The 122,483-nt window shown below is 41.3% G+C and overlaps 1 protein-coding gene across 9 annotated transcripts; it reads left to right on the forward strand.

The window, feature by feature from the left end:
- The first annotated feature begins 6,431 nt into the window (after nt 1–6,431).
- wnk1b (WNK lysine deficient protein kinase 1b) lies at nt 6,432–115,569 on the forward strand. 9 transcript variants are annotated; one of them, XM_008299785.1, is made up of 35 exons: nt 6,432–7,593; nt 53,613–53,785; nt 61,530–61,750; nt 64,003–64,160; nt 70,877–70,965; nt 72,386–72,525; nt 72,779–72,858; nt 72,976–73,197; nt 73,450–73,519; nt 74,641–74,831; nt 83,561–83,650; nt 84,911–84,985; nt 89,949–90,019; nt 90,190–90,340; nt 90,535–90,651; nt 92,359–92,469; nt 92,723–92,774; nt 93,050–93,190; nt 94,047–94,965; nt 96,064–96,392; nt 96,496–96,557; nt 96,894–96,950; nt 99,536–99,619; nt 99,723–99,759; nt 99,847–99,926; nt 100,083–100,367; nt 100,510–100,775; nt 101,172–101,247; nt 101,343–101,472; nt 102,325–102,522; nt 102,867–102,938; nt 106,482–106,523; nt 108,031–108,203; nt 109,151–109,207; nt 109,824–115,569. In XM_008299785.1, exons 1-35 carry the CDS (start codon nt 6,643–6,645, stop codon nt 110,241–110,243), a joined length of 6,390 nt encoding a protein of 2,129 aa, XP_008298007.1. In that variant the 5' UTR covers nt 6,432–6,642; the 3' UTR covers nt 110,244–115,569. The 9 variants fall into 9 exon arrangements, with proteins under 9 accessions (XP_008298007.1, XP_008298008.1, XP_008298010.1 ...); XM_008299786.1 differs by having other exon boundaries at nt 99,536–99,601; XM_008299788.1 differs by lacking the exon at nt 102,867–102,938.
- The last annotated feature ends 6,914 nt before the right edge of the window (nt 115,570–122,483 follow it).

The following is a 122,483-nucleotide window of genomic DNA, read 5'->3' on the forward strand; positions in this document are numbered from 1 at the left end:
AATAAAAGGGCCACATTTTAATGAAGAAATCTCAGGTTCTGTGCCAAAAAAATATTTGTTTATTAATTCTTCCAAATAAAAAACCAATTAACTTTTAATGTTTAGGAATGTTTCATTCTCAGACTCAGGCTGGTAGCTTCCTGTTTGAGTAAGATTAGATAAGTAAGATAAGAGAGCTTTATTAATCGCCAAGGAAATTCTTGTGCCAGGTGTTGCCCAGAAGAAATCGCAACGACATTAATAATAGATACAGTGTCTAATAGAATTACAACATAAGTATAAACATTTATATTAATGTTATGTTCTATTAATGTTCTAATCAGGGGATTGCTCTCTGGTGTGCACATTGAGCGTCCATGGCATTAAAATGTTACTATCTGTTATGTGAAATACACACAACAAGAGCCAGTAGGAAAATGCATGTAGCGTAAAGGAACTTTTGGTCCTTTTTCATTACTGATGAGCAAGTTAAGCTCATCCTGTTCTGATTATTATTTCCAGATGTGCTGCAGTCCAATATCAGCGTGTGTAGATGTGACAAAATGTGGGATTCTTAAATGTGGTTCCATCCTGATGTTCTGTCACTGATGGATCATACTGAGAAACAAAACAATGTGAGAACAAATAGATGGATGAAACTAAAACTGTTATAGATCCTGTGTAAGTACATATAGAGCACACACACACACACACACACACACACACACACAGAGAGAGAGAGAGAGAGAGAGAGAGAGAGAGAGAGAGAGAGAGAGAGTCAGTAAGTATCAGTCAAACAAAAAAAACCCAAAACCTGGCAGTGGTTGTGTTTAACATGAAGGACACATAAAATAACAGCATGATGAAGGCTGTGCTGGTTCCAGCTGCAGCTGTTTAGTAGCTCAACACACTGGAGTTTGCCTCTGGCTGCTGCTGCCAATTCACTCAACAAGACACTATCATACCGGTTTGGCCTGTCAAAATAAAACTCTCTTTTTTTCTTTGCTGGAGTCTTATCCCACTTACTTTGGGATTTCACTTAATTGAGTTTCATTTATTGTAATATTGGTGTTTGCTTTATTGTGCAGCACCTTGGAATTTTGTCACAACTGCACTCTGATTTTATAGCCAAATCAACTGATCGAGTAAATTATTATTTTGTAATGTGCGTTTTGCAATGAAAGAGTCTGAACTGCAGTTTGCATTTGTAGAAAATATGTTTTTAAAAAAATCATTTCTTTGCTTATTTTATTTAAGAAGAACTCATTGGGTGAAAACAATTTTCTCCCTTTAAACAAATTACAAACAAACTGAGTATTAAAAGTTAGAAAATGAACACACTGACCTGTTTACCCATTTATGCATGTAAATATGCCACCAAACAATATTCCCCCCACCACCACTTTTAGGGGACACCGTTGCTGCATTCTGGGCTTAACATCGCCCAAGAATATTGTGATTGGTTTAAATACAAATACAACAAACTAGAGGTTTTTTTTTTTTCTCCTCCTACAGCAGAATGATTATGAGGTGCAGCCAGACTATTCTACATGACTGTGTCTCGGGGCTAGAGGATAGTCTGATGAGCAACTTGTGTTCTTGAGCCATGTCCCGCCCATGACACTTTCTGATTGGTTATGTCACAATTATTGAAAAAGTCGCTATTATTAAATGTTAATGAAACCTGAATTAAGAGTGTGTGTTGACACTTGGTGCTTAATTTTTTATATATCAAAAAAAAAAAATCAGTTTTAATTACTAGTCTACTTGATTGCTAATAAGTGGTATGAACCCTGAAAAAAACAATAGAGTCAACTCTTAAAACAGACTGGAAGAGGAATCATATGGACTAAAATGGTTTGTTGACTCCGTTTGGCCCTTTTCGATGTTTGACTCGGTGGGATGAAAGCTCATCTTAAGGTGTTTTTTAAATTTTATTTAATTTTATTTTTTTACATTATTATTATTTTTTTTTTTACAAACCTGAATGTGTTCTATTTTTATTGTTACAGCAGCATGGATATTCAACAAAGGAGGTAAACAAAAGCAAAAAGACAACACAGAATATTATTATAAAATGAATGATGAAAATGATAAAAAAAAATACAGAAAATATAGAAAGAAAAGTCAACAAAATTACAAAAAAATTATTTCATCATGCTAACATTGCACCTGCATTGTAAAGATTCAAAGAAGGAAAGGATTTGCATATAAACGGTGTTTAATTTTCATGCAGTTTTCCAAAAAATAAAACAAAAACCAAGATCTTTATATAAACTTTTTGTTATCATTACTAGCAGGAACATTTGACTTAGTACTCTAAAGTAGGCCTGTTCACGAGAATAAACATCTTATTTGTCCTTTGGGCGAGTATATTTTGAAATAGCTCCAGTTTCCGGTGCGACCCGGGTCATCGGCGGCAGCTTGACGCGGCTCCGCTGTGTGAACGCTCCGCCGTCGCCTTGACGAGTCATCGCCAGTGAAGAGCCCGGAGCAGACGGAGCCGCTGTCTGATGGCTTGAAAACGAGAGGAATAACTGCGGACCACGGCGGATTTATTGCATTGAACGAGCCCGGAGCAGCGGTGTCAGAGGCGGTGTTTTTTTTTTTTTTTTTTTTTTTCTGCCGGAGCATCTTTGAGTGAGAGACCGTCTCTGGATCCAGACAGACGGAAAGTAGCACCGGAGCCGCCGCGACACCAGCGAACGAACTTGGCATCTTCTGTCCGGTGGGAGGTGTCTGTCTGTCGGCTTCGGCTCGCTGCACGCACCGCTCGGCTCGCTGCTTCTCCTGTATTTTTGTCTTATGTTGTGAAGAGGGCCGCCGCTAAGTTATGCTTTTAGCAATTTGCTCATTTTTGCGTGTTTTTCGGCAACCAACTGTGGCTTTAACGTGACGCACCATCCTGACATTAGTGCCGTGCGTCGGAGAGGACCCCCACTGCAGAGCACTCGCAGGCTTCTTCAGCAAGTTTTCTGCCTTCTCATTTCCACGGTACCGACACAAAACACACCGATGTGAGAGGTAAAAGCTGCATTTTGACCAAATTTTTATCGTTTTATCCGAGTCGTGACTGCTCGTCGCTCCTGTCTTCTTCTTGCCTGTAAGCAAAGTTAGCAGCAGCATAGCCCGGGGGTTCGCGGAGTTCCTCAACAGGCAGCGGTGAACCCCTCACTGCAACACAACTGCACATTTAAACACATTTCAGCCAATGCACGATTAAGTATTTGTCACACAACTTGCAGATATGACAAGTTAGCATGCGTTACCAACACCAACCTAAACTTAGTAAAGACTCCTATGCTGTATACTTTATGTGCGCCTGTGCGCATTTTAACAGGATGAACATCTTGCTTTCATTTGGTTTTAATGAGCCGGCGTTAGCAAATGGAGTTAATTTAATCCTTGGCTTTAGCTGGTGATGCACCGATAGCAATTTCTTTATATTTTTAAAATAATAATAATAATAATAATAATAATAATTTTAGTGCTCACCGTTACTTTTTTTTTTTTGGCTGCACTAGCCCATTAGCCGCTAGCAAGAATCAAGTTTAGCTTAAATTTTCTACTTATATTTTAAATATTTAATAGGAATTGACACTAAAATATACACTAAAACTGAAAAATGTAACTTTGCTAATGTTTTATATGAATGTTAATAAATGCTTTAACATTTATATTTATGTTTGTTGCAATATTAGCTAGTTTAAGCTAGCTGAGCTAATTTCAGGCATTTACATGGACACCTCTAATGGGCCCTCATGTGACATCTGTGACAAAATAGCGTAAAAAATAAAGCTGTTAAAATTAATTTATGTCCTGTTTCTTATCAGTTTAATTTCTGCTATTACACTTTTTTTTTTATTGTAGCTTCAGCACCCCCTAGCTGCTGGGGAATTACTGCTACCTAATTGCTAACCTGTTTAGCTTCCTGGCAAAATAACCAGTTTTTCACTAGAAATAATAACAATAGCGTCTTCAGTATCTTTATAAATGTTTAGTGTTACTCCTAATTAATCAATAAGATATACATACATACTGTACACCTGTTTGGTCATTTTCAGGCCTTGTACACAGAGTGATCAGGCGCTGAAGCACAGCAGTCCACTCATGGGATTAAACTGGACGTTGTTTTGTGATTTATGCAAAACGCTTGGCGAGACACGTCAGTGAGAATAGCTGCCTCATACTTAAGTCATCACTTTATGTCTCCTCAGTTGATGTCATCTTGTTCACAGCCTAATGAATTACCTCACTGATCATCATCGTCAACACTGCCAATCACTGCAGCGCACAGCTGGAACATCTGGTTAAATAAATCACTTGTCTTAACCTCTAGGGCAGCCAGGTGTCATCAAATGCAAACCTGGGTACAAGATGCTGTCTGTCTGTTTAAAACCTGTTCATAACGTATTAATATACATATAATAGCGCACATAGCTAAACAGAAAAAACTAACAGTCAGAAAAGTAGTTTGATCAATTTCAGATTGAACTTGAAATTTAAAGGTTTCTCTTGAACAAAGATTGCTTTGTGTTTTGACTGACGCAAAGAAAATTTGACTTGTCAACATGAGATGCTTTAGGCTTTCTAGCACTCTTCACAGCTTTCATGTGAAGTGGTTCTACGCCATCTGGGTTGATTGACGTGAGAGTGGTTTGTGCAGGTGTACATTCACTGACACACTTTGCACACAGTTGTCCAGTGTTCACTTAAAACTCCATTTATAGAAAATTGATTTCACCGAAGAAAACCCTCGTCGATGACTAAATGAAAGTGTGACTATTACTCTGCATGTTTCTTTGTGCCTCAGAGTCGATTAAAACTTGCGAGAACTTATTGGTTGCTTTAATCATGAATCAGTTTCATGTGAGTGATTTCTAACATCGCACACAAAAGCAGCTGCTGTTCTTCAGTGCCGCTGTGATAGCCGAGCAGAAGTTATATGTGGGATGTTATGTAAGACAACTTGCAAATTCAGTGAGTCTATTTTTTACTACTTGCATTTTCAGTAAATTAATATGCAGAGTGCACCGTCGGCTGTCCGCTATTGTGCACTCACTGTCCTCAGATATGCGTTTGGTTTCTGTGCAGTGGTTCTATCTGTGTCACTGTGAGCGCCGCCTCCTCTCTCATGTTAAGCTGCTGAATTGCCACAGAGTAGCCTAACCTTGGGGTCAGTCGGGCTGTGGTGACTTTGGGCTAAATTTGGAACGTGGAGCAATTAGGCACACACTCTGCTACATCACTCCACTGCATTAACTACACAGGGGCAACTGGGAGGGGAAGGCAGGGGTGGGGATGCGGATCTCTGTCTGTATAACGAGCTTGAGTTGAAGATTAAAGATTGTGCTGAGATCAATTTAAAGGGAAATGTTCACTGATAAATCCCGAACCGAGTGTAAAGGATTGAATGAATCTTTTAAAAGATTATTCTGAAGTAATGAATTACTCATGACAGCGCTGTAATGAATGTGAATATTCACTTTTTTGATTCAAGAAACCCAACTTTTTCAGTCACTGATCTGTTTTGAGTGTTTTACCAGCCAGACTGTATATGTAAAGAAGATCCAGATGAGCGCCTGATCGATGCTTAGTGGTCAAAGATGACAGATTTGTCAACTGTGGCAGCAGCAGCGTATGCCTGGTGTTCATTTCCTCCGCTGCTTGTGTCAATCACACCACTGATCACTGGCCAAATGTCGGTAAAATGTTCGGGTATCTGACAGCTTTTATGCTCTACTAGCCACTTTGGCAGGAAGCCAAGCATCTTTGAGTATCCTTGAAGTTCACTGGGTCAGTTATAGTACAGTCAAGAGAATACAGATGGTAAATTGTGTAATGTATGAAGGAGTTTAACAGTTTTCCATCTCTTTGTCTTATTTCCAGTGACAAAGACAGAAGCAGACCAAGCTGGGCCAGGCCAGGCCGGGCTCGGCCTACCTAGCCCTCTGTCTGGCCTCAGCGGACGGGCCAGCAGCCTTTCCAGGGAGTCCCATGTTCAGCAGGCAGAGGAGGCTTCAGCCTGGTCGGACAGAAACTTCCCAGGATCTCCAAGTCAAGCTGTAACACATTGGACTCCAACCATATTCAGTTGTTTCAGCTTTTGGGAGGCCGTACTGCGCGGTTAGATCTCCACTTCTTCCATGTTTTGGTCGTCCCTCTCTGGATGTTGGCAGCAGGATGGATTCGGGTGTTGATTTGACGGTTGTCACCTCATTGCAGTGCTTGCACCCCTCCTCCTTTGACTGCCTTTCGTCCCCTCCCTCCCCGGTCTTTAAGCGAAAGCCCCTTCCTCTCACCTGGGGCTTCCCTGAGCCCTGTACGGAAGGGCCTTGTAGGAACTGTAGGTTGTCTTGTTAAAACAGTTGCTGTAGCAAAGAGGAAGCAGAGGAAAGAAGATCTTGCAAAAAAACAAACAAACTGCAAAACACAACGAGGATTGCTGCATTCAGTTGATTTTATTTTTGTAACCCATCACTTTTGCTTTTGTTTGAGTTTGAGAGAGTTTTCTTGTTTTTTTCAAAGGAGCTTGCTGGATTAGATGTGTGCCTACATCCAGAGTTTACACAGATAGATTGGTCTGATTACACACATAAAAAAAAAAATCTTTATTTATACGTACAGAATTGTTTTTTTTTGTGGTCTGAGCCTCCTGGAAGAATGTCTGAGAGCAAAAGCAGCAGCAAAGCAGTGAAATTCATTGCCCCGCCACCCCCTGTTTCTTCTGCCTCCCCTTGTCCATCACCCCAGACCCCCCACAAGAATGTGAACGGCTCTGCCAGTTCAGACTCGCACGTCGTGGAGAAGCTCAGCGGACAGCCTGAGGTCCAACGTCGGCGCCACACCATGGATAGAGACTCTAAAACAGCCGAGCACCGTTTCTTCCGCCGGAGTGTGATTTGTGACTCCAATGCGACAGCTTTGGACCTGCCCAGCAAAGCAGCTGTGATACTCACCTCACCACCGGACTGTGAAGGGCCTCCCACCTTCTTCTCTCCGCAGCTTTCTGGGTCTGGACCTGGGGATTACGATTCTGACGGCGAGGAGCCCTCAAGAGGTTCCTATTTGCAAGGCGTCACTCTTCAGCCTTGTCTTGGCCTTGGAGGGGCAGTTGCAGAGGGGCACGTACAAAATGCTAAGCAAGATTTAAGTGTGAGCATCACCGCAGCCGCTGCTCCCAGCAGCAGCAGCAGCAGTGCTGAACGTAGTGCAGACGGGGCAGTAAAAGAGCCCAGCCCGACAGTATTGGATGTTACCGACAAAACAGTAAGCAAACAGCCTGACGTTGTGTTGCGTCCCAGAGGGCCCCAGGACACGCAACAAGTGGCGAAAGACGGAAAGGTGGACGAGGGAATCGTTAGCAGTCCGACAGAGGAGAAAGACAGAGAGACGGAGGAGGAGAAGGGGTTAGCGAAAGCCCGGGCAGAGCAGAGGGAAGCCGAGAAACGAGTGCAGGATGATATAGAGGAGGCCGAGACGAAAGCTGTGGGGACTTCACCAGACGGACGCTTCCTGAAATTTGACATAGAGATTGGAAGAGGCTCTTTTAAGACCGTGTACAAAGGACTGGATACAGAGACGACAGTGGAAGTGGCGTGGTGTGAGCTGCAGGTAAGCCCCGACTCAGAAAACTGCTCTCTGTCTCTATTCTGTGTGTCTGGTCCACAACAGCTGGATGTTGCCTCTTCTGTTTTGTATGTCCTATTTTTGTCTCGATATCTTGAGGTTGCTGATACACTGATAGTGTTACTTGGAACTTCCTGCTCGCCCAGATGCACTTCTGTGTAAATGTTACTGAAATGAGATTACAATCTTGTTGAGACTGAGACACAGGTGCAGATTACATCTTTAGCTAATGGTTTTGATGTTTTGATTTTGGCAGAATTTTACAGTAAGCATGGCAGGTCCAGATGTGCCATAGACTTCCTGACAGTAATTCAGTGTCAGGATGGTGTTTGTGTGTTAAGACATCAGCAGTAAGCGAGTTTAGAACTTCCTCTTTTGAGATTAATTTTGGTTTTCGTTATACCAATTGCACATTTTCTAGATGGTTGTTTTTAGTTAAGCACTTTTTCCATGTATGTGGCTCTATGGATGTATTATATTTGTTGTATGGGCAGCAGAGGATGACTGAAAGATCCTTGAATTGTTGTTTCCTCCATGAACAATAGATTCCATGTGCATGTCAGCCATTAAAAAAATATTGCTCCTCTGACTGGTTCATACAGGGAACTGCACTGCTTGAAAATATTTGACTCATTGGTTGTTCAACTTTTATAACATTGACCTGCACGTGTAGCAGCTCCTTGGGGGCACATTTCTGTTTACAAAATGTTTCTGCACTTTTGTATGGTGCAGAAATCGCAAAACTTTTGTCGAGATCCTCCCCGATTATTGGGGTGCTGCATCTCTAACAGAAACATCTGCCAAACTGAGGTGACACAGTGCAACTTTTGCTCATTGTTGCAGCTTCGGCGCTTCGTTTTCTCTTAGTCATGGTTTTGGGTTGTCGTCTCTGGCGGTCTCTGGCATATTGACGGTTGAGTTTCAAATGTGTGTGAACGGATGCTGCGGCGCATCGTATTACCTCCACCACACATTGCACAAGTGAGTACTGAAAGCGGAAGAGGATGCAAAAGAATCCAGGCCTAAATGTAAGTGGGTTTGATTTCCTGATGACTGTGGCAGTTTGGTAATCAAGCCTCATAAATGTGTTGGCTTGATATCTGTAGAATGTACGGTGAAGATTTACAACAGAAGTGTTCTGAAGGTTCGTGAAGCTGAGATTTCCCCAGTTGCTTTTCTGTGGCTAGAACACGACTGGTTGCTCTCAATCAGCTTTCATTCTCTGTCTGCAGATACGTAAAGGTCACCAAAAAGACTGCATCTTGCACACAGCGTGAAACACGAGACAGGATGGCACACCGGTCACCACAGGATGCTGTTGCTTCATTGTGCTGCACTGATGCAACTTCTGCACCGAGTGTGTGAGCGAGACGTGAAGTGTATATGTGTAGAGGTGAGGCGGACAGAAATGGAAGGAAACAGAGAGAGTCTTTCAGCTTTCAGGTCTTGTTGACGGGTAGACACAGAGACAGAGGTGCGTTCAGCAGCCGGAGATGTAGAATAACAGTCTCAGCCGGTCATATGACGTTCAGGGCACTGACTGAGCTGAGGTTTTAGCGGAGGAAGAAAACAGTGACATGGACTCACGTGGAACTGCTTGCCCCGACGAAACACTGCTTACTGTGCCAGAGAAACAGCAGTTTTTTAAAAATAAAAACTGTATCTTTTATTTGTTATTTAGCAGCGAGTCCCGCAGAATGAATCCTTAGCGATATAATATAAAAGTCAAAGCATCAGAAACGAGGCCAGGAAGGTTTTTGTTATGAAAAGCATGTTTAGAATTTGCGCTCTGCTCCGTCTATTCACCGTGCTATTCCCATCTGTGCTGTGACTAATTGTGAAAATTAATCAGAAGCAGAAAAAGTCAGACGAGGTCAAACTGTATAATTAAATGTTTTCTCTTCGAATCCGCACGTGTTTATACAGTATTTCTCAGTGTATGATTATTTCCCATGGGAGCGTGCGGTTGTTTTTCCTGTCATCTCCCATCACAAGATGCTCCTCGAGTCTTCCTGAATCCCAGGAGCTAAAATCAGCTTTGCCTGATGCCCTGCGTCAAGGAAACGCCGGTTTGTTTATCAGAAAACAAACGTCCAGCCTCTGCTGAGCTTTCTCTGTCCGCCATACATCCCTCGTTTTTTCCTCTCCGCTGCTCATCGAAACGGGGAAACCTGGTGATTACCGACTGCGTTGTGAGTCAAGGAGGTCTCTTGTCTCTTATTTTGATAGTGCTGTAAAATATAAGCTGTCTAAAACTAGTATTATTAGACGTGATATACTGCTCACGTGTTATATAAGAGTATTGAAGTCCTGTGGTGACTCGGCTATACGCATGCAGAGACAAGTACTTTTCTACAGACCCTGGCTGTAATCCGCTGAGTGTGTGTGTCAAAGATGACTGAGCAACTGCTGACATGTGGCAGAACGGTGGGAGTAAAGTTACATGCACACACACACACACACACACACACACACACACACACGCTATACAACCAATCACATTCACTCACTGGGTGGGCATGGCAACTGGAGATCTGTGGGAGTCGGGATCATCTGGAACTTGTTGGTTGTCCTGTATGTGCAAATGCGTGTTTTTATAAGTGCATGTATGTGACGGGAGCGTGTTCCCATCACTTAGTCAGAGCAATATGCATATGTAAGTGAGCTGCAAGTGTTTAAGACTCTAATATGTGTGTGTTTTAGAGATAGATCTGGCGAGAGAGGGGGGGTTGGTTGTGTCTTCACATTCCACGACATCTGATCCAAAACAGGTTAACTTCTGCTTCCAGAGAAATCCCGTGATAGATGGAAACGGAGCCAGAGAGGATAAGGGAGATAGAGCAGATGTTGGTGGAGAGATTGATGAATTGACTGTGGGAGCGGAGAGCGAGAGGAGGAAGGTCACCCAGTAGCTTATCTTCAGGTGTCTTGTCTGACTGGAGGTTTGATGATGGATAGGAAAGAAGACGCCGGAATGAAAGGAATGCTCGGTATAATCACGAGTTACGAACCTAAAAATAGATAGAATGGCAAGAGCGGTAATTGTAGCGTTGGAGATTTCCATTTACCTCAGTCAGGTGGGAAGCTGCAGAGCTTCAGCCCTGAGCGTTTGACTATAGTGTGGTATGTTGTGGCTCATGATCTAAACGGTAAAAGAGAAGAGAAGTGGGAGAAGAAAAAAAAAAGATCAGAAAGAGGACAGAGATGGAGAGGAGAGGGAGGGTTAAAGGTCAGAGGTCAACCTGTTGTTTCACATGTGATCAGCGGGAGTCTTTCCAGCATTCAAGCGCGGGAGCACACGAGTGGTTTAAACTGATAAAAACCAAACAGAAAGATTTATACGAGAAGTTGTCGGAGGCAAAGATTGGAAGTTTGAGGACGAGAATGTGGAGGGAGAATAGAGAAATGGGACAACATGGGGAGGAGGAGGGGGGGAGGAGGAGAAAAAGTGGGAGAGAAAAGACAAAGGAAATGAAAAGGGAGGATGACTGAGAAGGGGGAGAGCAGCGTAGAAACCAAAAGACCCCATGTCTGTGTGTGTGTGTGACCTTAGGCTCCCAGCTCCACTGGCTCTCAAAGACCTTGAAATTTCTTCAACAGCAACACAAGGCGGATTAGCCCCCTCCCCACACACACACACACACACACACACTAGCTCACACACACAAGCTTTGGGGGCTTCCAGCCTGTCCTTCAATGATGGTTATTCAATCAGTGCCATAATAGGGGAAACTGGCCTCTGAGCTCAGACAGCTTTGTTTACACGTGCGGGCGTTGCAGCAATGCCGAATATTTGCCAGCATTCGTCACATCACGTGCATTTTGTGTCGCAGACTTTAAAATTTCATTAGCAGCAGTGTCATGACACTGACAGAGTGAATCGCATATAACAGGGCTAACCAACACGGCTTTCCAGTTTTAGCCTTGTTGATGGCGATGACCCATTTCAACCTGGCCCGAAATCTTTCCATTGTGTTAGTAGAAAGACAGAAGGAGGAAGAAGAGATCATATTGGAAGCAAGGAGGCACAAAATGAGGCAGAGCAGGAAGCAGCAGGAGGAGGATATTTGTCAAGATTGTTTATCAGGCTATTAAAAGTATAATATCCCAAAGGCAGTTTCGTTGAACAATGAATTCTTTGTTGCGCTTTATCTTTGTGCAGATTGCAGGACTTCGCCTTAACAAGTAAGCATCTGTGTATAGTTTTTATTAGGTTTAAAGAAAAAAAACTTCCAAAAATGATACTCGATATATTTCAGGCTTCAACCAGCCAGCTGCCGGAGGTCAAAGGTCAAATTACACCGTTGAAATATTACATGTAAATATTTGGAGCTGCAGATGATAAAAGCGAGTAGACGTGCATGGAAGCGAGTAAAAGTATTTTATTGAAAGATAAATATCCTCAGATTACTCCGGGCCAGCAGAGCTGAGATGTAACAGTTCCAGAGGTTCAGATTTCCCTGACAAAACAGCAAACTGCAGCGGTGTCAGGCAAAGGTTGGTTCTCCTGCTGATTGATTCTGAAGGTGCTGTAAAGCCGTATTGGCCACCCCCTAAACACACATGCACATTATAAAGGAATGGAAACTGTGTTTACACGTCTTGTAAATGCTTTAAATGGCAGCTACAAATATTTTACTCAGTTCCTTTTCCTTATTACCAATTAAGATAATGCCTATGTGCATGTAAAGGTAGGCTCGTGCGGTTCGTATGTCTGTATGCAGCGGGGGTGTGGTTGTGTGCGCTCATACTCCAGCGAGCTTTTGGGGATCGTTAACTTATTCATTTGGCTCGGCTTCATTGCAGATGAGCTCAACTGTTTGATTATAAAAAATTAAAGTGGAAACTCGGTGGATATTTCCTGTGTTTTTAACGCGATGGATGGATTTTGTGGACACAGTAATTTAAGAACCACACGAAAAGAGAATTTATGGCCTCAGTGAGGAGTTTCTCAGGGTGGAAAATGACCAGCAGCCACTCCACAGTTGTTGGTAGACGGGTTGTACGTATGTATAGATCGGCTACTAATGATAGTGGTAAGGCCACTCATAAAGCTGTTGTTCTTCTGCAATAAATCTGGCTGTAAAACAGGTGAATGTTGTGGTTCGACTTAGGAATCTAACAGCCACAATGGCCAGACAAGTTTGTTTCCTGCCTCGTAAATAACGGGAATGAAGGGCAGAATTTTTAGGACTTGGTGTCAAAGTGAGGGTGCAGTAACTTTTAATAGCTAAATGCTTTATGCAGACTAGACCTGCAACTCATGTTTATTTTCACTGTCGACTATTCTGGCGATTATTTTCTCAATTAAAAGATTAGTTGTTTGGTATGTAAAATATCAGAAAATGGTGAAAAATGTCCATCAGTGTCTCCTAAGGCCAACATGACGTCCTCTGATATCTTGTTTTGTCCATTTAAATCGGTCTAAATATTCACTTTGCTGTCATAGAAGAGGACAGAAACCAGAAAATAGTGTAACTTTAACCCTCTGAACCCCAAGCAGTATCTCTATCTCTCTCAGTGGAAACAGCACAGTCATGTCTAGCATTAGAGACCATTCGAAAATGTCATCTGTGCAGTACGACAAAGTTATGATCACATAAATCACAACAGAACTAAAACAAATGTTCAATTTCTTTGATTGTTTAAGTCACAAAAACTGAATAAACCTGGTATCAACATGTACAACATTGTCCCCAGGTGTTAGCAATCCTGCAAAAAAGGCTAACTCTGCATGCTTTTTATTTACTACTGACTGTGATTACAGAATTTTTGTTGTTTACAGAAGCTGGTCAGAGCATTCATTATTATTATTTTTTGTAAATTTTTAAATCAGGCATGTAGATAAAGTGACTTTACTTTCATATCAAAATATCAAAAGTTGTATTTGGTTTATTTTCATGATAAAACTGGAACTCCTACTTGAAAAGTTAATGGAAATTCTGACTAAATGACACGATTTTGATGACATGTCATGAATTCAACCTTAGATTTGCTCAAGCTTCCAAATATAACGCCACAGATAATTAATTAAAGGAGTTTCAAAAAGCTGAAAATATGATTCATTTTAAAATTTATACAGATTTCTTTTTAAAAAGTCCCTCAGAACGTGCTGGTGGGATTTGGGGCTCAGAAGGGTTAAGAAAAGGGAATCACATAATTTTGTCTTTTTATTCCCAATCCAATTAGTCAATTAGTTAAACAGCTGATAGTTAATGCAATAGTGGACAAGTAATCAGTTAATCAGTTTACTGTTGCAGCTCTGATATGGACAACATTCCAGCAGATCAAACCTCTGACACTCACTCATGCATTAAAACACACATGGCAAGATGTTCAGCTCAGATATGCAAAGGCCACAAAGCTCAGCCAGCTGGATTTACTGTACGAGGACGAAGCAGGAAAACGTTGGCTGAGGCCATTGTTCAGCTCTGATGTGGGACAATGTGAAGATGACAGGATAAGACGAAGACACAGAGGAAATCTCCGTTAATTTCGTTGATTCATTCTCGATGCGTCGCTGTGTCTTTCTTTGGCTTCGTCTTTGTCCCACCGGAGTCACTATTTGCCTCTAACTCTCTGTCATATGTCAGCAACCAGCTGTGAGCAACAAAGGAAGGGACACAGAGAAGCTTCCTCATATGTAAACCATCCCTGTCTCCATCCACACACACACACACACACACACATTACTTTCCGTTTAATATGCGTGTGTGTGTACACCAGAGTTTCCCCCCAGTGTTGGGCAGTAAGGTCAGGCCATCCTGCTTTTACGAATTTCATTAGTGTCGATTTCAGCGCAGGACTTGGAAGTGTCACATGGCCCGAGCTCCAGGTCATGTTGTGTTATTAGCGAGGAGTGATAGTGTTTGCACAGAGTCACTCAAACACAGTTAAACGTACTGCACGTAGTGTAGGCCTTCCACCCATGGGAGGGAAGCTTTTTTATCACACACATAAATCTCTCTTGATAGCTTTGAAGCCCTGAATATGTGTGCTAACAGTTCAGTGGGGTGGAGAAAAAAAAAGCAAAAAAAACAAAACGACGACCTTTCTCCCTCCCACTCTGTGTTTATTTAGAAAAAAAAAACCCACAAGAAGCAAGTGTATTCCTGCACCCAGATTTCTCGAGTGTGTGTTTGCGCGAGTCGGAGAGACGGAGAAGCGTTTTGGCACCCTCCTTCTAAATAAAGTCACGAAGAAGAGCTGAGAGGGAGATGCTTTAGAAACTGCTGAGGGTGTGTGTGTCGACGGTTACGTCACGCTGAATTTCACAGTGCTTGTGTTGACTGTGCTTTATAATGATCGTAGCTCGGTTTAATTAGAAACAGGGTGTGTGTGTGTGTGTGTGTGTGTGTGTATGTGTGTGTTGTTGACTCATGGATAGGCTATGCGCGCCTACACCTGATGTAAGCGACTGTGTACGTATTATGGGGTTAGTTGGGGCCAGCGAATGCAGCAGGCAGATGTTAGAAGACTTGCACAGCGAGGGATGGTTTTTCTATTCCCCCTCACACTCTTCCTGCCCCGTCTTTGCTCTCTACGATCAGATTCACTCCTCCCTCCTTTTTTTTTTTTTTTATATCTCTGTCTATTCCTGCTCTTCTCATTATTTTCCATCTCTTGCCATCTTAATCCCTCCCTCGCTGCCTGATATCAATCTTCCCCTCCTTGAATTTCACACATTAAAAGGGAGGAGTAACTTTATTTGTCTGACTCTGCCCTTCTTGTCTTCCTTCGTCACTGCTGCTTACTCATTCATTCCATCGTAGATCTTTGTGTCGTCTCCGCTTTGAAGATTCCTTTCTGATGTGCTGGATGCATTTCTGAGAGGAAGAGAGCGACAGAGACGTTGCGTATTGTGAGTGTGGAGAAATACAAGACCTGCATCTGAACCCAGAACATCACTATCACTTCATTAGATTCTGTATTGCCTCCTGAAGCCTGGATCTCTATTGTGATTTGGTCACTTCAGCTGCAGCCCTGACTCAGCTCCACACACACAGTAGCCTGACTGAATGCAAGTGTGTGACTGATTAGCAAAAACAGGGTAATTTTTTTTTTTTTTTGCCAGGAAGCTGCTAAACAATACTGACATTGTGAGAATAATCACTTCCTGGAAATCCAGAGCCGGGATTGGCTGACAGCTGCAGATCAGAGGCACGGGATTTGGTCACGTTGTTTTGAGCCTAAAATGACAAATCTGGGATCAGATGGACAGCTTCTGAGGGTGCAGAAAGTAAAGCTTGTGACATCTGACCAAAAATAGCTTGAACCTGTTACTGAGCATGATTTATGTGAGCATTTTCTTTCTCTGATTTTATAAAATTTTAGCATGAGGCCAAAAGTGCTAAAAATAAAGTAACATCAATCCACCTGATTACTTGTCAGGACATTCTTTGTAAGCACTGGGGAGAAGGACAGTGACACATTTTTACACTGAGGTGCAACAATTGATCAGTTATTGGTTAGATGTCAACCATTAAATTAATCATTTTGATTGCGAAATAATCAGTTTCATTAAGTTTTAAAGGAAAGAAAATTCTCTGATTCCAGCTTCTTACATGTGAATATTTCTGATTTCTTTCCTCCTTTTTGACATAAAACTGAATAACTTTGGGGTTTGGGACAAAATAAGACATCTGAGGACATCATCCTGGACTTCGGAAAACACTGATCAACATTTTTCACCATTTTCTGACATGTCATAGGTGAAACAACTTATCGATTCATGTAGAAGTTACCAACAGCCCCACAGGAGATACAAGCACAATCATATCATATCAGTATACAAACCAAATGTCGTTGTTTCTGTCATAAAAAAACTACATAATAGCAACATTGTGCCAACAAGCTTAAAGTCGGGTTTTGTGCTGTACAAATATATGAATGAACCGCGTGTATGAACTGTGGCTGTAACTTCTGTGTTTTATAGACCATCAGTAAACTGATCAATCGAGGAAAAAAAAAAATCCACAATAGTTGTTGGTTGCTGCCCCGTTTGACTCATAAATTTAATAAAACAAACTTGTGTTGTCAGAGGAAGTGAGGATACGCTGACGTGTGTGTGTGTGTGTTTGATGATTAAGTAAAGAAGTGCAGCGGCATCACCAGACTGGTGCGAACATCTGGCCTGGGATGATTCAAAAAGACAAAGAGTACAGCGTGTGGACTTTATTTCCAGTTATACGCAGACCATTTTGGGAAATGTTATCATCGGTCAGTATTACTGAATAATGGAGAATCCTCTCAGAGCATGCCTCCATTTCACTTTCAGCTCACTGCTGTTACATCACTTACTCTCTTTTTCACTCAGATGTGCTCTGCCTGCTCACTACATTCATCATTTATTACATTTCTGCTCATAGTTGCTTTTTTTTTTTTTTAACCAGTAGGTATTTTGAGGGCGAACTTTCCCTACAGGAGTAACAGCTCCAGGCTAGAGGATGCTGTTGATTGCACATATATAAGTGGGATATAGGATACTGAGGGTGGACCTTTTTGAAATTTCAGCTTTCATATGCAACACTGTGTTGACGGGAAATGGCTACAATTTGACTTGGCTTCATAAAAATGGTTTAACTTGTCAGATCTTGCTAAGGTAGCTGTTAGATGTTGTGGGAATCTGAATAAATGTTAATGCACAATATATTCCAAAATCTGCAGCTGCACATCTGATACCAGCAGATAACCAGCGACAGCGAGGTTGAGTGCTTGTTAAATCGACCTGTAGGTCTCTGAGGAAAGCGGTATAGGTGACTACTTAAGTGTGTATGAGTGCATTTGTGTATGTGTGAGTGTGTGTGTGTGTGTGTGGGTCTAAAATAGATCAAGTCTCTAAACTGCCTGTCTTCTGAATCAGCGTAAAGTGACCTGAGCTGCACATCTATGCTGCCTGTGCTACAACACTGTGTGTGTGTGTGTGTGTGTGTGTGAGTGTGAGTGTGAGTGTGAGAGAGCCCGTTGATGTGAGTCTTTTCTTTATATTTGTGTTTAGTCTGCTGCTGCTGCTTTTGTCTGTGCCTGTGACTCTGCACGCACTGTTCTGCTGCTGCGAGTGTGTGTCCAGTCTGCCTATAGATTGTGTGTCTGTGTGTGTGTACTTGTGTAAGTGAGCTCCTGTTTCTGTCTTTGTGCTCACTGCTTATTTTGTGTGTGTTTGAGGAGGGGGCAGCTCCCTGCTTTCATTGTATCCCTCCCAGATTCCCCACATTCCAATGATAAGATGTCATTCTCTGGTGAACTGTGGTGGTGGGGGGGTGTTCATTAAAACGTGACGGTCCCCCACCCCGTCATAAATGTATGCGATGGAGAGGGCATCAGCATGTGTGTGTTGGAAGGTCTTACAGTCCAGTAATATTATTACTGTTACATTTTGTGCCTCGTGCTTTCCAACCAGAGGTCATGTACCAAACAAGCAATAAAATATTGTAAAATAGATTTTTATGGTTTATCTTTTGGGCATCTTGCCAACCACATGTGCTGTAAAAGATGAACTTTAACAGATTTTAGCAGTTTAGTTCAAATATGCAAAACATCTAAAAAAAAAAAAACAGAAAAAAAATGATGAATTTACACGTTGACTGTAACAAAAACAAAGTCATAACTGTAAATAACGTCACATCGAAAATCTATATTTTTACACAAGTTAATTTGTTCTTTTACACAGTTTGACAGTCAAATTACATCACTTAGTACTTTATTGAAACAGCAAAAAATCTAATTAGTTTACAAATTTTTGCCATGACTCGAGAAAAAACATTATATATAAATTTAAGAAAAAATGGTAAAAAATAAAAAGACTATTACTTTACAGATGTTCCCTCTTTTTTCAATTACAGATAATAGCAGACCAAAACAATGTCCACATCAATTTAAAAAAATAAAATTAAAAAAAGCCAGGTATTTCTTTTACATTTGTCCATAAGTTTAAACTATTTTTACTGTATTTAAACATCTGCAAACAATTCGTATTTTGCAAGTTTTTTAACTGTTATTTTACAGGTTTTCTCTGTTTTGTTAAATTACACATAATATATTTTAAAATCACATAAAAAAACATATTAACTTACATGTTGTCTGTAAAAAACAAACAAAAAAAAAGGCCAAAACTGTAAATATTGTCCACTTTAATATCTGTATTTTGGTAATCGTAATATGTCCTTTTGTACGACCATAAAAGTAAACTGTTACTGTATTAAAATCAGCTAAAAATATCATTGTTTTACAGATATTTGTCATTATTTTCAGTTTTTAAATGTGACAGTATTCCACTGTTATTATGTTTTTTATGACACTAGCTGCCAGCATTTGTATGTTTTTTTTTTTTTTTTACAGACTTATTTTTTCTTTGATTTCTGATAAGTCTATAATAAGCGAGTTCAAGTAAAACCCCTTGATGCTCAAGATAAAGCAGCGTACAGAACAGAAATTGGTTCGGGTTTAACAAGTTCATTTGCTTCTGGAAATAGAACTGAAGAACAGCGAGACACAGAGAACAAAGTGTCGTATTAAGGCGCAGTTTGTTTGTGTTTTTTCTTCTTTCTCTGTCACTGTCCCTCTCTTTTGTTTGTCTCTGGCGTCCTCCCTCTTTCTCTGCTTCTTTCTTTTCTCTCCATCCTCCATGACCTTATCTGAAGCCTGTGGGGACAAGAGGAGAGAGAGAGATGGAGACAGAGAGAGAGGAGATGGGATTTTTCCCTCTCATTTTTTTTTCTCTTTCTCTTCTATAAATAGCAGCAGGGCAGCAGAGTGTCATCTGCTAAGCCATAACTGGAGCAGAATGAGTGTGGGGACTGTGTGTAACTACTTGTGTCCAAGTGGATATATGTATGTCAGAGTCCACCTTCTACACTTTCTTTATTTAAAAAAATGATTTTCAGCTTAAAGGGAAGTTTGGTGAAATGCTGTTTACAAAAAGAGTCACTGTCAAAAAGAATATAAGTGCTTTTATCTGCCCGATGAAGCCTTACATGGGTAGTTTTCATCAGCTCTGATAGTGTAACATCATGTATCTACCTGTGTGTACCATCTTTATAACTCCAGATTTCTTTCAACATATGGTACAACTTGTCACACCTTCTTGGTCACATATTTAAGTTAAACTGTGATGAAGATAACTTTTTTTTCATTTTTGTGACCAAGTACTTCATTATAAAAACACATTTCATGTCTTGTTTTGTATTTTTGTGACTTACATGTAGATTATTTTGCATTATCTTTTTTTTTTTTTGTCAATGTGTGCCAGAAGATGGGACTTTTAATGGCGGCTTCAAGTTCTTTTTAGATTTTAACTCGCCCACAATCAGAGATTAATTGATCTACTTGTCCAATATTGAAGATTCTGAATATTCCAGGCTTTTGTTTTTTTTGCAAAGTTCCTGAGATAGTGTCATTCAAACAAAGCTTTTAATTTCAATGTGCCAAGACATCCTGAAATTAGGAAATTAAATAGACAATCATCATAGAAAGCATTTTTTTTTTCCTTTGGCAAAATATTTCTAAATAATAAATATCCATATTTCATGTTGCAGAAATGTCTGTATAATTCTGGGTGTGTGTAGGAGTGCAACAAATTGAAAGTTTGATGCTTAACTAAAGGGACATTCCACTAACTGCCACTAAAAAACTTAGCATGTGCGTCATACTCATCGCTGAGCTGTATACAAATAAGTGTAGTGAAGGAGAGGGCTGCAAAAAATTTTTGTGCTCATTAAAACTTAATCCATTGATTGTCTTATTGATTGAATGTTTTATACATGAATATACAGGTAAAAATGCACGTCATAATTTACAGTTTGTTTCTACCTTTGTCAGTAATACTTGGAAAGTTTCTCTCTGACTTGCTTGCTTTGCCTTTTCATTGCAAAAACCTGCTTAAGTTTCTTTTGAATATTTCATTTATTGTCTTCTGATTATGGGTAATTCCTGGGACCTGCAGTTTTTTTTTGTTTTTTTTTTAGCGCACTGTCCCGCCTGCAGCAAAGTTAAAACCAGAATCCAATGAGATTTGCGTTGGATCCTGTGGAGTCCCAGTCCCCGTGCAGTTCTCTACATCACACCAGAGCCCAGTCAGACTAACCAAGCATCAAGTCCTTACATTTGAGACAATAGAGCTAGTGTATGTCTCCCATTTTTTCTTGAAAGATGACTAAAGCAGTGATATTATTGAATATTCTTCTCATTTTCTTTTGATAAACCAATCAGCTAACTGTTACAGCTCAAGCAGAATGTTCAGTTATATCAGTTTGAGAGGCTTTTTATCTGCACTTGTATGTTTTGGGTGGATTATTACAACTTTTTTATGATAGCAAGAAGGCCGATTTGTTATGGCACATACCACATGTGCACACGTGCTCTGAGCAGCAGATTCCTGGTTTGAATCCTGGCCACAGACCATTCTTTTTTGCGTGTTATTCCCCTACTGCCTCTGCTGCATTTCCACTGTTTTGCCTCTAGCAAAAATGCTGGAAAATAAATCTTTAAAAAAAAAACAAAAGGACAGTAGTTATAGTGGAACGTTAATGTCTATTTTAAAGTCCCCATGGGGGCAGTTTGCTTTATAGACAGTAGTCCAACACAAATACATACACAATGCATCACACTGTACATGAGCGCAGTGCAAAATCCATATCTCCCACTGTGTGATTCATGAGGAAAAAGAAAGAGAGATGTGATGATAAAAACCAATAGCAGATGGGACAAAGGACAATCTGTATCTATTAGGGCTACCCGTTGGGAGATGAAACCTGATGTTAGCATCTGGAGCTCGACGTCTAAAGGATGTTTAGGGCTCAAAACAAAAGTGTGTGCGTCTGAGATGATCCTCCCTTCACGCTGAGGGTCACTGAGGGTAGCAGCAGTAAATTCTTTCCAGCTTGTTCTTATTTTAATACTCTATATTTTTGAGATTAAGATTGCCAAGCCAGCAAATCATCGAAGAAAGAAAAGACAGACTACACATTTAAACTTTAGAACAGTCGTTGGTTTGCTGTTTTGCATCAGAATTCAGCTTCTCGTCGAGGACAGTGTCCGACTGCTTCCATTGTCTCGCCCTTAGTCGTGTACAGTGCAAGGAGAAGGAGCCTCCTCCAAAAATCAATAAACGTCTGCCGGTTGCTACTAGACCAGCACCCTATAATGTGATTTCAACATCGATTCCCGTGCTTTATTAAGATTATTTGGATTTAAAATGTTTCCTTCGAAGGAGATCTTGTTGTTTTTTTGCACCACAGCGAGATTGGATTGACGTGTACGTTTCTGCATGCGTCCTATTAATGCACGTGTTAGCGTCGGTCAATATAAATGGCGAGTTTCTAATCTTAATTGTCGCTGCCACGGTCGATTTATAGAGAGAGAGCCTGCCAAACACAATGCTGCTGAGTCAGTGGGAGCTGTATAAAAACACACACACACACACACATACACCAAATCGCAGACAGTGTGGTCAGTGAGGCAGGAAGTTCTCCCCACCAGATTAGGAGTCAATCCCTCATAAGCCACAGTTGCATGATGTAATCACCGCAGAGCAAGATCACATGGATGGTATGCAGCGCTCAATGCCGTTTGAATTGAACGGGAAAACCCCTTCTGTCTTTTTAATGTCATGGTCGGGTGCAAGGGTGAACAGCTGCATGATTTGCAACCGTCATCTGCCACAAATCATTTAAACTGCGATACTGGAAGACTGTGGTCGTCGGCCCAAAATACTTCTCGGTGCTACTTTTTACTTGTCAAGTGCCACATGCTCAGAAAAAGTCAAAAACTTTAAATCCTTGTGATAACATTTTAGTCTATGTGTCACTGTGAATCCTTCTTGCATGTGGAGATAATTTATCCTGCTTTTGCTGTATGCAGTTGTCTTTAATCCTGATCTCCCTATCCAGAGTTGTGATCATTAAACCAGATAGTTTAAGACTGAAGTCACCGCGTCCAGTCAGATGATGAGATTCTGGACGCAGGAAGCGGTGGCCTGATTCAGCTGATAGGAGGTTTTATATCCCCCACTGTGCACTGGTGTTGCTGTGAAATTAGTTTCTGCAGTGAGATAAAGCAGATTGTGGGAATATTGTCTTGCGGTCTTATCTGAGAATCAACAGGTCAAATGTTGGATCCTGGCAGCAGACTGTGTGCTGTCAGTGTCCTTTTAAGGTAAATGTCTTTCTGTGCAAAGTTGGTCTTCTACTCTAAAACGAGCAAAATCAGGGCAGAACATCCAAACCGGTCCCTTTAATCAGAATGTAGATCTGCCAAATATGCAATTAGCAGTTGATTGAACCACTTTAATGTTAGTTTTGGTTCCCGGTTCCAAATTCGGAGTTTAGATAATGTGGTAAAATAGGGCGCAAGTTACACCCACACATGTGTTTTCACTCAGTGTGGCAACGTGACAACAAACCAAATCTCTTCTTTTACTGTGTTTGTGCTTTTTGAATACAAAATCTCATAAAAAGGGAAAAAGCCAAACCCTCTTCTGCTCAAATCCCAAACTAAACACATTATGAGCCTTTTTTAATAGAAGAATTCTCAACATGTTACTGTAGGAAAATCACTGGTGTAAATAATAAAATTATTATCTTAATTTTTATTATCAAATGACTCCATTGGCATTTGCTCGCTGCGTGTAGAATGGAGCTATTGTTGATGTTATTAGTAACATATGTGTTTCTCCTACCATGACAAGTCAAAATGTGTGCCGTGAAAAAGGCCCGTCACCATTCTTTTCTGCAACAGTTGTGGACTGATTAGCACCATGTGTGGAGCACCACGTAATCTACACCCAGAAACCCAACTCTGAGGGGCACAACTCAATGTATACAACTCCACAAAACAAAACAAAAGACACCCCCACGAGTAATACGTGCATATTCCAGAGGTTACGAGTGACATTTTGTTTTAAAACAAACTAAGTCATTCGTCGTCACATACAGACAGATATAATAGGAAAAGTAGTTTTGCTTCATATTTCAGCTGATTGTGTTTGGACTGTACGGGCACGTACAGACCTGCTGAGTGTGCAAAGTGGTTTTTGAAAAGCGCTAAGTAAATAAGGTATGGTTACTGATTGATGTGATATGAGAATTGTGCTATTAAATGATTAAGTTGGGTAAGAAAGAAAAAATTTGATAACCTTTTTTTTCGGCTAATACATGAATGAAATGGGCCAGTTTACAAATCTGAGGCAGTTACGATTAACTCAAGTATTTTATGCAACTTCATACTTCTACTCAACTATATCACACAGCCAAATATTTAACTTTTCACACCACTACATTTGTCAAAAAACTTTAGTGATGACTTAATTTTCAGATTGCAGTTTTTCATACCCTTTAGTTTCTCGTATAAACCATGTATCTTTAAATGTGGTGGTTTGTGATAAACTGAAATTCCTCCTTAGTCTGAGAAAATTTTCCATAAATTAAATAAACTGTGTAATGAGAGTGACGGTACAAACATGATTCTATAGAGTATAACTGTGACCCCATCATGTTTTTTTTTTTTGTGCATTTTGAAATATTGCAGACTTTTGCAAAAAAAAGTTTATAGAAATGGCAGTATTTGCAAAAAACATCCTCAAATCTGCCTGTTTGAGATGTTTTTTTTTAAAAATTTTAGTTTTTTAATTTTTCAAGAAATCCTTAATGTGGGCGAAGAGCGACACAAACACCATTTCATCTTCTTTTTAAACTGTGCAGCCAAGTTTTTTTTCACTCCTAAGCACTTACTGGAGCAAGCCTGCTTTGCATTTTTTCTTTTTGTTTCATTTTTTGAGACCTTTTAAAAGTTCTCTTCAATTTGTTTGACAGTAAAACATGGAAACATGGCTTGTGATGCATTACTGTGGATTAAACTACCCAAAAGTGTACAAAGTAGTTCAAATTACCTCAGCCTTGAACACCCACAATAATCAAATGCAACATACATATTAATGAAGCAGTAATAATAATCCAAAACCACTTCCAGGAAACATTATTCTGTTCAACAAGTATTTTCCCTTTTGGTACTTTTAAGTACATTTTAATATATGTCATTAAAAGTTCTGCTTAAGTTTTTTTACATGCAGAACTTTTACTTGTAGTGGAGTATTTTAATTCGTTAGTGTTGATACTGGGCTGCAAGGTGGATCAGTGGGTTAGCACCATTGCCTCGCAGCAAGAAGGTCGCCAGTTTGCATCCTGGTGAGGACACTTGGGATCTTTTGGGAGTTTGCATGTTCTCCCCGTGCAGCGTGGGTTCTCTCTGGGTTCTCCTGCTTCTTCCCACAAGGTCCAAAAACATGTTGAGGTTAATTGGTGATTCTAAATTGTCCGTAGATGTGAATGTGAGTGTGCTTGGTCGTCTGTCTCTAAGTGTAGCCCTGTGATAGACTGGTGACCTGTCCAGGGTGTCCCCTGCCTTCACCCTGAGTCCAGCCTCCCATGCCCCCCGTGAGGATTAAGCGGTGTATAGATAATGGATGGATGGATGAAATTGGTACTTTTACTGAAGTAAAGGTCAGAATCCTTCTTCCACTACTGGGCAGCATGCACCAACGCAACACACTGTTGCGTAAAATATTATTTGATTGCCTCTGCGTTGGTGGAATACTGTAAAGACCGACACACAGAGTGAGATTTTATTGAGAGAACTTGTACTCCAGCTCTACAGCTGAGCGCTACACAAACATTTAAACCGTCAGAACTCTGATGGTCATAAAAACACACGCCGTCCCACCCGCCTTTCCTGCACACGTGTGGAAACACACACACACGTGCACCAGTTCTAACAAAGCAGGGTTGACGGCGAGGTCAGGTCTGTTTGTTTACTGTTGTCCTTCCTTTGTGTTTGTGAATGCGTGTGGGTTGTGTTGCGTTGTCTATTCATTGTGTTTTGGGTGACAAACAGCTCACCTCTGTCACCCTGTTGTTGACTCGGGGCTCGGTTACGCTGCGAAGAGGGCGGCGCTGAGCAAGGAACGGAGATGAAGCAAATAGAGGGATGGAGGAAATGCAAAAGATGTAGACGTGAAATAAAAAAAGAGGCGACGAGTTGTGTTGCTCTTTTGTGTGATGGGCGGGACTGGGGCTTTTTAATAGGGTTACATCTGTTTTAGGGGTTTCTCGTGCCTGTGTGTGTGTGTGTCTCCCTGGGCTCATCTGAAAGCCTCTATCCATTCTCACTGCATCAATATTTGATTTAAAATATCTCTTCCTCTAGTGCTGAGTGCGCATGTCTCTCTGCTTTTGTGCTCGCATGTGTGCAACCTAATGTAGTTAGCTAATGTGGTTACATGTACTGAAAGACAGTCATGCAGTAAAACACGTACGTATGCGCTATTAAGGCTGCTGTAATGCAACTAAGGGTGGTTGTTTTTTGTACCGGTTTGATCTCTAGATTGGGAAATAACAAAGGCAGAGAGACAAATATAGATACAAAGGCAGAAAATGCTGCAACATATCAATGGACGCAGTGAAAAACAAATATTAAAATAGTCGGAGAGAAATGTCACGAGTAAAAAAAGCACACATGAGAGAGAGAGCTGAAGGCAAAAAGAGAGCCAGACAATTTGGAGAGACAGTAAGGGCTGATGACAAACAAAACCGGAATGAGAGTGTGATATTTGCAAAGATAGATGGAGACAGACAGACAGAGGGAGATAAAAAAACAAAACAAGAGAGATGCAGGCAAAGTCGGACAGAGAGAGAGACAGAGGCGGCTGCAGATAGAGAAAGAGAGGTGAGCGAGGGTGACACAGACGGGGGGAGAGTGAGACAGAAAGTTAATGGGCAGATTTGGAAGGTAATGGACTGTAGATCCCCTGTGGTCTGACGGCAGTCCCATTCAACCTGTGTACTTTAGGCATTGTCTGCTCCATTGTATATTCAATATCCAGATGCTCCCTTGCCCTGGGGCTTCTGCACAAGAGCACAGAGCGGCTTTCACAACCGTCAGTGGCAGAGCTGCAGTTTAGTTTCTACTCGGGAGGGGGAATTATTCGACATGTTGGGCTGGATGTGAATTAGTTTAGTTCAAGGAAAAACCGGGTTTGTCAAGCAATGTGCAAGAATGATTCTATTACCCACTTACACCCTGGAGATTCCCCTGTGTATGATACCTGTGCTCCATGTTGACAAAGCCTCACTGAGCGGCTGTTTGAAGTGTGGGAGGCCAGGCGAGCATGCACAGCCATGTGGCTTTGTTTGCAGAAGAACAGGTTACGGTGTTTGTGCGAGTTCAGATGCTGACCAATAACGGCTTCCTAATGTCATATCCTGAATATCAAAGCTGGATTATCTGCAGCAATCTCCAAAAAGGAGATGAAGGTTCTCTAGAAGGGTTTTTAGAGCGTTTCTTATCGACTACTTTCCTCACATGACAGAGTGAGAGGAGGTGAGGAAAAGAGACTCAAATTACACTGCACAGAGGAAGAGAAGGAAAAAAACATAGAGGCGCTCAGATATTGTAAGTTGCAGGTGGCAGTAAAACCACACCACAGTCTGCAACACATCCGCACTCTGTGGTTATTGCTTGTGCACACCGACACCTTGCACCGTGCTATTTCTGTGTATGTAAAGTAGCACACTTTAGAAGTTGTGGTCAGCCACCAGCTATCTGCTACCTGTGTGTCCCTATATAGTTCTGGTGTACTCTTTTTGCTTCTGGTAGATTGATTGATGCGGAAGTGTGATCGTTGGCCTTTCATTTACCTTCTCTGTCAAGTATTTCCTTTGTCAGCACTATGTTAATTGAATTTTACACAAGCTTTTTCTCCTGATACGTTGCTGAGGACAAGCTACACAAATAAGCATTATAAAGTATGATGTTTGTTAGTACTGTAAACTACTGTATGCTAACAACACATAGCCAAACAGAATATTTGTCACATGTCATCAGCCTTCATCCTGGAAGTCTTTCTCAGCGGAAACAAAGAACTGTTTCCGACTACTTTGCTTCCTGAAGCTCAATATGTACTTAAACAAAGGCTGCCGGCATTTGTAGGGTCTTCCAGCACATTTTAGGGAAGATTTACCTCTAAACTCTTCAGAAGGCTTCCTTTTTGTTGAAACTGCAAATCTGCTCTGACTGCAGTGGTGGGGAATGTCCTTAATTAGCCCAAACATTAGCTCGGTTTCAGCTCACTAGCCTGAAGTGGGCCAAGTTGAGAAAGGGGCAGCGGAGGGAAGTGGAGGTGGGAGAAAGAAGAGAGATGGAAGAGGAAAAGCTAAAAGGCTTCTGATGCACCATAATTAGGAGGTGTGTCAGAAAAGTTCCAGGAATGAATGAATGAATGAATGAATGAATGAATGAATGAATGAATGAATGAATGCCCATTATTGTCATTATACAGTGTACAAGGAGATTGGAGAGCTTCTTCTATGTTCAGTGCAAGTAAAAAATAAAGTGCGAAATTTCTCAGTAAAAATATAAAAGATAAAAAAAGGATAAATATATAACAAAGAAATAAAAGATTTAAGAAGTGTTGCAAGAGATATCGGATATTTACATACATTCACAGAATGATTGTATTGAACGTAATGGAGGAATCTTATTGAGGTAGGACTGGTGTTCAAACCCAAACTACAAACTATGAGTTGAAATCATCCTTATAACAAATTGAGATTGTAAGCGTGGCTGGGGCAGATTTAAAATCTGTATTTTAATTTGGACTGTGACTTGTGTGTGTGTGTGTGTGTATACAGTCTGCTAGTATGTCTTCACCATCCGAAGCACTGTTGTTAGTGTGCAACAAGTGTTTCGTGTCAGTCAGGTGATGCTAATGCCATCTGTTCTTACAGTCACCTGCTTTCTTGAAACATGGGTTGTATTCAATCTATCTGATTTGGACATTTGTGTTCTTGCACAAAGTTCGTGCAGATAATGTCTCAGTAAGTTCATGGCTGCAGTACATGTGTGAAATCACCGCTTTCCAACTATTTGACAAGATGGTGGCTGCTTCCAACACACGTGAATCTAGATTAAAAATGAAACAAAGAATACAAAGGCAAAGAAGCGTTATTTACAAAAAGCTGGCAACAAATGGACAGCGGAATGGCGTTCGATGTGGGATCTACAGAACTTACAGAAGGTCACGTGTTGATGTTAAAAAAACTTCCATTTATTCTAAATCATAGAATTAAAAAAAATAGTTTGGGAATATAATCTACAAAAAGTGCATAAAGTAAACATTACAACAAACAAACGTTTCCATTAATCATCTGCGCATGTTGTCCTTCATCACTGTGGTTTCTACTCTGTGAGGAAGGCTGTAGACCGTAATGGAGATGACACTTGCACGTCATCCACAAGCTTTATCTTTCTTTCCTCATAATTTACTGGGAATAGTTCCTCATATTTTACTGGGAAATTCATCTGCTTATTTCGCTTTAACATTAAGCAATACCCACATGTGTCCGTTTGTTAGTGAGTGGGAATGAGCACGTATCAGTTCACCATGGGAATGGCCGTCACCCAAAACAAACAACCCAACAGTAAACTCTGCTGTCACCCACCTTGTCCCAACATGTGCGTGATGATCTCAAATTATCAGTCAGTGAAAGTCAATTCTGGCTTGAGGTCTGCTTGATTTTCATCTCTGGTTTTATGAAACTATTTGTGGCCCGTGTTCCTTTTTGTTCTGATCGTAAATATGCCTCTTGTTATTTAGGGATGTATTTTCATTAACCAAAACAGGTCGTGCCAGTTTGTTTGCCATCAGGGAGCCAACTGTGAAGTGTGTGCTACTTTAAAAGACAGGTGCAGCATTTATGTGATGAATGAATGGGTGTGTGTGAAGTTGTTATTCAGGGTGCGGGTTCATGAATGTAAAGTCAACATATGAACATAGCTTATTCTATTGTGCTTATTTGTGTCAACTATTTAAGGATTTATTGCGCTGCCCAACCAGCACTGGGTTATCTAATGTCGGTATTTGATAGTAAAATCATTGTTCAAGTAAAAAGCCAAAATCACTGAATCCAACTCCCCAGATGTGAGGATCTCCAGCCTTTTTCTGCCATATGTGATAGTAAATTTAACATCTTTAAAGTTTGGATTGTTGCCTGAACAAATCAATTCAGAGATATTTAGATATGACAGTTTAAATTTGGAAATTGTGTTGGGTGTTTTTGAGTAGTATCTGACTTATCAGGCTGAAAGATGTAAAATGACCTGCACATTACCTGGGAACCTGGGATGCTGCTGTAAAGTGGGGATGTCCCGATCCAATGTCGAATATCAGGGTTAGGACCAACTAAGGTATTTTTTAACTGATTGGTGTTACCTAAACCTAAAAATGATTCTTCGTTTTTACATCTGCTGTCACAAAGGTGTTGTAAAAGAGAGCACTTTTCGATGCTTCGTTTTCTGAATCAATAATCAGGAGCGTTACCAATTAATACAGGATAAATACAAATTTAGCTCAGTGGAAATTGTCCTGTGCTGTGCTGCTATTTCAGTCAACAGACACATGATATGGGCGACTGAAGCGACTCATATGCCACTGGGCTATAGGAGAAATGTTCAGCTCGTCTTAGTGGAGGCTATGAAGTGTCACAGAAGTCTTTCTCATGGTGGCCTTAAACCTACACAATGCTCCCTGATTGCCAACATAAGATTGCTCGTATTTTGAGGGACCACGTCCTGCGGTTCACTACAGTATGAACCCGTGAGAGACTCCACCTGCTGGACCAAACAGCTACTTCAGCTAAACTGCAAGACATTTTTTCTTTTGACCCTACACTTCAGACAGTGCCCTAACGGAGCTTTGCAGCAAAGTTTGTGACCTCCTACATAACGTTAAGGAACTACTTGGATGCAGACATTTTTCCCTAAAACTTTGGAGAGCTATTCAGTTGTCAAGCGTGTATTGATGTTAGTAACTTTAACGTACTTCAAGTGTGTATTATCTGGGAAAATGGCTGTGGTTTGGAACTAAATAGGAAATCACTTAGATTGGAAGGAAAAAAAACTTGAATACGAACTCTGTAGCATAGATATTCAAAGTACAAGAGGGGTAAATAACAGTTGTGTTAAACTAAGAATGTCCATGTTTCATTGATTCAGAGAGATTGAATCGACACAAACAAACCGTTCTATGTTGGCAGACTTTCTTTGCCCACCCTGAGTCTCAGGTACATTCACCTGTCAGAGGGGGGAAATTACTTGCTGTTCTCCGAAACAGCAAAGCGTTAAGATGTTTTCCATCATCCCATGCACCTCTTTTGCTCTCTCCATAATTCTTCTCTCTTTGATTTTGGGTTTGTCATTCCATCCATCCTCCACGCGACCACAGTTTGACCCTGGTATTTTCTCAGTCTGGTGCACAATCATTCGTCCATCTCGCCTCTCTTTCTGTTCGGCTCTTCTCGCTCTGTCTGCCTTTCTCCACTCAAACTCATTCTCTCTCTCTCTCTCTCGCTCTCTCGCTGCACACCTCTCCCTTTCTGTCTGTACTTTTTATAACAGCTCACAGCTCTCCTTTTTTGTCTCTGTTTCCCCCCCTCACTCTTTCACTCGTCTTCCAGCTGTCTACCTTCAGTGTTATGCTGTTTGTCTCTGAACTTGTCTTCCTTGTTGCTATCTTTTTGCTCTCCCCCCTTCTCTCTTTCTCTCTTTCTTTCCATCTCTCTCTGTCTATAAATAGCAGTCTCGTGGGCTGGAGGTGTTAGCAGCAGCAACAGCAGCGCATGATTCATATTTTCAGCTCTGCCTTTTTATTTACCTTCACTAGTGTCCTCGCTAGACTCCTCACTTGCTTCCTCTCCTTTCTTCTCTTCTCTACACATGAAGGCGTTTGGATCATTTTCTAATTACTTTCACCCCAGTAAACTCTTTGCGTCAAAGTGTTCTCTCTGAATAGAGGCCATGAACAATCATGGCCTCCATTCATCAAGCAGTCTCCCCTTTAAACTCCCACATAACCTCCAACTGTTCTTGAGCACCTGCTGAAGGCCCAGACCTGCAGCTCAGATTGTCTTGGTTAAATAGTGCTGAGTGATTTGAGGAAATTTCTAATTGTGACATTACTAGCTGGTATTGCAATTGCTAATCTAAGAGTTTAGAGCGATTATAAAAACATGGGATGAAGCATTTCCACATAATATACCACCAAAAGCAGAGAACATAATCTGTATCTTAGATTGCAGTCATGGTGATTTGCTTATTGCATTGTTACAAGTCACGATTTCGACTTTAAATCCATGAATCGAGGGCCTGTGTGCACTGCAAGTGAGCCAGGAAAACAAAATTTGTTTTGAGGAGAGGCGGTGCGAGGAAATTCACCATCATCAACACCTTCATGATTCATCACTGAGAGAGTTGTAATTGAAGCACTGGCTGCTGGACTTTAGAGGTGCTTTGATTTGTACATGCTTTCCATCCAAACGCAGTTGGACGTTCTGAATTCTCCAGAAGTACTGTGCTTGGGACGGGAAGGCTGCAAACTCCTCCTGCAGGCTATTCCAAAGTACTTGGCAGCCTTCAGGAATAATCACTGGCACAATGCTGCAGCCCAGGTTGTTGTATTCCGTAGAAAGTCCCAGCCAGCCTTCCAGAGGAGGAATCCTGTGTGTTTCACTGAGTTTGAAGTGAAGGCGTCTTGTTGTGGTATGAATGAAGCTGCATGCATGTTGGCTGTCTGTGTTTACAGTGTGCATCGCTCGGCCCATGTGGTTGTGGGAACCATGAACTGGCTTTAGTGGTCAAATACCGTGTGTCAACAACTGGCTCTATATGCAAATTTTTTTAAGAGTGACAGAGAAACTTCTGTCAGCTCTGTGTACAACTAAGTTTATTTTTCTCAAGCCATTGCTAGGAACACAAACAGAGGGATATAGCAGAACAGTATGTCACACACAAGTGCTTCAAAAGAGGAAGATCTCAGTTGCAGAGTTAAGGTCAGGTTCACTGCTATCAGCTGTAGCAACAGGAAGGTTCAGTGGTAAACCGCAGGAGTATGTCTGCAGTACTGCTGAGAAGACGGCTGCTCCAGAAATATCAGTTCTGTAGAAGTCTCAGATATCAATATTGGTATGAGCCCAAAAATGTCATTTCAGTTCAGGTTATAATATGTACAAAATATATTTATTGTTTCATGTTAAATGGCCTGAACAAGAAGCTACTCTTTTTGAAAAATGAGCCGTCAGATATGTAAACCAAAGAGCATCTGTGACACACGGCAGAGGTTTGCTTCTCTAGTTGGTAATTTATGGCTACAACCAACAATTATCTCACAAGTGATACAGGTTTTATACCACTGATTTCAAACTTTGAGTGTGTGATTAGTCATTTAGTCAATAAATAAATATCCAGGACAAACAATCATATGTGGAGCTTCATAGGTGTGGTTAAAAAAAATTAGTTTGTTTTTTATTAATCTTTTTGGCGATGGATTGTAGTGATGTTTTAAATTTCAAATGTTTCTGTTATTCCATCTCTAACTAGACTGCTGGACTTTATCAGTATCCATAAAGAAATATTCATAACAGCACATACACACAAATGCAGCTTTCAAACTAGCTGCAATCGCTAAAGAATATACACTCACATGTTCCCAGCGAACTTGGCGCGTACGTTTTATGCAAACACTCATATATGCAGTTAAATACATGTGCAAACAGGGAGCATAATAACTCACATTCATGCTGCCATCAACATGAGCATTCACATGCTGACATGTTTAGAAACACACACATGCACTTACTCAGGCAGGGGGATTGAGGGTCCTATTGAGTGTGGGGGTCTGAGGTCGGAGCCGGGGTCAGCATTTGGGTCATTTAAGGGTCCGTTGGGGGGACGATGATAGATTAGTTGAGACAGATAGATGAAGAGGAAGAAAACGAGCAGAAGAGAGGAGAAACTCGCACAGCACATGAATCATATCTGATGTTCTGTGCTGACTTCAGAGGATGTGCAATGTCATAGTGATTTCTGGACTGTGTGTGTGTGTGTGTGTGTGTGTGCATGCCAATCCCTCATCACTCTTCTTTATCAGCGTCTGACCCCGAGGTTAACTGATGAGGCAAATGCTTCAGTTTTTAGCAACAGAGCATAAAAGCACTGGTTAGTTTAGGTTTTTGCTCTGAAATAACCCTCATTAGCTTCAATCACAACTGTTTATCCACTATTGTTTAGGTGTAGTGTTTTAACAGTTTGTTCTCTGTGTCTTTAATATGCAGCTCTTGTTCTTTTCCTACAACTTTTATCGTTGCGTTCTCATCTTTTCTTTTTATATGCTCATGTGTTTCGCAACATCTCCTCTCCTTTTGGAGAGATTACAAACAAAGAACAAACTAAAGCCTGTTTTTATAGGAGATACTGTACTTTGTAAACGTGGCTTAATTTTTAAAGGTGTTTATTTCCATTACTTAACCCTTGTTGTCATGGTGAAGTGAGATCACCACTACGGCACCTACTGGGGAGGTGTTCGCTATATAATATTAAATGACTTCCAGTTTAAAATTAGACACGTGTGCAATCAAACCTGAAGTTCTGGCGTCCTGCAACGTTTAAAGAAGTGTTTTCTCTTTTCTTTTTTTTTTTTTTTTAACGATAGTGTTGTCAATCCATATAAATCTAGATAATAACAGTGTACCGCACAGTTGCAATGGCACCTGTCAGTGAGCTATGTAAACACTCAGTAGCAGCAATTTCACCTGTACATTGTAAAAGATTTATGAAGTTTAGTACCACGCCTCTGCATTGTCCATCTATCAAGCGGGAAATACACAAGTCACATTATTGCCGCATGATCTCATCCAACCGATGTTTTATAGATCAGGAAGCCGCACTTGGCACCGACACTTCAGTTTTAGGAGCTTGATTTCCTCCTACAGTTACGAAAATAAGCTTCAGGGGGTAAAAAAATAGCATAAAAACAGACTTTAATCTTCTACATTTTTAAAGGTGTGACATTTGTCGCTCTTGATCTGTGGGACGGTGTCGCTGGAAATGGAAAGGACGTGCTACTGGGTCAGGTTTTGCATTCCCTGCTCAGCGGGGGAACCATGTTAGTAATGTTTTCAGAGGGCGGGGGGTTCAGACAGTAAAGTAGGGTTAGCTTGAAGTTGAGCTGCCCGCGATACAGTAAGCGCTTTTTGAAGAGAGCCTCACTTGTATGTAAGCTGCAGTGAATGTTAAACAGCTCCTCTCTGACACAGTATTTTCATATCTGTCAGTAAAGTGCTTCATACAGTAATGTGACGTAATGTGTGTGTTTTCAGGGTTTTATCAGAGAAATTAATGATTTACCCCAGACTTCCAACCATAACATTCAAAAACACCGATGCTACTGTATGCGTTGGCACAGCTCTTGTTATGGGCAGGTGTGAGAAGTCTTTTAAAATTCTGGTTCTGACGGATCACATCATAGCACACACACACACTTCTCTCCTGGGATTAGCACCTGAATGAATTTGAACAGTCGCCAGTCATCACATAAAGTCCTGTGTGTCCCCCACCCCGTGAGGCTATTTGGACAGACATCTAGGCACGGTCAAGCTGCCTTATCCAACAAAACAAACGTGCTCATCAATACAAACATTGAACAGCACATCCTCTTCATCCATGTGACGCTGTAGCTTGAACTGGACGGGGGCTTGTTGACCGCTCGCTGTTTGTGCCCGACTCTGGAACTTTCTTACCCAGTTTTTTTTTCGTTTTTTTTTTTCTCCTTCCCTCTGGCTTCAACCCTGTTTTTCTGACCTCGATTAAACCTCCAGCAGCTGATGGAACGTGTGTTTGTGTATGTGTACTCGTGCTTTTGTGTGTTTTTTATCTCAGCCAGAAAGTCTAGTAGAGCCATTTCTGTTGACATTGCCCCCTCTCTCTCTCTCTCTCTCTTTTTTTTTTTCTGTTCCTGCCCCCCTCGCACCACACTGAACAAGTTTTCCAGACTTTTCTTTATTTATTTTTTTGCCCCTCATGTTTGAGTATATGCTTTGTGTATTTATCTGTGTATTTGAACCATTTTGACCTTTTCGTATGTGATGTAATTGACGTGTGTTAATGTTTTACTTATATATCTTTTACAAGGAAACAGTAAGAGTTTGTAACCACATTTTAGTGATATACTTCTGAAATTCTGGAGTCTATTCTGTGGTTTAGTAGCACTTTTATTTGTTTAAAGTTCATATTGCAGTTATGTAACTTAATAACAGCCTGTTTTTACATATAAAACCTGTTAGAGTTTGTTGAAAGGGCACAGGAAATGTTACACCCATGCATGCTGCTCGCTGCTGAGTTTATGGATGGCCTTTGTGAAGCTCAACCGATCACTTACATCATCTCAGCCACTAGAAATTCACACCAGCCGATTCATATTCAAATTCCTACCAGCATAGTTTTCTCATTTTACCTTCGGGCGATTGTTGAATCAGAAGCATGAAAAGAATAGAGAAGAGCAGCATCAGTTGCCATGTTTCCATAAAAGAGTCAAAAGAATTTAAAGTGAACTTTTGCAGTGTGTGAGGGGGGAAAAAAAAAAAAAAAAAGGCTATGTAGTGTCAACAGAAGGTGGCAGTATAGGCAACATCACACATGGCTTTAATAAACAGAGTAGAAGAAAAACTACATTAGTCGTGCGATAACTGCTGAAAAAGCTCAAAGAAAACAAAACTTTGGCAATTCACAAGAGAAAAATGCAGAGAAGTCTTTAGGAATTGGTTTAACTTGAACAAATTGTAATTATTCTTTTAGGTTAGCTGGTATTTGCTGACAATAAAGGAAGTAGAACTAGCTCAGAACTTAATCAGAGTGTGTTTTCATCACATGCATGTTAACTCTACTTCAAAAACCACCTCAAGTGAGCGTAATTGGAAAAAGTTCCAATGCATTACTTAAAAATCAGTTTAGCTAACCCAGCTAGCGTCTAATTAGTGTCTCTTTCTTCCTTGCCGTGACCCTTATGTCATCTTTTACATCTTTTATTAAAGGATATTTTAAGGAGCAATTAACCCAGGCTCCAAAAATCATATTGTCATATCTTAGTGTTATCATTGTTCCAAGAACAGAGGTTGGACATCTTTGACACGGCACAATGTTCAGGTGTAAAATAGCTTTTAGGCGCATTGAAAGTTTTCGCCACAGTCACGGCACTTTTGCCTTCGGTGGTGATAAGAGCTTCGCTATTGTACAGGTCTTTGTTGAGCTAATTGTAGCCAGATGCACTTTGTGATTAATTATAGAGTTTCCTTTCAGAGGCAGCAGAGCTGTACATTAGTGTAATTATCCAGCTTCTCTTCACATAACAAAGTCTGCCAACCATTACATGAAAAATGAGGCAGCTGAAATAACAAGCTCACTTGTTCCTGAAGCTTTGGGTCGGGACCCAAAATGACTCACAGGTTGAACTCTACTGGAACCTGGAGTAATAAAAGTCGTCGTCGTTGAGGTAAATTTAAAGCATGTCGTCCTCAGGTGAAATGTTTCATGCATGGTTAGTGATGCCTGCTGGTTACACGCCTGTTATTGGTCGTAGATCTCAGAAAAAACATGCAAAAGAACACATTTTATGATTTCCTTTTAAACTTTCTTAAATATAATAACTACATAATTGGTCTGGGTGGCTGGTGGGAGACAAACCTTTTCAGCTTAAAAAAAAGAAGCTATTTTGTGCCTCATTATGTTAAACAATGTGAGCCGGGTTCAGGCTGAACAGAGGTAGGAACAACTGACTTTAGCCGTCGCTTTTGTGAATAAACCTTTTACATTTCCCCCTTTATAAAAGTGTCTTTGTGAGAAGTTTTAATCAGCGTTATCTTGGTATAATAGTTGGCTTGGGAAAAGTTTGTGTCATTGTGTTTGAATTGGTGTAGTAGTCTCATTAGTGAGGCCTCGTTGCCGTTATTACACTTATCGTCTCTGAGAATGAGACTCGTTATGAAGTAATACAATTCCACTTTTGTCTCAATTGACAGCTCATTATCTACGCTGACTCCCTCTCCCACCTCCTCTCGTCTCCCCCCCATCGGCCCCTCCACTCCTCAAATCCCATCTTCCCGACATTCCCTCTCCTACCTCCATTTTTAATCTTTCCTTCATGTTCTTCTCCTGGTCAGCCATTAGCATCCGTCACTCACCTACTTTCCTCTCATCTTCCTGTCCTCACCTCGTCTTCGTCTCAGCCCTCCTCTACTAATCTCCTCTTTGTTTTCCTTATAATTTTCCCCATTTCTCCCACTTGCATCCTTTTATTGTGCTGCAGTTAAACGCTACTTTTCTCCTACATCTTTACAGTTTTTAATTCTTTCCACTACTTTCTTTTTTTTTTATATATCTACCCTTAAATGCGACACAAGGCAATCTAAACTGGGATAACTGGGTTTTCATCACTCAGCAGCTCGATTCTTATTTTCTTTGACAAAGGCGGTGTGTGTCTCTAGTTGATGCAAGCGTTAGACTCAGTCCTTGTGACATTGACATCTCTGTCTCTCAGCGAGGCTTTACTGAGACAGACAGGCACCTCTGCAGTAACCCAACACCACAAGCGCGTGTGTGTGTGTGTGTGTGTGCATGATGTTCTCACAGTTATTGCATCATTGTGTCATACAATCCAACCTCCACTTCTTTCCCTCATTCTCCTCTCTTCCTCTCTCGTCCATTCTCCTCTCCTCTCCTCTTCCCTCTCTGCTGTAGTTGGCCAGACTTTAGCTGTCAAGGAAACTGTTACTGTTATTGAAACCAGGCTTTTTTGGGGCTGCACAGTTTCCTTGTAATTTTCTAAAGGCTTGCAGGGTATTTCTTACTCTACACATGGCGACAAGACAACAGGCGCTGCGTGGAAAACTTTCTGCATTGTGTGTCATCCCCAACAGGAAAGATTCGAGAGGACAAATGTGCTCATTTCCTCTTCCTGAAACCTCATTTCCGTCCTCACTTCTTGCTCTTTCCTTTGGCAGGTTGTCACATGTGTGGATAGTATCTGCATCTGTACCTTTGTAGTGAATTCTTTCTTTTAAGCGCATTTTAAAATAATAACCAAATCAATGTAGGTAACTTTTGAAATGTTGACCTATATTTTAAATTTCTGTATGTACTAGAGAGAAAAAAATTTACATGAAAATCTAGGCTAATGTCTTGTAACAGAGTACACTTTGGCAGTAACAGACCCTCATCTGGAGCAAATTAACCCTAAAACCTGCATGTAACAAAACCACAGTCACTCATCAGACAGACCCACACATGCACGCAGAATCGCACAGCGTCACACAAAACACACACATGCTTGGCTGCTGGTTCTGCTGGAGGCCGTCCAGTTGTCAGTGGCAGATTACTCCAGTTTCTATTGCGCGGCTCTATCAGTAGCCTGTATCTGTTTAACTTCTCTGGTTACCCTGTCAGAGCCGGAGCCTAAATCAGTTCCTCTCCCTCGTTTCAACTAACCAGCTGCAGAGGAAATATATAGGCCGCTGCGAGGGGAGGGGGAAAAGGCCAGACGGGAACGTAGAGATGGTTAAAATCTCCCTCTTTTTCACATTCACCTCCCTTCCCAATCATTTTCTATTTCCTCTTGTCTCATTTCCACTCATCTCTTTGCCCACTCTCCTTCTGTGTTGACATGAGCTAATCCTCCTTTTATGTTAATTGTATAGATGGGAGTTGTGGTGCGCTGTGTGTGTGTGTGTTGTTGATGCATGCAGTTTGTGTATTCGCTTTTTTCTACATTTGTGTTTATATCCCTTCAGTGTTTCTGTTAATCTGTTGACAACCACGCGGGCTTGTGGAGGAGGCACTGTAGAAACAGCGCCGGCACACAAATACATCACTGACAGAGTGTGTTGTGTTCTCGGAGTCGGTGTGCGTTTGTGCCGAAGCCACACTTCACAGTTGCTTACTCTCGCTAAAGTGGTTGTTAGACCGAAAGAGCATAAATTCTGAGTGCTTTAAATATTAAACACACTGATTTAATTGCTTGCTGGTGCTCTCCTTTCTCTCTGTGACCCTACATTCTGTGTTTTATGCACAAATCTAGTTTGTGTTTTGAAAAATCACCAAAAAGAAAAAGGAAGACATCCCTGTTGTTTAGTGATATATGAAACATATAGTAGTAATTACTGGTCAGTCTTCAGGCTTAGAAAGGTTGAAAACTGCCAAAAAAGTGCAATAAATATGAGAAGAGTGCTTTTCTTCACAGTATTTGCAAAGCTACTCGCGTTAAAGCCTTATCTCCTCCGTCTTTCCCGATGTTTTGCTGCGTTTCTCGCCACATTATGACCACAAGTTGTCAATTAGCTGAACAGCGTGAAGCTGGAAAGCAGAAATGTGATTTGTGTCACCCGTTCACTCACATGCGAGCACAAAACTGGCAAGCAACTCATCAAAACATCACTTTATAGAGCTGCAAGAGGTCTAAAACCCCTTAGGGTACCTTTTTAAATACTTATTTATTTCCAGTACATAGGCAGCTGTCCTTACAGAGTACATACTGTCGCATACGGTTGGGACATACTACTTCGTTGTTGTGCCTTGAACTTTGACACACTTCCTCATAATATATCCGTTGCCGTCTGTAGCGTGCAATTTGAAGTAAAATGAGAAAACTTATTTGCTGTATCTGGTTATATCTTTATAGCTGCTTTATCTTGATTTTTGTCCTCCCTTTTATGAGTGAAATTGTTCTATGATATACATGTAGAGTTATTTTTTCTGCCAAAAACATCAATCAAAATCACCTCAACACAAGTGAACTCAGGACTCTTCACATAGTCAAAACTTGAGAATATTATAGACAGATCCCAGTGGTTCCCTTTTGACAGTTGGGAGAAATAACTCCCTTTTAATAAGAAGAATCCTCCAGCAGAACCCAGCTGAAGTTGAGCAGCCATCAGCCTTAAAACCACTGAAGGTGAGGGGAGAGCAGAGAGACCAGAAAAGGTGAGCAGCCAGACACAGCAGTGATGTAAACTCTGAGCAGGTAATTGAGGCAGAGCAGCTGAGGATGCCTGCAGAAATGTACAGAAACAGGCAGAAGAGGGAGGAAGAATCACAAAGAGATAACACAAAGTAAATGACATGCAGTAGATGTATCCATCCATGTAGAGCAAATGAGAGTCAAGCAGAGATGCATTCATAAAAATGCTTTATAAAATTACATTCCTGAACACCTAAGCTGCATTCTCCATTGAATTCTGCCAGATTGCTTTGGTTTTATCACAAATATGTTTATAACCAACTTATCTTGACTTATATTTGTCACTCTGGTGCCCCAAAACTGAATTCAGACATGTAGTGAAAGAGTCGTATTTTAACCCGAACCAAGAATTTTGTTGCCTAACCTTAACCAAGCTTCTAACATGTGAAAGTGAGATAGTTTTTGTGCCTAAACCCAACCAGAAATGGAGTAAAACCTAAAGAAGACAACATTTAATCCTGAAATTGATGGTCTATCATCCATCTCTAACTCGGACTTTGTGTGCCTTTCAAACTAATTACCTTTCCCACCATGTCACAGCTTCGAAATTGCAAAACAAAAACCTTCAAAATGTATTTGAAAATGCAGTTCAGTTGTATAGGAAAGTAATTTTGTGGAGACAAGGTTGTCATGTTGCGATCTCGGCCCGTAGCAACATAACTGAGGGATGAGCCAACCCTAAATATATACTTCACCAAAAATGAAATTATTAAGCCTAATCTTAAAATTATCTAAAATTGTCTCCCAAACCCAACCCGTAAGCTAGTTCCAGTTAGATCTGAGCTAAAACATCACATCCATCTTCCCGAAGCCCACTCTGCCTGTTTCACGCTTTCTCACTTTCTAAGTGAAGAACAACAAATACCAAAGCTGAGGGAACTTCTTGCCATCCAAGCTGTTTTGTCTGCACTTAGTGTCCTCCAGCTTCTGCTTCATTAGAGCCTCCTTATTGTTTACTGCAATATATTAGACACATAAAGTGCTGATTGGACGCCGATGGCTGCTGATGCTCTTTAAAGCGAAACCTGAGAAGCGCAGAAGTTCGTCTTGGGCGTTACTAGTGGAGGCCTAGATTTAATGGAGTGTAAAGGGATAGTCCTCCCAGATTATGTAATAGTTTTATCTGGGACAGCCCCTGTCCTTTCTCTAACACTGGCCCTCGCCCTCTGTTAGATCATCAACTACTGTAACAGTGTGAGCACCTCGGCGTAAGACGTCATTTACACCCCGCGGAATCCAGCCGTGCACACGGACACGCATCAACACGCAGACGTGCATGTATGGTTTCTGAACTCCCGCCGGCAGCATCTGTTGGTATTTTAGTAGGCTTTAGTCGGGATTTCATCCATGATCCTCCTACAGTCTATGGGATGTTTTTTCTTGCTTCATAGCCATGCTCAGGACGTATAACTCATTCAGTCCGAGTGGTAGTGAAAAAAGATTTAAAGGTCTGAGCAGGAGACTCTTTTGGAATGGACCGTGCCTATCAACATATCAGTCCCTCTGGTCTGTTTGTTTATGATGTGCCAACAGAGAGGCAGGTGGACGTGAGCTATATTAAGACCACAACCTTTCGCACACAAAAATACTCCACTGACCAATGCAACACACACATACAGTAACAAAAAAAACAAAATGTCCTTAAAAAAAGAAGAAAAAATAAAGTTTGAAGCTATCTCGTTGCGGACAGAACTACTTTACACGCATGCTGCAGCGGCACAGTGTGGCCTCCTTCTCTGCAAAAAGGGGTCAAATCCTTCAAAGTTCAAAGACTCTTGGGTCCCTTCTGGTGCGTTGATATACGACAACCTTCACGTTCGGATGTCTCGGGTTTCAAATTAATCTTTGTTACAGTTCAAAGAAGGTTTTACTGCCTAATCAATCAAATAAAACCTCCAAAAAATGAACGTGTGAAGCCCTTTAACTAGGTGCTACTTGTTTTCTTTTAGGCCTGTTTAAGTGCAATTTATGGAATTTAGAAAATTCCTCAATTCACTCCTGATGATCTTCCTGTTGCACTAATGTGATAATGAAGCTCACACAAATAATCCAAAAGCCTTCTAATGTGGCCAGCGTTAAACTCCCTGTTTTGTTCTCGTGCCTTCACTGGATGTGTGTTTCCTGCGAGCGACAAAGGAGGCCTTTGTTGATCGCTAATCATTTCAATCAAAACTATAATCAATGAATGGAGCTTTATTGGAGTCCTGGATATTGGAATGGGTCGACTCAGCTGATTTGGGATTTGGGTATTAGTTTGGTATTAGATTGTTGGCTTCAAAATGAGGGATGTTTGCACCGAGACGCTAAATTATTACCTGCTCTGTGTTTTTAAGGCAATTTAAATATAAAATTTCATCGTTTGGAGCCTGCGGGAAGCCTGGCACGTTACCATTTTACTCATTAGCTCCTGGAAGGGGGATTATTCCAGGTATAATGCGATTCTTTGTGCCCGGCATGCTGTTGAGGATTAACACTTTAGAGGGAAGAACTTAACACCAGAAGTTCCACTCATTATCCTCAGATTTCCTCTTATTACCCTTGGATCTAGACGGCTGGATCAAGAGGCCGAATCACAGGGCGTGATGTGGTAGCGAGGGAGATGGGGTTAGAGTTGAAATCCCTCCTGCTGCTGTTCTGGATGAGTCTCGCAAATGCAGAGAGGGATAGAAAATGATAGAGAAATATTAAGGTAAAAAAAAAAGAAGAAGATGAGAGAAACAAAGCGAGGGGACGTGGAAGGGAAAAGGGGAGCTGAAGCGTGACCAGCGGAGCAGAGGGTAACAACTGGACCGGCACACAGTGTCTGTTTGTGTGTGTGTGTTGTGCAGCCAGGCACAGAGAGTTTAGACAATAGAGTGCACAGTGAGTGGCAGGCTGAGATGGCACCTATTGTTAGCACACATGAGTATACAACATGCGCACCCACGCTCGTAGGGCTCGTTATTGAATCCGTCCCGATGAATGGGTTTGTTTGTGCTGCAAGTGTGACAAAGGCTAAAAAACATCAATGTGTCCCCTCCGTATTGGGAAAAAAAAACAAAACATCAGAAATCCTATATAAGAAAACACTGTAGGGATATGTTCACAAAACAAACACGCATCTCGCTGCAGAAACAACTGCATCCAGGTCAGATTACAACACACACATATGCACACTGACACATGGCGCTGGTTACTGCAATATGTAGAGCGGTGATTGATGGGAAACCAAAAACCACCTAAATAGGAGGAAGGAGGGAGGCAGGGGGTGATAGAAACAAAGGGTGAGTCGGAAAGACAAGCAAGAGAGCAAAGACGGGATAAAGCAAACACAGGGGGGAATATAGGAGGGACAAGTGAAGTGTTTCCTTCCTTTTTTGGCGCGATGAGATCAGTCTTTATCACTTTCTCTCCACGCTTGACGTTTACTGGAACTTCATCCTCATCTTTTCGGTCATTGTTATTCGCAACAGATGCTCTCTCTCTCTCTCTCTCTCTCTCTCTCTCTCCCTCTTCTCTAACCATAACAAGCTGCGGTGAAGGGTCTTGGAGAGGTTTTTGGTTTGTGCGCGAGCGAAGCAGCTACATATGTGGGTCTTTCTTGCGTACGTGTTTAGTGGATGTGTAGGTACGGTGTGCTGTAGGGGTTTGCGGTTTCTTTGCAGGAGAGCGTTTCCAGAACGTGGGGGGTCCGAGGGGCACTTTGGCTACATGCTAATGGAACACACCGGGCCTTTTTCATGCACTTTGCACACACACACATCACCCCACCGTGAGGCCTGTACAGTATATAGAAACAAACCAGCTCATTCACTCAGCCAAAATGTAATTAAGATTTACAGGTCCTGATTTTTTCTCTCCAGTTACAGACCAGCATTCTTCAAAATTTGGGTCAGGACTCTAAGGTTGATCAAACTGGGTCAGCACATTTCTGGAGGAACTGGGATGAGAGTTTCTAGTTCAGTTAGGCTGAAGGATGGTGAGATGATGGCGATAAAAGGATGTTACCAGTTGTATTGCTGCAGCAAGTGTTTGGTCCTGCGTTTCTTCTCCATCTAATACTCCTAATTGCATTCCTCCTCTAAGAAGTTTATTTTAGGGTGCAGCTGCAGACTTTGGACTGTGTCTTTTTTCGCCATCTGGTTTTAAACTAAATAATCTCCAAATGCTTTCAGCAGTAGGAGTTTTTCATAAACAGGCTCTAAGAAATGTGTTTTTCTCTGTATCTTTAACCCAGACAGACAGTAATTAGCCACTTTGCTCTTCTGTGGGATTTTCTTTGGGAGGATGAGCTACACAAAGTTTTCTTAACCCTCTGTACCGCGGAACCCGCCGGGCGGTTTGAGAGGCATGTTATCTTTTTAAAAAAGCCAAAATTACACAGTTTATCGTTCACAACCATAAAAACAGGAAGAACTGTCGGATTTTCCTTAAACTTTTTATCTGTTGCTTTAGGTTTTGTTGGGATCTAAGTTTGAAATCGTGATATTTCATCAATAACACTTTGTTCTACATGTCTGATTTAGAATTCACAAAAATTCTGACCTACTCATGCAATCAAAAAGCCACGAGTGATTCAGCTGCATCCAACAGCGACGTAGCAGAAACCTTTTGGCTAAACCGGGCTGAACTGCAGGCTGTGTATCACAAAGCAGATTGGAGACAAGGAAGAAAACAAAAAAAGATCAAGTAGGCAACATTTTTTTAAAAAGTTGTGGGTCTTGATTTTATTACTTTTTAAAAAAAAAAATGAATCTAATAAAATACACTTTCATGTTTTCTTTTCGTATAATTTATGGCATGATAATTGTGTCATGATGCACAGAAGACATTTTGAGTTCTCTCTACTTCTAGCCATGGTTGTTTCCGTAGAGGTGCAGGACTTTATATTGCAGCTGCACGGTTAGTAAAAATGTGACAGGATCTGAAAACACCCAGCAGCTTAAAGTTTAGCGGACTGACTTTGTTTTCTCATTTTGTACATTTATGCAGATGTTTAGTATTTACTCTTAGACTTCCAGGAAGATGGTAAACGTAACAGATTCATCAGTACAACTCATGTGAAGTCGTCACAATGTGCATTAATGTCCTATAGTTTTTAATTTTGGAGCTGCATCGTCATAAATACGTTCNTGTTCTCCCCGTGCAGTGTGGGTTCTCTCCGGGTTCTCCGGCTTCCTCCCACACAGTCCAAAAACATGTTGAGGTTAATTGGTGATTCTAAATTGACAGTGAGTGTGCTTGGTTGTCTGTCTCTCAGTGTGGCCCTGCGATGGACAGGGTGTCCCCTGCCTTCACCCTAAGTCGGCTGGGATACCCTAGTGAGGATTAAGCGGTGTATAGAAAATGGATGGATGGATGATTTATGGTGTTATAATTGTGTCATAATGCACAGAAGACATTTTGATTTTTCTCTACTTCTAGCTATGGTTGTTTCTGTAGAGGTGCAGGACTTTATATTGCAGCTGTACGGTTAGTAAAAATGTGACAGGATCCGACAACACCCAGCAGCTTAAAGTTTAGAGGATTGACTTATTTTCTTGGTCTCATTTTGTACATTTATGCAGATATAATGTTTAGTATTTACTCTTAGACTTCCAGGAAGATGGTAAACGTAACAGAGTCATCAGTACAACTCAGGTGAAGTCGTCACAATGTGCATTATTGTCCTGTAGTTTTTAATTTTGGAGCTGCATCGTCATAAATACGTTCAAAAACACCACAGTTGAAGACTTTCCTGTGATTTTACAATGATTCTATCTCTGGTCCAGATCACTCTTTGGTGAGATTCCCCAAATTCTTTTGCATATGTAAAGTTTAGAATGTAAAACAACAGCTTAAGGTAATCTACATAGAGTAGTGTTTTGATGCTATTATTTTGCATTTGTTAGATCAAATTAGATTTGTTGGATCAGGTGAATGCTTGATTTAGAAAACCCAATAGTAAAGAATAATTTCATCATGTCATTTATTACCTCCTTAGTGGCTGTTAGGGTGTCACTATTTTTATAGAGTTGATCTGAGGTTCTTACGGCTGCAGTGGGATGGACGGAGAATCACATGCAGGCATTTCTGACGGGTATTTTGGGGGTTTAAGGATCTGTGGTGTTGTTCAAAAAAGAATTAGTTGCAAACTTTGGGCCATCAATTGAATGCTGCAGTTCCTGTACTACTCTAGTCTGAGTGGAGCTCTGTGTACCTGAACTTGTTTAAACTTTTTACAAAGCTTTTGTGTGAAGTTTTTTTCTCCACATTTATTCATTTAAATTCAAAAAATAATTTGCCACACAGCTAAACTGCAAACTGCAATTGTAGTACTTTAAATACCGGGAACAAATTACAAGTTGGTCCGATTGTGTCACAGTAATGTCTTTAGTTTAAAGTGTATTCACAGCTGTTCTGCAGAGTTGGTCGTTTCTTCACAGACAAGCAAATGCAGGTGTTTTTCTTTGGAACCAGGAACAAAATTTGGTTTCTGATTACCAGGATGGGGAAATACCCCGATGAATTCCTGGTACTGAGCCTTGACTCTAGCAGACAGGTAGCAGGTATTCTGAAATGTAGTCTGCTTCTAAAAGAGCAGAAGTTTCTGCTGAGTTGGAGTTTCTTCAAAAACAGTTTCTTTCCCGTCCTTCTGTTGAGTATTTTTTTTTTTCCTGCTTATATAAACAAAACAGAACTGCTGTTATATAACACAAAGCATGAGAAAGAGGCAATTATTTGGTCACAGACAACCAAATGCAATTATTCCTGCTAAATTTAGGCTTCTGTTGCTCCCAGGAGAGATTTAGCACTTTGGGCAATATCCTGCTGGTTTGGTGGCCTTTAGGGGTCGAGTCATTATGGGCCGATTCCAGATTATCATATCTTTTTATAGCCAATTCCTGATAAATTAATTTAAGAATGAGCTATGTTGGCTACGATGCGGTGGCCTGCATCTATCTGTAGTCACCACTTGAGCAATGTCCCGCCCACAGCACCGTCTGATTGGTTACACATCACAAGTTACAGCCAATCAACACTGTGTATGTAAATGTAATGCATGTTTTACTGCAAATATTTATCAGTTATTGCTTTCTAGTAATCTGCATCGGCCCTGATGAGCTATACGTTTCGACCCGAAACTAGAAGAAGGTCCCTACAGTTGCAGCATCATCATATGTCGTCGCCTGGTTAAGTGCTACTTCACCATGTCAGCGTCTCCTGTCGCAACCTCATTCCATCTGGCTCTGTGAGTGCTTCTCTCTGGTTGGGATGCAGCAGACCACAGGATGCAGATGATCGCAGAGCGTTAACGCACAGCGGGATGTCCAGACTAAATGAGTCGATCAGAGGGTGTCAGCTTTCAGGCTCCCTGCAGGAAACGGCATAATGCTGTAACAGTGCAGATAGTGTTTCCACCAGCCTGTCTGACTGCTTCACTGTATGTGGGTGTATGCATATGCATGCATGTACGTCGCCTCTGTCCTGAGGTGGTTGTTACGGAGCAGAAATAGGGCAGACAGACTTAGAACTGTCACTGACGCAGGAACGTATAGGTGGCTTCTTTCAAGTCCTCAGATAGGCGAAGGGAGGACACCGAGAATGTGATGCTGGGATTAGAGAGTGAGAAGTCCTTATGTCGAAAAGAAGTGTGTGTGTGAGTGTCAGATAAGAAGCCAGCGTTGTGTGTGCGTGTGTGTGTGTGAGAGAGAGAGAGAATGAGAGAGTGAGGTGGGCTTGGGTGGTGAAAGGATATTTTGAGTCTGACAAACTCAAGTCTCATGATGTTTTGAAGCTTGGAGAAAAAGAAGGGATATAGAGAGTGAGGGAAAGAGAGGAAGAAAGCATCCTCTCTCAACAAGAGGACTTATGTGCCATGGATCGAATTAATTCTTAAATACCCACATCCTGACAACAATGTTTTATTTTTTTTATGTGCTCTTCTTTTAGCCGTGCATCCTCTGTCTCTATTGACCTCCTCTGTACGTGTGAGAGATGTGTGTCTAGTTGTACGCTAAATGAAGGAGGAAACATTAATAATGGATTAGTGAGCCCCCCTCAGACTTGCTGTCTGCTTTCTCTGCTCATGTCTGTGGACACACACACACACACACACACACACACACACACACACAACTTGTGTTTCCATCACTTGAGAGAACATCACATCGGCTTACTTAAATTTCCTGGAGACCTACTCTAACCGCTTACCGTAGCCACCACTTTCCTAACCCTAACCAAGGCTTCAGCCTCACATGTCATATTCAGGGACTAAAAGCAAGTCTAGTCCTCTGTACACTGTCAAAAAAATGATTTGATTTGAACTATACATTTTTGTTATCTTATATATTGATTAGTAGATAGGTAATTAATAAAATCATAAAACACTGATTAAAAAAAAAAAAAAAAAAAAACTGCAACAAAAAACAAACTAAAAACTGGCCAAACCTATACATAATGTCCACATCAAAAATCTGTAGTTTTATGATTGATAATTTCTTCTTTTACAACATTCGACCATATAATCACCCTGTTTTTACCGTATTTAAAGCTGATTTCAAAAAAATGAAATGAAACAAGACAAATGTTTACTATAATTTCAAAGAAATATTTCATATATTAAGGACTGAAAAATGGTAAATACATTTCTCAACTTATTCAAGTGTTATTTTTCAGATTTTTCCTGTTTCTAAATTACAGATAATATCCTGTAAATTAGAGAATGAATTTGCATGTTGACTGTTAAAAAAAATAAAAATAAATACATTTTTTTAAAAAGACTAAAACTATACATCATGTCTACATCAGAAATCTGTATTTTTATTCAGAAATGTATTTTTTTCTTTTGGCTATACAGTTTTTACTGTAATTGAATCAACAAAGCACACGTTTGCTTGTTTTATTTATTTATCTTTACAGATATTTGCCATTATTTAAAATAAATGCTATCTGTTTTAAGGTTTGAAACATGGTAAACACATTTTAAACTAGTATTTTACACACTTTCCCTCTTTTGTTAAATTGACGATACCTTGTAAAAGAAAGCAGAAAAACAAGTCTAAATATACATCTTGAGTGTTAAAAAAACAAACAAGCAAAAAAAAATGACCAAGACTAAACATGTCGTCCACTTAAAAAACATCTCTAATTCCAAAAAGAGTCATTTCTTCTTCAACAATGTGTGACCATAAAATTACATAGTTTCACTGCCTTTAAATCAGCTAAAAATCTCATTATTTTACAGATATTCTCAGTTATTTTGAGCATTTTTTTTCCTTTTTTGAGCGCTACATCCCACTATTTTTCCAACCATTTGTTGTGGCACACTTAATGCCAGATTTTCCCAGATTTCTTTTTACAGTGTAATCGAAGTGCACACGCATAGTGAGAGAGAGCGCAGAGTGAAAACCGGAGAAGTAATCTTCTAATGCCCAGAGGGAGGTGTCTTAAGAGTTATATGGGTGGTCAGGGTCTTTTCTAAGTGCTGCTGGGAAATGGAATGTGGGCTTCCAGTCAGTCAGGTGACCTGCTGCTGTTGTCATGTGACCACGGGGGTCACGTGATCATAATGGGAAAGAGACTAGAGAATGAAAGAATGGCAGCGAGGCTTGGTGAGCACACACACGGGTGCTTTGTGTGTCGGTTGCTAATGGGCTATCATCAGGAAAATGGTTGCTACAGGATGAGGGGGGGATAAGCTGTTATAGGCCATCACACACACACACACACACACACACACACACACACACACACACACACGCACATTAATGCACTTCAGAAACACACTGAAGCTTTCAGACGTGTGTGTGTGTGAGTGTGTGTGTGAGTAAGTCATATGATATAGATGAGGCTTCGGGTTATACAATATGACAATATGAGATCATCACCTCAGAGATTGTTCTAATCTCCGAAGCCGCTCACAAGGTTTTCTAATAGCTTTATAACATTTCAAAAGACTCACACACTGGACTTGCCGATTGTGTTATTTATCAATTCTAATGAACTACCCGTTAATTTAAGTGTTCTGGACGCCGTCCGCTGTACCATCATGCTCTAGGAGCTTTTGTGGCTTCATGTTGAAATCCTGTAACTTTAAATGACTTGAATGATTGATGGCAAGTTTGCGTCAGATGATGTGTGCGAATGCACCGGATGCTTTGTTGTTTTTAAATTCATAGTTTACTGATTCACAGCATTTGACGAGAGAACAGTGTTGATGCTTCCCGACGAAAACAACAAACCAGCTGAACTGGAATCAGGGTGCCCTCATCGGACCTCTTTTTAAAAACCGGTTGCCATGGTGATAATCCGTCTAATGTAGCTGAGAGTAGGTGTCTAACCTCCAACGTCTGATCTTGCGTCACCTTAAAATGACGCTGCCGTGTCTCATTTCTCCTCGCCGTGTTTCCTGTCCTTTGTGCGTCTACACAATCCCGGCCGGCCTCTGTGTCATCCTCGCTGCTCTTTCCGTGTTCATCCGTCTGCTCACTTTCCTGTAATTTCATCCTCTAAAAGGGTCACGGACGTTATGAAACATTGGCGATGTGTGTCATGATTCCATCTCATAGTGCAAATTTTTCAGTTTGTTCCAGGTTAATTGGAACCTCTCTTTTTGTTGTTTTAATCCCACATCTGGTGCAACCTACTTGTAACTGCAGGTTGGCTGTGAGCGACATAATACGTTATCGTCGCAAAGGATGTCGCAACCATATTTGGGCTGCAATCCTGTGGTTTTGGAGGTTTCGTCACCTTATTTTATCGTCGTCAGGCAGCGCTGATTTTGTTTATTTTTGGGGGCAGCGATGTGCTGAATGTGTCATCTACGGTTAGACACAGAGCTGGTTGAGGAAACTGTTCAAACACACTCCGACAAAACCAAACAAACATGTGCTGACACTCGCCTCAACACTTATACATAAGCCAGATTGTCAGAAATCACTATATCCCTTTATATTGCACCAAAACAAAAGAAAAAAACAATCAATTATTTAAGCTTTTTCTTCTCTTGAATCGAAAGCCGACATGTAAACAAGCAACACAGGCTGGACACGGATCAACGCATGGCAGCTTTTTGCTCACGTGTTCATGTCCAAATGCACACACTGAAAGTTCTTTACAGGAACTGACCTTGCCCTTTGCTTCTGTGTTTATTGAGGTATCGGTGGTGGAGCTGGAATGCCCATTAAAACCAGCGTACGAGTGTGTATGTGCGCAGGATATTTCTAAGAAGCCGGTCTTCCACAGGATGGAAGAATGCAGACTGTAACTTTCTTTTCTTAGCTTGTTTTGGTCGAGCTCTCATTGGTTGGCTTCGACTGTTATAGATAAGAACTCAAGTCGGTGCAAATGTTATAGACTGCGATTCGCTTCCAAACAAAATATGCACTCAAGATGTAGGAGGTGGAAGCTGAGGATTTAATGTATGTTTTAGAACAGATCGGGTGGCTTTATTAGTGGGAAGCAATCACTGATCACATCGATGACAGCAGAAAACACGTTACGTCTCTTTAGAAAATCAACTTTAGTGCAAAAAAATGCATCAAAATATTTGGTTTTACCTTCTCAAAGCTGTATTTTCTCAGTCTTCCCTAAAAAAATGAAGAAAAAACTGGATTGCACAGCTATGACTAATTTTTGTTGACTAATTGATATTGAAAGTACTCATTCTCACACTGACAGGTGTAGTGTATTTCGTGAATGTAAGATTGTTACGAAAAGTAGTGACCACGCCACGCACACAACTTGTTTTTGGTCAAAAGTTATAGCAGAAAGTAAATATGATGTACTGTGTAGTTAACACCCTGAACTCCAAGCAGTTTCTGGGTCTCTTCTGCTCTTGTCAGACTTCTGTATTCACTTTGGGGCTCTTTTTTCTATGCCATATGAAGTCCTGCACCTCAATGGAAATAGAGCAACTATTGTTAGAAGTAGTGAGAAGTCATAAATCATAAAGAAAGAAGAACAATCGTTGAATTTCTATGATTAAAAAACTACTTATTTGGAAAAAAAACAACTGAAGTCAATGGGTATATCATTTCTGCAGGTGCCAACAGATGTTGCCAATACTTGAAAAAATGGTAACAATACATGCTAAAGATATTTTAATACTTAAATTTGTGATTAGTCTCCATATTTGTCTTGTACCTGCTCTGTGTAAACAGCCTGCAGTTGTGGGCAGGGTGTCTCTGAGTTGTTGTTACATGACTGTTAGTCACAGCTGACTCACTAATGGCTGTTGTACCAAAGAGCACGTAGTTTTTTTTGTTTTTTTACAGAATCTGGTTGGAGAAATGGTTTATTGTTGGTGAACAGTTAGAATAAATTGATTAGGATGAACTTTTACAAGAAGTTGTCTGACAAAACGGCACATGACAGATGAGTAGTTTGAAGACTGTTGGAAAGTTCTAAATCTAATCATTCTCTCAGCTACTACATGGTTTCTTTATCTAGATAGCTAGCTTTGAAAATTCCCAGTAGGTTCTTTGGTTCAGAGGGTTAATAGGGAGTGATTTCTGATAAGGTCCTCTGGTCCCAGTGGAGCAACTTGGCTGTTTACAGCGAGAGAGAAATATGGAAATAAAATAAAAATAAACCAGATGCACGTATCAATTTTGCTCCACTTGTGAGTTCAAATTTGCTTTTTCATAAATCATTTTTATAGACCAGTTTGCCTGACGGTGCCTCACAGATCAAAAGATGACAGAGCAAAACACAGCATCACACCCACTCTAATGGATGTTTGTAGCTTCTTTGAGTGAAGATGAAAGGACACTCCTGTTTCACCCACATCCATTTCTCGAGCAATAAGCAATGTTATTTTGATAGCATCAGGCTTCACATTTCATCTGCATTTGTGCTTTAGTGCCATGTTTAGATGCTGCATCAATGTGGAACATAAAAGTTGTTTTTCATCTCAGACTGTAGACGCTTTGTGTCCATCTGTTATCTCTCCTCTCCTCCCGGTTTCTCTTTGGTTGAGTAGCTCTTGCTTCCTTTAAAAGCTCTTCTCACTTGATTTGATTGTAACTGCATTCGCTGTAATCACGTTACGATATCGATACAGCGCGGTTTCCCTTCCGCACTTCACATGTACGTTGCATTGTTGTTCTCTTGCTTTGTGAATGCATGACTAACTTTACTCCTTCTTTCCTGTGTGCAGGATCGTAAGCTGTCCAAGTCGGAGCGTCAGCGGTTCAAAGAGGAGGCCGGGATGTTGAAGGGTCTCCAGCATCCTAACATTGTCCGCTTCTACGACTCCTGGGAGGGTCCCTGCAAAGGAAAGAAATGTATTGTTCTCGTCACTGAGCTCATGACATCTGGCACATTAAAAACGTGAGTATGTGGGAAAAAAAACACCATGAATTCTCCAATATGGTAATTTAGTTACTTTTGGGAAGAAACTGTACTGGCAGTTAGCAGTGCAGAAGTGTCTTGTCTGTATTCTCTACCACCATGGCTTGAGCTTTTCTACATCATTTGAACACAAGGATCTGGTGAATGAACTTCTAACAATTTATACAATAACAAAAAATATCTGGGAAGAAAAATATGTTGATCCCAGGAAGAAAACCGTAACACCTGCGGTAGCTCCTATTTCCTTCTTTTCTCTTGAAGAGCCGGTACAGATGATGACTCACCTCCAGTTTCCTCTTTCCCATCAGACAAATATGCAATTTTTCTTCTGTTATCAAAAGGCCTTCCTCACTAGTGTTGTAAAGCGCTGACGTCCCAGCAGGGTTTCAGTGCTAATTGCAGCTGTTAGTGGGTCAGCTAGGGTGTCTGACTTGTTCTATGTAGGCTATGTTTTGTATGTCTGTGTTATGTACAGTATTTATGTCCTGCACTGCGGGGCTTACACAACCTTCAAGAGTGAAAAGATGCAAAGTCAGACTGTACTGTAACTCTAACAAGCTGCTTTCGAAACTATTTCTCATCCAGTTTCCATCCATCCATTATCTATACACCGCTTAATCCTCACTAGGGTTGCGGGGGGGCTGGAGCCTATCCCAGCTGACTCAGGGTGAAGGCAGGGGACACCAGTCTATCACAGGGCTACACTTAGAGACAGACAACCAAGCACACTCACATTCACACCTACGGACAATTTAGAATCACCAATTAACCTCAACATGTTTTTGGACTGTGTGGGAGGAAGCCGGAGAACCTGGAGAGAACCCACGCTGCACGGGGAGAACATGCAAACTCCACGCAGAAAGATCCCGGTGCCCCCACCACGACGCGAACCGGCAACCTTCTTGCTGCGAGGCAACAATGCTACCAACTGCACCACCCTGCAGCCCCTCATCCACTTTTAAATATTTAATTCATTTTACCTAATAAGCTCAGGAATCATCCATATGTGTGTGACAATCTGGTGCTTTTGGATGCCGGCTCCACAGGCGTCTGTCAGTCTCTAGCCCTCCTCCACCACCACCCCCCACCTCCCTGTGGAGAATTGACGCGTCTGTAACTGTCATTGTACATGCCGTGACCGAATGCCAGCCTCTCTCTGCTGTTCAGAATAGACGTGTGTCTGCGGACGTGAATGCGATTGTTGAGCTCCCGATTACAATAAAAGGCTGAACGCGGGTTTGGAGTGGCAGCGCAGCCCGCGCCGTGCAGCGCGTCGTGGGACATCGGCCCACCTGCCAGCTGCTGCTTCTGCTGCAGATTCCTCTCATTCCTGACATCATTCCTGGGCGCTGGGGGTAGACGGAGACAGACGGATGACCAAACCGATAGTTGTGTACAGTCAGTTTAAAGTGACAGAAAAAGGAGGACAGAAAACCACAGTGTGAGAGATACTGGTAGTCACATGAATTGACAAATGGATTACAGTTGAAAAGCTGCAAAGTAGAGTGACAAACCGCTGACCCACCTGTGACCACAGAGTGAGGGAATTAATTCAGCACCACAGTGCTAACAAGGACAGTAGCGCCCTCCACTGGAAGACTAGAAAAGCTTCATACACTTGTGATCAAATACAGAAGCTGTGCAGAGACTTGATTCTGCATCTGTGCTGCATTCTGCATATGTGACAATAAAAGTTTAACAGAAAATGTGCTTCTGTTTTCCAACACTCTCTGTAACTCACCACTTCCTGCAGTGTACCAAACAAAGAGAGACTTTACATTTAGTCAACTCGGGTCGCCATCATTCATGTAGCACATGAACAGCAACAGATGTTGAACCAAAGTGCTTTTTAATAGAGGAACGAGATTAATGTGACAGATTGACCTCATAGGTTTAAATATTAAGGTTCAGTCCTCACTTACATATTTACCTGACTAATTTAACTATTAGGATTAAGACTCTGCAATATTTTATACTATCCCAAATTACCTGACATCTAAAATTAAGATTAATACCCAGCAACATTATTCCTGGACAACCCAGCATGTGTAAAGATTCCCTATGAATAAGCAGAACTCCCTTTATGAGTGTAGGAAGAGTTTTTTTTTCTTTTTTGAATTAAACATGAGTTAATGACATATCCTAAAAATACCTTGCTCAACACAAAAAAATGCAAAAGATAATGGTAAACAGAAGATGTTTGGCTGGGCGTCAAGTGTGATAATGAGCCAATGTTACTTTTTTTTGTATATTGCTTGCATTAACAGAAATGTGCACTGATGGTGATTAGCTCATTGTGTTGTACACATAGTATAATAATACATGGCTTCAGCAAATGATCGTTCTCATTTAATCTTGTATTATTTAGTCTAATAACGGCAGAAAATAATGAAAAATACAAATTTAAACAGTCCCAAATGCAAAGATGTCATTTGATGCAAACTTAAAAAGCTGGAACCGGGCACCGCTACAGCTCACCTGGTTGAGCTGGCATCCTATGTACAGGGGCTAAAGTCCCCGATGCAGTGGTCGTGAGTTCGAGTCCAGCTCATGACTCTTCGCTGCAGGTCCTTCCCCCATTCTTCTCCCCCTGCTTTCCTGTCTATCTCTCTCTGTCCAAGCCAATAAAGCCGAAAAAGACCAAAAAACATCTTAAACAAAAAACACTTGACCCAGTGATTTTTATGTATTTATCTGCATTTTGCTTAAAAATGACAATAATAGTGTATCTCTTATTAAATTGTTGCTGATTAACTCTCTGTTTGTGCAGAAAGTAGATTTTATTCATACACACATGCATGTATTTGTGCATGTGCGCTTATGAGAGGATCAGGGCTGCAACAGGGATTTGGCCGACGTCCAGATGAAGACTCAGAAAGGAGAAGGACTGTTGCACGCTGAAGCTGTGGAAAAAGAAAGAGAGAGATGACAAGAGGGGAGGACTGATAGTGAAGGAGAAAGATTATGGGGATGGAAATACTGACCAGCATGAGTTCAGCGTATTCGAGGCCTCACTTATCTGTGTGTGTTTCTGTGTGTGTGTGACAAGGAGGCAGCGAGACATGTTTGTACTGCTGCTATTGCTGTGTAAACGTATGTTTCTGTGCCTATCTGTCAGTGCACGTATGATGTGTGTTTACTTTTCAAATACAGTACATACATGCATAACTGCATGTTTCTCGCAGCGCAAATACACGTCCAAGTACTCGGGTCCTGTGTTGTGTGTCGAAGCGAGAGCACGGTCGACTGATTGTGAGCGGGAGAGATGCTTTGTGCAGTGTCACTCCAGGGCTGCATGCCACGGGGTTTAACATGTCTGTCAACACCGTTCTGACTTCGGAACGGGCGAGAAAGAAAGCGGAGGAGACAGGAGGGCGGTTAGGTAAGAGGAAGAGGATACGAGGTGTGCTGCTTCTTAAGAGATTTGCAAGAAATAGGAATTAGTGAGAGTTTGATGGAACAGGGGGAGAGGTTGTTGTTATGCAGATGTGTATTTGAGGTATTTTCACTTTAAAACATCCCTCAAGGATTATTTCCATCTGTTAACATGCTCTCTGTCTTGAACTTTACTTTGGGGTTTTTAGTGACACACTGTAGAGAAGTGGTTGGAAGACAAGACTTGCACATTTTAAACTCAGGGAAGACACTTGTAGGTGAGCTTCAGTAGTAAAACTTAATGAGCTATTGTCAGCTGCCGAAGCTGCTTTTGTTCTGGTAATCGGACACACGTGTGGTTCACAGTTCAAGTTATTAATTGCTTTAGTCCATCATGGAGAAAACGAGCCATTAACGCTTATTATAATCATCGTTTTATTCAGAAAAACTGCCAAAGATTCTGCTGTTTTCTTGATTGCTGCCTTGTCTTTGTCTTATGTGGCGGAAAATTTAATCGCTTTAGGTTTTGCACGGCTGGTCAGACAAAACAAGCAATTTAAAGAGACACCATCTCGGCCACTGGGGAGGGAAATTTTGATGAGTGTTTTTCAGTATTTTTTGAAACTGTTCATTGCGTATTATCCAAAAACTTGGTCAAACAAAAGAAAACTTGCATGCTTCTTGTTTTCTATGGCTAATTTACAAGCCTGTCTGATAATTTGCTCCAAATTAGGGTTTCTTTGATACACTGATATCTAACACACACAAAAATAAGTATTTACATGATTTATGGGCGGCTCAGGTGTTGGAGCAGTTGTCCTCTAATCGCAAGGTTGGCGGTTCGATCCCCTGCCCCTCCACAGTTGGAGTGTCCTTGGGCAAGACGCTAAACCTGAAGTTGCTCCCAATGGCAGGCAGCACCTTGCATGGCAGCTCTGTTGCCACTGGTGTGTGAATGTGAATGTGTTTTTACTGTCAGGTGTGCGTCTCTTTGAATAAAAGCGTCTGCTAAATAAATTTAGAGTTTGTTGACATGCAGCCTCCACATGTTCACAGCAAAATGAGTGAGAAACAGGCGAGAGTTGCTTTAAAGGAAGATTTGGTTTCAATAAAGATGTCCGTTGTAGGGCTGCACAATTAACGGACTCTCAGACATGATTGTGATTTTGGCTTCTCACATTAAAAAACATGATCGACTGTGATATTGGCGCTTTTAATGTTCCGTGCATATTGAACAGTCAATAAAATCTGTTGGTTTCAGCTCGGTTAAATCTGACATTAGAGCAGCTTATTTCACTCTTTTCAAAGTAGTTTTTGGTCACACGTCTGTCTGAGCTGCTGCACTGCTGTAACTGAGCGGAGACTAGAAGCTTCTCTGTGCACAGCCGAGCATTTAGCTTCTACCCCAGCCTGCACAGCTATTAGAGAAGATTGGTGAATTGTTGTGGCTATTGACAAGCAGATGTTCAGCGAATGAGACATTTTGGCTGCAGTTCTTTTTGATGCACTGATGCAGACCCACATTTTAATTGTTATTTTAATGCAGATTTGTACATGAGTAGAACTATAGCGCAACTTGGACGGCAGTGCACTGTTAATGCAAATGTGAGAGTACATTAAAACTATGTTGTCTCTACAATCAATGAATAATTGCGATAAATAGGCAACTTGTGAGGTCAGTACTGATCAAAAAACAATTGGGGTTATCATGTAGGCCGTAATTATTTGGCTACAGAAAGGATGATGTTGACAAAAAAGCAGATCCTCTGTCTGCAGTGTCTTGCAGTTGTTACCACCACACGAGGCAACACAACTCATTTGTTTGACCTTTTAAATCAGCAACACTAAGCTCTATATGATGACCCAGATCAGAATACCAACCATAGAAAGACAGTGTTTTGGATACCTTAGTCAGTGTTATAGCATATGAGAAAGGTTTCAAAGCATTTGTACTTTAACAAAAGGTATTTGCAGTAAAAGTCTTTTTAAAAAAATGTTTTCATCTTTTCTGCAAATGTGCTTCCCTACAAAATGGTCATAGTCATTCTTGAACGAATAATTCCTCCCTTATATAGAGTTAATTAAGTCATTGCTTGAAAACACATTTTTATACATGTTGCAGAAAAACAAAATCTCCCATTTCATTTTCCCCCTCATCATGCAGCCCTCTTACTAACTACAGCCGTGATATAAGTGTACAATGTTTCCCTTTGAAAAGGAGTGGAGTGGAAGTACAGAGTGGCATCGAATGGACTCGCAGCACTTCAGTGAGTGTACTTATACTCGTGTTGCTCCACTCAACAGTCTGGATGAGGGTTGGAGCAGACTGGTCAGTCCACTGTTGTTTGAGCTGCTTCACATTATTTAGGACAGATTTGCAGTCGCCGCATTGTAACAGCATCTGGTGACACTGAAGCTGCCAGTGAAGCTGGAGGCAGACTCATCGATGCTGCTCTGCATCAGGTCAGCTGTCCAGACTCAGAGTAGAAAACCCACGAGGGAGTCGCCACTCGAGAGAACAGTATTTTTTTTACAGGGTCAGTCAGACGCCTGTTATTCACCAACACTGTGGGCGCATTTAGTCTGAGCTCAGTTTAATGCTCGGACATTGAATTAAATGCAGTAAATAGGTCAAGAACAAGATTGCTTACATTTGAGGAACCAAAGTACAGTATGAGGAATAAAATCTAGCTAGATCTAATTAGTCTATCTGCTGTGCAGCTGGGGCATGAGCACATTCCAGGAAATCCTAAAGACGCCGAGAGGTGAAACGGTTGAACTGCTCTGAATCCTCCCCATCATCTGGATGATTAGAGGATGACTCAGGAGTACACCCTGCTTCCCACGTGTCACTGCGACCGTTTGGCAGCCTTCTCGGATTTCACCGAATTGCTGAGGAGGGGAGTCTCCAGCTGATAGGACAAAATGGGAAACAGTAGAATTCAAATATTGATTTTAAATTAGTTAATCAAGACTCACTGACGAATGAATTGGAAGCGTTCTCATCAAAAAATGGAGTCTGACTGACACCGCATGCTTTAACCGCAGTATTCAGTGGCAGCAGGAGAAATGGTCAATCTGGGAATACATGCAGTTTTTCTGCTACCTGAGATCACTTCTGTGGCGTTTTCCATGAGTTTCCTCTCGCATTCCTATGGCATACAAACCAGGTGGAGTTATTCTCGATCACCCACAGGTGTGGATCTGTGTTAGGACTGCGATGGCCTGGCAGCATATCAAAGGGTGTTTCCCTGCTTTCCTCACGGCGAACACTGGGAGAGTTTCCAGACGCTCGTAACTCTGAGCAGGAATGAGTGTGCAGAAAAAGCAGTCGACCGAAACTAAAATTACTTCAGGATTCAAAAGTAAACACTTGACAAGTATCTAAAATTGGTGGCATGGACATGAGACAGATCTACATAGTTACATTGCATTAATTCATTAAAACCTCTCTGCTGATGTGCATCACTGTGGCTGCAACCGATTCATTAGAAGTTGCCAACAATTTGACATTTGCCTGAGATTGTGATAGGATATTTTTTTAAACTTAGTGGTGGAAAAATTGCTAAAATAAGTTCTTAAAATAGTAAAATTACTGTTCAAATTGAACCGTCTTCTAAAATGTTGTGCTAAATGAAGATAAAACTTGTGAGTGTTGACTATTCATTGACTTTGAAATAGCCCCTCTTTGAATCGAGCCATTTCTAATAGTTTTATCCAGATTAAAATGGTCTTTTTGAAGATAAAAAGCAAGTTTTAAATCTTGTTTGTGTCATTGGTCTGGTGGTTATTTGGTATGCAGTGTCTCATGTAGTCACCAGAATGTCTGGTAATAACTGCCTTTGTTTCTGTGTTTGTGTGCACATTTATATCTGTGAGTATTTATGATCATCTCTAAACTGGAATTGTCTTCTAACATCGTCTAATCTGCTTTTGTTTTGTAAGCTTTATACTTTAATTGAAGCATTATCTACATTTTTTGCTGCTCCTCTTATCTTTTTTTGGCTTTCTTCTGCCTCTTCATGCTTTAATTTGGAATAATTAATTATGCTGGAGATTGTTTTCAGTGTCCTGGAGAAATACATAGAAAAGAATTCATTCAAAACAGTTCAGAGTGTTCATCTGAGTTGTGGAGTTTATAGTGGTACAGTAGCTTTGGTTTGGGATTTTGCACAGAGTGGCATTCAGAGAGGCCTCACGTTGGCAGCTGCTGTGTTGGGACACTTGAATAGGAACATAGCTGCTGATGCAGGACCGAATCTGCTTCTCTCTACATATTTTTTTGTCCACTGTGTCTTGCTTTGTTCAATGACAACAGTCCCTTACGTGTGATTTATGTGTCCCACAGCTACCTGAAGCGCTTCAAGGTGATGAAAATCAAGGTCCTTCGTTCGTGGTGCAGACAGATCCTGAAAGGCCTCCACTTCCTGCACACCAGAGCCCCACCCATCATTCACAGAGACCTGAAATGTGACAACATCTTCATCACAGGACCCACGGGCTCGGTGAAGATCGGAGACCTGGGTTTAGCGACGCTGAAGAGGGCCTCCTTTGCCAAGAGTGTCATCGGTAGGAAAACACACGAAGACACCGAGTCCCTTTGCATGCGGACACACCTGTCTGCTCTGAGGCGCAACGCTGTATAACAGAATCAAATATTGACGTTTGCGACGCTATAGAGCCAATTTACATGAACACGTCCGCGCATGCAGTCTCGTAAAAGCAACGGGGAAAAAAAGCGCAGACACATTCTGTACCATACACACCTACTGTAGATTAACTTTATTGCTTCTAAAATGTCTGGTTGTTAAAGCAAACCGCAGGTATTTGAAAAGTGAAACCCGTCGGTCTGTTGGTAAGCTAGGATTAAGCTGTCTGGAGGTGTAATGGCTGCATGTGCACACCAGAGATACACAACACATGCACCCTGCTCACAATACGCACTCGAACGCACAAGTCAGCTGAAGGCTCCGCTGCGCTTCGTATAATAACTCGGCTGCCTCTCAGTCGTCTACTTGTACAGCTGACCACAAGCGTTTTGGTAGTGGCGCGCTTTCTCACACACCGAGTGCACGAGAGCGCATACATTCATGCGCTACAGGGAAGAATGATATGCTTAGTAAATCTTGCAGCCTCTTTGTAGTAATTAGGCAGACCTCAAGCGTTTGGACACATGCAGAAATCCACACACACAAAACAAATATGTGGTGCCAGTAAGTGAGTTTTAGATTTCCAGCTGTGTTTCGGGATTTTATTCGATTCAAGTCCCTGACTTAATATAACATTTGGTGTTTTTAGTAGTGGGCTTTTATGATGTTTAAAGTGCTTTAATCTCATCGTGTGCAAGATCAAAGTGTGTCTTGTTTTTGCCTTCAAGAAAATATGTATCGATATGTCACAAAATGATAAGTGTATTTAAATAAATTTAAAGGACAACAGAGAACTTTCCCCACTGAGGATTCTCCACTGGTTTTACTGGTAATACCACTGTCACAAAGACTAGATCGATTTCCAGTTTCCTCACAGCCGAGCAACTCGATTGTAATAATAAAGAGGCACATCTTATTACTTTCCGATCTAGTAGAAATAACGCTGACTGAAAGTCGGTTCTGAATTCCCTCAAATCCCAGAGCTCTCTCCATTGAGTGAATGCCTGTCTCAGGTTCACTCTCGTTTTCTGTCGGTTTCTGTCACTCTCCTTCTTCGCTGTCTTCACCACCTCCAACGGCGAGGTTTATTTTCTGTTGCCAGGTAGAGTTTCCACAGTTATTCTGGTTGTTCCACCATCTGTGCTGTAAATTCAACTTTCATTTTTCAGATTTCAGACCCTGTGGCAGATAGAGTTGCACAGTGGCAGTGAGGCCAAAAGGGAACCAAACAAAATGCAGATGGTGTCAGTATTGAAAAGTCGTTACATTGTGCTGTCGACATTCACTTTAATGTAAAAAAAAGCTTGTCTATTGACACTTTAAAAGGAAAAAATAAGATAAGATAAGCCTTTATTAATCCTAAAGTGGGGAAGTATGCAAAGTTAGAGCAGCAAAAATAAAAATTAACTGAAATAAACAACATAAGTACTAATTATAGAAAACACAGTATTGCACATGCAAGTGGTATTGGACAGATTCTATAATGAATTGAAATATTAACATAAATATAAATAATACACTAATTAATATTGATATTGCACTTTTTTTTTTTTTACATAAGTAGAAAAATACCTATGTAGCATATGATCTAGTAAATGTAGAAAAAAAGGGTATTTAAAAGTCCACAATATGTATTATCGATGGATTTTATTCTTATTATGTCGATTTTGCGGCATTCTGTCGGAACTAGGGATGTTAATAATTGATTGTTAATCCTTTAATTGCTGTTGATGATTTAACTGATTAAAAATATTTAAACAATAAGGCAGAAGTCATACATGTCAAAAAATGTATAATACATCAGCTGTAGTACCTGGTTGTTCCACCAGGTGGAGCCTCAAACTACAACACGTGACGTGTCAGAGCTGTACATGTCATGTGACCGAAATTAGCCCATACTATTGGCTTCTAGGTTTGTATCGTGTAAATGCTTTAGCGATTATTGATGGATGAAACTGCCAGCTGTCGGTTAAAGAAATGATTCAAACTTTGCATCCCGACAAACATTTTCAGTCCCTGCAAAACTCTGATTTTGGAGTAAAAGCAATCTACAGTAGGAATTTCTCAAAGGGATAAAGGAAGAAAATAACATGTATAATATGATGAGTGAGGGATCTAAACTCCCAAACATGATGTAAAAGTCTTCTTTTTCTCTCCTCTTTTACTCACCAGGTACCCCAGAGTTTATGGCTCCAGAGATGTATGAAGAGAAGTACGATGAATCCGTAGACGTCTACGCCTTCGGGATGTGCATGCTGGAGATGGCTACCTCAGAGTACCCATACTCTGAATGTCAAAACGCTGCCCAGATCTACAGAAGAGTCACTAGCGTAAGTCTGCATTCCCTCTTCGAAATGTGTGCAACAGAGAGTGAAACGATGCCTTGTCAGAGCCTCGGCTGAGGGTGGTAATAGAGCGTGGAGACACCAAGTTGTGGCATTCATGTTTTGCATCTAACAGCCTTGTTTATATTTTTCTCCATTCCTCTTTCACCCAGCTCTCTCTGCCATTCCTCCCCCCCACACACACACACTTGTTTACTGACTGTATTAATAAGTTTGGCATGAGCTGCAGGACATCCAGTCATATGATGATGTTTTTGCACTGATTACTCTCTCTTGCTTATGCTCCCTCCCTCCCCAATTCGGTCTCAGTCGGTCTTGCATAAAGATAAAAATGTAAAACCGTAGCAATGTTTGAAGACCTTCTTTTTGACTGCATTGTTTTCTCCACCAGTAGAGAGTAGTACTGGGCAAGCCTGGTCATTTCAGGTTAAAATAACTGACTAAAGAATGCTGTTGTGAGACACTTCTGAGTGTTTTCTCTAAGGGTTTAAAACAAATGGAGAACAAAGTGAAGCACATAAGGGATTTGTGCTGAAAATGTGCTGAACTCCAAACAAAATCTAGCATCTTCAGTAGAACGGCAGTTTGAAGTTATTTTGAAATGAGGAAAAAACGAAGAAAAATGACAAAGGCTTGACATGGTATGCTCAGTTTCAGCATTGAAGAGTTTGTTGTTGTTTTTTTTAAGTGCTTTATGGTGTTTTGAAAGTTGGCAAAGGGTGTGTCAACCACAACCCTTAAAACCTGCCCTGGTGTGAATCCATATTTTACTCTGTTGACAATCAGGTAGACTCTGGCATCAGCCCATCCAGCCAGAATCGATGCGCCTAATTCCCTTTTAGACTTTGTAACGGTTCCAGGTTTCTGAAATTTATATGACATGTGGTTAGAAACACGATGAGAAAAAAAAAGAGACAGACACAAAAACACAGAGAGAGGAACCGATGCAATCAGAGACTGTTTTAAGTCAAGTGCTGCTGACAACACACTCAGAGGCAGATGAGAGCTGTCTCCCTCCTTTACTCACAGAGCTGAGTCAAACTCTGTGGGGGCTGACAGTGATGGTTAATGGACCAGAGGCATTACTAGAAACCTCTCTTTTTCTTGTTTTCTCTTTCTATCCTTCATTATCGCTTGTCTCTCTCTGCACCGCTCTTGTCTTATTACATATTTTATGTCAGTTCTATATATTGCTTCTGTGGAAACATCAAATAATTAAAATCTTTGCTGAAGCATCAGTGCAAAACAAATATGATGCTCCAAAGACTTTGTAATTCTGTTTTCCTCAATAAGTTTCAAGCAAAAGATGGAAGAACTACCATTATTCCTTAATACAACGTGCATCAAATAGTTCGGAGAAAGTGTCTATAAAGAGCAAAAGCAAGACATGATTAAAATTTAGCCGCCATCTACTTTAAAATAGTCTTCTTGTGCAGAGATACACTGCTCCCAGTGCTCCTGCTGCATTTTGAAAGTTTGCTAGAAATCACGTGGTAGAAGCATGTCAAGAGCCACCTTTGATGTACACTGAATTTCTTTAGCTCTTTCAAAACAGCAAAACTTCAAGTTGTATTTTGTTTTGTGGAAGAGGAACAAGCCACAGGGAGCCAAATTTGGTGAGTCGGGCAGGTTGAGAGCGACGATTGTATTGGTGTGTCCAAAAAAATTGCAGGCTGTCATGTTGGATCATCCAGTTGCCACAGTTTAGGTCGTTGGTGCCAAATGTTCTCCCTCGCACACCTCATCATGTTACAGAACTCTGCCCTGACAGTCTGACACTGGGGGGACAAATTCATGGTGCGCAACCACGTGAATGTCAAAGACGACAAAGTTCATGCTCTTGGGGAGCTCTTTCTTTGGTCTTTGACACTGTGGACTCTTTCACTGCGAGGATTCCTGGTTGGTCTCTTAGTCAGAACTGTAGACCAAACTCTCATCACCAGTGATGATCCTCCACATTAAGCTTGAGTCTTCCTGGGAGTGTTGACGAAAGTTGCACATATACACCTGAAACATAAGTGGTCCCACCGTTGATCGCACAACGCCGTGCGGAATCCTGACTCATTAGAGTTATGGTGCGTATCCACAGGGATGGTGTCACGTCCTGGCATTGGACGCTTGATAGTCGTAGGACTAGGCGGTGTCATAATAGACGATTGACTGGTGTTCGCCAACAGGAAACCAAACAACGGCTGATCCTGATTGGGCAAACACTTCACTCAAGGGATACCTGGTCCAACATGGCAACTTTAGAAAACTTTCGGTTATATCGTAAAAATAGTTCACCAAAAGATGTTGCTGAAAACAATTAGGCGAGAAAATACGTCATGAAGCTGCTAAGTCTGTCTTTATTTTAGATTTCAACGTTGTTTTCCAGAGGCGTCGAGTGGCAGCTTGAAGCCTCTCATTTGCACAAACTAGCGCAGACCTCAACTTCATGCAAATTAAAGCAGGCAGCGCATCTCGAAACGCAGCGCTAGCGGAATGCAGTGCACAGCTCCTCACATTACCGGTGACAGGGGACTTTAGAAATGGCAAATCATGTGAACACATACCACGACCATGCAATGCACCGTTATTGCGCAACCGGAACAGAACGTTTTTGATGCACCTCGTACTTGGCTGGCACTTCTAGTCATTGTGTTACAACAAGCTTATCATTGCTTGTGGATGAGTGCATCATCGTCTACAGCTTAAACAGGCGCTTCTATTACCTCAGGTGAAGTCTGATATTAAATTTTAATAACTCCAGACCCAGCAGTGGAAGGTTTTTTTTGTCTTGTCTTTGATGTGTATATCAAAAGTAAAATGTAATTTGTTCCAAACATGCCCTCATTTTCTATTACACATCCCCTTAATTTGAATGTGTCAGTCATATAGATGTTAATGTTGCTCTTGCAGGTTTTCTTTTTATTACTTATTACTTACATATTTGCGGTTGCCGTCATATGCTTTCATGTATTTTCTGTTTCATTCTAGATTTCCATTTCAGTGACGGAATTGATAAAATCATCCATACTATCTGACTGGCACATTCAAATTGAAAGGATTTGGATTAAGATTGCCTCCCTGCCTCTGACCACCCCTGTGGCAAAAAAAAACCCATCTCTGTATGTTTCTTCTTTCTCTGTCATCTTTCTACCTTTGAATCTCTCAATTATTCTAAGAAGCTTCACATGCAGAATCGATTCAGACAGTATGTTTTATTCCATGTTAGTCTGGCCCTCTGCCTCTCTTGCTGTCCTGTCCTTCACCCTCTTAACCGAAATCACATCCTCAATTTGATTCAACCACATTCGATTGTTGATGTGACCTCAGCCTTTGGGATCACAGTTCTGTTTGTGTGCATGTGTCTGAATTAGGACTTGGCAGCTGTGATCCGATACACTGGAAGCAACAGAGCATTTTTCAAAACAATTAGTCAAGCGTTCAACTTTAGTCGTCTGTATCTATTACTGTCACACACAACCTTGTGACAACCCCAGGGCACCTCAGTCACCTGCTTCCTTTCATTTCACTGCTTAATCCATCCGACCAGCTCTCCACCCTCCAATTCTCCCTCTGTCTGTCGTCACAAAGTTAGTTAACTCCTGATGTGACTCTGAAAATTGGCTTGTTAAGACAGTTTTCATTTAATCTAATAGGTCACTTACAAATTGTGCCTTTTAGATGCACATGATCTAATTTCAGGGGTCTCTCAATCAGACCAGTATTAAAAGACTTGGTTTAATGTGCAGTAACGTGGGATCAAGGGAGTTGTTGTCTTCACCATCATGAATAATGAAATAGCTGTAAGTAACTTTAGCAAAACAAGTTAAGTCCACTCCCCATACAGCGGCTTTAGCACATTATGTTGGGAATTCAACCCACAAAGTCAGAACAGTCATACTAGAATAACTGTGATCCATCACAAGTGAGGAAAACAAACAATAGGCACTAGGTTACTAGTTTGCTGGCATTTCTTCTGCCCCACTTTTTTAAATTGTATTTGCTGTGCAACCAAAACAAAATGTTACAATTAAAGGTTAGCCTGCATTCTTTCTGTCGTTCAGCAGGGGGCGACTCCTCAAGTTTCAAAAATAATTCCAAACATATACAAAATCACCCTACTTCTCGCTTGATTAATTACCTTAGTAAATGTTTTCCAGATAAGTTTATGATCTAAATTGCTAATTTCATGTCACCCCCACCACAGCATGATATTCATTTTCTAAATTATGGTCCAAGTTAGAGTAAAATAGGCAATAAAACAGAGTACGTGTTAGGGTGAGACTACCTTGTGATTGACAGGTAGGTTCTGTATGGATGTGTGTTTTGCCCTGACTGGTTTGAAGATGCAACAGCCAGATTACAAACTTGAGGCTTCAAAACTTTGACACACAAACTGCTGGGGGACATCATGGATTTTAAGGTGTAAATGTCAACTATATCATCTTTAATTGCTTGTTGTTTAATGAATTTTTGCAGTAAATTAAGCCTTTTGCTATACCTGGAAATTGCTCTGATATTTTTCTTTTCATCTTGATCTTCTCTTGAGTGACATCAGGCTGCGTTTTAGGTTTGAAGCCTCATCTGCAATTGGAAATTGGAACGAAACCAGTGCTTACTGTAGTGGTTTCCAAGTTGGTAGTCGACTGCTTTAAGGGAGACTAGTAACAGGGTGTTCAGACATCCTTATGATCTTTTCTTCTTGTGAATTCCTGGACAGAGTTACCTCCAGTGTTTCACAATGATTTTTTATTTTTTTTTAATAATAAAGGTGTTTTGTATTATTTAGCATTACTGAAAGGCGTGGAATATGCTTTATAGCTTATCTTCTTATTCTTTGACACACAGTGTTGTTGACACGCTTCATGGTCCGTCTCCTCCTGGAACATTCCTGGCCTCCAATCAGCCTTATTAAACTAAAATCTAGCCTTCTTTCCATCTTTCTCTCTCTCTAACCCTCCCTTCTTCTGTCAGACTTAATACCATTACTTCCTGCGTCGGTCCTAACTTTGTTTGGCCCTGGAATCTCAGGATGTGTGTGAGCGCAGAAGTCTGTGTTTGTGTGTGAAACAGAGTGAAAGGCACAGAGAGATGGGGGTTGTTATGTAATGGTGAACTGGTCGGGTAGCAGCAGAGAAACAGGTCGAGAAAGAAAAAGAAAGGAAAGAAGGGCGAGGAAGACCAGGCTGGAGGGGAAGAGCAGAAGTAAGTGGGCATTTGCTGGCGTTCAGGTTGAGGTAGACGGTCTGTCGGCCTGACAAGCAGTCAGTTAGTCAAACACTTAAGGCTAAAACTTTCTTCAGAGGCATCTGTCTGTCAAACATCTCTCCTGTCCACCTCTCTGAACACTCTCTGGGTAAGTTTGACAAAGCTTAAAACCAACTGTCTCCTATTTCTTTTTCTTATTCCACTTGGTTTTCTCATCTTCTTCCTACCTTTTTTAAAGTGTTCTGTTCATTTTTATTGCTTCCTATCTGGTTTCACCTTTGTGAGTTAGCGTGTGCATTTGAAATATTATATGTGATTTGAGGAAAAGGATATCTGTAGGAGACAGAAATTAATCCTGTGTGAATTACTGGAATGCCTCGTTGATTATTTCTGGTTATATGTTTTTAATAACCACATTTCAGGTGCCATCTGCTCAGCGTTCAGATTCGCAACAAAACGAGCACATCAGCAGACAGATGGAGAAGATCTGGCATTTTACTTTGCACGTCTTTTCTTTTAGCTTTAGTTTCAGCTCCCTTCTCGGTTATCTTTGCTTGGATCTATTTTGTTCCCCTATAAACCCTGATATAAACAATGTTCAAACGACTGTAATGGTCATTAAGAAGCCTGCAGCGGAAACTAGAAGGGTAAACGCTCCTTGTTCTGAGCTTCTCAGAAGTATCTAGAATCTATTACTGTGGCCATTTCCCACCATTATCGTAAGGCAGTAAAATGTTGGATTGTATGGTGGCCCATCATGCTAAAGTACTTTACCTACCTTCTACTTTAAATATTCTGTGGTTTGTCTTTTAACTAGTTTCCCAGTTGCACCTTTTCTAAAGAGAGATGTTTCTTAGTATCAGGCCGTAGAAGTTCCCTCCTTTGGTGCCAAACTCCTGAACGGGTTCCTGCTGACTCCTTCCATTAGCGTTTTACCTTAAAATGTGCTCTAGAGTTCTTAATTGGCTCTGAAAAGCTTTTATTCATTATTTATTCCTGGGAGGACAACTGGGTTAATGTGGAATTCCACCCTGGGCCAAACTTTTAACTGGACAGCCGCTTGCACTTCAGGACTGTAAACAAGATTTATTTCAGTTTAATTTAATAAATGTCAGTGAATCATGCAGCTGCAGAAATGTAAGCTTCTCTTGTATTGTTTCTGTTTTAATATTTTACATGTGTTGCCTTATTTCTGTTTTGTTAAACTCAAGAAAGCCATTATTCAAATCATGAGGTAGAAGCACAAATGGAGAAAACTGCTTTTTGAAACTAAATTAAGAGGTTAATGGGGCTTAAACTGCTTAATTTAGTCTTCTTGGGCTAAATTAAGTGGTTTATTGTTTACCAGCTGGTGGTAAGTCTCACGTTTGCAGTCTTGATCAAGACCAGGGTTGTGTTTTTGTTCTTTTTTGACTTGTGTGTGTGTGTCTGTGTTTGGTTCTTTCCATGTTCGACCTCTCCAAAACCTTCCTTCCCTTCACCGCTCGTTTATTTTGTTTGTGCAGGGAGTGAAGCCTGCCAGTTTTGACAAGGTGGCCATTCCTGAGGTGAAGGAAATTATAGAGGGCTGCATCAGGACAAACAAGGACGAGAGGTGAGTCGCACAAACAAAGACGGTCGATGCTAAATATGGATCTGTTGACAGGTCGTGGTTTCTTAGGGTGGCTCTTTGGACGGACTGTAGTCACGTCCTCCAGAGTTTGGGTAAATTGACCGACAGGGAATTTGCATTCAGTCGTTTGTGTCAATAAAAAACAATTGATTGTGCCATCATCACAACACCCAGTCATACATGATGGTAACGATGGTTTAAAAAAAATGTGTTTGTGGCAGTTGTTTGTTCACTCCCAGAACAGTTTCTGGATGTTTTCTGCTCCGGTCACATTTTTCTATTTAAAGAGCACAACAATGGCTCGAAGTAGAGAGAACAAAAAATAGCTTTTATGATGTACAACACAGTTAAGATAAAATAAATCATATTAAAAATAAATAAATACATTTTGAATTTCTTTGATTACTTCTGCTCGTACTTCACTTTTTGTATAAGGACAGCTTACGGTTCAGCCCAGTTCAGCCAAGAAGTCCGTGAATTTTTTTGTCACATGGCTTTTTGTCACTAACGTTTTAATGGCTGCACCAAGGAATGCAGAAGTTGTGTTTTTTTCACACAATCTAGTTAGGGCAAATGATTTATATTTGGATAATTATTAAATAAAACACGTAAAATAAAATGATTTTGATTAAGTTTCACAATTACAAGCATAGATTTGATTGATTTACGCAGCAGAGCATCACATAACAGACGAGTAGTTTGAGGACAATTGGAAAGTTCTAAATTTGACTGTTCTATCTGTTTTTACAGTCTCTGGCTCTAATATTTGGTGTTTTTATGGTGATTTTCTTTAAAGACAACATGTCTTTCAAACCCACTAGAAGGTTTTGGGGCTCAGAATGTAAATTTTTTTTTTCTACGTTGGAGAGTTGAACTGGAAAATCCTTCTTTTCTCTAAATCTTGCACTCACAGCTACTTGATTAGAAATAGAAAGTGCTCTGTTCTCTCTCCCCCCATGTTGTGGGTCTGCCAACGTATCCACCATAGCCTTTTCTCTGCTGCTTTAGAAACTTTAGCAAAACAACTTTATCCCTCTCTTGCACACTCTCCTCCTTACTTTTTGTTGTTATTATCCAATTTCAGTTACCTTCAGTTTAATTCAAGAACATGAGATGTTTTTAGAGTAGTTTTGTCCTACAGTTTTTAAAAACCATAAAGAGGTCAGAGCCCATAAAAGTAATGTCACAGTTTTAAGGCTGTCCTTGGATGACCTTCTTAGCAGATTATTGACGTACCTTCTGTCCTGTTAGACTCCAAGTTGTACAAAGAGGAAATTCCACTTCTCCCTCCTCGCTAGAATTTTCTTTTGTATTATTTTTAAATCTTTCTGTCTCCTGCTAAGCCTCCAGTAAAAATGCTTGTGTTGATCTAAATCTGTTTTCCGGTGTCTTGTTCCTCTAGGTATGCCATAAAGATCCTGCTGAACCATGCATTCTTCCAGGAGGAAACTGGGGTCAGGGTTGAACTGGCAGAAGAAGATGATGGGGAGATGATTGCTATCAAACTTTGGCTCAGGATAGAAGACGTCAAGAAGCTGAAAGGCAAGGAATTATGTTACTTTTTCTTTTGATTTGAACTTGGCGTTTCTAAAGTCCATTTCAGAGCCTCTGTATAACAGTAAAGTAACCTATGTTGCTTGTCCTGATCTTTCAAAAAAACATTAATAATAGGTAGCATTTTTTTTCTCAGCAGCTCATAATGACTATTTATCTGGTAAAAGGCCAAAGCAAATATTTTGGTAGACAACCTCCCACAAGTAATTGACTGACCACCAATTTAAAATGTTGTTTACAGGTAAATACAAAGACAACGAGGCCATCGAATTCTCCTTCGACCTGAACAAAGACGTCCCTGAAGATGTGGCCCAGGAAATGGTATGTAGAGTGCAGAAGGAAGGGAACAGATGGATGATGGCAGGAGGAAGTGATAGATTTTGGGTACAACAAAACAATAATTTCCCTACTTCTTACTGTATCTATTTGTCTCCCCAGGTTGAGTCAGGCTATGTTGCTGAGGGGGACCATAAGACCATGGCCAAGGCCATCAAGGACCGTGTGTCTCTAATCCGAAGGAAGAGAGAACAGAGGCAGCTGGTACGAGAAGAACAGGAGAAGAGAAAACTGGAGGCAGAACAACAACAGCTGCAGCAGCAACAGCAGCAGCAGCAACAAAAGCAGCAGCAACAAGAGACACTCAAAGCGTCACACGCACAGGTTTGTTGACTGTTACTGTTGCATATATTGCACCAACAAACGAATTTAGGCGTGAAAAGGGAATGGTTTTTAAGGTTTGTAAAGTTCTTAAGAAGCAATTTAGCACCACACATTCATCACGTTAAAATGTTCTTTCTCAAAGTCCCATCGTGCCATTTATGTCCAGGGTAGTCAGAGCAGACAAGACCCTTATTCAAGTTTTGAAAGTTTGCACCTAAGTTTGAATCCTGGCTTGTGTTTGTTTTTCTGCAGGCAGAGACAGAGGAGGCGGAAGTGGAGCAACAGCAACTTCACTATCAGCAGACCGGCATCTCACACACTTGTAAGTTCTTGTATTTTGTATTTACATATTTCTGCCTGCTGAGGCTCCTGGATGCTTGAATACACAGTTTTGTGATTTTATTGACACCAAGGTCCACATTTATAAAAAGTGCTTCAATGCTCACTTAAGTGTGACTAAAAAAACCGGCCGACCAGTTTAAAAGGCATAATTACACCATTTGTCAGCCAGAAACTGTAAAACCAGAAAGAATACATGGATTTTCAACTGTCCGACAGTCCTTGAACTACTCATTTACGACGTGCTTTTCTGTCAGAAAACATCATGAAATCTAACCTTAAAAATGTGATATTTAATCAAGATCATTTTACTCTACTTGCGCTATTGCTTAACTACTAAAAACCATGAAGCTATTATTGAATCAGCTGCGACCAACAGTCAAAAGTTCAGGGACTTTTCGGCAGGCAGTGTTAACGCCGAGCAGACAGGAGACAATCATGGAAATGCACTAAAAATGTCAGTCGTAAAATATCTGTAGTGTGTAGAGGCATATTTTTTCCAGTATTGGTAAAACCTGTGGGCACATGTTTACTTGTCATACTGCACATTTTTGAGTTCTCTCAACTTCTAGTCATGGTTGTGCTGTTTCAGTAGAGGAACAGGACTTTATATTGCAGTAAAAATGAGCCCACAGTGAGTCAAATCGTGACAGAAACACTCAGAAACTGCTTTGACATATAGATGTACGTTCTAACCTCTGAACTCAAACATCTAGAATGTGTGATTTATGATCACGCTGAGACATAATGGTCACAACTTTGTTGCAGATCTAAATATGAAATATTTGTTGGGCCAACACCAATCATCATAATCATGAGCCATGAGGGTTTTTCCAGGATCAGATTATCAGTGATTTCTCATAACCCAGTGTCAGACATGGTTAATTTACTTTTCAAGTGTAGCCCACAGCTTTGAGTCGTCCTTTTGTAATCAGAAAACTCTCTGACCGTCTGAGACTCTTAAAGTTTTCTTCCTTGAACTGTGTAAGTTTGTGCGCTTCTGTTTAAATCATGACTGTAAGATTAGACTGTGGACATGTTGTAGAATCAGTGGAGACATTACACATGGTTATAGCCTAACACGTTTCTCTCTGTGTCTCTCAGCTGAGGGAGGTGTGGACAGTGGACAGGGTTCCTCAGTTTTCTCCTCAGACTCCCCCCACCTGGGTCAGCTGACCATGTCGTACAGCTGCCCTCCTTCTACCCAGCCCCCCTCCCAGCCCCAGACCCCCTACCCTCCTACCCCCTCCGCTCCCCCGCAGCAACACCCAGGCTATCAGCCGCAGCAGCCCATGGTAAGTGACGGCTCCGTTTCAATGAAACATTTCACGTCACACCTGTGAGTGCAGTTTTCTCTGCTCACAGATGTGATAAAAGAGGCTGGTGGGTTTGAAGTGAGCACCGGAGTGGAGTGGGAGTGATGTGGAATGAAGTTTGCAGTGTTTGGAGAACTGCTGATGTTTGGTGAACTAAATACACTAGAGATTGCCGTGTTGCTACAAGAGCATGCAACCCACAGCGTTTACGAGGTGTTTCAGAAAAGTTTCAGGACTGGTGTCACAAAAGATATATTTCAAATCCAAACTACAAGTTGTCCCCTTCGAAATAATCCCCTGGAGTCACTTCTCCAGCATTCTCTGCCGCCATGCACTCATGGAAGGATTCTTCCAGGATCCTCAGCAGCTCTGTCGTCACAGCCATCTTGATGTCGTCCACGTCTTTAAAACGGGTCCCCTTGATGACCCCCTTGAGCTTGGGGAAGAGGAAACAATCACACAGAGTCAGGTGGGGTGAGTAGGGAGGTCACTCCAGCACAGTGATGTTCTTCTCAGCCAGGAACTATGGGATGCTCAGGGCATTGTGAACAGGTGTATTGTCATGGTGAAGCAGCCACGACTTGTCCTGCCACAACTCTTGCCTCTTCTCGTGCACTGAACGAAGCAAACGCTGCAGGATCTCTTTGTAGACGTGCTGGTTGATCGTCTGAAGGGGAAAACTGGTAGTTTGTAGTTTGGGTTTGAAGTATATCTTTTGTGACGCCAGTCCTGGAACCTTTTTGACACCTCGTAACCTAGTTTGACAGTTTATCAGTCAACATTTCAGCCACATATGCCAAAAACACAGTCGGGTGTTTCTTCTGTTAGAGAAGTAAGCTTGAGCTTTAGTCCGTTACTCAACCAGGAGACGAGTATGCCATCTATCACTTTTTGTTGTGTTTTATCTTAGATGTCAGTGGCTCTTTCTTCACCCTTCAAGCTCTCATACATCCCTCTTTCCCACAATCCTGCTTTTTTATCAAACAGTTCTTTCGTTCTCTGTCCCTCAACACCACCCTGTTCTGTAGCAACATATATTTATACATACATATTTGTACTCCCTCATTTAGTTGTCATGTCATGTTTTTTCAGTTCCAATTACTTTTATAAAAGTTGTTGTATTGTTTATTTCTTTGTTTCGATCATTTAAAGCTTACGTCCGTAGTTGGGCTCATTGGTATGAAAACACAGTTATGTTGCAGAAGTATCATATTCAGGAAAGGTTGCTGATCAAATAAACACAACACAGGAAAACTCAAAGTTGAGGCAACATTACATTTCTATCTTCACAGTGCATGGTTTCTACTCTTCTCTTACAACCCGAGATATTTATCCAGCTTCACTCAGGGATTATTTTTTCTCCCCATGCTTTCTATTTTAACCATCATCTTTAATTGTTGACCACTGAGCCTGCATTGCTCATCGCTAATGGAGAGGTGTGTGTCTCTTATTTACTCTGCCACATATAGACTTTGGCATCTGATGACGTCCTTTTTACAAATGCTCCCGTTGGCACCCAAACTAAACTGACCAAGTTGTTGATGTTCATTCAGTCTGGAGGCTGATCCAGTAAATAACTCAATAAAGGTTTTGGCTTTTTAGGGCTGTTTATGAACACAGATTTTCATCATTTCTTCGAGCCAGTGAAAACGACAAACTGACTTTGTTTATCACATTAATTAACTTTTTCATAAATTGTTGTGCATGAGCATTTTTTGCCTTTTATGTAATACTGTTGTTGTTTGTTTGTTTATTGGCTTCAGATGGGTTTTTTTTTCAGTTTCTTCAGTTATTTTTCTTTTTTGCTACATTTGGTCACAAATAATTTTGTCTGTTTTCGTTATATTTGTAATTTATGTATTTTACAGGACGATACACAACATATCTCACTCCATTTAGAAATTTTCTGTTGGAAAAACTGAAATTATTTCTCGTGCCATGACCTGCCCCTGATTTTGTTTTGTTTTTTCTCTTCAAACCATTTAGGAGCTTTTTGTTGCTTTTTTTTTTTTCCTCATTGCAATTATGAATGTAACATTAACTATTTTTTATTTTCAATGTAAAACAATTTTATTTATCCTGTCATTGATTTTTTTGTGTGTGTGTTTCCCTCTGAGTTTTCCAATGTCTGTCCTCTCTGTTTAAGTATGTTTTTTTGTGTGTGTGTTTTAATTTCTTTGTGTTTGTTTTTCATGTCGGTCCCACCCTCTCCCATCACTCCCCACAGCCTGCATCGCGCCGCCGTCGAAGTCGTAGCATGTCTGTTTGCGTCCCCCCTTCCTCCTATTCCTTTTCTCACGTCCCTTCGCCCCTGGCCGCTCGTCCAAAACAGCCCACCACACCTCCTCCAGACCTGTCCTCCTCATCCTCCTACACCACCGCCACCACCTCCCCCTGCACACCTCTCACAGCTGAGAGGGACACATTCGCAGGGCGCCTCTCCAAAGCCCTGGAGACAGTCCTGCCCCTTCACTCGGCCTCCTCTGTGCCCAGGGCCAGGCAGCGGAGGGCCAGCCTGCCTGCCCTGTTCTCCACCCCTGTAGGTTCACAAACGTAATGCCCAGGAGCCCCAGTGGTGGTGAGAGCCAAAGAGGAAGAGAGAGAGAGTAAAAGATGAGGAACACGTTTGAGTCTGAAATAACAAATCTGCTTTATAGAAGAAGGCCCAAATGACAAATCAACTAGTCTCAAGTTGTCGCAGCACAGTTGTTTAAAGCCATGCAAGCAAATAGAATTTTTTAAAAAAAAACAACAGCATTTTGTTAGAATCTAAAGTAAGATGATGATAAGATGCACAGGAGAAAATATAGAGCTGGTTTCGTGCCACTGCAGTCTTACCAGCCTCCTGTACTGTATGTTAACATTTAAACGGTATCTATCCTCCTCATAGCGTACATATTGATTCATTCTCTGAGCATAGAAGGTTAGAATTGTGGAGGCCAAGCAAATGCAACAGCTGCAAAACTATCGGTACAATATAAAGCCAGCAGAAAAATATGTGCACCAGATTCAACCCTCTGAACTCCAACAAGTTTCTGAGCACCGACAGCCATTTCACAGTAACTATATTCACCGTAAAACTTTACATGAGAGTTCATCTCCAAGTTGAACCATTACACTGTATTAACAGCATCTTATTTTGAAACGTGTGGTGGTTGGTATACCTCTCACTTTTGTTTTACCATCTGAAACTTAGCCAATTGGTTAAAGGTTTTTTTTTGTTTTGTTTGTTTTGCTCCTGTCACGTTTTTGATGACTGTGGGCTTTACTGCAATATGAAGTCCTGCACCTCTGATGGAAGCAGCACAACCATGACTAGAAGTAGAGAGAACTCAAAAACGTGCAGTATGACACAGTTCTGATTACATAAATCATACTAAAGAACTCATGAAAGCTGAATTTCTTTGATGAGTGATTTTATTTAAAAAAGAAAAAAAGGAATCAACATGTACAACATTTTTCCAAGTGACCCTGGATGTTGGATGAAAAATGGTGACTCTACATAATCCAGATATTTCAATACTTATATTTTTGATTTGTTTTCATATTTCACTGCCATCTGGTGTGCTTAAACACAGCCTGCAGTTCAGCCGAGAAATCTCTGAATTTTCTGCATCGAGGACCAGAGATGCAGCAAATGGCTAATTTTTGGCACATCAAGGATAAAGCAATTTTGATAAAATGTCATTAAGCTTAAATATCAGACATAGTCAAGTTTTCTGATAGAACAGCATGCCACAGTCGAGCACTTCCAAGACAGCCGTAAATTATTTCAATTTTTGCCATTTCTGGCTCTGATAAGTGATATAATTTTGTCTATTTATTAAAGATAACATATCTTTCAAACCCCCGTTTCGGTGGGTTTTGGCGTTCAGAGGGTTAATGTAAGTGGCACCTTTATCCTGATTAGTAGATTTGGCATCTGCATTAACTAAGTTTGTTTTTCAGACACTTCTGTGAGAAAGGCTACACATTGATCTCTCTTTAGCTCTCGCTCCCTCTTGTAGGCCACCATGGGCTCACAATAAAAACATACTGACTGACCTTCACCAAGCTCTATGACACAAGTGTGCATCTGCTATCGGGAAGACATTGAGTACAAAGTGCAGATGATCTATCATTTTCCAAAATATACTGGGACGATTAGGATTATTGCAGTGGTTTATCATATCTGAATATATACGCATTACTCCCCACTGGATTAGATTAGTACAGAAGTAGTGGACAAATCTGTGAGGCAACATTTTCACTTTCTGAAAAGCAATGCAAAAAATTTGACCGGTTTTTTCTGTTTTCACAAATCTTTAAAATGTACAATTATCAGCTTGCAAATATTAGTTAGAAGGTCAACATTTCCCTTATTGAAGACAGTTTTGCTGATTTCAGATGCATCGGGATATTGTCCGACATAGAGCCAGCATTTGGCCTTTCTTCTCTTTGCATTTAATACTTTACTTTCCATCCACCTGTGGACTTGTGTATCTCTTTCTGTCTTGTCTTGTGCAGTCTGCTTGTCTTTGTGCTGTACAGTTGTGTCACTGGATCCGTCTATTGTAACCGCCTTCGTATCTCTGCATTACCTGTTTGTTTCTCCTCCTCTCTTCATTTCTACAGCTTTTAATATGTTCTTTTCTAATAATTTTGCTTTTAATGTGGAAGGCGAATGTTTCCCTTTTTCTGTTGGTGTTTCTTTTTTTCCAAAATAATGTTCTTTTTGATACACTGGTTTCTCCATTTCATGTGGGCCTTTGCTGTGGTTGTCTCTGTCATTCTCTGAGTCTCATTCCTAAATCCATTGTATCTCATTGTCGCAGCAGCATTCAATGCCACATCCCTTCAGTGGAGGAGCAAGCACAGGAGGGGGAGGAGGAGGAGGAGGAGGAGCAGGAGGGAACATCCCCCTCCAGACTCTCCCAGACCCTCCAACTATTTTCTTCCCCTCCATCCCTGAGCGCCCAATATCCTTCTCACCTCCTCCCACTGGGCCTCCAAAGGCCTACAACACCCAGAGACGCAAGAGCACTTCCATTCTGGAGGCTCACACCCGACACTTTCAGCCTGCCTACACTCGCTACGGGAGCAGCCTCCACCCCTTCTCTGGGATGGAGGGTGTTGAGGCTCCCTCTCTTTTTATGGTCAATCCTGGTTTTGCAGCAGCCGCCCAAAGACTCGGTGTCGGGGAGCCCCTGCATCTCCCAGGACAGTCTGACCCAAGTTTGTATGGCTACAAGGACATGAGAGCAGAGCATGAAGAAGCAGTGAGGAGATTAAGTCTAAATCAAGCTGCCTTATTGGACCATTATGAAGCGATGGCGTACGGAGGATACCCAATGACTGCACACCAGCTTGGTCATCTGAGTTTCCATCAGCAGAGGCAGGCAGCTGCTGCAGCTGCTAGTCTGGGTTTCGATCCTGGTCCTCCGTCTCAACCAGGGTACCTGCACCCCCACCTCATGCAAAGAATGAGTGCACACAGCCCAATACCTCCACCGTTACCTCCGATGAGCGCATCGGCTGGCGGCTCTGTTTCCTCGACGTCATCTGAGGGATGCTATGCTCCGCAGCATGCCTCCTCGTCCTCCTTCCCTATTTCTGCACCTCCAGTAATGGCTGATGCTCCGCCACCTACCGGAAGTGTTTTTGAGTTTCACTTGGCTGCAGCCGCTGCAGCTGCAGCCGCCGCCGGAGACCCGAGTCTCCTGGCGTCCAGACTGTACCGCGCCCGAAGGAGCTCCATGGATCTCCCTCTGGAGGACAACGCTGGAACTGGATCTGGTGGCTCCGGCACATACAGTCGTCTCCAGCCGGTGACAGAAGAGCTGTACACCTACATCAGTCCGGAGCTCCCCTTACCTCCTGGGAGTCTTCTCCTTCACCATGCAGGTGTGAAGGACAGAAGCCCAGAACCTTCTAGTGACTCTCTGGCCTCCTCCGATGCAGGAGAGTTTCAGTCACCGCCTCCCCCGCCTCTCAATCCTTCCTTCGACTCCTCCACCGCTCAGTCCATCCCTCGCTCCTCCTCCACGTCGCTCTACGATCCATCAGGGGGACCGCTTCACATAGACCCACAGGGACATCCACCCTCTGTGCAGAACTTCCTGCCCACAACGCCGTCCTCTGAGCTCCCGCTTGGGGGAGCTTCGTCAACTCAGCTGGAGTCGCTGATCCAGAGTGCCTGGGCCCGGCACGGAGGGGTGGTACCAGCCCAACCCGATATGACGTACCATGAGTCACTGCTGGCCATGCAGGCCGCTAACTCCACTCTGGTCAGAATTTAGACCTTAAGACTACACCCAGACCTCTGGTTCAGTTACTAGTTTAAAGTACATGAGTTGTTTTTGTAGCCAAAATCCTCAAACAGCTGCTGATTGATGGAAGTGGTTTAATTACTGCTTTCTTTCATGTTTGACTGAAAATAGTCAACATTTCATAGATGGAGGATTTGATCCTTATTGCTTTGGATTCCTAAAAATGTGAGAACAATTAGTTAGTTAGTTAGTTAGTTAGTTAGTTAGTTAGTTAGTTAGTTAGTTAGTTAGTTAGTTAGTTAGTTAGTCTTGTGCCTTTAAGATCAGTAAACCACTGGTTTGGAATAAATACACTGAAAACTATGTAATCCATCAATTCTAAGAAAAGCAGCTGAATTAGTAATCTGACCTAGAGGCTGTTATTCCAGTCCCTGTTGTTTTTATACCCTGCTGACCCAAGTGACCCAGCTGATGCTTATTTGTCATCATGTAGTCTTTGGTTGTGATTTTTAACCCCCTCCAGTCATATCGACACCACAGAGAGAGTCTCAAGCTCTGCCGTCATAATGTCCAACAGTATTCCCTCTTCGACAGTGTTTCGTTACAGTTAGGTTTATTTGTGCCACTACAAAATGACCCAATTTAAGTACGTCTGGAAACGACCAACACCAGAATCATTTAAATTCAATTCCACCAAGAGTCATTATTCTTAATCAAGCAATAACGACTTCAAAAGCAACACGCAGAAGGCCTTTGAGACTCTCTCTGGTGTACAAGCTTTGTAAGCAAACAGTCTGAGCCCCTTCCTTTCTGTGTTTATGTTGTGTATTTGATTTATTTTGTCAGTATCAGTAAGTAAAACTTTGTCTGTATGTTCATATACCAAAGTATATGAGAAATGTGTGTTTGTGCAGGTATACTCTATCTGTGGTATACTTGAATTTTTGCTCATACAAATCCAAAGTAGCAACTTAAAATCTCAATTGTGTTGATACACTCCAAAACATCATTATGAATATTATTATGAATAATGCTCTAATTATCCAGACAAAGCCTTTAAACAGAACCACTGAAATCTAGTAAAGCTGCGAGACTTTGCTGATTTGTATGGACAAACACACAGAAACATACAACAAAACTGAGGGGGCTTGGACAAACCCAGCGATGTAACCACGCGGAGACATTCATTTGTTATATTTTAGATTCTTTCTGTTGTTTTGTGTTGTAAATGTTAAAGAACTTGGCTTCGAGCCCGTTCTTTATTTTAGCGTACTATGTTGTCATTTCCTCTCCAGACTGAAAATCAACTTCCTACACAGGGTTCAAAGGTCACAGCTGAACTCTTTAAACCCTTAGAACGCTGATGTTATCAGTGTCCTCTTTACTTTCTTCATTGTTTACTTTGACCCGCGTATAATCACTGGCCTTTAAATCCTTCACTCTTTGTTATCTGTTATTAACTCCTTTTTTTTTTGTTTCATTTATCTTAAGTTCTTTTCATAAAATTTCTGTTCTGTGAGATTCTTGATTGTGTTTACTGCCTTAGGAACAGGTAGGTAGCAGCCTGTCTGGTGCAGTGTCATGTACTTGTGTAAGCTTTCTTCTCGGTATGTGAGGGTGAGCTTCATGACAAGTATACAGTTGCATACAGCCTTCTAAGGGTTCAGTCGTTAGCACATTGGTGGTAAATGTCTGTATGCTGCTGTCCTGTAGATTACTTGAAGAATTCAGGAAGGAAAATACACCCCACGTCAGGCTACATAATCATCAGACATGTGCCAAGATAGAAAATCAAATATGTTATTAATAATTTCAAAGTTTGTCAGTAGCATTTCAAACCAGTTCTGGAAGGGCTTATTTGAGCTTTACTGTCAACAAAGGTGGAGGCAGAATCTATCACACTACATCAGGATGAAACCTCAAAATGCAGGGAGTGCTTTGAAAACTTCACATTTAGTTAGTGTATTTTAGTGTCTGGTGTCAGTATTCCAGCTTCGACTGTGCTTCACTGACTGTATAACTTATTATCACTGCCAATCACTTAGGGTCTGAGCTGCATGTAAAAAAGAAAATCCTACTTACACCCTGCCTAACCCCAGCACTGTGCCTGTACTGTTACACTACACGCTGTGTATATGCATACAGTTGTCAGTGTGCATATATCTGTTGCCGGACGTATTAGTGCGTGTACGTGTTGTCTGTGTGCATGTGTGCATACACAAGAAGAAAATGCAGATGAACCCTGATCAGTAGAGAACAGCAGGAGTACCTTGTGTTTGCACCCATGTTTGGTTTATTTCCTGAAGCTACAGACATGTTCTGATTGTTTCTTTTTCTTTTCTCCTCCTTGTTCCAAACCTCTCTTGATTTCTCACCTCCATCCTCCATCGTTTTATATCCTACAACTTCCTCCTCTGTCCATTTTTCTGTCTGTCTTTCTCTGAATCTGTTTCTGAACAGCAGGTTCAGACCCCGACCCCTCAGCCGGCTCCAGGACCCGCTCTGGTTCCTGCCACCACCCAGCCAGCTCCTCCTGGAGCCTCCCAACAGGTACACAACCAAAGAAACCAGTACATTTGAAACGCTTTATACAGATGTAGTGTTTTTATTTACCACATCTTTCTTGAAGTCCAGTCCCCACAGAGATATAATACATGAACAGCTCCACCCTAGTTTTGCTTATTGAGTAATAACTTGTGTATTTTCTAGCTCATTGAAGTCGTTGCCTTTGCTTCAAGGTAACCGCTCCCACAGAGCTGGCGCTTTGCCTGCAGTAATACTGCGGTCCTTTTGAAGAACTTTTTGCTTCCAGCACAAACCACAGCTATGAACTAGTTATGTCCCTAACCTGATTTGATTGAGCAAGAAATTGGATGCTCATAAGAGATCGAATGTTTCTTGTCAGATTAGAATGAGTTGTATTCATTTTAATTTTTCTTTTTAACTATTAAGACAGGGTTTTCCCCTGAATTCCATTTATCACGAGTTGTAATGTGAAACATGATGGTTTATTAACGACATCTGATTTTAAAACTTTCTTAAGCATGTTAGCTTGATCATGTGAGTAACATTCTGAATTCCAAGTAGTTGCTGGGCATTTCTTTGCCTTTGTGCAGAATGACGCAGTTATATTGCCATTAAATCATAAATAAATACTAAAGGTGGATTTCTTTCATTATTCTTTTTTTCTCAGATTGGAAAAATCCTAGACCATCAACAAGAACAGCCAACATGTACAAAAAAGTGATGACTCTGTATTGATAACTTACTATTTACATTTTTTAATGGTTCCATACTTGTCTCTTATCTGCTCAGTGTAAACAGCCTACAGTTCAGCCCAGTTCAGCCAAACAGTCCCTGAACTTCTCTCATATGACTGTTGGCTGCAGCTGACTTATGAATGGCTCCTCAGTTGTGCTGACGATCATAGAATTTTCTCTTTTTTTTTTTTACAGAACCTGGTTACCACAAACAGTTTAATTTGGGAAAATGTGTGTTGAACAAAGTGATTTTTATAAATGTTTTTAGCTTAGATCTGGTTGTTTTTCACAAATAAACCTAAACGACACACATGATTAGTTCAAAGACCGTTGAATGTTCTTGTTGTTTCTCCAGTTCGTGGCCCTAATAAAATTGTGTTATTTTTTCTTTTTTTTCTTTTTTGTTTAAAGACAGCATGCTTTCCAAACCCACTTCTGGTCTTTGGGGTTCAGAGGGTTAAAGCACCAAACAAGATATTCATGTGCATTTCCTCTCGTCTGTTCTCCTATCTTTCCTCTAACACCTTCCTCTGTTCGTGTCCCTCTTCAGGTTGTGCCATCGAGCCAGAGTAATACATCACTTCAGAGCCCCACACACACAGCCCTGCCACAGGCGTCTGCACAGGTACAAGACTTTTAATTTAAATATATATGGGGCTCTATACATAATCAATGCACCCAAGTTAGCACTGGGTATCTGCAGAGAGCTTCTGGAGTGAATTAAGTAGATGAACAAACTCTCACCGAGCACATTATGAGGAACTCCTGTTCAATCCAATGCAATTCAATGCAACAGCTCCGCTATAATACGATTTTTTAATGCATTTTAAATGTTGTGAACATTGTCAGAAAAGGTTACATTGGACTTTAGTTTTATAATTGAAGTGGGTGGTTGTCCACTTCATGAACATACATGAGGGTGGCAAAATAAGTAAGCTGTTAACATTTGATTGCGCTGGTCTTTTTAAAGGTGCTTGGTGAGTGGATATGTAGTATGTCTGCAATCATCTAAGCCAACACACATTTCCACCTAAAGCCTTATGCAAGTAATAATTATGCTCACTTGTACATTTGCACACACATTCGGGCATTTCAAGCTGAAACCGCCCATCTGCGGCACACAAACACTGACTCACTGCAGCCTTCGTGAATTCACCTCAGGGTTAGAGTGACTTTGTGTTCAGCTTCATACATAAAATACAAACACCCTGAGACAAATATGAATCAGCTAATAGTCTCTGCATTTGTTGGAAATGTAGCGAAAGCTCCTTTATAAAGTTTTGAAATATACAGTCACATGTACACATTGATTATTGGAAAGTGTCAATGTCAGATTTCTTGACTCGACTGCACATGTTTAGAAGTAAAGCTAATTAATACACACACACACAGAGTACAAACCCTGACATATGCAGAGGCATAAATGCACAAAAACAGAGGAATTGCAGACTTCGACAGCAACAAAATAAATGTTTTTGCATTTTTCCAAGTTTAAACTGTTGTCGCCTTTTGTCTTATTATTGCATGTTCTACTTTTTTTTTTTTTTTTCACTTTAAGCTCCTCATCGGCTCAGTTTGTTTCTTCTTGTTTTTCTTTCCATTCTCTGGCTTGCTCATGGGCATGCTGCCTGTGTTTACCACCGGGTTTGTTTTTATGTGTTTTAACACACACACACACACTTGTCGGTGGATATGCATGGATGTGTGTTTGTACGGTTCTGTGATGTGTTTATGCTTTTATGCACAATGACTGAATGTGTGTGTGTGTGTGTGTGTGTAGCTGTGTGATCTAAGTCCATCTCCCAGTATAGAACACCTTTATCTTCTGTACCAGGCTTGCCAGCTAGCTCTGGTTCAGGTACCTTTGTGTCTGACAGTGTACTGGATGTGGCTTTACTGTAGCTCTGTGACTTTGTATGTGTGCCTGTTGTTGGGTATAAAGGTGTATTTGCTTGTGTGCATCTCAGTAAGTAATTGTGTATCAGTGTGATTTAGTTGGTGAATCTGTTGGATGTTGAGCAGAATATAAATAGAATAATCCCCCTTGTTTTGTACCTTTTGACTGTAGCTCTGTGTTTTGTTGACGATACCCATACTAGCGCTTTCCCTTTGTTCACCCCACACACTCCCACTGAGCACTGATTAAAAGCATGAATCACAAATATATGAGCAAATTTTATAGAAATGAAGATGGGTAATATTTCCAGGGTTAATAGTGGAAACAAAAGGCAAAGGAAAATCTTGAAATAAGTGTTGTGTCAGTGGTTCCATCCAGTATTAAGTTTGGTAAAACATAAAAGAAATGAAAAGGCTATCAGTGATTCTTCTCGCTGGAAAACTTATTGACTCTTTTTTTTTTAAGTGAAAACATTTCCATCTCTTGTGTACAGTAATGGTCAATAGTGGTATCACCTGTGGACAAAAAATGTGATACATGTACATGCCAAGTCTTTAAAAAACAAAAAAGTATGCTTTTTCTTTAAAAAACAAAAAAACAAAAAACAAACTATGGCATTGAAGCTGTAGTGCAGAGAAGAACTGTTTGAGTTGACTCAACATCTAACCACGATCGTGCTGTTTCTATAGAGGTACAGGACTTTATATTGCAGTAAAAAATGAGCCTACAGTGAGTAAACAGGAGCAAAAAACTGGCTGAAACTGCCTGGAGGGGCTCAGAGGGTTCAATCACATTGTAAGGTGTCACTGTGAGAAAATATCTGAGTAGGTTTTTAGTCCAGTATAGTGAAATGTGGCATGAAAGAGTGTTGCCCATCTACATTGTGAACAGAATTTGCTTGGTCTTCCACCACCTTTGAAGTCACACTGCACATCGTCTGTATAGTTCTGTTTGTGGTTGCATGGTCTTGGACTTGTGTGTGTTTTACAGAGTTGTTCTGTCCCAGAGTTTGAGATGTTGTCACTAATAGTCTTGATGTGTGTTCCAGGAAGTTTCTTGGTTGAGAGTCTTTGACTCAAACGTGTCAGTAATGAGTCAGTGAACTATGGATGGCTCTTTCTTCTGGCGTATTTGTTCTAACATGATTTATCATGTAGACCAGTAAAGATCCAGATTCACAAGCTAGCAGGATGATTCTTTGTTCCATGTACATTTGACATGTGATGGAAAGACCAACTTTAGCTCACTGTCCCATTACCAAGGCACTTAAATAGGCCAGTCTGTCCATTCTTGTCACATCGGATCACTTGCTGGGTTCATCTTCTTCCTCCCCGATCTCCCTGTGATGTTGCTCCCATCCTTTTCTTACCTCTTCCTGCCTTATCTACCTTTTCCTTTCTTTTCCCTTACCTCCTTTTCCTTTTTCTTGGACCTTCCTCTTTTTAGCCCAGTGTAACTCCGTCTACCTCTACCGTCCCCTTGGTGACCCTCACCTCTCCGTCGCCATCTATCCCCGTTACCATGCCGGCGACAATCGTGGCTTCCCCTCCCTCTCCTCTGCCAATCCCCATTGGGGTGGTGCCTGCTATTGTTTCCCCTCCTGCTCCTCCTCCTTCTCCTGTGCCTCAGCCTTTGGCCACCGTGGTGCCAATCATCAGTGTAGTCACCGCCCCGCCTGATACTCCCATGGAAGCCCCTCCCCAGGTACTGGCTAAGAACAGTCACACCCCCAAGGGGAGGTCATGTCCCTGTTCAGAGTGGTTCAATAGATACGATTAAATGCCTATCAGAAAATTATGTTTAGAACATGGTTCTTTAGATTGTTAAAAACAGGTTGCCTATCCATTAAGACTGATGGTGTCTTCCTTTGTCCTGAAGGTAAACTACCAAGATGTCGTTGCAGTGGGTTCTCAGCTTGTCATAAAGTTTTTGCATAGAATACTGCTTCATTACCTGTAAAAGAAGACTGTACTGTACATATCAGGAGTGCTATTATGGGATAATTTAGGATATTTAGGCTATTTAAACTACTGGGAATGTCCTGAGCCCAATCTTTAGACTGGGATTGGGGTCGATCAAAGCAAGGTTTAACTAATCTGTATCAATAAGAACCTAAACTTGATATTTTCGCCTGCTGTTTAACATATTGCGTACATACACGTATCGTAAATTTAAATCATTTACTGAATATGTGCAGCAGTATTGATCAATGATTGCTTTTTTGCTATGTAAATTCAACACACGTTTTATTGGTCATGAGCTGATATTGTTGGTAAAACCACAGGCGCATGAAACAGGCCACGGAAATTACTTCACATACAAGGATGTAGAACCAACACCTTGAGATAAGATAAGACTTTATTAATCCTGTAAGAACATTTTGGGCCACATATTAGTCAGAAAAACACAAAATGACATAACGTAAGATATGCACTGCCCTAGAAGTAGAAAAGCAATAGAGCATAGGTATGATACAATGCTGAAATAGGATAAGGCTGGTATAGAACAGTGAAACGTCATGCTGGCAGTAATACTGAGCTAATAAGTAACTGATTCCAACTTGATTTAACATACGTGGGCTGGCTGGAGGTGCCCCTTTAATAGCTAAACTCCCATAATGCTCTCTACTTATCAACACTTAAGTGCCTGCCTCCTAAAGCTACATTAAAAAAAACAGTAAGGTAAAACCAGGTACTTCAACTAATCTACAATGCTAGTAGTATGTGTTATCTAGAAAATAGCAATGGGTACATACTAAATACCAAGAAAATAAACTCGATCAGGACATCCCTAACAGTTGCTGTTAAAGAAACATGTTTCATTACAGAAAAACAGCAACTGTGAGTTACCACCTATCTTAGTTACAGCCTAACTGCATATTTAATAGGTTTTAGTCTGTTCTTTCCTTGTTTCTATTGTTCTGTGTTTGAAATTTTAAGTATACAATCTAGCTTTGGTAGACATCGCCTTGTTTTTTTTTTTTGATGTGGTGAATTCTACTTTGGCAGCAGCTCTATGCTAGTTGTCATTTTTACCATTATTTCTCCGAGATGAGTGAGATGTGGTTTTGGTGGTTCTTGTTGAATAGCTTGTATTGCTGGTTTGAGTGTAGCAATACACAATCAAGCAATAATTATTGGGAAAGTTTCCTGGGTTGTTGGTTGAGCCAGTGAGAAATCTAAAACATCTGCGAAAACTGCTAGACTGGGCTTTAATTGGTCTGACGATAAATAATGTCTAATAGAATCGATCAATAACTGTTTGCAGATTTGTTTTTATAAGAGATGGCCTCAGTTGAACTGCTCTAATTCAGACCATTTGTTTCTTATTTCTAAGTCATCACTGGTAGACTGTAATTATAAGACAGGCTTTCATGCATTTTTGGAGATATGCTTCCAGTAACAACTGTTTCTTTCGCTCCTTATGTTCTCACAGTTGTTTTAAATTTTAAAGTTTTAGCCCACAATTATTCTCTTTATTTGGATTCAGTTGAGTTGTTACTGTGAAATCGTGAAGACATTGCTTGCTATCAAGCCAGTTTTTGCTTCTACTTTTGCTCCTCTTTGCTTATATTTCATGCTTTCCTGCTGTATTTTCCTTTTTTTATATAATGTCCCTGGTGTTTGTGGTAATAGCCTCCATGCTGGTCTTGTGTTTTGTGTATTTTCACATGCCTGTGTGTGTGTTCCAGTCTGCCTCACAATCTTCAGAGCTGTCACAGTCCCAACTACAGCCACCGCAAGTTCTCTCATCTATAGAGAGGTAATACTCGCATGCACCAGCCAACTCAAACACACAATCATTGAAGTGATGCCACAATCCAAAAATAAAACCCAATTTCCCTGATTGTATTGAATTTTTGTGTTGCTTTCTTTTGCTTAGTTCCCTTTTACTGCTATTTTTCTTAATCTTTCTACATTTTCTCTCCTCAGTGGCCACTCTGAGACCTCAGGTCTGAGTGACGGCAATGAAGGAGGAGGAGGCCGTCATGAAGGACGCTCCACCAAGCGTCATCAGAGACGTTCTGTGCGAAGTCGGTCGCGCCATGAGAAGATTTCCAAAGCGAAGCTCAATGTTCTCAACGTAATAGCACATTGTCTAAATCTTGTAATGCAGTGCTTAGACAATAGGTCCTCTCTTTTGTTCTGTAGCTGCTGTCTGTGTTTAGGAATCATCACAGATTTCTGAGTCGCAGAAAAAGTACTTCCATTCTGTCTCGTATTTTATCATTGTATGTTTGATTTCTTTGTGTTTTTGTTGCATGTATTTGCATGTAGATCTCCAACCGAGGAGACCGGGTGGCAGAGTGTCAGCTGGAGACCCACAACAGGAAGATGGTGACCTTTAGGTTTGACTTAGATGGAGACAACCCTGAGGAGATCGCTCAGATCATGGTACACACACTTTCACACTGCTTTTCACGTCCACTCCGCCTCTTTTCAACCGTATTAAAACCTTCAGGACGTTTGTGGTCTTTCAGAACTCGATCTGCCCGAGCATGTCAGAAGTCTAAAGTGTTTATAGTCATTCCAGATGGTCACACTGAAAGACCACCTGTCATAGACATGCAGCGTCTTATATAAAGGGTGCACATTTTTAGACAATCTCCTCAGGGAAACATGACTTGTCCACATGAGAAATGCCACAAGTATTTAAGTAGCAACTGAAAAAATACAGTTGGGTTAGAGCGTTAACTACTTTTCAATACACTCTCAACATTTTACCACATGATATAGATTTTTCTGGTTTGAAATGATGCGATTGTTGTTGTAAACGCCACAGTTGCTGTGGAGTATTGAAATCATTTAAATAATGCATCCGGGTGTAACTGCAGTGCACACCAACAACCAGTAGGTGGCACATGTGAGCACCAAATTTCAACAATGCTCACTAAGATAATGGATTATCCGCAAAATGGGGAAAAAAGTCTTTGGGAATAAGTCGCAGCACGCTGTTGCCTGTAAAGTATCCTGACACATTACAACGCCTTCAGTCTCTTGGCTCAGCAGGTTAGGAGGCCCACTTAGAAAAGTTAGCATCAATGTTACGATCCTCGCTTGAACATCTTTTCTTCTTCTCCATGTCGTAGCTTTTACTAGATTTTTGAAAATTCACTCTCACAAAGACCTCTTCTCAAAGCTCAAGACAAGATAAATTACAAAATAATAGCTTTGTTTTACTGACATTTTTTAATTTTAGCAACAAGATGCGAATGAGTTTGACAAGTTTGCTGATTATATTTGTTGATGCACACATACTGGTCAACTATCATAGTCTGCTAACTGAAGTCAGAAAGACTGTACAGTACAATGGTCTTTGGTAAAAACATGTATAGGTGTATTTTTAATCATTCTGAAAGGAGAAGTCATTGAGTGACCTTGTAGTAGCCTGCAGTGCTTTTTAGCTGCATAATTTCTATCCATATTATGTTATTATGCTGCGAATGAAAAATGTTAAATGCCTTAGCAGCACAAAATTGCCAGACTGACCTTTATTTAGTCTTAAAGTTGTTTTGGCTGAACAAAATGGACAAACAAGTATTATACAAATAGGAAATAGCAGAAGAATTTAACTTAATTAAATCTTCAGCCTATGAATGCAAGCCAGATTTCTAAATGCCACATTCTGCCCTGATACCCTGCTAGAATGAGATCTACAATGCTCAGCTCCTCTTTCAGCTCCACACAGCTGGCCAATCACAGCGTGAAGCAAATGTGACAGGCGGCTTGTTGGTTTCGGAGACACCCCCTCTGCGACATCGAAAAAGTGTCCGACCATCCGACAAGCAGTTCAGACAGACCATTAATCCTGCCTAATGCCTCTGTATTAAGGCTGGACTGTGTTCTACATGCCAGCGCACATGCTATCTGCACTTTGTCATTCAAACCCACTGAAGTGCACGTAATTGCTGCACTCTAGTCCTTGCACTTTTGCAAACAGAGTCCTCGTCAGGCTCCCACACAAGGCCAAATGTGCTACTGCCACATAGTGACATATGAGTAACACTGTAAACCGTGCAACGTCTTTGTTTCTGGTACAAACTGTGTTATGCCCAAATAAACACGTGTCTAAATCTGGCTTTTTCAATTGTGCGTGTCCAGGTCCAGAGTGAGTTTATCCTGGAGAGTGAGAGGGAGTCATTTATCGAGCAGGTCAGAGAGGTCATAGAGAACGCTGATGAGAAGGGTCTGGAAAGAGACACAAACAGCCAGGTAAATACAACAGTCAGTCTTTATTTCATTCTCTCTTTGTTCCTTTTAGGGTGTTCGTGCATTGTTACTGTTGTTACAGCAAAAGTTCTAAAATACCAACTGTTTTTAATAAAGTTTATGTAGCTTGTATGTAGTGTGTGTAAACATACTGCATATAAACTGGAATTACCTTTCCTGAAATAATTTTTCTACACCTTTATCGTCCACGGTTCATATTTCACTGTTTATAGCTTGTTGTTTTGTTGCTCTGCAGATGGCAGGTGACGCTGCACAGCAGATTCCTGCCATATCTGCCCCCATGCCAGGTAAAATAGACAAAATAAAACGTCTTAATACAACAGCAGATGCCAAGTTTATGGAACATTATGATGGCAATGCTGGATTTCTAGCAAATGTAAATGCAAAACTGAATTTCTGCATAACAGTTAATAAATGTAGTCCACTTTATAAGCTTCTGTTTTCTGTATACAGAGCCTCTTTCTTGCATGGTCAGCAGAAAAGCTGCAGCAGAACATAATAGTTTGCATCTAAGTATTAACAAATAAAGTTGTGTGTCTCCCTTCCTTTTTCCTTTCTTCAGACATCCCATCTAGTGCAACAGCACAAGTGGTCCATTCAGCAGGTCGGAGATTCATCGTCAGCCCCGTACCTGAAGCCAGGCTGAAGGAGCAAATGTTTCCCACCTCTCCTTCTCCTGCTCCCGCACCTATTGTTGAAGCAGGTAAGGATTGAAGTCGAGATACGTCTGTGCAGACATAAACTTGTAATTGTGAACAGTAGCGATGGTGCATGTGCTGAAGTACTGTGCTTGAATGAACTTTTGAATTAGTTTCAATGTAAAAAACACTGACTTTGCAAATAAACCCTTTGAACCTCAAGCAGATTTTTTGCTCCTGTCACAGTTTTACTCATTATGGGATTGTTTTTCACTGCAATATAAAATCCTGCTCCTCAATGGAAACCGCACAACCCTGAAGTGGAGGGAACTCAAAAATGTCTTTTGTGCAATATGACAAAGCTATAATGCCATAAATCATCACAAGTTACATTTCTTTGATTATTCATTTTACTTTTTTTTTAAATTACAACTTTTTTCCCCCCAATTTTCACTCCTGACATTTTTAATTTCTTTCCATACTTGTCGATGCTCTGTGTAAACACTGCCTGCAGTTCAACCAAGAAGTTCCACATTTTTTGTGTGTGCCATACAGTCATTATTTATATATATATATATATATATATTTTTTTTTTTTACAGAATCTGGTTACTGTGAATGGCATTTGTTTGGCAATTATTTTAAAAGACATGTAGAATTAAGTGTTTTGGCTTTAACATACAGATTTTAAGCTTACATTTGAGTGTTTTCCTGACAAAACTGAAAGTTACATGATTAGTTCAAGGACAGTATGGAATATAAAAACCTGTCGATTCTTGCTGTTTTTACTGTTCCTTGCAATGATGAATGGTGTATTTTGGGCGATTTAAAACAAACAAAACAAATGCCTCTCGATGTGCAAATCGTTTTACCAAGTGCTCACTCACACTGTGGTTTAAAATAGTGTTCTGTTCTCTTCCAGTTCCTCCAGCTCCATCTCAGACTCCAGGCCAAGGTTTGGCGTTATCCCAGTCTGCAGGAGCAATCAGCTTACAGCAAGCCTTCTCTGAACTCAGACAGAACCAAAATCAGTTTGATGCGGGACCCAGCACCGCCCCAGCCTCCATCCACTCCAGCCATCCCCCTCTGCAGCCTGCAGCGGCTTCTGTCCCTTCACAGAGCAGCACAGCTCCTCCTGCTGCGGATGCCACCGCTGGGCTTGTCCCTTCTAATTTAAACCAGGCACAGGAGCAGGTCTTGGATGCCACTCTTCCTCCTCTTTCCTCGTCCTCCACCCTCTCCTCCGTGCCCTCCGTCTGTCTCAGTCCTCCTTGTTCTTCTTCTCCTCCTCCCACTGTGGTGAATCAGTCCATCCTCCAGTCACAGGTGCTGTCACAGTCCCAACCTCAGACGCAGGTGCAGGTCCAGGGTCAAGCACAAAGTCAGCCCCAGGCGTTCACCCAGTCTCAGCCCCCGACTCTTCCCGCTGTCACTGCGACTCCAGTACCTTCCACTTTACCGACAGCCAGCGTCTCCAGCATTCCCCCGTCGATGCTCACCTCTCCTCCTCCCGCCCAGGCTGTTCCCTTTGTGTCCTCCCCTCCCTCCTCCACTCTTATCGCCAGCGAACTCTCCTCCGATCATCCATCAGTCTGTCCCACATCCTCCTCCACTCCTTCCCTCTCCTCCTCCGTCATCCCCACCACCGCCATCCCAGGTCCCCAGCTTGCACCTTCTGCCTCCTCCCATCCCGCTCCCACCGCCTCCTCCTCCCCTGCTGTGGGACTCCTGCCAGTGACCACAAATGTTCCCTCAGTCCAGCCAACTTTGGTCCACTCGCAGCCACAGACGGCAGCCCTGCCCGGGCAGACGCACACACACTGCGGGGAATGTGATGCGAGGTGAGAGGTGGTCAGTGTGTATGTTTTATAGAATATAGCAAGTCTTTTTAAGAAATCCCAGCATTCAGGTGGCAGTTACCAGCTTCCAATTAGGGTTTTAGGACTAATATGACCTTCAATCAGGATTCAGGATGACGGTTGTGGTGTTTGTTTGCTGCTAAGCTGCTGTCAATCAAACAGACACAACACAAGTTCTGGTAAAGCAGATTATTTTGTTTTTTGAGGGTTAAACTACATGTAGAAGCATACTTAAATACTACCTAAGAGGGGTTTTAAACCAGATTTTAATTTTCGTTGTTGCCTGTTTATTCCTGAATGTTTTCGAGAAATACTTTCACAGGAGTTAACCCTCTGAAGCCCAAGCAGTTGCTGGAGGTTTTTTGCTCCTTTCATATTTTTCCTCACTGTAATATAAAGTCCTGCACATCTACAGAAGCAGCGCAACCATGGCTAGAAGTGGAGAGAACTCAAAAATTTATTTTGTGCAGTGTAACAAAGTTATATTTACATAGATTATTAAAAAGAAAAAACAAATGTCTTTAATAACTTGTTGTAAAAAACCTGCACTCAGCATGTACAACATTAGACATCCTGTCTGCTCTGTGTAAACACAGCCTGTAGTTCATCCTAGTTCAGCAAAAAAAAAAACACAAAAAAACTCCCTGGATTTTTGTCACATCCCCATTGGTCACAGCTGAGTTGGTATTGGCTTCTCGGTTGAACCAAGGGATTTTACAGAATCATGTTCATGTAAATGATTTATTTTTGCCATTTTATTGATATTAAACAGGTTGGTTAGATTTGACAAAACCTGACAAAGCCAAAAGTCAAACATGATCATTTCAGTTGCCATCAGAAAGTTGAAAATTAGATGATTCGTCCTGTTTTTACAGTTTCTTGAACTGATAAATAGTGATATTTTGGAGATTTGGAACAAAAAACAACATGCCTTTTAAATCAGTGGGCAGATATTGGGATTTAGATGGTTGACTTTAATTGTTGCCTGTTTAATGCTGAATATTTTTTGAAAAATACTTAAAATCTGAAAATGACTTTCACAGTAATTATTAAGTAATGTGTCTTGTCTTTCCTTGTCAGGTGTGAGGCGTCCTCTGAGTCCCAGGGTAAGCCAGATGACATCCAAGCTCTGGACAAGAAGCTGCGTTCACTCTTCATGGACCTCGGTGGAGGGGTGCCATCCACCCAGGGAGACATCCTGGCTGGTGACCCTGCCTCTGGAGCCTCTGTGCCAGGTACCTCGTCCCCAATAGGCCCCTGCTCGACCACCGTCACATCTGTCACGGCAGCTGGCTCCAGCCAGGCAGCTAATTCTCCTCAGCCCCCCTCCAGCCTGGCGCTGGGGTCTCTGGTGTCGGCTGTACCAATGCAGGGCCCTGGGACGCCTATATCCACCCCTGCACAGACCGGTAGGTAGAACAATATGCTGTTTTTCTGTTTCTGCAAGTATCCTGGTCTTAATTTATACTTTTATAACGATGCTGTCTGACTTTGTGATGTTAATGTCTACAGTCATCCCTGCCTCATCCTTAGGCCAGACCACTCCATCCAAAACCCCCTTATCCAGGGTACCGGTGAGTTATACAGCACATAATATTGTTAGAGTTTTCCTTTCTTACATCTAGTTAATAGCATCATTTCTGTGTTTTTCTAGAGCCAGAGAGCATGTGCATGTTTGTAGGTGACACTGCCGAGCTAATTTACGCTGCTACACTTTTAATTATTAAGAAGTCACATGTAATCTAGTTTAGCAGCTACATCATGTTTCTGTCCACTTTCCTTATAAGTCATCTGGCATGGAAATTCCTTTTTTAACATTCTCCATAAAAATTTCTTGTAATCTCCTCTACAAACCTTCTCTGTTGTCTTTCTCCCACTCTGTCTTTTCAACACATCTTCTCTGGGATTAGGCCAGTTCTCCTCCTTCAGAACTCCTGCCATCCTTCCCTGGACCTTGTCTAATACAGGTGTTTTGTTTTTGTTTTTTTTTGCTCATTTTGTAAGCCCGCAATGCAGTTCTGTGTTAACAGAGCACTCGTTATGTTTATTAGCTTTTTGTTGTGTCTGTATCTGACCTAATTTGCATATGAGCTGTGTATAAATGGTGCTTCTGCTTAATTCCCTCCCTCTGAAGCTTGAATAATTTACTACTAAGAGGCAGTAATGCCTAACCTTATGTGACAAACCAGTGAAGGGAGACACAAAAACATCCAAATAAAAAAAGGCAGATGAGACATTAGATTTGTTCTCCATCATGAACCCAAGAGGATTTTCTCCATACAGAGACAGATAGCTGACAACTGAGCTGATAAGAGGGGGAAAAAGAAAACATGAAAAGAAAGCATTAAAAAAGAAATTACTTCGATTTAATTCTTACATAAAATATTACTGATATTTAAATAGGAGGTCAAAAGCACTGCATGAAACAGTGATCATGACAGAGAATCAGTGGGATGCAGATAGAAAGTTGCTGAGCATGTTAAAGAGAAAAAGGCAAAGCGAGTGGACAGGAAAAGAGCGACGCAGCAGTCGGACAGACAAACGCCTCTCAGCAGAGATGGTGAATTGATGTTAATTTCCAGACTGTTTTGTTGTGGCTGGCTGTGAACGCTGCGCTCTAAAAATAGACTTTCATTTTAACCAGAAGAGCACGACCGAACAGCGAGACACGAGTTGTAGCTCTTTTATGGAAAATCTGACCTGCCGAGCTGCACAACACTCACCTCTCGTCTCTTGCGTAACTCTCCGGGGCGAGACTTGTCCCGTTTGATTAAGATAATCCTGCCGTAGTCAAAGTTCACAAGGGATTCGATTTTAATGATTTATTTTTTAATTGCTGTTAAATTGCTCAAGAGAGTAAAAGGCTTTGCGCGCCCTCTACATCACCTTTCCCGTGTTTGTGTGTGTGTTGACGCAGGAGAGGGGTCTGATCTGGTGAAATCTTGAGGGTAAAGGCTTTTTTTTTCAGCTTCGGCTGAAATAACAGGCAAACACGTTTACATTGTGGGGTATGACAAAAAGAAATCAGAACTTTCGACTTTGAAATGTTCTAATTTGTGGGCTTTTTGCTCACTTTTGATCATGTCTTAAATTATGCATCTTGTTAGTAATTGGACCAAGAGATTTGGATTTAATGTTTGCATGAGTCTTTTACTCATCAATATTGAAGACGCCAACAATATGTAAAATATTAATTAAAAACTTATTTGTATAGCACCAAAACAGTGCTGCCAATTCCTTCACAGAGGAAAAACTATTTGAAACCTAATCCATCCATCCATTATCTATACACCGCTTAATCCTCACTAGGGTCATGGGGGGCTGGAGCCTATCCCAGCTGACTTAGGGTGAAGGCAGGGGACACCCTGGACAGGTCACCAGTCTATCACAGGGCCACACTTAGAGACAGACAACCAAGCACACTCACATTCACACCTACGGACAATTTAGAATCACCAATTAACCTCAACATGTTTTTGGACTGTGTGGGAGGAAGCCGGAGAACCCGGAGAGAACCCACGCTGCACAGAGAGAACATGTAGACGCAGAAAGATCCCACCGGAACACGAACCAGCGACCTTCTTGCTGCGAGGCAACAGTGCTACCAGCTGCACCACCTTGCATTAATTATTCAATAGCAACGCAGCAGATAAAAGTGCAGTGAATTAGACAAATAATAATAATGAAAAAAAAAGAAAATAATCACACAAACACGACAAGTGTTGCAGAAGCTCTGACTTGAATGAAAGGCTTTTAAAACATTTTCAAAGCCAAATTGTGAGACTTTTACATGTAAGAGAGTATTCTGGACTGTGGAATCGGGTTTCTGTTGCAACATTTTGGCACTGGTGCAGCGGTAGTGATGCTTTAATCACTAATGATTGAGTTTCTAAGGCTTAATAAAGGAGCGACCTCAGTGATGGAGGCAGAGTAGGATACAACAAGTAGGGGTATGATAAAATAAAACAGCTTAGAAGTATTCAAGAAAATCCTCTGATGCTCCAGAATAAAAAGAATCTTGTTGTTCTGAGGAATGATTACAGACTAAAATAAAAAAAATTTAAAAAGCGATGTCACCAGAATACATCGACAGTGTTTGTGTAATAGCTTGCTGTCAGAACTTAGAGACTAAAGTTCTGCACTGCAGGTTTAAGTAAAGATTCAAGAGATCTTCCTTATTCTGCCAGCCTCGCTTCTTCTGGGATGGAGTTGCAAAGCTGAAGTACCCAGCAGCAAAAGCTCTACAGATCTTTAAGTCAGTGAAGATCTGAGGTTGCTCTCCGGCTCACAGCAGAGCAGCTTTTCATCAATCTAACACGGAGCTAAATCATGGAGCGCTTTGCAAGAACCCTTAAAATCCGTCCTAAAACTGACTGATAACCAGCGGAGAGGCTAAAACTGGGGGGGCTTAGGGATCTTTCCTCTAGGAGTACATGTGCGCTTTGTGGCTGATCTGTGCTTATGCTGCGAATCTATTTTGGTCCAAGCTTGTGTGTGTTCTTGTTCATTTTTGTTTGCGTGTGTATAACAATACATCTGTCAATATGTTCAGTCCCAGCAGCCTCTGGAGGACCTGGATGCTCAGCTGAGGAGAGCCCTGAGTCCAGAGACTGTTCCTGTGAGTTTACACACACAGGTAAACACATGTTGATAGTTCAGTGTCAGATTAATAGAGTGTATTCATTCAACAAGACTGCTCAATTTCAACCAATATTCTGTTCTCTTTATGTTAACCACAGGCCTGTCATGGCAGCGTGCCTTCAGCAGGACAAACAAGTATGTGCATTAGACTTACTAAATCTCTTTGACTACTGTATGAATCAGTGTCTTTTGTCTAAAATGTATATATCATCCGCCCTCCAGTTCCCTTCTCACTGGAGGAAGAAGCTATGTCCTCTAAAGCTCCTCCTCCTGCACATGGTATTAAATTGGGAAGATTCCAGGTAAAATCTCCATAAATGAACACTAGATCCCAGCCTATAAAAGTGTAATTTTCACATCTTATTTTTGCTTCTAAAACTACAAGGTATATATGACATTTGTGGACTAGACCTGGATGTACAGTAAAGGAGAGCTGTGTCTTTTTTTTGCCTGCTCAGGTCTCTCTGGCTACTGAGGAACCTGCTGTCCAGCGCCCGGCCTGCACTGAATCTTCCTCCACCACCTCCTCCACCTCGTCTTCCTCCTCGTCATCCTCCAGTCTCTCCAGCCCGGAGAACACATTGCACAAAGACTCCTCGTCTCCTCTGAGAGGGGGAGGAGGACAAAGAGGAGACGTTGTGGATGGACCCCCTCAAAGGACTCCTGGAGGATCCCACCAGCCCTCGCCTTTCACCTCCCCTTGTCCCTCCCCGAAGCCCACCACTACCATCGGACGCTTCCAGGTACTTCTTGTTTCTAACTTCTTCGTTTCATCTCTCTTCTTTGCCTTTTTCCTCTATTTTTCCTTCCCTCTTCTTGCCGTCTTCTTTCATCCCACCTTGCATTTATTGATTATTTCATCCAGTATTCGCTCGTTCGTTTCAGGTCACCACCAACGCCGAGGCCCGCGTCGGTCGGTTCTCGGTCAGTCGAGCCCAGGAGCAGAGCCTCGAGCCCAGGCAGAGTCCACCCCCACCTGCTGCCAACGGACCCAGCGATCCCGGCCACGTTTTGACACCAGACTCCACCCACAAAGCCTCCCTGCCCAGCCTGAACAACAACTCCTTCAATAACTGCTACATGAGCAGCGACAACGACTCGGAGTTTGAGGATGAAGACTTCAAACGGGAAGTCAACCGCCTCAGAGAAAAGTAAATTATCCCCTCTTCTTAAAAAAGTCACAGAAAAGACGATTCAGTTTTCCTCTCGGCAGCTTCTTCGTTCCTCCGTCCATCTTCCTCTTCTTCAATAGCTGCTTTCAAGAGCTAGATTTTGCTGCCTTCTTTAGTCTCTTACTGCTACTCTTTTTTTTACCTCTCCTCATTTTCCCCTCAAGAATGAGGTTAACCACCCACTTTGCTTCATTACTTTTATTTCTCTTTCATCTTTTCTTGAAATAAGATGTTCAGTGCTTCCTAGGAAACTAGGCCCTCCTCCTCCTCCTCCTCCTCCTCCTCCTCTCTCGCTCACTTCTTGTTATTTATTTATTTCTTTTGCCTGTCACTACTTTATTCCTTAAATATTTTATCTCCCCTCTCCACCACCAGGCACATGCGTGAAATTCAGGCCCTCCATTCCCGCCAGAAGGAGGAAATAGACAGTCTGTTCACCAGGCTGGGAAAGGTAACTCATCTGAGTTACATTATACATTATATTACAATACAAGCAGCATACAGTGTGAAACACCTCTTCTTCTTCTTCGTCGGGTGTTGCTTCAGGTTCCTCCAGCTGCAGTGATCCCTCCAGTTATAGCCTTGACTGGTAGGAGGAGACGACCGGCCAAAAGCAAGTCATCCAAATCGTCCAGAACCAGCTCCACGCACGGCAGCAAGAGTCCGTTACAGCCAGGTAGGATCGCCTTTAAACATTTATATTAAAGGCTCAGTTCATCAAAATTTTACCAAAAAAAAAAACATGCTTTCTCGGTTGGCTTAGTAGTATCAAGTCATGCGGCTACTTTAAGATTCCTTCTGATAAAATACATCAGAGGTGACTGGAGTTCATTTTTGGGCGGGATTCATGGCACTAAAACTGACAACAGTATCCTGGTTACTCAGGAGCAGACCTGATGATTCGTTCAGTTTTCATATTGTACCATCAAATCAATTTAACCAGTACCTTATTGTGAACAATTGGACGACAACCTGCTACTGCAAAGATGCAATTTAACAAAAAATGATCACAAATTTAATTCCAGTCACCTCCCTAATACCTACACAAACTAAACCAAAACTTTAAAAGAAACCAACAGAGAGAGACAAAAGTTTTTTTCTGTAATTTGGTTGAACTGACTCTTTAATCCTGCATAAACAGAAACTCTCAACAACAATGCTCACCTTAATCATGATCCCTCAGTCCACTACAGCCTGACTGATCCACAACATTTAGTCTAACGTCACACCCTCTCTGTGTTTATGCATCTGTGTGCACATATATGTATGTGTGTGTGTTTGTTTATCTGCTTGTGGGTGAACGCTGAATCAGGCTCGGAGCTGGAAAATTTCTGACAGCTTTCCCCCATCTGTTTCTTTCTCTGTGTGTCTCGGGGTGTCTGTTGTAAATGTCTGGGGGGCATCGACGGGTCTCTTTATCTGTCCATCATCCTTACGCGTGTGTTTGTGTTTGTGTGTATGTGTGTGTGCTTTCTGCGTTTGTTCCCGCCCTGTCCTCTCCTGCCCATGCCTTGTGTGCTATCTCCAGGCAGCACTTTATCCGCCCAGAGCGTCCCGACTATGTACCCCGGCCAGCTGGCTCTGCTGGCCCCGGGAGGACTAGCCGACTCAGCCAGCAGCACCCTGCTCCAGCCTCTCAAACCCTCTCCCTCCAGCGACAACCTGTGTTCGGCGTACACCAGCGAGGCGGCGCTCTCCGTGCCCAGCCTGTGCGCTCCCACCCCAGGTAGGCACCGAGAGGCTGCAGCATCACATCCCCATGACTTAAGCACAGAACAGGTCACTGTATGATCCACATGAAGACACATGCATGCACTTCTTGTCACTCTCCTCACATCTTTCTTGGTCCTTCTCTCTCTATTGAACACTGTGATGGCTAACTCACTCTTTTCTGTGGATTCTTCAATTGTGTCTCTTTTCTCCCCTCTCATCTGCTCCTCTTCTGTCTTCCTCCTGTCACGTCTTGTCCCTTCGTTCCTCTTTGTCTCATCTTCTTTCCTTTCATGCTCCTCACCTCTCTCCTCTTCACTCTCCTTCCCTGTTCCCTCATCTTCTCCTCCCTCTCTTCAGGCTGTGTAAAGTTCAGCTGGGGTTCGGAGCGTTTGGCCTTCAAGCCTGGCGGCAGGAGGACGCGCTTTCTGAGTACGCCCTGCTTGGCTCTTTGTGTGTAACGCTTTATTTCTTTGCTCTTCTCCTTTACCCTTACTTACTTTGGGTTCTATTTGTTTTACTCCTATATCCGTCAAGTCACGGTCATCCTGTCTTCCTGTGGGTTTTTCTTCTTTGATGGAGGAAGACCCTCTGCTTGAGATATCACCAGTGTCCTGCAGAAATCTGATGAATCGAGACACAAAAAAGAAAGTTAACCTTTTACGAATTAGCAGAAAAGCATTTATTTCTATTATATTTATATGTATATACTTATATTTCTTATCAGCTGAGCGTGCTCGCTCCTATTTATACACACAAGTATTTCAGTACTTTGCTTAAAATGACGAGCCAAACCACATTTTTATCCTTAATCAAGGCCTTAAATATGCGGTCTGCTTATTTATTTACGTACATCCTTATTGTGTATGTTTAGAAAGCTACACAAGAACAGAAGAGAGAAGTTTGTAGCTACAGAAGAAGTGGAAAATCAGAGATAAGAGCTGCAGGACACAAAATGTTAAAACAATGATAGTGATAGTTCATGCATCCTCACTTTAATCTTTGCTGCTTTCTTTCTTTCTTTCTTTCTTTCTTTCTTTCTTTCTTTCTTTCTTTCTTTCTTTCTTTCAACATAGTCTTCCAAGTCATCTCTAAACATCACATTCACTGCTGACCTTGTGTATTTCTGGCTGCAGACAATAATCTAATCACCGTTTAATCATAGGAAGGACACAGAAAATTCTTTGCTGTCTGAAGGTACACTGTAAAAGGCTCTGAATAGAAAGCTCTGTTAGAGCCATTTATGTCATAACCGCTTAGCTTTTTGTGATAAGGACATGTACTTAGAAAAATATTGCCATACCCTTGTGTTATTATATAATAATAATAATACTATAATTATACTGTTCCTCATCTAATTAGTACTGGTAATTTAATAGAGGCTGCATTTCCTGTGAGTTGCCTCTATATGCATTATTTCCCTTCCAGCTAACAAATACCATATAGCCTGTCTGTAAAATATGTTTTAATTTAAAACCAACACATCCAACACAGCACATCACCAGCAGACGTGCTGAATTGTTCACAGGACTGACAGAGCAGCAGATCAGTTAATGTAACAGATAACTTAATTACAACATGCCCTTAAACACAAGTCAAAGAAGTGTGATTCATGTGGGGAAAACAAACCATTTGTACCACTGCAGTTTCATGAGGCAATTAAAGGCGACAATAGCTGTTTAATTTGGCTTCGTCTTTTTAGCTAACTTACCAATGAGGGCAATATTTCTAGCAGAAGCTGCTAAAATCAGATGCTTACAAGTGTGCAGATCAGCAATACCAATGATCAACTGAATTCCCTCAGAATAAGTGACATTGGGTGATAAAAGTGCTGCTGCACTTGGCTGCACTTGTCTTGGAAGAGTTTTTGTCAGCTGCAGTGTGATGTGTGAAGGTGGAGAGACGCAAACTTTCATGAAGTGCTCCTCCACTTCTGGTTGGATATGAAAACACGCTGCGGAGCTCATTTTAACTCCTATTTTCAGATTTTTCTGTTTTTCTTTTTAAATTAAAGGGAAAAAGGTTATATTATGTATTATTCTATTACTTATCCTGATATTTTAGGTTTCTGCTGTGCTGTTGTTTCAGTGTCAGTTATCAAAGTCATCATCTGGGTATTGTTACAACTCTACATGTGCCTTATCACAACGCAGCAGCTGTGGTTTTGACATAAAAATCCAGTGTATCAACAAGCAGCAACAGTGACAGGGCCTCTTATCTTGTCTTACTTCTAATCCTTGTTTCAGTTCTAGTTTATTCGACAACACACACGGTTAGTAGTAGTAACAGCAAGTGCAGTTTAATACTTTACAAAGCAGCTGCTTTCTCAGATCACAGTGCAACCAAACAAACTCATGCTTTTGTTGTAAAAATCCTTTTTTTTTCTTCTCCGTAATGCCATGAGCAACCGCAATCTGATTTTACGCTGCTACTTGTGCCAAGTGCAGCTTTTCACATGCCAGCGGGGCGCAGCGAGCTTGATTATCTTGCCGAGGACTCGGAGTTGTGCAGCTCGTCCCCTGCAGCTCTTCATCTAACACCTCACTGTCGCTGCTCTTTCCAGTTACTGCGTCCAAAAATTCCATCACGCCCCGCTGTATTTAAAACAAAGCCGGCAACATAAACAAAACACAGGAAATGATCATTGTCCTATTTTATGAAAATCAAAAGGATTACAAATTTATTTCCAATCCATTAGTGCAGCACAAATGAAAATGACAGCATGAGCAAGTTAAGTCTTTAGGAAAGCTGAGGAATGGTGGGGAAAATCGTCACAGCAGCTGTACATTTACATTAGAGCCATTTAACTAATCCCTCGTCACTGTTAACGATCATGTTGGCAGACTCTGTCATCAGAGATTTGCTCCATACGCTACATATCATCTCATACGTTAGACACAGATGATACAGTTTTGTCCGTCTGCATTTAAAATCCCGACTGCTTCTGGTTTTAACCTTTGTCTGTGTGAAATAAAGCAGACTAACAAGGAAGGACAAGTTGCGACCCGATGACTTGAGCTTTCTGTCATACAGTTTGGTTTTTAATAGGAAATGTATTGTTTTTTTTAATTAAACTTTATTAATTGATTAGGCAATTACGGTTCTGTTTGTTTATAATTTACCCATACTTGAGGAAGTGTTGAAATGTTTTGTGCTTGATGAAGAGATGTTTATGAACCCTCTGCAGCTCAAACCCCTTCTCTCCCCTCCTATTTTCCCCCTTCCTCACTCTTTGTCCTCACCTCCTCTCTCCCCCACCTGTCTCCCCCCCACCCTGCCACTGCACCACCAGGAGGGGAGAGAGACAGACCTGGGTCTTAGTGGTCTTAACCTTCTCCTTGTTCTTTAACAGGTAGCTTAGGAGGAAAATCAAATGAAAAAGCCATTCATTCGGTTTGAATCAAATCTGAGATGTGGGCAGCAGTTTAGAGGTCGCTTTTAATTATTTGTCATGTCGGACCCAGTTCTGGCACCTGTGAGCTGTAGAGAGGACTCAGAACCACGTGTTGGCTACCCCCAAAAGCATCTTAAAGCCACAGTGCACAGGCAAGACGGGTTCGGTGGCGTCACATTGTTGCTGAAAGCAAAGCGGCGTTTAGAGCTTGTAGTTGGTCTGTTTCTCCTCCGCTAACTGTCAGCCGAGCGGGCTTCAATTCAGCGTCTGCACTGTCTCAAAAGGTTGCTAATGTAACTTGGCTTTGTCAAAAAAAAACATCTTTTCTGTTTATTTGGCTAAAGATGGAAAGCTCGACTTGGCGTTAGCCCTCATAGCGCAGTTTGGTTTTCATTCGGGGGTCACTTTGCACTGTTTTAAGATGTTATTGGGCAGCTCAACCCCTAAAGTCTTGCTTATCGACTCCTCCAAGTTGAAATAATCCTACTCAGATGCATTGTGTTGTGGTTGTCGGGTGTTGTGGGCGGGGTCTAACTCTGACTCTCTCCCAATCCTCCAATTGTTGTCTTCCGGCCGCACAGGGAAGATGGTGAAAAAAGTCTGCCCCTGCAACCAGCTCTGTAGTAACTATCTCTCTTTTTGGTCTTTCCTCCCTCCATCCTCCTCCTCCATCCTTGCACCCGCTCTCCAACGCTTCCTTCCCTCCCTGACACCCTGTAGAAGTCCTGGCAGATTTTAGATCAGTTCAGTTATTTCAGCTGCTGAAGATGAACTTTGTAGTTTCAATTTTTTTGGGTGAAGCTGTTTGAGGGCTGAAATGACTGAAATGACCAGCATGCACCTGCAAGCTCTCCCACACAAACACACGCCAAACACTCACTAACTCACCTGAACAGCTGTTTGCCACTTTGCCCTCCACCTCCCTCCCCCTTTTTCCTCTCCTCCCTCATCACGGCTTGTGGTCTAGACTACATTGACCAGAATTCCATGCTGCTGCAGTCAGTCATGACTCAGCGTCTCCTCATTCTTATTTTCCTCCATTTTGTTTAGCATGACATGACAGTTTTTTTGTCAGACCAACTGTCTGACTTCCTTTTTTTTTTTCTGGATAGTCCCTGCATATTATGTCTCTTCTCATATACTGTCTGATGTAAACAAATCATGTAAATATTCCTACATGAGCTCATTTTGCCGGTATGGTTGTGGGTTCATTGTCTCTCCAGAGGGAGCTTCATGTATTTATTATGTGGATTTGAGGTACTGTGCATCAAGAGTAGTTAAAAAAAATGTAAGAAAACAAGTTACAACAAATTAAATACAAATATAAATGATTAACTATTAATCCATGTACTTCCTCTGTCTCTGGGCTAAATTGTTTGATAAATCTATATTTTTAAGTCTCATATATTCTAAGGGGCTAGTTTATTGCAGCAAAGCCTGTAATTCTAGATCATTTAAGTATTATGTTTTTAGACAAAATCTGAACCAGCAGAGAGTTTTTAGTGTCCCAAAGCAAACAGCTGAGGTAATATTCTAAGGCACTAAGATGAAAAACTGCATTCATGGAACAAAGTGAAGGTATCATATGATATATAACATGTGTTTAGCCTTTAACAGTCCCTATACATCCCTCTATATTCACGCAGGAAGCCTGGCCAGTTTGCAGTGTGTGATTTTATTTTTTTTTCTGCCATGGATAAGTGTGATGCTGTGAAAAAAGCATACTAGCTGCTGATGCAGAGCTTTAGTGCCACCTAGAGGTCAAGAAGTGAATTACTGCAGGACTCACTGAGCTGGCTTCTGTCATGTGGGAGTGTTTTGAAGGAGAATGCTGCTTTACAGATTACCCACTGATATCCATATTATCATATGAGCAACACCAGCAGGTTCAGCATTTACTTTGCAACGATGCTCTTGTGTCATAATTTTACCTCATTATTTCCATCATCAGAACTAAACTGTGCAATTCTGTGACCATAACATGCTGACCTGCCCTAAAACTCTGACCCTTTTCAAGGGTCTGCATTCACATTCATTCAGATAACATCACCTCCATGTCAGCGTTGGAACAATATCTCACATCTCTTGCTCTTCTTCCTCCCTCCTTCTTCTGTCTCTGCTGCCTCACAGGGACTAACAGCACCAACGCAGTGAGCGGTTCAGGCGGTTTGGGTCAGAGCCAAGGGGGCTCTCAGTGCCTGCCGACCAGCATGTCGGCCCCCCACCAGAGGAAAGGAACCTTCACCGACGACCTTCACAAGCTGGTGGACAACTGGGCCCGAGACGCCATGAACCTCTCACAGGTTTCGCTGCTGTTTTATGATTCATCTCACCAAAGCTGTTATGACACAGAACAGGCTCTTTCAACAATGACTCACCGGCTCCCTGTAATTCGTTTATGAAGACAGCTAGAGGAAAGAATCTCAAACCTAATGTGTTGAAAGCAAAAGTGGATGGTGGGATAAACAGACCTCAGCTGAGGGCCTTCTGGCATTTGGTTGCTTTCAAAACATCTATTAGGTTCTGTGTCCATTTGGCACATCGAGTGTTTAGATTTTCCCAAACTCCAAAATCAGTTTTTCTGCATTTTTTGTTCTACAACAAGCAGAACATTAGCTGATGTTGACCACAGCTGATTTTTTTTTTTTTTAATGTCTGGCAGTACAGCAGTAGAGATCTGCCACTGAGGTTTTTGATCCTAAGTTGAGTCATCAAGTTAGTCTGTTAACTGGTAAACATCTCTCACTTTTGTTTAACTTTCTGAAACCCAAGCAGAGTCTGGGCATTTTTTCACTCCTGTCACATTTTTACTCACTGTGGGCTCATTTTTCACTGCAGTATGAAGTCCAGCACCTCTACAGAGACAACGCAACCGTGGCTACAAGTGTGGAGAACTCAGAAATGTTTTCTGTGCACTATGAAACAGTTATAATGCCATAAGTCATAACAAAAGGGCGTTTGTCAGCAGGTGTTACCAATGCTGTGAAAAAAATATGATTCTTCAAATTACATTCATATTTTATTTCTTACATTTAATTTGTTTCCATATTTGGCTCCTGTCTGTTTTGTGTCAACACAGCCTGCAGTTCAGCTGTATAGTACTTGAATTTTTATCAAAAAATGTTTACATTTCTACCTTTAAAGTCAAAGTCATCAGAGTGCTAACTGTCAGACGTAACCCAGAGCTACAGTTTGGTCTTTATTAGCATTTCAAAAATGTGTTGTAATGAATGATTGTGTTCTTTTTTAGGGTAAAAGGAGTGCCAAACAGCTGCAGCAGGCCCCGACGCAGGGACACAGCTACGAGGTTAGCACAGAAACACGTCACATCATTTCTGGACCACCTGTTGCTTCTGTAATAATATCAAATGGCTCCATTGTTCTGTGTCAAAAATAGTTTTTTAGTAGTTTGATTAAACGCAGCTTTATTTGAGATCGTGTGCCATGTGAGAACAACACACATTTAAAGAATAAAGATCTTAAAATTAGCTTTTGAAGAAGATCCCCTCCTGTAGACAGGCCTACAGGTTAAGCTGTTCATTTGATGTTGTTCGTTGGAAGTATAAGATCCTGAACAAACTTGCCAATTATTTAAAAACTGGAACCTGCTGACATGAGGCAAACCCGGGACTTTGCATGTCTGGGACTCTGGGGTTAGTGTCTGCTTCTCTGGTTAGGTCCAGCTAGTCCAGCTTTGCCAAGAACGTTTGTTCAGAAATGTCATCTTGTGTGTATCAGACGAATTTGGATAAACACATTAAGGTATTAGTTTGCTTTCCTCAGTGATGAATGGTTTCAGAATGTAGATCGCATTTTTAAAATCTTGTTTTTATCTCCTCAGACATTAGGAGGAAACAAATATCACATTAGAATCTATGCTTGTGTTCACATGAATGAAACATATTCTCTCTTCCCTCCTGCAGGTGATCCAGTCAGCCAGTCTGGGCAGGAAGTACTCAGCTCCCAGTCAGCTCTGTCCCAGCAGCATAGGTGGTTCAGCCCACCTCCCCACAAACCCCACCACCGCTACCTCTCTGGCCGCCCGCAAGGGCTCCTTATGCCACCCTCCTGCCTCCTCCACTCCATCCCAACCCCCCCAGTTCATCCACTACACCCCCACCTCTGCCTATAGCGCACAATGGTCCGGTCCGGCTCACAGCCTGTCGACGCCACACCAGGCACCGACGCAGCCTCTGCTGGTCAGCACCTCCCAGCCCCTGGGCCCCTACCCCACTCCACAGGGCCAGATTCCCGGGCAGGGGCCGCTGCAGGCTTTCCATCTGACCAACACTCTGCAGAAGTCCGTCAGCAACCCAGGAGGACCCAACTTGAGGACCACGTAGGGTTTGGAGTGAGGGTTGGCGTGAAACGCGGCCCGACTGGACTGGTGCTGAGCGGAGAGTGGATCGACTGGAGAGAGCAGAAGAACTGAAGGAGAGTTTGAAATGTTGGTGGCTGTTCAAGAGGCGAGAAGAAATCAGGAAATGCAATCTCAGCTCTGCTTCCATCACTGTGTGGGAAGCTGTCACAGACACACGACCTCCCTCTCCGCTGTGGGCTCGTGACAGCTCGCCAAATGATCAAGGATAAAGGAAAAGACTCATCAGTGCAATGTTAAACGGCCAAAGAGGTTCTGACAGGGTTGCAGGATTGTTGTCAGCGACTGTTTGCGTGTGAGATGTTGTTTATGGGCACTTACGGCTGGGTCACACTTGTTCCATTTCATGCTCTAGCTGAGCGCGTGCATGACGGGGCAGCAGTTATTAGCTCGATGGTGGTGGGAAGACATTACATCAGGGCTGAGGAGGAGGAGGAGGAGGAGGAGTGTGGTGGCCAGCTTTTACAAACCTTTGCCCTTCTGTCCACGCAGCTCCTCTTAATAACTTCTTATTGGTACAGATTTTAGTGGGAAGAGCTGGTTGTTGCCTCTGCTATCTGTGTGCATCCAGTCTTTGCAGCACAGCAGCTTTCTTTGCTTATCACAACAACATGCTGTAGTCTTAGATCGACTTGAAAAGGCTCTCAAAGACGACAGAAACATGCAACAATGCGGCGTTTCCACTAAATTTAAGGAGGAAGCTGGTGGACGAGCGTGGCCTTGCTTCGGTGTAATCAAACACAGGCAGTGGATACAAGGAAAGACGCACATAAAAGCTTTGTTATCAGGTAAAGGCAGAAAAGACGAGGGTTTATTATTTAGCTCATCGTAGGATGGTTTCCATTAAAAGCACAAAGAACAAATCCAACAGTTGCATACTGAGAACAGGTGTAGCCCAGCGCTCTGTGGGGTTGTGACTTGACAGCTTCTCCTCTGTTACCTTCTGTGTCTTGTTTTTCCCCTCGATCTGACAAACTATTCAAACAGACAGAGAGAGACGGAGGAAGGGAAGCGGTCGAAGAGGAGTGTTTGTATTAAATAACAGTCAAACGCCTCATCTGTTTCCTGTTGCGCCGCTCGCTTCAGGAACGTGACTGATGCTCCCGACGCCTCCTCGCGAATCACGACTCCACCTCTTCCTCCGTCCCTCTCTTCACCTCTCTGTTGCCATTTGAAGCAATAACAGCAGAAACCTTTTAGAGGAGAGAAGGAAAAAAAAAGAACAACAAAAAAAAAAAAACGCCCGAACACGAGAGAACTCAGCGTGCAAAAGTGGCCTTGTTATCAGAATAATATCAGAGTCCTTGTACAGTTTGTGTCTGTTTATTTTTTAGAATGTCAGCTATGATGATTCCATTTTGTTGCTCATTTTGGTTTTGTTGTTTTTTTGTTTTTTTTGCTTGCTGCTGCCCCCAGCTAGCAATCTGACACACACACACATACACACACACACTCGCACAATGCACATACCTGCAGACACACACGGATCATGTAAATACACTCACACGGCGTCGGAGGCGTAGCAGCTGTTTAACCGTCTTAGACTCATAGACTATGCCTCAGTTTTTCTTAGTGTCATGACTAGGTTGGATTTCAACGTTTGGGTTGAAATGATTGCAATGTACATTATTATCATAATTATTGTTGTTAATGATTATTATTCTATTTAAAAAGAAACAAAAACAAAAACGTGTTCTGTCAAATGGACCTGTTCTACGTGCACATCGGCGCACGATGTGGAGACACTGTGATTCTTGTTGTTTGTTCTTAGCAAATGTTGTTGGACGACATTAGTTTTAGGGTGAAATGTCACGAATTTAAAAACAAAAAAAAAAAAATTAAAAACACAAAAAGCGTACAGAGAACAGTTTGGGGTCCTTTCGCTTTCAATTCAGTCTTTTTTTTTTTTTTTTTTTTTGCATCAATATGTGAAAAATCCAACACCCCTCTTTTTCAATAAGCGTCCTTCCATCCATTTAGCGAGGACACACTTCAGAACCGATGCCTTACCTACAACTAATCAACCACAGTTTCAGTTCACCTTCGGAACCGATTGAATTGAAAGTCGAAACCGACCTCCAAGCCTGAGTGTAAAGACAAAAACCGGAGTGAACGGCAGGATAGTTGATATTTAGATAATAAAGTAAAGCTAGCTATTTTTTTCTTAATACAGTACTTATATATCAGACACTTTAAATAGCCCTCCTCTTCCCTTTCTCCCCCCGGTTTTGTTAGATGAATGTGAATGTATAAACCAATGGTGTCCATTTTAATGTACTTGAAAAACAAAAAAACTCTTTTGTCTTTTTATTTTCCGCCTGTCTTCGCTTCTCCTGACCCCTCCGCCGCCCTTAGAGCCTCCGCTGAACGCTGGAGGTATTTACTAGTGCCTTGCATCCTTCCTGTTGCTTCTCTGTTCGGGGGGTCGAGGACTTGGGTTTAAAAGTAAGCACATTTAACAGGACGTGTGCGGCATATCGAGGTGTCACTTTGGAGTTAGATTGTAATAACGGCATGTGTGTGCTGAGGCTGGTTTGTGGTTAATTCTCTTGAGTGTGTTTTCCGCAAAATGCAAAAAAAAAAAAAAAAACTTGAACTCACTCCCAAATTGACCGTGAAAAATAACCCAACTGGGCTGATAGGAAGATGAATTGACCCTTCGAGCCGAAAGGATTGACCTCTGAAGATTGGAAAAGGCTACCGTTTGACATCAGTGTTGTTTCTATTGCTGTATTTTCTCAGTTTTAAGGAGGGAGTTATTGACGATTGTATCTGAAGCTTGGACCACTCTGTACTTAAGAGGCGCCGACCTGGGTGCAGCATACAGTCAGGACAGGATGGTGCAGTGGGATAACATTATTTTTTAGTGGAATACAGATTTTATAAGATTTTCCTGTGAGATTAGCTAAAATCAAAAGTCGAGCCCATCCAGTTTATTGATGCAATATCGGCCTGTCGCTGATAAATTAGCATCAATATTGTCCAATACACTTTCTTTTACAGAACATAATACAGAAAACGCTCCTTGGGATAATTCTGAATTGTTGTCATAGTTTGTCCAGTAGAGCAGCTCCATTGTTTTCAATTCTCAGCACGGTCTGCAGCACATGTAGCAGAGCAGTTGGCGGTGCCGAGTCGAGCCCTGTCCTCTTGGTAAGTTGCTAACTAGTTTTTGAAAGTCATTGCTGAGAGTTAATAAATAATGACTCCATCATTTTCCTTTTTCAGTACATCTCCAACATACTCGATGTATGTTTAGGAAGAATAGATATCAATATCAGAACTTCTTATTCCCTAAGACCTCTCCCATAGCTCGCAGAAATCTGGTGTCAGCTGAAGTGGGTTTAAGGAGAATCACAGTGCTGGGTTGTGAAATAGCCTCAGTGCTGTGGCCTCTGGAGTTTCTTTGCCTGGTTTTGCGCACAACAGTATTGTCATTCAGTAAACAGAAGGATGACTAAATAACCAGCAGTCAGTGTTTAAAAAATGTAACGCTCATAAATCCAGCTAAGCTGCTCTATCGTGACTGCTGGGGAGCGCTTTGACAACAGATTCAGATTTAAAGTTACCAAATCTTTAATGGTGCACATAAATACTGTGTGTGACAAACCAGTAAGAAAGCAAATATGGACACCTGTCTAGTAGAATGAGCAAAACTGGCTTAAAATTGTGTTTTTATTTAATAACCCACCATTCGTAGTGAAAAAATTAAAAACTGGTGGAAAATTGTTCAAAGTGTCAAGAGCAGCATAAAAACGTTGAGGCAAACCTTTCTAGCAGCCCATTATATTATCATCCCACTGGAAAAGATGGACTCGTAGCTGCACACTTGGAGGTTGAACAGAATTGATTCATAGAAACGACTTTGTAGACCAAAAATCGAAGCTTTAACAAACATTTGAATGTGAGGGCATCGCAGCGTCGCCGGTGGCTACGATGATTCAGCCGGCGGTTAAAACGATGGAGCTGATTGTGATAATGGATCCAAGGCCTTTGACGCCCTTTTTCTTCTTTTCATTTGTCGGCGCAAATGAAACCCATCTGGTACAAACTTCACTCAAAAAGCGTATTTTTTTGCGTTGAATGGATGTTTCTGAATTTATCTAAAAAAAAATGTTACTTTGTAAAGTTTGTATAAAAATAATTTGCTTTTGCCAGTTTCTTTGTGATATTTCTTCATTTCTCACAGACGATAATGCAACATTTTAACTACTAGGCAAGTTTGGTTGAAGCTGTGAATAATCATTGAGCCACTTTGCTTTAGCGTTCTGTCTTTAATGATGATGATGCCGCCGACTCAGTGCCATGTGACCTTTAAGTTCATCGGTGAAGTGGAAACATCGGAAAGAAAACAGCGTATTTACCTGCTTTTGGGATTTTCACTTTGCACCAAGCCTCAAAAGATCTCCACATTTGAAGCTTGATGATATTTTGCTGTGTCTATACTACATAAGTACAGAGAAAAGAATACCTACTGTGCAATCGCTTGCAATGCAATATTAACAAAGTGACGGTATGCTATGGAGCTCTGAGGTTACAGTGAGGTTTGGGTTCTGTTATTGTGAAGAGCTTTAGTGGAGGAATGGCTGTGAAAGGGTTTCCCAGTACAACGAGGTGAAGTTAAAGTAGGATTCAGTTTCTGGTGACACACACACACACACACGGTTGTAGCATTTAACTCACTTTCATTCTATCTGTAGTTTCTGTTCTCCAGTGTTTTGCCTGTTCAGGACTCGCTGACCCTTTATGCTTCTTACTGTTGAAGTGCCCACATGGAGAGAATTTTTTTTAAAAGCCTTTCAGTGCACCAACAAACATTCAGATTCACTGCATCTCTCGCTGATTTACGTCGCTTGCTCCTGTGAAATGATGTCTGTAGTGCGGCAACAGTTTCTCAGACTGTTACTGAAACCTTTTTTTTTTTGCTTCCGGTCCGTCTGATGCTCTCACCTTTTATTTTTAACTCTCACTTGTTTTATGTGCCGTTTTAATGTTTCTAACAGCACCTAATTTAATTCAGTGGTTTCCTTTTTCTGTATCGTGGTTGACATTGTACAAAAGTGGTTGGATTTAAATATGAATAAAAAAAACAAAACAATGGATGAATGAATGAAAGAAAAACAAAAAATACATGTAGGGAGTCATCGGCAGCCTTTAACGGTATGTTTTGCACTAAGTATAGAGTGTTCAAGCTTCATATTAAAAACAAAACTTTGCGCTTTGCGCTACAATACAATGAAATTTGTTACTTTATTTGTAAAAACTTAATAAATAAAAGTTGTTTAAATGAATGGGAAGTGACTGGAGTTTTCTCTGCTGCTTGTTGTGTTTTCATGTCAACATGCAGGTCAACGTGGAGCAACTTCAGAAAACGGTAGATGCACAAACACAGCCAATGACTCTAACAGACTGCTGAGGTCGTAGCAGGACAGACAGTATTTCATGAGATTGTGTTGTAATATTTTTGTGGTATTCTATGTTGCTGTGATGTGTTTTTAGACTGTCTGAGGTCTGCATGTTCACCTGTTACAATTACAACACCATCACTGAGGGATTTCTATTGGAACTGACCACTTTCATTTTACATCTGAGCTACATTCATGCCTGTAGCCAGCAACTGTTGAGCCCAAAAGTATTCATACCCCTGCCAAGTTTTGACTTATAGTAATGTTTTATTTGACCAGTTGGTTTTTTCAGGTTGGAAATGAGACATTCAGCTGACAAGACGGTAAGACATTGTCAGTAATGACTTTTTTTTTCTTACATTTGTACATACAAATGTCATAAACAACATTATTTATTTGTTTTTGGTTCTCAAATTCAGGCTATTTTACACTGAACAAAAATATAAACTCAAGGCCAACCTAAGGCACACCTGTGCAAGAATCATGCTGTCCAACCAGCATCTTGATATGCCACACCGGATGGATGGATTATCTCGGCAAAGGAGAAGTGCTCACTAACACAGATTTAGACACATTTGCGAACAATATTTGAGAGAAATAGGCCTTTTGTGGACATAGAAAAAGTCTTACATGTTTGAGTTCAGCTCTTGAAAAATGTGAGCAAAAACAACAGTGTTGCGTTTATATTTTTGTTCAGTGTATGTTGTAAAGGGGACTTTTTAAGGTTTCCATTGAGGCAAACCTGCTGCTCAGAAGCTCATTGATTCTCAGTGTGGGTGAAAAGTTTGGTCCAAACCATGAAACTAAAAGATTATTGTCATAGGAGAAAGTTGAGCACATATTTTTTTTATTTACAAGATATCTACAATTTGAAGTTCCTTTTTTCATCGACTTGCAGCATTTTTTCAGACCTGATTATAAAATCGCAGCATCAGAACGACTCATTTTTGCCTAAAACACACAAAGTCAGACAGGTTTCTCTCGTCTCTTGAGCAAAACTAAAACGTTGCTCCATCGCTGCAGTACTGTTCCCCTCCACATGGCTACAGCACTTAGCTTCATTAAGCCACTTCCTGTAATCTGGACCATATTGAACAGCTCCTTGCTTGGAAGCCAATCAGGAAACGGCTCGTTGTGAGGTGTGAATTTGTGCTTAATATCTGTCACCATGGATACAATGAAAATAGGAGGCCCGAGGAAGGAAGGGAGGAAGGAAAGTGAGACTTGCCGGTACATTATAACAATAAATTTCCATCATGCACTTTTCCTGCTGTGACAGACGTACTGCACTGTAAGAAATGTGACGCATACACACTGTATTCAGACACTTCCAACCTGGTGGAAGATATTTTATCAACCTATAATACTGCTCCTAAATATAAATGTCTTTGTTACTTTGTTTTTGACTCGATGGAATTAGACTTCCACTTGTCCCGCCAATAAAAAAATGTACAAAGACAGGATGTACATGTAACAGGTTGTTAAGCCTGAATGAAACACAGTATTTTCCCATTATTGTCATTTTTTGCAGAGCAGAGTTTGCTTCTCAGCCAAATGTGGCGTTTACAGCAGGTGAGTGTACACAAGATGTCGAGTAGACGTGTGAATTCTCAAGTTTATTCACAGTTCCTGCTATTGTGTCATAAAAAAAAAAACAATGTCCAACCAATGTAGATAAAAATGTACGTATGCTTTGTACTTTTAATGACTGTAGAGGCTTTTCTGCTCTATTAAGGTGACAGTCATTAAGCTAAACCTCACTTTTACACTGCTTACACCGTTGATCTTCAGCACATGTGTTTGGCTTGTGTATGATAATAGTTTTTGCATCTAAAAGGTTTTTTTCAGACACACCGTGCAACAGATTCTCACCCACCACCTGCTCGTTTTAACACTTTGCACTTATGTGTGGAAATTCCTTCGGTGCTTCTAAATCTGGCAGGAAACCACCGACACTTGGAGAATGACGTCCGTGGCCTGAAGACAACACTGACCTGGCTCCCACCTGCAACAGAGGTAAATAATTAAGGAAGTTAATTCACGTGTTCACTGAGTTCCTAACATAAGACCGTGCAATCAGCAGAGGAGGTCGAATATTTATTGGCGAAAACACGCTTGTAGTTTTTACTGAGAATGAATGACTTCCTCTGGTGAAAACAAGTTGTTGTTGTTGTTTTTTACCTTGCTAAAATGTCCATATGGTGTTTTTTATTTGCACCATATGGCTCAGTGTTTTTACCTTGAAATGGCAGTGGACCAATGACAAACATTTCTGTAACAATCCTGTCAACGTGTATTATTGGGTTCTGGTTTAAACATGTACGCCAGAATTACTCCAGTATTACAGCTTGGCATTGTGCAGCGTGTGTGCGTCAAGATGCAGAACAGTGGGTGCAGAAATATGCGGGGACTTCAGAGAGCTTCACATTTTAGAAAAAGCAAGGATCAATCTGAGCCCCCTAACTGCCTGCTGCTTGCAAAGTGAGCCCTTCTGGAAAAGTCGCTGCCTCATAGTCCACCAGGTTCTGCTTTTGCTGCTCTACATACAGAGAGAGTCTTCTTCCTGAAGAGGGTGTGGACAGCAGCAGCAGCAGCAGCTCAAACCAGAAGTCATACAGCCGCTATGAAGTGAAACATCTCTGGTATTTTGAGCTGAAACCCTGGAAAACACATTCTGATGACATGTTAAACTTTCATTAATTTGCTTAAAAAAGGGGGACACAATATGGAAACACTAATATTTAATTGCTCTGGGTTTTAATTTATGAGTAAACTGAGACATTACAATGTAAGTGTCAGTAACACATGAGAAAATCTAAGGTTTGTGACCGGTGAAATGCAAAGTTACTTCATTCTGATCATAAAACATCCTGGCAAAAATAAACGTATTTATTATTCAGCTGACGAGCATCGAAAACATTTTCACTAAAACTTGCTCTTAGGTTTAAAGTCTGGCTACAGAGTGACGTCCTGTGAAGGCCCAGCTGAAGACGGTGCTCCAGAACCACACCTGCCAGACATCAGTGATGATTGCTCTGGAGCTGCCGACCTACTCTCAGCCTTGGTCTCCTCGCCTCCGGTCACGCCTGATTGGACCACCACCCCTCCTCCTCCACCTCAGCAATCGCCACACCTGGCTATAAAAGCCACCAGCAACCTTTTAGTTGGGGCTGGCTGGGGTTTAATGTGAAGTCGGTCTTGGTGCCTCTTGATCGGTGTCTTCTGTGTCTCGGAAATGTAACTTCTGTTGGCAGCTGCTAACTCAGGGGGAGTTTTCATGTGAAGACTATGACTCCCGTTAGCAGCTGTCCAACTTTGTGAAGAAGTTACTCATGTCCTGTGTGTTCGTATACTGTGTTTTGAGGCACTAGTTTGTTTTATGTTTTTTTTTTAATGTGTGGATGTTGCTATTCATTTGGCTAAAGAGTTTAGTTTAGCTTTGTCTACTAGCCTTCGTTTGGTTATGTTTGGTTCTTTGGTTTGTAGCAACATTCACCATCTTCTTTTGTATTGTCACCATTCTGTTATGTTCATTTACGTTACTGAGCCATAAATTGCTTTTCCTGAACCATTTAGATCTGGTTTCTTGTTGCATCCAGAGGCTAGAGGCTGGATGGTAACAATATGTTCATAAACTGTGTGATTATTACATAGTTTGTCTACCAGTGGACACAGTAAATTCAGTGTTATTTCAGCTGATGTGTCATTTGTGGCCTGTTTTAGCTCAAATATCTACATTTGTACCCAACTTAAAAAGAATAGGTACAAAACGTAGATGAGAGTAAGTTATATCTGGTCACAATACAAAGACCAGAGTGGATTTCTAATCACAGCTACATCATTAAAGTGACGAGCATCTTGTGTCTATAAGAAATCTTTTTTCTTAACATGAGGGAAAGACACTTTAGAGCAAACAATAATTAAATATCCTCTTGAATGTTCAGTAAAGCAATCATTCTTGCAAGTATTTAATTAAAGAGAACATAGACCATATCTTTATTGTCATTGTAACATGTACAACAAAAAGTGCAAACCTGAATCAGTGCAAAAATAAAGTTGACATCATAAAAGATTAACCAAGTTTTACAAAAGGTACTAAAATGCCATAAAAAATATAAGAAAATATCATACAGTATAATTATTATGCTACAACACGCATCACAGACAAACCCAACAGACGTCTATATTCAACAGTTGTTGCACAATCTCTTAAAGTGAGCTTCACTGTATGTTTGTTTATGAATGAATTATTTGTATGATATTATCAATGAATAAACCTATTTCTCAGTCTGTTTGTCCTTGTTCTCATACATCTGTATCCTCTGATGGCAGCAGTTCAAGCAGACTGTGGCCCGGGTGCAAAACACATCAGCATAATATTTCAGTATTACTGTAAAAGTACAGAAAATTCAAAACATACTATTGGTTGTACGCAAGTTACGCATCAACAGTCCACTCATACTACATAATGACATATAAATATAAGAGGTGATCCCTTCCACTATACAATATGAATGAAAGTTTGTTCTGTTAAATGTAGTAAACGTTCTGTTTTTTTAAAGAGTACATCAGGGACGAATTAAGAAAATCAGCTTAAATGGGGCTTTGTGCTGCATGCGTCGCTCCCATCTATTCATCCTCATCGTGACCAATTACCAGACAAACATCAGAGTGGCCTTTATTTTCTGAAACAAGAAGAGGAGGCTCTGAGAGAAGGAGGGGAGAGGGAGTTGGTGGTGAGGCGAGAGGCAACGAGATGCAAGGGGGGTTATGGGAGGGGAGGGTGGGTGGTCTTCAGATGTCATGTGTGTGGGTGAAGATACTAATGTGCAGACTGCAGCCAGAGAGAACAGCCAGTTCTATGATTCAGTTTATGTAAATGTTACAAAAATAAACTGTGTCGGATCATTTTCTTGTGTGAATCTACGGCATAAAAACTTGCTTTAAAGAAAACACAAAAAGATCTTTTGTTTCATGTCTGTATTTACAGTAGATGTTTGCTGTGTTATTTCTGGAGCACTTTTACAGTCAACATAGACAGTAATGACAATAAACCACTTGTAAACATCAGTTGTTCACCAGCTAAGTGCCACAACATGGTGACAAATCTGAAAACCCTGCAGCCCACTCAGTGAGCAAAGATAGAAACACATCATGTAATATTTTATTAAATTCCATCCATTTTTCAGGAATAAATATTTGCTGTCCAACATGTGGCACCTCTACAGCAGGATGAAGCAACCAAGTAAGCACTGTTGTGGAATGGGCAGATGGAGAATGGTGTCTTAGACCAGAAATCACAAGCCAGTAAGGAGTCACAGATCTGCAATGCACAGAGTTTTTGAAGTTGTCACTGCTGCTTGAGGATCTTGGTGGAGTTGGCAGACAGTTTGGGAGACAAAATCATGTTGTTGGACACGGTGAATAGGTAAATGGTAGATGGTCTGCACTTATATAACGCTTTTCTACCTTAGTGGCACTCAAAGCGCTTTACAGTGTTTCTCATTCACCCATTCACACACATATTCATACACCAATGGTGACAGAGCTACCATGCAAGGTGCTGCCTGCCATTGGGAGCAACTTTGGGTTCAATGTCTTGCCCAGGACACTTTGACTGTGGAGGGACAGGGGATCGAAATGCCAGTCTTTGTGATTAGAGGACAATTGTTCTATCACCTGATCCACAGCTGTCCGCAAACCATAAGTCAGTAAGGAGTCACAGATCTGCAATGCACAGAGTTTTTGAAGTTTTTATTGCTGCTTGAGGATCTTGGTGGAGTTGGCAGACAGTTTGGGAGACAAAATCATGTTTTCAGACACATCAAGTGGGAGTTTGGAGAGTCTGCAGGCTGTGGTAGGTCTGGAACATTGTCAGCTGCTTGCCATAGACTTAAGGTGGGTATTGTGCTGACATGAGGACGGGTTGTTTTCATGAAATGTCAAGTGAAAGCAGCGAATGAGCAGGATCAACATGGCTGTGGAGATACGTTATGTATATTGTTGGACATTGCAGTTTCTATTGATCAAATGCAGATGTGTTCTTTGTTCATGGCATATCCCTGTCAGTACAATCACTCCTCTGCCTTCTTTGGCCCTTCGCCGTACAACATTAAAGTGTTCCCCTGCACGATGGGAAACATACCATCTACCGTTTGCTCTGTTAAGCTGAGAACAAGATTCATCAGTAAGAAAAAAACGTTCCTCCATCTTACTAATCCAATGAACTTGAGTGGTTTCCCACTGGAGCCATTTATGACACCGTTCTGCCTTGAGATCAAGGCCTTGTTGTGGCTGGTGAGATCATAGATGCTCTCTGGTTGCTACACCAACAACTTCATCAGCTGTCTTTGTAGCAGGATGTAAGTGGTTTTCCAATGGATGGGCGACATGTGATGGCTCTGGTTGGTAACATCTGGTCTGCAGTCATGTAGCAGATTGTCTGTTGTACCATGCTATTGAAAGTAATTTCTTAGTCAAAAAATGGTGGAGTTGTGGACATTCAAGTTCCTGGCCACAACCCTAACTGACATGTCAGCCCATTTCAGTCTTTCTCTGGGCTTCCTCGGCACCATGTCATTTGAATAAAGGTGGACTTCTACAGCCACTGGTCAAAGGAATGCCTGGCCGATAGAAATGAAGGTCAGAAAAGAAGACCATTTGCATCCTGTTACATCGATATTTTTAAAAACTATAATTATGTGGAAATTACAAGCTAATTCAAACAACAAACGGTTATGATCAGGTACATGTAACACTGAGGTCCATTTGTCTGGCAACAAGACTAAGACTTTACAACC

The sequence above is a fragment of the Stegastes partitus genome, unplaced genomic scaffold, assembly GCF_000690725.1.
Source record: "Stegastes partitus isolate 25-593 unplaced genomic scaffold, Stegastes_partitus-1.0.2 Scaffold1462, whole genome shotgun sequence".
NCBI lineage: Eukaryota > Metazoa > Chordata > Actinopteri > Pomacentridae > Stegastes > Stegastes partitus.

What these genes read in the sequence shown, in the direction of transcription:
- wnk1b (XM_008299785.1), top strand. Translation starts at nt 6,643, where the DNA reads ATGTCTGAGAGCAAAAGCAGCAGCAAAGCAGTGAAATTCATTGCCCCG. An exon ending in ATCAGCCGCAGCAGCCCATG is followed by an intron (nt 74,832 to 83,560) that starts GTAAGTGACGGC and finishes GTTTCTGAACAG; the next exon opens with CAGGTTCAGACCCCGACCCC. An exon ending in GCCTTCAGCAGGACAAACAA is followed by an intron (nt 99,760 to 99,846) that starts GTATGTGCATTA and finishes TCCGCCCTCCAG; the next exon opens with TTCCCTTCTCACTGGAGGAA.